This window comes from Vicia villosa, linkage group LG4, assembly GCF_029867415.1.
Source record: "Vicia villosa cultivar HV-30 ecotype Madison, WI linkage group LG4, Vvil1.0, whole genome shotgun sequence".
Taxonomy (NCBI): domain Eukaryota; kingdom Viridiplantae; phylum Streptophyta; class Magnoliopsida; order Fabales; family Fabaceae; genus Vicia; species Vicia villosa.
In genome coordinates this window covers 173,050,197-173,194,375 of record NC_081183.1, presented here as the reverse complement: position 1 = coordinate 173,194,375, position 144,179 = coordinate 173,050,197, and the positions used below count along the sequence as shown (strand labels likewise).

The 144,179-nt window shown below is 33.7% G+C and overlaps 10 protein-coding genes, 1 long non-coding RNA gene and 1 pseudogene across 11 annotated transcripts; 9 read left to right on the top strand and 3 right to left on the bottom strand.

Annotated features, from left to right (window-relative positions):
• Positions 1-9,007: 9,007 nt before the first annotated feature.
• On the top strand, positions 9,008-11,105 carry LOC131600334 (heavy metal-associated isoprenylated plant protein 20-like). Its single transcript, XM_058872513.1, has 3 exons — positions 9,008-9,163; positions 9,284-9,359; positions 10,705-11,105. Exons 1-3 carry the CDS (start codon positions 9,083-9,085, stop codon positions 10,995-10,997), a joined length of 450 nt encoding a protein of 149 aa, XP_058728496.1. The 5' UTR covers positions 9,008-9,082; the 3' UTR covers positions 10,998-11,105.
• A 10,521-nt stretch (positions 11,106-21,626) lies between these two features.
• Positions 21,627-26,004, top strand: LOC131600333 (uncharacterized). The gene is made up of 9 exons (XM_058872512.1): positions 21,627-21,875; positions 21,963-22,097; positions 23,082-23,198; positions 23,276-23,404; positions 23,511-23,687; positions 24,279-24,419; positions 24,615-24,800; positions 24,948-25,019; positions 25,287-26,004. Exons 1-9 carry the CDS (start codon positions 21,771-21,773, stop codon positions 25,446-25,448), a joined length of 1,224 nt encoding a protein of 407 aa, XP_058728495.1. The 5' UTR covers positions 21,627-21,770; the 3' UTR covers positions 25,449-26,004.
• Positions 26,005-37,942: 11,938 nt separating this feature from the next.
• LOC131595981 (T-complex protein 1 subunit theta-like) lies at positions 37,943-48,412 on the top strand. Its single transcript, XM_058868521.1, has 13 exons — positions 37,943-38,289; positions 38,411-38,673; positions 39,438-39,584; positions 39,673-39,834; positions 40,807-40,884; positions 41,891-42,024; positions 42,173-42,245; positions 42,328-42,405; positions 42,543-42,665; positions 42,866-42,960; positions 45,508-45,717; positions 45,922-45,979; positions 48,035-48,412. The coding sequence occupies exons 1-13, from the start codon at positions 38,139-38,141 to the stop codon at positions 48,101-48,103; spliced, it is 1,641 nt and encodes a 546-aa protein (XP_058724504.1). The 5' UTR covers positions 37,943-38,138; the 3' UTR covers positions 48,104-48,412.
• A 13,852-nt stretch (positions 48,413-62,264) lies between these two features.
• On the top strand, positions 62,265-64,756 carry LOC131600332 (cationic amino acid transporter 1-like). The gene is made up of 3 exons (XM_058872511.1): positions 62,265-62,398; positions 62,485-62,885; positions 63,107-64,756. The coding sequence occupies exons 2-3, from the start codon at positions 62,486-62,488 to the stop codon at positions 64,510-64,512; spliced, it is 1,806 nt and encodes a 601-aa protein (XP_058728494.1). The 5' UTR covers positions 62,265-62,398; position 62,485; the 3' UTR covers positions 64,513-64,756.
• A 6,510-nt stretch (positions 64,757-71,266) lies between these two features.
• Positions 71,267-73,715, top strand: LOC131600330 (serine/threonine-protein kinase SAPK1-like). The gene is made up of 9 exons (XM_058872510.1): positions 71,267-71,467; positions 71,570-71,644; positions 71,724-71,825; positions 71,986-72,039; positions 72,137-72,229; positions 72,320-72,412; positions 72,989-73,093; positions 73,195-73,293; positions 73,382-73,715. The coding sequence occupies exons 1-9, from the start codon at positions 71,348-71,350 to the stop codon at positions 73,613-73,615; spliced, it is 975 nt and encodes a 324-aa protein (XP_058728493.1). The 5' UTR covers positions 71,267-71,347; the 3' UTR covers positions 73,616-73,715.
• A 672-nt stretch (positions 73,716-74,387) lies between these two features.
• LOC131598334 (uncharacterized) lies at positions 74,388-77,492 on the top strand. The gene is made up of 4 exons (XM_058870949.1): positions 74,388-75,080; positions 75,225-75,413; positions 76,878-76,929; positions 77,035-77,492. The coding sequence occupies exons 1-4, from the start codon at positions 74,388-74,390 to the stop codon at positions 77,490-77,492; spliced, it is 1,392 nt and encodes a 463-aa protein (XP_058726932.1).
• A 17,512-nt stretch (positions 77,493-95,004) lies between these two features.
• Positions 95,005-97,992, top strand: LOC131600329 (uncharacterized). Its single transcript, XR_009283099.1, has 3 exons — positions 95,005-95,348; positions 95,684-95,940; positions 96,125-97,992. It is a non-coding gene; the product is annotated as an uncharacterized LOC131600329 (long non-coding RNA).
• Positions 97,993-99,440: 1,448 nt separating this feature from the next.
• On the bottom strand, positions 99,441-101,256 carry LOC131600328 (probable aldo-keto reductase 2; annotated as a pseudogene).
• Positions 101,257-103,170: 1,914 nt separating this feature from the next.
• On the top strand, positions 103,171-109,637 carry LOC131600327 (cationic amino acid transporter 1-like). Its single transcript, XM_058872509.1, has 3 exons — positions 103,171-103,338; positions 107,558-107,958; positions 108,051-109,637. The coding sequence occupies exons 2-3, from the start codon at positions 107,559-107,561 to the stop codon at positions 109,430-109,432; spliced, it is 1,782 nt and encodes a 593-aa protein (XP_058728492.1). The 5' UTR covers positions 103,171-103,338; position 107,558; the 3' UTR covers positions 109,433-109,637.
• Positions 109,638-117,089: 7,452 nt separating this feature from the next.
• Positions 117,090-120,071, top strand: LOC131595980 (uncharacterized protein At1g66480). Its single transcript, XM_058868520.1, has 2 exons — positions 117,090-117,885; positions 119,856-120,071. Exons 1-2 carry the CDS (start codon positions 117,304-117,306, stop codon positions 119,913-119,915), a joined length of 642 nt encoding a protein of 213 aa, XP_058724503.1. The 5' UTR covers positions 117,090-117,303; the 3' UTR covers positions 119,916-120,071.
• A 23-nt stretch (positions 120,072-120,094) lies between these two features.
• Positions 120,095-124,314, bottom strand: LOC131595979 (quinolinate phosphoribosyltransferase [decarboxylating] 1a). The gene is made up of 11 exons (XM_058868519.1): positions 124,066-124,314; positions 123,904-123,939; positions 122,864-123,006; positions 122,628-122,761; positions 122,473-122,536; positions 122,073-122,155; positions 121,683-121,766; positions 121,428-121,580; positions 121,094-121,270; positions 120,896-120,963; positions 120,095-120,575 (listed from the first exon to the last, which is right to left on the bottom strand). The coding sequence occupies exons 1-11, from the start codon at positions 124,155-124,157 to the stop codon at positions 120,479-120,481; spliced, it is 1,131 nt and encodes a 376-aa protein (XP_058724502.1). The 5' UTR covers positions 124,158-124,314; the 3' UTR covers positions 120,095-120,478.
• Positions 124,315-135,557: 11,243 nt separating this feature from the next.
• LOC131595978 (oxygen-dependent coproporphyrinogen-III oxidase, chloroplastic-like) lies at positions 135,558-138,212 on the bottom strand (the record flags this gene model as incomplete). Its single annotated transcript, XM_058868518.1, has 6 exons — positions 135,558-135,795; positions 135,947-136,188; positions 136,455-136,558; positions 136,868-136,922; positions 137,215-137,290; positions 137,859-138,212. Coding segments are annotated over 3 exons (471 nt in total), but the record flags the coding sequence as incomplete, so codon positions are not given.
• Between the last annotated feature and the right edge of the window lie 5,967 nt (positions 138,213-144,179).

Genomic DNA, 144,179 nt, shown 5'->3' with positions numbered 1-144,179 from the left:
ACCTGGATGGAGTGGAGGCCATTGAAGAAGTATGTACAGAGCCTCAACAATATTTTTGTTGTTTTGTTGATAACAGTTGAATATATATGATAAACAGTTAATGGTTTTTGAAAACAGAAGAAGTGAAGATGGACAAAGGTCACATAGGTATCTGAAGAGTTTCACCGGGAATAATGCCCTTCAAATACCAGAAGAATGTTTTGAAAACAGAAAGAAGATTTTGAAAATACAGTTTTGAAAACAAGCTAAGAAGAGAAGGTTTTTGGGACTTACACTCTATTAGAGGCCCAGTACTTTACAGTACTGGTGTAAAAGCAATTGAAAATGATTTTGAATGATACAAGGTTTTGTTGTTTGAAAACCCTAATCATTTGATTTATTCGGAGATTGAAAACAGTTTTGAGAATTGACAAAAGTCAACTTAATTAAAGTAAAAATAAAGATTTTTTACTTAATTAAGACCTAAACAATTAGGGTTTTATCATAAACTTTATTTACAAAATGATTTAGGTTAAAACAAAGTGAAAATATGTATTAAAGTATTTAAGAAAACACCTAAAACATACTATTTTAAACCTAATAAAAATACATGAAATAAATAATATTTTTATGATTTTTTTGATTATTCACAAAATAGATATGTTAAATAAAAAGTGTGTGAAAAATGAAGTGAAAATGATTTAATTTGATAAGTGAATTAATTATGTGAAGTTGTGAAGAGAATGAAAAGGAAAAGTGATAAAAAAAATATTTTGGCCTCACCATGGTTTGAACCCACGCCCTTGAAGCCAACAATCAAAACACACACCAACCAGCCAACGCGCGCATGGTGTTATAGAGGGCATTTCATTGCAATATGTGTGTTGTCTAGTGCATAGAGTGGAAAAAAGAAAATAAAATCAAAAGGTCTGAGGCGAGGGGGATTCGAACCCCAGACCTTGGGCATGAGGAGACTAAGAGCGCATGTGTGGCCACTAGGGCAGGTTATTCATTCGTTAAGGAAACGCCTATCATTAAAAATAAAACAAACTTCGCTCAGAGATTTGAAAAATGGCGCCACCCTCCATCTTCGTCTTCAACCTCAAGCTCCATCAATTCAAATTTCTGAACTCTCTCAACTCTCAACCATTTGCAATGATGTAAACATGAAACTTGCTCTAAATTCACTCACGATTCTAAATATGTAACTAACATGAATTAATATTAACTACATCTAACTAATTTACCAGAAATCGTGAAGAACCCTAAAATTTCAAAATCAAATTAAATGACTATACTGAAAGATAAATGGATGATGATAGAGGGTTTTCACTCCTCTGATGATGCTGAACAAGATAGAATCGAGCTATTTCACAAAGAGTACTTAAATTAGAGAAGTGAGGTTCAGAAACTTACCTCTGAAAATGGAGGTCGTGAGGATGATAGAGACCACCTGGGCTTGAATGAATGATCTCAATAGCTTCCCTGAGACTCAATGATGCTAACTGGATGCTTATTGTAGCCTGAATCCTTCTGAATTGTTCTATGGACCTCCCTCGATTTGAGCTTCAAGTGGACATGGAGGTTGTTGAATTTGGAGTTACAGACGAGCTGCAGCCATCTGGTTAGCTTCACTATGACCTGAGGAGTGTGCCTGGATGATTGGCTTGGCTTGAAACCTCCTGAATTGTTCTGTGGTCCTCCAACTGCAAGTGCTCCAAATAAGAGGTGGAGATGATGATTCTCCACACCCAGCAGTATTCCAGAGGTTTGGATCACCTCCAAATGCCTCCCTCAATGTGTTTGAATACTTATTTTCAAAGAGAGAGCTTTGGTTTGAAGAATCCGAGTCTTCTTGCCAAAGGACCTTTGAAAAAACTAAGTATGAAGAAAGAAAAGAGAAAGCAAGAATTCTGTTGCTTTGGTGTGTTTTCTGAATGAGAATGAGGCCTCTATTTATAGGCAATTGGATGCAGATCAATTGGCTGTGGTGAGCTTGCTTAGTGTAGTGAGTTTGGTTTCTTAGCCATGAAGAAATTCAAAGAATCTCCAAAATGCAATGATGCATTTTCGGGCTAGCTTCCCCTATCCATTGATCTTGCAGGATCTTAGGGAACATTTCTGATATGTAGCAAGTTTCTATTGGCTTAGGAGAAGATTCCAATTGGTGAATCATTGCTTATCATAAATTCTCAAAAGTAATGATTACATAATCACATGTTCTTGCTTTTGGGAATCTTCTTCAATCTTCATGCCATGGTGAAAATGAATGCATGGTATTGTTTCAGACATGTTATGGGTCGTGTAGCATCCATTCATGAAGCAAAATGCACAAAATTGCAAAGTTCCAATTTGCACATGACCTATAATTTTACTTCATGAGGCCAACTTTGAACAAGCATAACTCCTAGCTCAAATTGAATTTGGAGAAGGTTGAACACAATTTGGAAAGCCCTAAACATCTACTTCAAATCATTAGTTTATGTCTTCTTCAGAATCATTTGGGAAATTTGTGAAAAATGAGCCCAAAGTTGGATGAAAACTAGGTTAAAACACTTAGAAAAATTTCTAAGTGTTTATGACCTAAACTTCAAAATTTCCAAAACTTCATAAATGGTTGATCTTTTGAAAAAAGTTCCCTTGTAAGATGTTGTTTTATTTTGCAAGATCTACAACTTTCATGTTGGAAGTTTTTTGAGTTGTGTAGGTGAAATTTTGAGTTCTCACCATGCCCTCAAAAACCCTAATTCCCGACTTTTTGCTCCTTGATGAATTCCTTTGAATTTCTTTGGTCAAATGACTTTGACATCCATATATTGATGATATTGATCTTTGAAAGTCATTTTTTGACCAAAAACCTTAAAAGTCAATGATGATCCTTCACAGTTGACTTTTCCCTGACAAAGTGAATTTTTGGGCTTTTGTGTAGAAACAAGATCTTCTCCTCAAATGATTGATGTAAATGGATTATATTGAGGTAGTAGAGATTCTTGAATCATGTCTTGAGTTTTGGATCCATGCCCTGATTAAAAGTCAACTATCTTGGTGAATTAGGTCAAAACCCTAATTTGTCGACCATGTGAAAATAATGACTGTAGACTTTGAATTGAAGTGTGATGTCCGGTGGATCTTGTAATATGAGATATTTGAAGATGATTGATGTCTTTGAATGATCCCCTGAGGTTTTTTAGGGCTTCCCAAATGTGATCCCTGATTTCAGTCCTTGATAGGCTCAAAACCCTAGTTTGGTGACCTGAGTAAACCTGTACTCAGATGACTGGATGTCTAATCAATCATAGATGAGAAAAATGAAGTCCTTGAGCCCCATGATTGTATTAGGGACTAATCCTTGTATTGATTGATCCTTTGCCTGAGCTTTCTTGTCTTTGAGCATCCTCGATTAGATACCAGATGGAGAAGTAACTGCTCTGGGAACTTGTCTTGACCTGATGAAAAATCCTGAAGATATGCCATCTCAGGGGGGTCAAAAATTAGGGTATGACAACTTTTGATAGTCAAGAGAAGAAGAAAGAGAAAAGATAGTTAAGGAGACAAAAATAGAAATTTTTAAAAGCTCTTAAAATTTGGAAAACATTTGAAGGTATCTAAAGGGATTGAGAAACATAATTAAACACTTCGGGTCTATATAATTCATATATACAGAGTTAGAGAGTTTGGGAAACCCTTGGATAGAAAAAATGGTTTGTTCTTGGGAACTTTGGTAACTACTTTTTTGAAACCTTTCAATTTCATAACAAGTGGCATCCACCTTGGGACAAGTAGGGTTTGTTTACAACTGAGCACTATGGGTTTTAAATGACATATTGACAGGTTTTTCAGAGACGGTGATTTTTAGTTCTAGAAAGTGAATAAGCTAGCAATCTTAACTCAATAAAAGTGTGTTGAAGCATAGAAGATTGAGGCAACAATGTTTGCAGGCCTCACAAAAGTAGAAATTAAAGACAAATGATGAGGATAAGGCATTATGTTTGCACTTAAATGATGTTCTTCTTTATGGCAAAGAATGTACTATTAGTTGGGGTGAAGTTTATACGAATGTGGGATCCAAGGAATTTTCAAAGGGGGATATTTTAATATTGTCGATATTAGAGAAGTCTTAAGTGTTTCAAGAAGATGAAGTTATCATAAAGGAATGTCCAAATTTAGGAGGTTTGATAATCCATAGTTAGAATGTTTTATTTGTTAAAAGACCGGTTACTTCAAGAAGGATTATTCCAAGAAGGAGACAATGAAGATTTTGTTATGATTCCAGTTGTCTCAAATGATTATAGTTATGATAGTGCATGTGTACTATTGGTATCAAGATTAGAAATTAAAATAAGTTAGGTCATGGACTCGATATGTTCTTATCACATGTGTCTAAGGAAATAATACTTTAAAGATGGAAGATGGTGGATTCGTTTGACTAATTAACAATCAGGCTGACAAGGTTTATGGTGTTGGTACGGTCAAACTTAAAACATTTGATGATTCTGAGTTCTTTTAAGAAATGTGAAGTTTGTTCCCAAGTTCATAAAAAAAATTATTGTCCATAAACATGTTTGATGATATAGGCTACTAAACTAGAGTTGAACATGAGAATATTATTGAAGATTTCACATGGTAAAGTGACCATGGCTAAAGGGTCTAAAATATATGAGCTATATATTTTAGGTGGTTTCAATGTTATTGGTCATTCATCATTAACTAGTGTTGCAGCGGTAAAGCGGCTAGCAACAAACGTTTTGGAAGTATTCTGGGATTTATCGTCTCCACAGTGATTGGTGAGAGGGAAAAAATATCGTTCAGTAGTCTTAACGTTTCTGAGCTTGAGTTAAAATGAATTGAAAGTAAAACGTATAAACAGGAAAATAAATACATTCTTTAGAGAGAGTGACCTATCAGGCATGAACATACACTTACTTGTCACAAACTTAAACCTATCGACCAACCTCAACAACACAGAAGACAACCGTGTGACTCGCGTCGACGATATCTCAGCACAACACAACCAACACAGAGGCATTAAGCACAACTACATAAGTGAGTGTCAGCTCTAATTCTATCTCTAGAATTCATAAACTAACAGATAATCATCCTAGATAAGGATTCGAGCAGTATATGTCTATAACAACCCAAACCCCAAGCACAGAGTAAAAATCTAAGATAACAGTCGACAAATATTTGTAAAGCAACTTAAATATAACTCCACGGGCGACAAATATATATGAGTTCAAAGTAAATACATATACAAAACCCAACTAAGAGATAATACACAAAGAGTAAGAGAAATGAACCAAAAATTTGCTGGTTTGTCAGCGTCGATCGATGATCAATCCACCCATGATCATCCGTATGCAAGATCCATAGTTGTTTACTAAGCTAATATAACTAAAAAATGAGGTTTTGATGAATTGGAACAAAAAATATCCAACCTATCACCTAAAAAAATGTATTTTTACCCCCTTTAAATGTGTTTTTGTCGAAACCGATTCGCTCGGCGACTCAAAACATAATTTTTTGATGCTTCTAGGTCCTTATGGCTCGCCCGGCAAGCCCTGATTCGCCTGGAGAATCACACTAGAAGCGAGCATGACAGCAAACATCAAAATCCAGCACTATTTCGGCCATAACTTGAGAACCGTAACTCCGATTTGCGCACGGTTCGAAGCATTGGAAAGATTATTCAATTTACTATATAAAAATGATGACTTTTATCATATATTTTTTTTAGCCTTATTCGTTGATGAATTGCTCAAAATCGTGTGTTTGAAGCGGTGTCTTCGACACTTTATTGCTCATGCTCCAAATACACATCAATACCTACAAAATTAATAGAAAACTATCAAACAATACATAATTGAATTGGAAATTCGAAGAATACATAATATGTACAAATATAACGAAAGTGTATGCATTGACGCACAAGTTGAGGAAAAAAAGACGATAAGTGCCGTAAAACTATACAAAAATAACTACACTTTGGCACTTATTAGCTAGTGCATACTTTCATGACAAGAACAGGCTATGAGATTTGAAATCAATACATGTTAAATGCGTGGAGGTTGTTTTATAACACTTTAATAACTTTTTTCAAGAAATAAGGTATAAAAACACTTTTGACTGCTTCTAGCATTTGGTGCCATTGTAGCTTACCAAATCAATAAATGTCCATTCACAAGAACAAACTTTCAAGAACCTATGGATGTTTGGATTAAAAAATTGGCTGACTGATTTAATTTGAATGTCTTAAAAGCTTTATCGTTTGTGCAAAATCATACTAGTCCAGCGGGTAGGGTTGTTAAATGTCTTCAGTGGTTATTTAGAAGGTGGGAAGGGTTAGAAGCCGTGGGAAGTGGAATCTGAAAGAACAAATGTTTACTATAAGCAGGTGTATTAATTTTTGTGCGGCATGTAAAGGGAGGAAAAGTAACGACCTGGAGATGAAGATATTAGAAATTATGGCGGAGAAGACTCAAATTGAGATAGAGGTTCTTGTCGGGGATACAAGTTCTAATGAGGAAAATATTTTAATGGCCTTTGACTATTATTTGATTCGTGATAAGGTAAGGAAGTGGACTCTACCATCTCTAAGATATGATTATGTTGGCATTGGTTTTTATGCTTTGAACACAGCTTGCAAAGCTAAAAAAATTAGGACATTTAGAGAGGTATTCAAAAGTAAAGGGAGAAGAAATGGTTGAAGAATCATTCTTGTGGGGCTTCCTAGATTGTGTAAGAAAGAAAAAATGGTTAGGTGCAAGTGGATGGGAATGAAAAGATCAAGGTTTAAGCGGGACTTAGACTTGATCAAGATTGTTGAACGATGATTCAATTTGGAGAGAACAAAAAGGTGGATTGTTGTATCACCATAAATTTTGAGTCAATGTGGAGATTTGTGGAATTGTGCCTCGAAATATTAACTAATGAAGAGAAGGAAAATATGTTTCGAAACTCTCAGCAATCAAAATTGTGATAAGTAGCGAAGAAGTTGGAGGTGGAGTAGAAGCCGCAGAACGGTGGTCCGAAGAATCGTCGGCGGTCCGATGAATCGATAGTGGTCGGTTCGATTCACATATTCGCGGTGACGGGTCATGTTTTGAGATCTTATGGATCTGTTTGAGTTTCAACAATTTTAAATATGTATCTCAATCACTTTTGTTAGTTAAAAGAATAAGACATAGGGAAGAAGTAATAATCCTAATTAGAGAGACAAATGAAGAAATTCCTCGAAGTTCTTGAAATTTGAAAGACCAATGAAAGTATCTAAGGAAATTGGAAAAAATTGGGAAAACTTTTAAACACCTTGGAGGTATCTAAGGAGTTTGTGTTTTAGCAAATTTAGAAAACTATTTTCTTGTAACTTAATTGTAATATTCTAAAAACAACTTTTGTAGACTGTAGACTAGATTAGTTTGAATAAACTGTGTAAAAAAATTATGTGTGTATCCATTTTTTTATCTTTCCCTTACTAGTTATGGAATTGCTTACACTGTTTGAAAGGTTAATTTTTGTTTGAACCCATTTAGTTCAGATGCCTTTATTCTTTGTCTCACTCATTATTATTCTTGAATGATTTATATTATAATTAGAGTTTTTCCACTATCCAGCGCTTGTCGCACTCCTCAACAAATGACTAAAGTTATGTAAGGATTGGTGAGAGAGCGGAAATAAAATTCTAGTGTCGATCTAGTCTAAATTTTTGCTCTCGAAATGAAGCATCTCCTTCTCTTCTAATTTTGAATCACCGATCTTATTGTTGCTCCCGATTCTCCATTAAAAATATTAATACATATAATATTTTTTGTATCGATAATCTAACCTCTATATAGTTTTATTTTTAAAATTATTATCATTATCTATGTTCTAGTGTTATTTTGGTTCCCGGTGTAGATATATGTATTAGTGTTTCATAAATCAATTATTTAAGAGAGGTATTCTGGACCATGCTTTGCTTTGTGTCTTTTGTAATAAGGAGGATGAGAACCTTTCTCACCTCCTAGGAGGTTGCGAGGTTGTGAAGGGAGTGTGGACGAAGGCTTTTAGGTGGATTGGTACTATCAAGGATCTACCCTTCGACGACTTTGTTAGGTACCCGTTTGCAATGCATAAGGTGAAAGGTTCGGATGTTAGGGACACGATAGCGGTTATTTGGTTGGCGACGGTGTGGGGAATTTGGTTGATAAGGAACGCTATAATTTTCAAGCAGGATTCTTTTAGCTTTAATGAATGTTGGGTTGGGGTGGTTTACAATTCTTGGAGGTGGCTTTGCTCCTTCTATAGGCTCAAGTCTTGTTGTAATTTTTACTCTTGGAATACTCTCCCGCTCTCTTGTTTTGAGCGGTAGAAGTTTTTCCGCTTTGTATCCACGGGTGAGCACCCCTTATGCTCTCTAGTAATTCCAGTGCCTATTCAAAAAAAAAATCTTCCAAACTAGAACAGTAGAACTTGTTCACTAGAATTAGTTGTATTTGGCATATTGGTTGAGCTCAAAGCCAGCTAACCCAAACTAAACACGGCCTGATGTTCTCTTCAAGAGACAAATATATGTCTTTTTTTCATTCATTATAGAATATAGGATTAATAGTCATTTACCTCCTGCCATATATGCGAGTTTTGATTTACCCCCTTAACAAAAAAAATTGGATTATCCTCTATAATTTTTGGGCACCCCCTAAGCGTGTAAAAATCAAGAGGTAAATAAAAAAAAAATTACAAAGGATAACGTTTCCTTTTAGGGAGTAAAAAACTTAAAATTTTAAAATTATAGAGGATAATCCAAAAAAAGAAAATTGTAAAGAGGGTAAATCAAAATTCGGCTGGCTATATGATAGCGGTCAATGGCCATCACTAGAATATATATCAAAACACACATTATTTATATTTTGTGGGACACCGTTTATTGCAACCATTATTGTTTACATGAAATAAAATATATTTTGAGCACACAACTTTGTTTTTTTCTACACTCCATACCCCTATATAAAGGAAAACACTTCTCTACAAGTTTTGTACCCCAAATAATATAAAGTCCTTTCTCTCTCTGTCACAAACACAAAGACAGAGTTATTATTCTCTTCCTTTTCTCTTCTAAAACAGAACAATGGGTGTTCTTGATAAACTATCTGATTATTTCTCTGTGTCTCTCTCACCAACAAGGGGAAGGAAACGCAAACCAATGCAGGTTTTCATCACTCCCCAATCTTATATATCAAATTTTTGTGCATGCTCTTTATGTGTAATTAACATGATTTTATTTTAATATAATTTACTTATAAGCTTAGTCTCAATTTTTCCCTTGCAGACAGTTGAAATAAAAGTGAAAATGGACTGTGATGGGTGTGAAAGAAGAGTTAGGAATTCTGTTGCTTACATGAAAGGTTAATATTTCTCTTTTTATCATCGCATCTGAGTTCATTCTCACACGTACACCAACATATGAACTAAATACCTTATGTTATGAGTATCTAAGTATTTATAATTATACATGTACTTATTATTTATAATTCTAATAAAATTAAATCAATTAAATACTATGAAACTCCGACACGCCAATGGCCAATCAGAAGCAGCGACGCAGCCAGAAAATCTTGCTAGTGGGGGCAATATAAATGGATAATTTGTTTTTTCAGAATAAATAATATGTTTAATTATTAAAATAAAAATTGACTCAGTTGATTTTAATGGTGAGAAAATAAAATTTAATAAATAAAAAATATATTAACAATAGATAATTAAATATTACAGGAATATTTTAAAATAAAATAATTTTTGAGAGTTAGAAAAAATAATATGACATTTTTTAGAAGTGAAAAATTCTTATTAAAATTTGGCTGATATATATTGAGAAAAAAAAACTCTCAACAATTACACTTTTGGGTAATATCAAAGAAATTTTAATACCAAGTAAGTATATAACAAATATGCAAAATATTTATTAATTATTACAAATTTTATAGAAATATTGATGATCATATAAAATTTTAAATATTTTATATTATATTATAATCATATAGTTAAAAACATATATAAAACCAATATTAAGAAAGATAATTAGAATGGTACACCTAAAACTTACGTTTTTGTCAAGAATATATAAAATCTCCACACTTACTTTTGCTTTGAATGAGTAGATAGTATTCATATCTATATAAGTAATATTCATACAAATAAATATAAAAACTAGTGGGGGCAGTGGCCCACAAAGGGCTCAACCTAGCTCCGTCCCTGATCAGAAGGCCTGTTCCTACAACGGACACGTATCGAACAACCACTCATGTATAACACGCATACGACACGTTTAAGAAGTGTCTAATAAAAAATAAAAATAAAAATATATCAGACACGAATACGATAAATTATTTTAAATAATGGATATATCAACTTCTCAAATTTTGGAGAAATAGAAAAGTGAACAAGTACACTTATGTTCACATAGTGCAAGGTGCACCTAACATTAGCATGAAAAGAATATATTAAATTTTCATAAGACTAACTTGCCCAAAACATATAGGTTCCTATAATTGTCCTACAAAATTTAAGATTTCTCTCATGAGAATAGAGTAGAGCAATAAATTTTTCAACTCTTTTTCTAGTTTTACCAATCATTTAAGGACACAAACAAACACAATAAATGTAACATAAGTATTGGTAAACCTAACTTTTATCAATCATTCAAATAATCACTTGTACAAGTTGAGTCTAAATAATTTTGGAACCATGCAGGTGTCAAGCAAGTGGAGGTAAATAGAAAGCTAAGCAAGGTAACAGTTAGTGGCAATGTTGACCGAAACAGGGTATTGAAGAAAATATTGAAGACTGGAAAAAGAGCAGAGTTTTGGCCTTATATTCCATATAATTTGGTGGCTTATCCTTATATATCACAAGCATATGACAAGAAAGCACCATCTGGTTATGTTAAGAACTCCATGCAAGCACTATCTAGTCCAAATGCAATGGATGAGAAACTTACTAATCTTTTTAGTGATGAAAACCCTAATGCGTGTTCTATCATGTAATATTATGGTAATTAATGTATAAGAGCTAAGTTGCAAATTGGTGATTTGTATTACATGTTTCATATGGTTATTGGCTTTAGCTAATAAAAGATTTTGGGTTCACATGTATCTCTATGGCAAGTGCTATATCATATAGCCTTCTATAATCATAACTCTTTTTTAAAGCCAAATGATATCATAGAAAAGAAGTCAACTAGTGTAAAAAAGTGCAAAGAATATAGATAGGCGAGAGTAAGAAAAATATGTGAACCACATCCATGCACTAAAAGAAGAAAATACAAACAAACCAACCAAAAAAATTTAGGAAGCAATGAAAAATCAAATAAGGAAGTCCTACACCAATTAAAGAAAAAACATGTTAGATCTCAACCCTTAAAAACCATCATCAACGGAAAAAAACACCAAGGTCAATGTTAAGACCACTCTTTTAAAAATAATTCGTTAAAGACTCTCGAACTACTATCATCTCGTACAGAGAATATAATTACCAAATCAATTGGAGAAAGTATATAAAAACAATATTATTACAGGATTTTCAAAAAGAACTAACATCTAAGTGTCAAATTATCGATAGACCACCTCTAATCTTAACTACCCCACTCAAAAGAATAATCGGTTCAAAAAGGGACGGAAGGTCTCAAGGAAAAACTAAACTCTACCAACCAATTAAAATCCTATATACTAAGAAGTTCTCAAGTCACAAATGATGAATAAATAAAAAACTGACTCAATCGATCCCTTACATAAAACACAGAGATCACCCTCAAGACTATTACCTTAAAAAATAAATAACATGCGACATTATATTATATTGACTTAATGATATTTTAACTTTTCTCCATAGCTAAAATTTAAATATTTTACCTATTTGCTTATATACGAAAGAGATAAATAAATATAGATAAATTATTAAATGTCCATAGATTTTAGTTGAGTATCGGTAAGTTTAATAAAATTATTCAATAATTAAATGTCATGTCACTTTTATGTTAGTTTATTTTAAAATAAATTACAAAATTTAATTAAATTTTATCTAAAGATATCGATATTCAAAGAAAGTTTTAAGGTTTGGGAGTTTAGAAGAGAGAGAAGGGGAAAACTTTGAAAATTCATATTTTAAAAAATATAGAAATTTCTTTAATGTTTTTTGAAAATAAAATAAAATTGTATACAATAATATAATAGTATTTATCATTAACGTAGTTTTATCTTTTAGAATATTATAATAATATAAATTAGATTTGAACAATTTGTCTAAACATTCAAAACCTTTCAAATTCTTCTTTCAATATAATTTTTTAGTTTTTCAAATTAAAAGAATAGTTTTTGAATATAAATAAATCTTGTAAAACTCGCTCCACCTAAACCTTTTATTCTTTTTATTAAATTCTTTTCTTTTTAAAAAAATTCTTCCTCTCTTCTCTTCCAAACTCCTAAATAAAATCTAAAATATCATAACGATTACCATAAATGTATTCATTTACTTGCACAATATGAACATAAACATATGTTATTCTGTTTATTATTTGTCTTGTTGATTATGTTTCTCATTATTTACATTTTTGTAATAAATGATGTTGAATATTCTAACTTTTGAATTAATATATTTTAGTCTTCTTTATTAAAAAGGAACAGATCATAAATTCTCCTTATATTTATTTCAATGTTGTTGCGTGCACCCGCTCGAATTTGAATTTGAAATTTTAGTTAAAATAAAATAATAAAATTAAAATTTTTAAAAAGTGTAAATTGAAATATTACGTGATAATTTCACCTTTTCATCTCTTTTTGTCATCAAGGGAACCCTCAAGAAAGATTTCTTTCAATATCAACTTGTACTCATCCCACTTCAAGAATCAACATCAAAAGAACATTCTAAAGATTCCTTACAGTGTATCGACACTTCTGGTTATATTATATATACAATAAAGTTTGAAGAATATTGGGACACCAATTAATTCCCCATTAAAAAGGATCCTTATTCTTGCTATCCATGAATCAAGATAGATTATGACAATGATTAATATTCCATTTCAAAATTGATAAGCTCACCATACTTTTTGTTGTAAGAATTGAACAAGTAGGGAGAAATGTGTTGAAGAAAATAAATAAAACTTGTTGCTGCTAATTCAAATTAACTCGTGCTTTTCTAATTGAATTGTCTAGTTAAAAAAAGAGAAATGATAATGAAACATAAATAAAGACTTATAAATGGTGTAATATGTCTTAAAACCTTAAGGGTTTGTTTGGTGTTGAGAAGAAGTTGAAAAGAGAGAAATTGATGAGAAAGAAGTTGATAAGAGAGAAATAGATGAGAAATATGATAGATTTGTAGTATTGTTTGTAACGAGAGAAATGAAAGAGAAATAGGAAAGAGAGAAGTAGAATGATTGAATTAATTGACAAAAAATATCCTTATCTAAATATTATTTTAAAAGCAAAAGAAAAAAAATTGTTTAAAATGTTAGTTAACAAATATAATTGTATTTATATTAATTGTATCATTTAACTAAATTACCACCTTTATTTAATTAATATGTAAATTGGTTTTTGTTTTTCAATTTTAAAAATAATTTTTGTCAATTTTTTATTTTATTTTTGGAGTTCATTGTAATTTTATTATTTAAACTTCTCAATTTATATGTTATTATCTAGCCAAAAAATATTATATTTTATCATATTAGTAACACTACTATTAGTTGATGATTTTGCTGTGCGTTCTATAAGAACATAACATAGTACATGAGAGAAAGCTCTTATTTTAGTTGATAATTTGTAAAAACAAAACAAGGGCATGGATGGAAATAGATATAAAATAGCAGTCTCCTCTCCATATCATTCAAGGCTCTCTTGTAACACCCCTATTTTATTCGCTATTATTTTAGTAATTATATTGTTTGGCATTTTTAATAATTCTTTATTTATTTAGTTATTATGTAATATAATAATTATTTAAGTATTTAATTATGAGTGTGTGTTTGTGTTATTTTGCTTAATTGAGTAATTAGAGCGATATAACTAAATGGGCCTAAGTGATAAAACATAATGGATGGATTGGTGGGTTAAGCCCAATTGACATAAGTGAGATAGTAAGAGAAGGTTAGGGTTTTAGAGGTTACTATTTTCACTTGGGGGAAAAGATAGGAAGAAGAGAAAAGAGGCAAAAGGGAAGAGAAAAATGGTGGAAGCGAAAAACTAGAAGAAACCTCATTTTCGCAGCAAGTTTCAGCATTGAGTCACCTTAGCAAAACGGATGAATCTCTCAATCCAACCGTTGGATCGTCGCGTGGTTTTGACACAGCGTTCCTGACTCATAGAGGTAAGTTCTGACCGGGGCGATTTTGATTTTGAGGGTTTTAAGTTCGTCTGATAAGCTGATTTCCGAACTGGTTTTTAGGTGTGTCTCTAAATTATGTTTGAAGGATTTATTTTGGAGAAAAGCTTAGAGCTATGGTGAAAGAGTCCATATTTGCCAAGGTAAGGGTGAGGTTCTTTCATGCTAAAGGGTTGTATGATAGTATGTTATGGTGGGTTTGATTCTATACTTTGATATCCATGTTCTTATATGTTGCAATTTTGGGTATTTGATGATTTGTTGGAATGTGATGATATAAGTGATAAGTTGTGTGCAATTGACAATCTATGTGTATTAGAATGTTGTGTTTGTTGTGGGTAAACCATTGATAGTGAAATAATGAGTTTTGGTTGTAGAATTGGAAAATAATGGAATAGAAATATAATAGTTGAATTGAAATTAATATAGTTTGATTATTAATTGGATAATTAAATTATTAGTTGAATTAATTCCAATAAGACTATGTGATTGGAATATACTTGGACTTGGACCAATTATTCGGTTTATCGGTAAATTACGGTATTTTGAGAAATTGACCGTAATTGTGTTTTGGTTGAATATTCAAGTTGAGAATAATATATTGTTATGCCAATGATGTTGTTTTGATAATTCACATTATTTTTACTTGATTTAGTTGATGATTAAAAACCGATTTGATTTACTTGACATATTGGCATATTGAGATTATTTTGAGAAATTGACCGTAATTGTGTTTTGGTTGAATATTCAAGTTGAGAATAATATATTGTTATGCCAATGATGTTGTTTTGATAATTAACATTATTTCTACTTGATTTAGTTGATGATTAAAAGTCGATTTGATTTACTTGACATATTGGCATATTGAGATTATTTTGAGAATTGACCAAAAATTGTGATTTCGGTTTGGATGTCTTTGTTGCGAGTAATGTTGTGATTGCCAATATGATTATTATTGTGCATTGTTATGTGATTAACCTTATGGTATGAATCCTAGCTAATTGTCGTTAGTTTAGTAGATTATGATGATAATTGTGATGGTTGTGTTAATATGTGAAATTGAGTAATTGTGCCGATGTGCCAAAACATGATAATAATTGTAATGATCTTGATGATATGCGAATTGTATATTTGTGACGATTTTGTGAATACGTGATGTTGTATATATTTGTGAGGATGATTTTGTGACTAAGTGAAGATGAAATATTATAGTGACGTGAATTACCTCGAATAAATGGTAATGTGATTGTGATATAGGCTTATGCCTCGTGACGATATGTGATTTTGATGAGTATGTTGTGTTGTCTTGTTTGTCGAGTTACATTCCATATGCATACTCTGTGACGGCCAGAAAATTATGGCAAACATGACGGCCTAAAAACTATGGCAAACATGACGGGCCAAATGGCAATTGGTGACGGGGGCTGAAGCTCTGATTGGTACCACATGCATATGCATAGTTTGAGTCGCATTCGAGTTTGTATACCAAGTTGCATTCAATTCATTGTTATGATGTGTGGATGCATAGTTTGTGAAGTTGAATTCATTTGATATTGATTATTGATGTGTTGTAGATATGATGTACGTGAATGAAACATATATGATGAGACTGTGAATATATATGTATTAATGATATATGTGTATAAGTTGGAATATATGATCCATGTTGTTGTCGTGATGCAAATTGCTTATATTGAGAAGTGGTGAATTGTGTATGATATTATCTTGCTATATCTATTATCATACTTTCCTTTATACTGTTTGATATCTCACCCCTTCTGCTGATGTTTCCCCCACCATGGAAAATGGGCAGGTACTCAAGTATGGCTGTGGAAGTTTGTAGCTTCATCGTGTCTGGTTGGTGTGTCGCTCTAATATGTAGCACTCGAGGGTTGTTTCTATGTTGTTCATGTTTTAGTTGTTGAGTTCCAAATTGGATAATGAGAAGTACTATGATATTTGAAGTTGTTTCCGATTAAATAAAATGATTTGTTTATAAAGTCGAATGTTATGATTCCGCTGCATATTAAAATGAAGTTGGTTTGTCTAAGAGCTGTTATAAGTTGTTTTGTGCTTCTCTGAGATTAAAGTGCTATGTATCTGTTTATGAGTTGTTATATGAAGTAAATGTGATATCCCAAATGCTTGTTGATAGTTTTTAAAATACTCTGATTTCTCGCATGATATTTTCGGGTAGAATTTGGGGTGTTACATCTCTTCTCTATTTCTTTGCTCACCAAACAAGAGAAGTTCATCCTTTTTCTAGTACTTCTCTCTTTCCAACCTCTCTCTTCCCATCTTCTCTTAAAACAAACATACGATAACTGAGAAAAGAGTAAACAATATATATTTCGATATTGCCATTTTTTCTCGATAAGATGGCGGAGGCCAGGTGACAATGACAATCCATACGGGTCTCGGGCTTTTCGGAATTGTTCGCAGATCTATTCGTTAATGAATCATATTTAAACTCGTTAAGATTTTGACCGTTATAAATATGATTTTCTCTCATTAATTGTTAACACATGTTGTAGAAAATGCATAAGATAACAATTATAATGAGAAGTAAAGGAAAAAAAATTCTTGTGGTTCTATTTATTGGTGTTTTCAGTAAATCAAATCACAAGTTTTTAAACTTGAAAAAATTCTATGACACTTTGTACAAAAAGTTTGTGAAAATGTGCTATTACTTGAAGGTTTAATGTTTACGTTTAGAACAATGAATGAGATTACTTAGAAGTAACATGTAGAATTGCATGTAAAGATAAAGCAAATGAAGAACAATAGTAAACAACAATTGAATAAACTTGCTAAATATAAAGAGGTGTGTCGCAAATTCATACATTTCTCACAAACTTTTATCTATAGAGAATAACTATGAAATTTGCGAACCCTTGTCACAGAGACGAAAATTGTTTATATATTATATACATTAACAACCGTCGATAACAGTCAATTCCCTAGCGTTCGACATTTACACCATTATGTGGCCTTTTACCCTCTGTTTTACTTCCACGTGTTTTCAGTTCTTGAATTGCTACAAACTTCTACCATTATCAACAACTGCTATTAAATCTTCTGTCCGCTTTTATCGAAAAACATCTTCAAGTCTTCTAACTGTCTCTATCGAGAATCAATTTGTTTTTTATCGACTTTTTGAAATTCTAAACATGTTTTAAAAAGAGAGTGATCTTAATCTTGTGAATTTGTTCCTGAGATTCTTCCAAATCAAACTTAGTGGGTATTTAGGTTATATATATATATATATTCTCAAAACATCTTGTAGACGAGTCGAACTCACCACCTCAATTGATGTAATTAATATATTAACACTATAGCTAGATTATTTTACACTTAACAATTTCATATTTTGTATCACACTTTCATGTCAAAAATACTAAACTAAAAATTCCCATACTAACATGCATGTTCTCAATCTAGCTATTAGATATTACATGTATTTTAAATTGTTGATTCTATCAAAAGATGATATTTGATGTATTTTAAATTGGTTTGATATTGTTTCTTATCCCTTTTTATCCATTCTAAATTTTTCCACAAACAAACATGCTCTTATTACTCATCTTTAAAATACATAAAGAAACGAGAATACATTTTGCACACAAGATGGAACAAAAAAAAAATATAAAAGCATCTTTCTTTTTGGACATTCAGTGACTTCGTTTTTCTTAGCAATGAAGACTATGGGCATAGTGCATTTTTTTGGGATGATTATGGGCATGATGAATACATTGGAGATAGAGAGAAATACAAAATTATATAATATCCATTGAACTAGTAGAATGGCATACATCCTTTGTAAAATGCCTTAAACTTAATAAACTCATACCAATAATGACAAAAGTAAGGTTGATTTAAATAAAATATATCATCGGTATTTTATATATAAAATGATACCAAAATTTCGTTTAGCTATTTTTCCTTTTTAAGAGTATTTAATTTATAATATTAGTCATTCTTATCCACTCAAAATTAAAAGAAATTTAAAATGAATTTTATCATTGGCCAACCTCTACTTTCGGTACGATTGCTTTTGTATATTTTTATTTGAATTTGATGTTCTCTTCTTTAAGAAAACAAGAGAATGCATGGGAGATATGGCAGAACAGAAAGAGTGTGGTCCTCTTATATATGGGTTGCTTGTGGTTAAGAAAAGTGCAATTGGAACATAATTTCACAAGAATCACAGCTTGCAATAGTACTTTTATAAAGGAATTTAAATTTTGTAAATTAAATTGGGCTCCATAAGGAATAAGTCTATTGCTATCCTTAAATACAACGCCTTCCAAAACAATAATACGTATAAAATATTACGTTTATTATTTCTGTGATGCTCCTCGAAATTTTAAAAATATTTGTTAGATTTTAAAATATAAATATATATTTTTTTATAGAGTGAAAAAAGAAAGAAAAAAATAAATTAGGAAATTATCTTAAAAAAATAAAGTTAGCATGAGAGTGATTATTCTAACTGAAGGATCCGTAAAAGACCGGGTACGGAGGGACGGAGCCATTTGATGGAAAGGGTGAGCCTATGCCCCCCACTATAATTATCATAATATTAGTTTTTACTATTATAAATAAATAGTATACTTAAATATTAAAAGTATTCTAAATTAGGAAGAAAGTTCTATAGTGCCCACACTTAATAAATAAAATTTGACTAATATAAACTTTTTCCATCCATCATTTCACTAAATTTAAAATTTAACCGTTTATTTTGCTTGCCCTATTTATTTCTTTATAAAAAAGATATCTCAATTCACTACATAATGTTTTTGGGCACCCGGCGCAATTACATTTATGTTTTTTATTTCTGTAGATACATTTCCGGAAATATCTCCCAAATAATGTAAAATCAAAAAAAAAAAATTTTGAAGATACATCTCTAAAAGTAGAAGGATAAATTTGGCAACGCACATAGTGTGTGAGAAATCCATAGAATGAGATAAGATATTCTCTTTAAAAATGATTTGTTTGTCTAATAAATAAAGTAAATGCTTTTAATAAGATAAAAAGTAACCAACATTATTTCTTTTTTTCTAAATGTGTTCCTTTTATTTTATTAATATCACATATCACATATCACATGTGTATTTTTCTTTCTTTCATTCTAAACTGCCTCAAATTTTAGTATTATGTTCTTCATAATTATTTTTTGCAAAGCATTTTTTAAATTTTAATATATATGACCCCACTATTCATAATTTCTAGCTCCGTCTCTGGTACGCCGCATTATTACCAGTTCCATGTTTTGCTAGGTAGTTAGTACTGTTGGGCTTGAGATTTCACACACAAATGGGGGATTGAGTTGTGTGGTTTGAAAAAATGTGGTTTTGAATTTTTTTTTTTGACAAATTAACTTAAATCAGAGTTTTAAAATCATTTTCAAATATTAAAGAGCGGAAAATAAATAGCATAAAGTAAAAGATAAGGGAAGAAGGAAGACATATAAAATTATAGAGGTTCGGCAAAACTAAAGGACCTAGTCTTCTTTCTAAGACTTGGTCTTGAGACTTTTCAATAATACTTGAGAGCTTTTAGTAGGAAATGATCACAAATCCATTTATACAAGGAAATGGTGGTTGATCTTTAGCTAAATAATACTAGAAGATGGATATGGACGTTTGCATCTTTCCTAATGCACCGCAACCACCAAAAAGCAGCCAGAAAGATAGAGCCACCAAAGGAAGAAGTTCACCTTTTCGAGGGTAGAAATATGTCATACCCATTTCCAAAAATCATTGTATGTTGTATTCTGAACAAATTCAAGTTTGTCGAGCCAGTTATAACCATCCGGAGTAGTACTGATACCGTTTAAATTTCCTTTCCAGGTTAACCGATTAGAAACCATAAAATTTAAACAAATGGGAAACACTTTTAGGCGGTCACAAACAACCGCAAGAATATTAGCATATAATGAATTGAAATTTCAATTTCCATCCAAGTAAACATCATTCACTCGCATTTCCAGATCGTGGATAATCACATAGAGAACCTGCTCCTCTAATTTCCCTACCTCAGACCAATTTGAAAACCATAAAGAGGAGTTGCCATCCCCCAACCTAAGCTCAAATCCATCCTTAAGATCAGAGAGAGCTTTCATAATTGTATTCCAAGTAACTGATCTCAGTTTCTTTTTCATATTAAAAAATATTTCATTATTGATGTGCTTATGCTTAAAAACTTGGACCCAAAGAGAATCACTATCCCGGTGGAGATCCCAAACCAACTTACCCAACATAGAGGTATTGACCTCTCTTGCTTTTCAAATTCTAAGACCGCCCAACTTTTTGAGCTTAATGATTTTATCTCAGCCAACGAGATGTTGACTAGAGTTTAGATTACCTTTCCATAAAATTCCTAGTCATCATATCAATAAAATCACAAGTTGATCCGGGTAGCAAAGCCGCTTGCATATAATAATTTGGAATGAAGTTCAGAACAAACCTAACCAGAGTGAAGCGATCAGCCTTGTTTAACATTTTATGTTGCCAAGATGACAACCTCTGACTGATTTTCTTCTCTAGGAACTTAAAGCCCTTGCATTGAAGATGAGCATGCAACATAGGTAGAGTAAAAGTTTGCTTGATACATGTGTTGGAGACAATTAAATCTATTTTACTCCTCTTAGTGGTAGCAGAGAAGAACACTTTTCATTTACCAACATTCACTTTAAGGTAAAGAACATGAAAAAAATGATTCAAGATATAAAAAAGAGTCCCTGTTTATGAGTTGGAAACCTTCGCAAAAAGAAGAACATCATCGACAATATATAAATGCGATAGAGGGGGTCACCTTGCCACAAATATTCCATGCAAATCACAAAAAGATTGGGTAAAAAAGAGTCACCTTGTCGTAATCCTCTAGCCGAAACAAAATTTGGTAGTTGTCTCCCATTCCAAAGAATAAACAACGAGAAGTTACACAGTGTATGATCAACTTTATAGTACTTGGAGGAAACTCGTTTTGCTTCAAATAAAATTTCAAAAATCTCAATTATCATGATCAGAAGACTTTTCAAGATCTATTTTAAACACCATTTCGACTTTTTTCTTTCTTTTTAGTTTTACACATAGAAGAAAATAATTATCACTTTAAAATAACAATTCAATATAATTTTCTTTTAATATATCAATCATATTTTCAAATTTTAAAAGTAAAATCATTTATAATTTTAAAAAACTAAAGATGTTAAAACCAATTGTAGAGCAATAGTACTACTTATTAGACATGGCAATAAAACCTAGACCCACGGGTACCCACCGGAACCCGTCTCAAAGTTGACGGGAAATATTCATTTTGACTGAGTTTGGATTCGGGTTTGGATTTTCCCCGATTAGAAAACATGAGGATGGGTCGGGTAATGGAGACGGTCCTCTAACAGCACACCTAATTCCTCTCAAACGTGAAGAAAAATGTCCCTCACTCTCAACCTTTCAACCCCTTCTTTCTCTCCCCGCTACCTCCCCTACAACAACACCCGAACCATTTCATGTTCCTTTTCTTCACAATCTCTCAAGGTCACTCTCTCTCTCACTCCTCTTTTTACTACTTCACAACTAATCAAATTTCAACAATAATAAATGCTTTTATTTTTGTCTGTGCAGTGTAAGAGAGAGTACACGAGTGTGATGATAGTGCCCACCGGAGTTGGAGCCGCTATTGGTGGATTCGCTGGGGACTCTTTGCCTGTTGCTCGCGCTCTTTCGTCAGTTGTTGATTGCCTTATCACTCACCCTAATGTAACACGTTCTTATCCAATTTCTTACTTCTATTTCACACTACTTGTTGTTGTCAATGCTGTGTTTTCTTGTCTTGTGCATGGATACTATGGTCTTTTCAGTTTTTGTTATTATTTTATATTAAGTTAGGTATTCAATTTGGTCATTGCTCACAATTTTGACTAATGCTCACAATTTTGTGTATCAATTTGCTCTAAAGATAATGTTGAAAAATATGCATTTAATTTTATTGTTTATTGACTTAAGTGATTTAGAAACACATGGCTTTCGAGTAAAATAAAGTATATGAAATGTAAGTTGATTAAAAGGAAAAACGTTTTTAACTCAGAGGTGAAAATTGGAGAATATATCTTCCAAGTTCCAACAAGTCACATTTTTAAATATCTTGAGTAAGCAATACAAAACGATGGAGAATAGAAGGGATGTGGACCATCGAATTCAAGCAGGGTGGCTAAAATGGAGTAGGGTTTCCGGGATTTTATGTGACACAAAGTACCGCTCAAGCTAAAAGGAAAATTTCATCAGACTGTGGTAAGACTTGCGATATTGTACAAAACAAAATATTGGACGGTTAAAAATCAACACGAGAACAAAGTGAATGTAGTAGATATGAGGATGTTGCGTTGAATGTGTGGTAAGACTAGACATGATAAGATTAAAAATAACAATATTAGAGAGAGTGTTGGGGTAACTCATATAGTAAAACAATGGTGGAAAATAGACGTAGGTGGTTTGGGCATTTAGAGAGAAAACCTGGAGATTTTGTGGTAAGGATTGTAGATTAGATGGAGAGAAATCAAACAACTAGTGGTAGAGGAAGACTTATAAAAACTTTAAGAGAAATTATTAAAAAAGATCTTGAGATTAACAATTTGGATAGAAGTATTGTCCTCGATAGAACATTAAGGCGTTGATCCATGTAGCCGACCCCACTTAGTAGAATAAGGTTTGATTGTTATTTTCCTGACTTGTCAAAATTTCCAGGTTCTTAATGCAGCAATGCTATATTGGCCAATGCCTAATGCGTTATATGTAGAAGGTTATGCTCTTGACAGATTTGCAGAAGGTTCATGGGCCTTACAACCTGTTCACCAAAATAGGGTAAGACTCAAATATGCTATTTGAAGGCTATTCTTTCCAATGAGAATAATGTACTAAGCTTTTGTTATGTAAAGCAGGTTGGAATAGTTCTAGATGCCGGTATAGAGGAAGAGCTCCGGATTCGCCAGTTACAAGTAGCCGATGCGGCAAGGGCTTCCCTTGGATTGCCGGTTGTAGAATATATTGTCACAGACACTCCACTTGAGGTATTATTCAGTATCATCTTGTTTTAACATGCATAATGAAATGTGAATTGTGCCTACCAGGCTACTACCATACGCAATGTAAATTGAGTTCCAACAAATTTTACAGGTGGAGAAATGGATTGATCCCAAAACTGGAAAATCAACAGGGAGGATTAAGCACCCTGATTCTTTACTTAGAGCTGTGCAAACCTTAGTGAGTAGGTCAAAAGTGAATGCTGTTGCTGTTGTCGGGCGTTTTCCAGATGACGATACTGATGATGTTGATGAATATCGGCAGGGATTGGTATGAGTATGACAACAATGGCTATTCAAATTATATGACCATGATCTAAGATTCTAAATACATGAGTATAATTTGATTAGTTGTGCAAGTTTGTTTTGAATTAAGAGAAATCATGGATGATTATGTTCTTTCTCTACCTGTCTTCAAATTTTAACTTGATGTGAAAGATAATTTCAATTTGTTTATGAGCGTTGTCCTTTTTACTCCAACAATGTGGCAAATTTTGTTTTTACTAATTTTTCTTTTGAAGTTTTCCCAGTCATCTTTTCATGGCTAGAGGTTCTAGAATTAGGCCCAGATTAGATAAACAATTTAATTAAGTGCATTTAGCATAAGTGCTTATCATTTAAGTACTTATGTATAAGCTAATTATATGACAAAAGATAAAATCAAATAAAAAAATTCATGTAAAGTTTAAGGTGCTTTCATAAGCTATCCTATAGAACTTCTAGAAATAAGGTGAAAACTACCTGTGAACATGTCATAAGTTGTTTCTATAAGCTCTCACAAATACTTGTTTCAATAGATAAACAGGCCCTTGGTCTTTTTGTATCATTTGGTTTTTGACATTAGCTTCCCCAATTTTTGCAGGGAGTAGACCTACTGGCGGGAGTTGAAGCAATTATAAGCCATCTAGTGGTGAAGGAGTTCCAAATTCCTTGTGCACATGCTCCTGCAATGGCTCCAATTCCTTTGAGTTTATCTTTAAGTCCCAAATCAGCAGCTGAGGAGGTTAGTAAACTCTAGACAACAACTAATTTGATTTTTGGTTCAACTATTTTATAATAGGGCTATGTAGTACAAAGTACAAACACTTTAGATTGAAGACGTGGTCCAGTGTCCAACACATACATTAATCGTTGTGTCCGACGCCAATATGATATCAACATATGTATTTACATTCAATCACTTGCTCTTGTCAAATAGATTGGGTACACTTTCCTGCCGTGTGTGCTAGCTGGCCTCAGTAAAGCCCCGCAATACTTGGTCATGCATTCTGAATCAACGGAAAAGGGTTGCATATTGGCAAGTGATGTGGATTCTGTAGTCCTTCCTAAAGATGCTTGTGGAGGGGACGGAACTCTTGCTTTTGCAAGAAATGAAAAACATAAGGTATAAATGGAGGCATTAATCCATCTTTTTTTCTTTACTCTGATGTCTGATCAACAAAAGCAACAATTATTTCTTGTCTTGATGATGAAAATTTAGAATTCCTGTGATGCCATTTTTCATGTATGACAATACTAAATTTCCTTGCAGCCACTTATCATTACCGTGGAAGAAAATGAAACTGTTCTGGATGATACTGCAGATAAACTTGGTTTTGAAGCGGTAATCAATTTCTCATTTAGATTAATGACTCTGCGCTAGCAATTTAAAACTGTTTTTATACAATCATCTAATCAGACCTCGCCATAATATCACTTTGTTGTATTATTTCTTAAAATACCGCAACAAACATTGAAGTGATGAGGTTTGATTGAATGATCATGTAAAAGTTTTATATTGTTGAAGCACTATCTCGATAGTGCTTCATTTATCTTCCTATACAATTAAAATGCAAAACATTTTTTGTTGATGAAATGAAATCTTTTGCAGCTGCATGTCTCAAATTATTGGGAGGCTATTGGAGTAATTGCTGCTCACAAAGCGGGGATAGATCCATTTTCACTTAGAAGAAATCAAATTCCTAACATCGGTTGCACTTCTTCTAAGCCAGTCAACGGTCATTACAATACAAGAGAAAGAGCTATCTACTGATATAAACTTTGAGAGCTCAATGTTAGTTATTAGTTTTTAATTTTGTTATACTAATCACTAGAGGAAATAGTATATTGTATTATTGATTTTAGGTCTTGTAGCCATTTGTATATCTAAGAAGGTAGCAATTGTTGTACTTCTAAGTTCTAACTATCTTGAAAGACAGGGTAGGATCAATTTTGCAGTAAATACTTATTTGGTTTCAAAGCAAGATTAACACAATCGGGTTGCGCACCTTATTTGGGCATTCTAACTGTACAAGCTTCAGTTATTAAGCCATTAACCAACCTGAAACAAAGGAAAACTCTGCAGGATGGGGGTATCAGTTATCAAGTGAAATGAAGTTATATGGTTGACTTGATAGGGTTGTTGTGGGCACTTCTTAAGCCTCTTAGCAACAACAATAAGATTGTTGTTGTAATCTTTTTTATAGTGGTTTGTTTAGTATTGGTGTTGTTTTGTGTTGGATTTGTTGTAGTTTTTGTGGAAGTTTCTTCCCTTTCGTGTGTGATAGAAAAAGTTGATAGAAACAATTATGGTGTTATTATTCTGGAAATGGATGATAAGTTTCTTTTCTTTTGGTCACTTATAGCGTGTTTGGAAACACGGTGGAAAGCCAGCAAAACGCACGTTTGGCCAGAAGCTACACTTTGTAGCTTCTTGAAATCACGGTGGGAGGGTTGCTAAACGTGTGTTTCTAGTTTCAAACGCCAAACCAAACACGCCATTGATGTTTTTGGTACCAGCTTTAAAAGTGATTGGATTTTTGACTCTAGTGTCAATTATTGTACGATTCTCAACATTTTTTTTAAAGTATATTTCTCCTTTCGAATTTTTGATATTATTGTTGCATATGATTCTTATACTCAAGTTAATGGTTGTGATGACATTGATCTTCATTCCTTCAAACAACCTTCTTTCTATTCGTAAGCTCTTCATTCCTTCAAACAACCTTCTTTCTATTCGTAAGCTTTGTACAATAATGTTTTTAGGCTTATTGTACTTTCGGGATCTTATAATTGGGGAGATGATTGAATTTGCTAAGTAACACTTTTTGTCTGATGCACAAAATAGGTCAAAAAGTGTTGTATTATACACTTTAGTCCAAATCAGAGTTTTAATCTTTTTTCTCACAAATATGACTTTAATACAAGTGTCATCGTCATTCTCTTTTTCCATTAATGAAGTGTATGTTTCCATCTTTGTTTTAAAATAAGATGGATTCTCATGTAGATATTTGTATCTTTGTGGATTATCCTCCTAACAAAAGAGTGCATAAATGTTATATGGAGAGTTAGAAAAGTGAATGTAATTGATAATTTTTATTAGTTTACAGCAGTGTTTATGTACAAGTTTGATAAACCTAATTTGGAATGGATCAAGGTAACAAATCTCCTATTGATTTTCCACTAATTTAGCTATTAACTTTTGACTACAAAATAAGTAAATAACAGATTTGTAAATCTCCATAATTAAAGGAATTATAATTCTAATTATTATTATTGATATCCTCCCGCAAGTTGGATAATTTGGAAGAGAGATGCAACTTGGACAGTAAAAACTCGAACCGTGGGCGAAGCAGAGGCTTTGTTAGAGTATCAACAAGTTGATCATCAGTAGAGACAAAAGAGACACGAAACTTGCCATGTTAAACGTTTTCACGGACAAAGTGATAGGCTAAGGCTATATGTTTCATTCGAGAGTGGAATACAGGATTAACACTTAGATGTGTGGCACCGAGATTGTCACAATATATTACCGGATTAGCGGTTGGAGTGTGACCAAGTTCCGTAAATAAGGAAAGGATCCATAGTAGTTCACTAGCTGTGTCAGTCAAGGCTTTATACTCTGCTTTTGTGGATGATCGAGCAACCGAACGTTGTTTGCGGGAGCTCCAAGAGATGGGAGTGCTGCCAAGATATAACAAGTAACCAGTGGTTGAAACATAATCATCCTTGTCACCTGCCCAGTCTGCATCCGAATATGCATGAAAGTTCAGCGGAGCTGTTGCCGAGATGAAGATTCCTTTGTCACACGAGCCTGCCAGATAGCGGAGCACTCTTTTGAGTGCATACCAATGCACCGTTCTTGGGTTTTGCATGAACTGTGAAAGTTTATTAGTGCTGAAGGCGATGTCTGGGCGTGTAAGACTCAAGTATTGAAGACTTCCAACTAGCGTTCGGTACTCAGTTGGGGAAGGCAAAAGATCACCAGAATCCTTGAGTAATGGAATAGTTGCAGATAACGGAGTGGATGCTGGTTTCGCATCTGCCATACCTGAGTTATGTAGCAGATCTGTGATATATTCTCTTTGTGAAAGAAACATACCCGCAGCGGAAGGAATTACTTCGACACCCAAGAAATAGCTTAGGCATCCAAGATCTTTCAACGAGAAGCGAACAGCTAGTGTGGCAATGAGACTGGATAATTCTACAGAAGAACTCCCAATGACAATTATATCATCAACATATACTAATAAGTACAAAGTAACACTTGGTTTTTGGTGGATGAATAAAGATGCATCTGCAGTTGAATTAACGAAGCCAATGAAGAGCAGAAATACTCGAAGTTCTGTATACCACGCGCGAGGTGCCTGCTTCAGCCCATAAAGTTCCTTTTTGAGGCGGCAAACATGATTAGGGAAGGTTTTGTTGACAAAGCCAGGCGGCTGCATCATGAAGACTTCCTCTTTGAGTGTCCCTTGAAGAAATGCATTATCGACATCAAGTTGACGGATGGACCACCCTTGACGAACTGCAAGTGTTAGAACTATTCGAATAGTCACCGGTTTAACAACGGGGCTGAATGTTTCCGTATAGTCACAACTGGGGCGTTGGTGAAACCCTTTGGCAACTAACCGAGCCTTGTAACGATCAATTGATCCATCTAGATTCCGTTTGATTCGAAAGACCCATTTACAACCAACCAAAATTTAAGCAGAGGACCTACTTACAAGATCCTAAGTGTTGTTGTGGTGTAAAGCATCAAATTCGGATTGCATGGCTAAGCGCCAATCAGGGTCACGAAGATCCTGAGTGATGGTATTGGGTTCAATGGGAGAGGAGGATTAAACGTGTAGGTTGAGCTTTGTAAGAGGTTTGACGATGTTGGTTTTAGACCGGGTGATGATCCTACCAGCATTGGTTTGTTGTCTTTGGTTTGGGTTGATGGGTGGTGGAGAAGGTTGGGGGGAGGGTTGGGAGTGTGAAAAGGGAGTTTGGGTATTATTGGTGGGTTCATTTGAGGTTGATGTTTGAGCTAAATCTGGTAAGTGGGTGACAGATGGAGAGGTATGGGCAGCGGATAAATTTTTCGGTGGGTTTAGAGTGGTATTGTCAATAGGTTGAGTTGGGGGCGGTAAAATAAAGAGTTGAAGTGGGCTTGTTTGTGGTTCTGCATGTGAATTAGATTGAGCCACTAGAGAGCTGAATGGGAATTTTGATTCCACGAACTTCACATGGCGAGAGGTATAAATCCTTCCAGTTGTGGGATCGAGACACAAATACGCGTGTTGATCCGCCGAATAACCTACAAAAACACACATAGCAGACTTTGGCGCAAGTTTATGGTTAGCATATGGTTTAATCCAGGGAAAACACAAACATCCAAAACATTTTAATTTATGATAATTCGGGCTAATGTGGAGTAATTTGGAATAAGGTGACTTGTATCCAAGAATTGGAGTTGGGAGATGATTTATGAGGTAGGCTGCAGTAGTCATGGCGTGAGGCCAATAGGTGAGGGGAAAGCCCGAGTGACGAAGAAGTGAGAGACCGGTTTCGCCAATGTGACGATTCCGGCGTTCAGAGATTCCATTGTGTTCAGGTGTATGAGGTGGGGTGGTGACTTATACCATGAGTGCTTAAAAAAGAACGAAGTCCAATGTATTCACCACCATTATCGGTGTATAAGATTTTGATTTTGTGCTGATAAAAATTTTCAACTAGTGATTGAAATTTGGGAAATATATTTTGGACATCAGATTTGTGTTTTATTGAATATAGCCATATATAACGAGTAAAATGATCGACAAACATGCAATAGTAACGAATACCATCAATAGATAAAACAGGGGAAGTCCATACATCTGAAAAAATTATTTCTAATGGATAAGAAGATTTAAGAGTAGATTCATGAAAAGGAAGTTTGTGACTCTTACTAATTTGACTTGAATTACAATCAGATTGTGGGAATTTATTTGAACCCAGAGAAAAATGCCGTTGAATAAATTTAAAGATAGAGGATGAAGGGTGTCCATGCCTATGATGCCATGATGCAGAGGAGTTCTCGCAGACAGTATTGACAGATGGTGAGGAGGTGGGCCATAGATATAGTCCATCCACACATGAGCCCTTATGGGTTATTTGGCCTGTCTGCAAGTTCTTTACATGAAAAGAGTTTGGCAGGAAAACAACAGCAGAGTTAGTTTGTTTGGTAAGTTTAGAGACAGAAATAATTTGTTGTTTCATGGAAGGAACACACAGAGCATTAGACAAGGATAAATCATGAAGTAAAAGTGTTCCAGAATGAGAGATGTTTAAACCTGAACCATTGCCCATGAACAGTGAGTCAGGACCAGTGTACGGATGACGAAGTACCATATTTGCAAGATCGTTGGTTACATGATGTGTTGCTCCACTATCAACCAAGAAATCAGTATGAGATGGACCAGTAGCTGCAATGCTGGCCTGAGCCGATCTAGTGTGAGCAATAGAGTTTCGAGACGGTGGCGGGATACCGGGATGTTGCTGCTTGAAGAGTTGGCACAGCGTCCAAGAAATGGTTTACGATTGCTGGTGTGTTGATTAGACGGTGCAGGGAATTGACTAGACCGAGGCTTGTTGTTATAGTTGGGTCGAGCCTGAGCATTCAAAGTTGTAACCGGGGAAGGAGTTTGTCTCTGAGTAGCAACAATAGAGAGTTCTTGGATGAGAAGTTTCTCGAGGAGATCATCAAATTTAATTGGGGTATCCCTTGCATTTATTCCATCAATGACTGCTCTGTAGCCGTCGTCGAGACCACGCAAAACATGGCCAGTCATGTCTTCAACCGAAATAGGAGATCCGAGTGAAGCAAGAAGGTCTGCTGTTTGCTTCAGAGAGTGCATATAGGTTGTGATGGATTGGGTACCTTTGGAAGCCATTCGAAGACGCTCTTTGAGTTATTTGAGATGGCTGCGAGAGGCTTTGGCATATGTGTTTTTGAGGAGAGTCCAAAGACTATGCGAAGTCTTTGTCTGAGACAGTAGAGAGGCAACTTCATTGGAGAGAGTTGTGAGGATGGCGCCATAGATGAGGCGATCTTGTCGATGCCATGTTTGATAAGCAGGATTTGGTGTTGTCACTGAAGGTGTTTCAGTGGTAGAGATCGTTGCCGACGGCGCGGGAAAAGATCCATCTGCATATTTTAAGAGATCAAAGCCATCAAGAAAAGCTTCAACTTGGAGTTTCCAATTAAGATAATTGGTGGGAAGAAGCTTGGTGACACTGCTAAGAGTGATGCACACAAAGGGTTTAGATGGCTCATAGGGGTTGGTGATGTAGTGGGAACTGTCGGTGGCCATGGGAGACGAGGTTGACAGCAAGAATGAGAAACGGCATTCTGAATTAGAAAGATAGGGCTGGATCGTTTCCAACTGATACCATATGGAGAGTTAGAAAAGTGAATGTAATTGATAATTTCTATTAGTTTACAGCAGTGTTTATGTTCAGGTTTGATAAACCTAATTTGGAATGAATCAAGGTAACAAATCTCCTATTGATTTTCCACTAATTTAGCTATTAACTTTTGACTGCAAAATAAGTAAATAACAGATTTGTAAATTTGCATAATTAAAGGAATTATAATTCTAATTATTATTATTGATATGTTATACTTTATTTTCAAAAAATGTTACATTTTACGAAAGTGTGTACTATTTCGCTCATCCTCAGTCTTCAAGAAGAATGTTAATGAATTTAATTATGACTTCGAGTTCTCGACTTTTGGTCCTAGCCTCCCTAAAGTTCCAAATCCTACTTTAATGTTTGAGCTTGAGTCATCACCTATTTTGAGTCATTTATCTAGTCCAACTTTTGAACTCATGTCTATCTTTTTTTCTCCAAATCCTCTAGTGTCACGTATGTTGAGTTTTATTACTAGTTTAAATTTGAATCTAAGTCTATTCTATTACATATCCTCTAGTGTCGTCTATTTTGCAGGAATCAACACATTTGACACCATTCTAGTATATTAGAGAAAAAGTAAATCTAATATGCTCCAAAAACAATTTCAATCATTCAAGATAAAAGTAAATACTTAAAATGATTATGTTATTAGTGATTCTTATATTTCTGATAGTTATATAAATTATGTAACTATTTCTTTGACAATGGTTAAAAGATATCCCGCCTTTAATTATAGATATCCCATTTCTCAATTTTTCTTATGTCAACATCTTTCTCTACAATATCTCAATTTTATTCCATCACATGTTTAAAAAAACATTGAAAATAAAAGTTGGATTCAAAATATGAATAAAGAAATGGAAGGACTTGAGAAAAATAAAACCTGGGTCATTATCTAAACGCAAAGAGACAAAAAAACTTGTTGGATATATATTTTTTTTGTATAAGCAAGATGGAATTATAAGGAGAACTAAGAGTTCTCAAAACCTGATTACACGAAAGGCGGAACACAAACAAAAAAAGTCCGCCGAAAAGAAATTACAAACCAAATATAGTTATGAGAGGAAATACAATGGATCTTTTGTAAACTCGTAGAAACTATATATTGGGTGCGTAATTTCTCCAAAGAACGACCACTTCCATAACAAAGACTTGATATTCCAAACCGTATTATCAACAACCCAACCTTCATTGCGGAAGCAAAAACCATTCCTAGTTAACCAAAATATCCACAAAATAGCTAACCATATCACACCACATTTTCCCTCTTTAACTTTCTTTTTTTTACAAAAGAGGTACCAATCCATGAAACTCAGTAAACAAACTTCTTCCAAACCACCCACCGGTTTTCCAACCCAAATCGCTATCTCTCTCCAAACCATCTTCACCTTATCACACTTGAAAAAAGAATGATCACAACTTTCCGGAATAATACAACAAAAAGCACACATTATATTCTCTATCGACAAAGAAACATCCCTAACCAATAATAAATCCTTTGTTGGAAGCCTATTAACAAAAAGCCTCCATCCAAATGCCTTTATTTTGTACGGCACTTGAACCTTCCAAATTAAATCCAAAGCAACATCATATCTATTGGGAGGACCAAGAGGATAACGATAACCGACCAATAAATCATAGCAAGAAGCAACGGAAAACAAACCTCCCGACGAACCACTCCACTCGACCTTGTCTCTACCCTCCATATTAACATTTCGGCCTACCAACAAGAGATGAAGCATGACGTACTCCGCCAACACTATCGGATCAGAGTCTACACACAAAGCCACTCCAAAATTCCCCCACTTCCACACACCATTAACCCAAACACCCATACTAGCCACCGCCACCCGTTTCAAACAAGAAACCGAAAACAAGTTAGGAAAAAACTCCTTCAAACATAAATTGTCCACCCATCGAGATTTCCAAAACGGAGTGATAAAACCATTTCCAATCACAAACCGACATTTCAACTCTATCGGGTCTTCCACCGAAATTTTACCAATAGAAATCAAATCTTTCCACCACACTGAAGAAGAAGAAGAAGAAGAAGAAGAAGAAGTAGAAGAAGAAGAAAAGGAAGAAGACGTACCTCCACAAAAATATTTCATAATTAAATCACCATACCGAGCTTTTAGCAATTTGTACCAAGGCGCTTCTTCCCCTTCTAAAATCCTCCACCGCCATTTATTAAGAAGGGCTAGGTTGAAAACGCCGACATCTTTAATTCCAAGGCCTCCTTTAAAGAACGGAAGACAAACGTTCTTCCAACTAACCCAATGAATCCTCCTTCTCTCTCCCAAGCCCCCACCCCATAAGAAATTATTTTGGATCCTCCCCACTTCTTTAGCCACCGAAGATGGCATCTTGTAGAAAGACATGGTGAAAATAGAAAGAGAACTAAGAATTGATTTCACAAGAGTGATTCTTCCTCCCAAGCTTAAGAACCAGTTTTTCCAACCCGATAACCGCCTCCTAATCTTAGAAACAAGATGAATCCAAGACTCTTTTTTCCGCGGATTACAACCCACCTTAATACCAAGAAAAGTAAAAGTGCTCCCTTCCACTTTACAAGACAAAACATACGAAGCGACCTCCAAGAAATTAGCACTAACATTTATACCGATCAACTTACTTTTGTGATAGTTGATACCAAGTCCCGACACCAACTCAAATGCCCTTAGCACCGCTTTGATTGCCCAAACATGTTTCTGAGAACTTTCCCCCACTAAAAGAGTATCACCCGCGAATTGTAAAATGTCTACCATGCATCCCCCATTAATATCGAGACCTTTAAATTCTCCAATGTCACACGATTTCTTAACAAGACCCGCTAAACCCTCCGCCACCAACACAAAAAGAAACGGGGATAACGGGTCACCTTGCCTCAAACCCTTCTCCACCACAAATTCCTTTGTCGGACTACCGTTCACCAAAACAGACATAGTACTACGAAAAATCAACATCTCCATCCATCTCCGCCATGCACCTCCAAACCCCATCCTAACCAACATATATCTAAGGAAACCCCAAGAAACTCTATCATATGCCTTTATAAAATCGACCTTAAATAACAAACAACCTCGTCCTTCTTGCTTATAAAAGTCCACCACTTCGTTAGCCACCAACACCCCATCTAAAAGTTGTCTTCCCGGTACGAAAGCACTTTGGCACGACGAGATAATCGAGTTCAAAACTTTTTTCAATCTCCACGCTAAAAATTTTGAGATAGCCTTGTACATACTACCAACCAAACAAATGGGCCTATAATCGTCCAACCCCACCGGGTTAGAAGATTTAGGAACCAAAGTCAAGAACGATGAATTAATAGCCTTTGATAACGTTCCACCCCGATGAAAGTGATTAAAGAACCGCACAAAATCCTCCTTTAAAAAGGACCAACATCTTTTAATGAACAGAAAAGAAAAACCATCGGGACCGGGGCTCTTATCACTCCCATAACCCCAAATAGCCTCCTTGATTTCATCTTTTTCAAAAGGCCTTTCAAGGAAAACATGATCTTCTGCACTTATACACTTGAAGGGAATACCGTCTAAGTTCATTCTATCCAAATCTAACTCAACAAATTTAGAAGCAAAGTGATTCCGGACCTCCTCTTTAACCTCCTCCACCTTTTCAATCAAACCTTCGGGACAAACAATAGAACCTATATGATTACGTCTTCTCTTCTCTTTAACAACGTTATGAAAGAAACGAGAATTAGAATCCCCATCGTTCAACCATTTTAGCCTAGATTTTTGAACAAGCATGTTTTCCTTAATCCTAAGATTCAACCACAACCACTTATTCGCCTCGCTCCTACCATTCAAAGTGTCAAGAAAAGCCTCTTCCACCACTTCCTCCAAAAAGTCGTCTCCCTTATTAACCTCCTTCACACATTCCTCCACTTCCAAATCAGTCTTGCCAAAAATCGAAACATTCCACCATCTAAGTCTCTCTTTTAACCTCTTCAATTTTTCACATAGCACATAATCTCCTCTACCCACTACCACCATCTCCTTCCATTCCGATTCCACAAAAGGGATAAAAGAAGATAAGAAAAACCATTTGTTGTTGAATTTGAACGGTTTGGGACCCCAATTTGAATTGTCCTTCACCAACCATACCGGGCAATGGTCCGAAATATCTCTACAACCAATAAATTGTCCAACCAACCCCCACCTATTAACCACCATATTTGACACCAAAAAACGATCAATTCTACTCATGGCTCTCCGCTTCCACTATACCAAGAGAAATTCTTACCTTTGCAAGGGATGTCCACCAAACCACTATCATCAATGATTTTACCTAATAACTCCGCTCCACTAGAAAACTCGCTCTCCCTCCCACCTTTCCTTTCAATGGAATTTTTAGTTGAATTAAAATCCCCACCTATAATCCACTCCCCATCGCAATATGAATCCTTCAACAACACAATTTTAGCCTACAATTCTTTCTTCTTGGCAAGAAAGCTAGACGAATACACATTTAAAATATAATAGATGTAACCCTTCCATACAACTTTGATTCCCAAAAAACCTTCACCTTTAAAACTAAACAAAACCTCCACTTCACCTATCTTCCATAGAGAAATCATATCTCTCGACATACCAACCGAATTTGAAAACGAGAAACCGATATCCGAGTTGCTCCAAAAACTCTCAGCTAAAACTTCATTCAAATTTGTTAACTTAGTTTCTTGAATAAAAAAGATGTCCGCCTCCCCCTTTTTAATAATGTCACTTATTCTCCTTCTTTTAAGAGCATTGCCTCCCCCTCTAATATTGAAAGTTCTGATGATCATTTCAAAACAGTCGGGTACTCCTTCTTCGACAAAAGTCTCTCTACCTCCATTCTTTTTAATTCTTCCATCTTAGAAACAAAATGCTCCCGTCCTTTGGAACCTCCCACCCCCAAAGCTTCAACAGCCATTCTCAATTTCTCACCATCGTCGATGTTAACGTGATCCCATTGCCTAGCATTGTTAGCCAAAATAAGACAATTCTCAGAAAGGTTACTGTGAAGCTCCGATTCCCCACTGCCTAGAAACCCTCCTCTCCTCTTACTAGAAACCCGCCCCTGTTCAGACAAAGAAGCGCCCGCCATTGAGTCAAAAACCAATTTCTTACTTGACTTCAAAGATTTTTTAATTTTTCCTTTCCTACTCGCCCCCTTCATCTTCCTCAACAACTGGTTCTTATAACAGCCCCCTAAATCTGCCATCTTTCTGAACTTAACCTTCTTAGAAAAAGAAGCCTAATTGCTCCTCAAAGAACAAGGAACTGTTGAAGCTTCTGGTTCCCCCGACACCACTAAACGTTTCTCCTTAAGGTCCAAACTCCCCACTTCCTTTCCACCATGACTGACAGATAACAACGCCCTATCAAAAGAGCCCCCCGAAACCCCTGCATCCTTACCTGAGCCAACAACCGATTCGGCCAAAGAAGCACCACACGTAACCCCTACTTGCGCCGCTGAGGAAGCTGAATTAGAGAAAGGAACAACACTGCCCACACCCTTCTTATCAGACACAAACTCTTCTATACTATCCCTTGAATCTATACTGCTACCTGACTTAGCAACCGAATGCCCTCCCCAAGACTCAAAGTCCTCATAATTGATTGATTCCGAAGAAACAGACTCAACAAGATGAATCGGGACACAGGACTGATGAAACTGAACATGGTGCTCCTCTTTAAGAGCCAACTTAAAAACCTTGCCATCTAGAAGCAAGTCTACAGAATCAGGAATGATGTTGTTATAATCGATACAAACCTGGATTCTAGCTACGTCAAAAGATCTTCCACTTACTGTAGAATCATCAACACTGATAAACGAGCCAAACTGATTTACAATAGACGAAAAATGTTCGAATTCCACCCTAAGCAAGGAATTCCAAACACGCGAAGCCACACTGCTCTTGAAACGTCAACCACCACCTCGCTCCACTTCGACATCTCCACAAACCAGCCCTTCCACCACCCCTCCTCCTCCCCCAAAAATTCTGACAGTGCCCCACCTTCACCTTCTTCAACTAAACACAATTTAGCACCTAGAGGCGACACCACGATACCGTAGAAACCAACCTTTTCGATACTCTTTTGGATGCCATGACCAGAGCCGGGAAAGCGTAGCACCCCAATCCAAGCCTTTGAAAATCTTCCTTTACCCTCCTCAGAAGAGACGCAAACCACTGGTTTCTGATGTGCCAGAATCCCTTCCTTTCTAACTGTCTTGTTCAACACCTCCATAAACGATCTCCCATTTACTTTTGCCCCCAAGCTCTGATCACCGTTCCGCTCCCTGAACCACGTTGCTATATATATATATATATATATATATATATATATAACTTTTTATATAGAAAAATATTTCCAAAAATAATTAGATTAAATGATCAATTAAAACCGTTAGATTAATGAAAATCAATGGTTAAGATTTGGATTAAGTGTTCAACACTTACTCTTGGAGTAAATATATATATATATATATATATATATATATATATATATATATATATATATATATATTAAGCACAAGTTAGATGACACTCTTAATTGTTACAAGGTCATACTAGTGGCAAAATGATATATTTATAAGCATGATATTGATTATGATGAGACAATTTTTTCCACTAGAAATGATGAATAATTTTTAAATATTTTTGTGATTGATAAACTTAAGAGGGTCACGAGCTCAAAGTAAAAGTTTGGAGGACGGAAATAATATCTTCAAACAATTCACCCCGTTAAATCTCGTGTTGAATATATCAGAGATTTAATTAGATTCACATTTAAAAATGGAAATTTTTTCCTACACTTGTAAAAATTAATCACACTTGTAAAAACATTACTCTAACTTTTCCTCCAAATCCCGAGCTCTCTAGGGCTCTCAAATTTCTCTACTCACACTCATTTCGCGGCTTTAGGGTATACACACACCATAACTACAGGGTTTCAAACTTCTCATCCCTCTCACACACCCCAAATCGCAGCCACCACCGTTAACCGTCGAAACGAAAATGGTAGGTTTCAAATCCCAATCTTACGGTATGCAATCCATGCTCAAAGAAGGTCACAAGCATCTCTCCGGTCTCGACGAGGCCGTTCTCAAAAACATCGATGCCTGTAACCAACTCTCCACCATCACTCGCACTTCCCTCGGTCCCAACGGTAACCTAACCTAACCTAACTACACATTATCACATTCTTCTTTGTTATAACTGTTTATCTTTAGATTTGGTGAAGTTTTTGTTTGTGATCTACTTTAATTTGTTGTTTATGTTGTGATTAGGGATGAATAAAATGGTGATAAATCATTTGGACAAACTTTTTGTGACGAATGATGCGGCTACGATTGTGAATGAGCTTGAAGTTCAGCATCCTGCTGCTAAGATTTTGGTGTTGGCTAGTAAGGCTCAGCAAGAGGAGATTGGTGATGGTGCTAATTTGACTATTTCGTTTGCCGGTGAGTTGCTTCATGGTGCGGAGGAGCTTATTAGGATGGGTTTGCATCCTAGTGAGATTATTAGTGGGTATACCAAAGCTATTAATAAGGTTTGTTGAGTTTTTGTGTTTGGATTTTGATCTTAAATGGGATTAAATGTCATATCTTTAGCCGTGCTGTTAATTGCAGATCGCGGAAAATATCATCAGTGATGCTATAGTTTAGCGGCTAATTGTTAATACTTTGTACTAAACCGTCTATTGCGTAGCAATAGTGGTTTGTTGAAATGTTGGTACCTTATAGCACTATAAGGGTGCTATATATACTATTTGAAGGCATTGGTTATTAGTTTCATGTCATTTGGTTTCTTTAAAATAAGATAGGATGAAATGAAATATGACGACACATATAACTCCTTTCGATATTATCTTGCATCCCCTTAATTTGTTTTGGAGATATGGGATGGAACTTGTTTTTCTTCTGTTCAAAACATTGTTCAAACAATGGTACAATAAATTTATTTAATTGTTTTATTACACTTTCCTTTAGATGCGCAGATATCAAAATATTTTTTATGGATGGATTTGTAGAATGGAAGTTCATGATGTATTTTCTGTTTTTAAATTGAGAGTGTTGTAAAATGTTAATAAAGATAAACAAGAGATTATTGAAAAATAACATGTAAATCTATTTGTTAAATCCTTTCAATTTTGAAATTTGAACAAAAAGGTCTCAAATATGGACAAGGTTTATGCAGTGCGAAAAGTTGAGGTTCATTTATATGTCCCTTGTAAACTCCTCTATGCAACATGGTTTAATGGTTTATCTTTAAAGGCCATACTTTTTCTCTCTCTAAGTCGCTATTCTATTTCAGACTGTTGAAATATTGGACGAACTAGTTGAGGAAGGTTCGGACAATATGGATGTCCGTGATAAGGAGCAAGTTGTTTCTCGAATGAAAGCAGCTGTTGCCAGCAAGCAATTTGGTCAGGAAGATACTATATGCTCTCTTGTTGCTGATGTGAGTATATCCTCATCAACCAGTTTACTTTGATTACAACATATTCTGCAGGCACAGCACTTGACATTTTTTTGTTTGGAAAATTTAGGCTTGCATCCAAGTGTGTCCAAAAAATCCTGTAAACTTTAATGTGGACAATGTTCGTGTTGCAAAACTATTGGGAGGAGGCCTGCATAACAGTACAGTTGTTCGGGGAATGGTTCTGAGAAATGATGCTGTTGGTAGTATAAAGAGAACGGAAAAGGCAAAGGTTAGTTTTCTTTATATTTGGGCCTTTTGGGGTTTCAGTGGAGAGTCTACAATGTTGTTTAGAGGTTGATATTCGTCACAACTCTGTAAGGCACATGATAAGCTTTAATATGATTTTCAACAGTTCATTATTTAAAAAATTTGATTTGCATGGGGGCTATACTTTTAGTTTTGCATATGGTTTGATTATCAAGGCTGTACTCTTGGTTCAATTCTATTTTGTTTGCCCAATACATTCCCCCAGCTAATGAAATATCCTCACAAATAAGTGATAAATAAAGGGCCTGTAAATAGTAGTACAGTATAGAAGGTAGAACAACAGAATAAATAGGAGTTGGAGTGTCATTTTTAAGTTGTGGCTTCATTTGAAAATCATAATCAAGATTGTGCACAAGCTGCCATTTTAGCAAATTGATGCATGGATGTTATTGTTTACTCTATGATTTGTGTTTGTATCCATTACTATAGATTACCTGAATTTCTCAGCATTTGTCTTTTTAATGAGTTTTAGGTCCCGAAGAAGCATTTGCTATCATTATACATTATTATTATTTATTATTATTGTTATTATTATTATTGTTGTTATTATTATTATTATTATTATTATTATTATTATTATTATTATTATTATTATTATTATTATTAATACATGTACCATGTGCCGGCTTTGGCTAATCAATGACTTCTTTTTATGATTTTGTTTTGGTTCATTATTTCCAACAGGCACATACCATGTTGACATTTAATAATTCAGTTGTATGCTGAAGTAGTTTTTAAGAAGAGTTATTTGTTCTCTCTCGTTTTTGGTCAAATCCATATACTCCTAGATTTTTTTTGTTGTCATAACATCAAGTAGCATGATCTGTTGCTATTTTTGTTTCATTTTTTATAAGAATTTTTCCCCGCTATGATATGTTATTACTGATATTCATACTGTGTCTAGTACTGAGGTCTCTTGTCAATGCTCTTTTAGGTTGCTGTGTTTGCGGGTGGCGTTGATACATCTGCAACTGAAACTAAAGGAACTGTCCTCATACATTCAGCTGAGCAGGTATGTCAAATGGCTTGTTTTGATTACTGATTTTTATTCTATTTTATTAGATTGTAATATTTATAAGGTCTAAGGGTGGTCTATTCATTTCTGTGTAAACAAGATAGAGGTTCATTCCCCTATCCCCATAAAAGGAAGTTTGAAAAGGGATTTTGTGGTAGGATGCAATGATTGGCTCATCCAGAATACGGGAAAAAGAACAAAAAAAAAATGATAATAAAATCTGAGGCAGTAGGCCTCTTGAATGTAATTCTGTAGCCAACCAGACACTCGTCTCTTTCTTCTTCCTATTTATCAAATAAAATTCATCCTTCATTTCCGTTGTCACCAATAAGTAGAGAAAAAAACTCAATTTCCCAAATTTAGTTGTTGGACATGCTTGTTGGCAGCATTTCAATCATTGGGTATGATGAACTAAACACACCATAGAAGGCTTGAACATCAATCACAGTCTCTTCATCTCTAGGTTCCCCAAGAAAAGATTCAATCTCACCCAACCGAAACCGTTTCAACCCCGACCAGCATTGGATAAATGAATTTGAGGTGTGATGCATGCAATAGCAACAACAACAGAAATGTGGTTAATTCTATGTTGAGGAATTTAAGAATGACAGCGTTTGGAGGGGGGGACAAGGGAGAAGGATATGGTGAGGGAGAGGAAGGGGGAAGTGCTTGTTGAGGGAGAGGAAGGGGAGGAAGGGGGTTCAAAGCTGGTATCAGTGGAAGATAGAGTGAAAAGAAAAACCATGATAATTGATGCACTAATTATTAGATCTAACTGACTGCTGTACAAAGCTGTCATTGATAGAGCTTTTATTTGGAAATTATTTAAGTATTTTAATTTAAACTTTTAACACTATGACAACAACTATTTTATTGATACTGTTATTATCTGATGGACGTGATTTTCCTTTTGTAGTTCATGGATTATTTACTTTTGTTTTTTAAACAAGTACGGCAATTTCTGTGCCTAATGCTCTTGTTTTTGAATTTTTGGTTTCTATAGCTAGAGAATTATTCAAAAACTGAAGAGGCTAAAGTAGAGGAGCTCATCAAGGCAGTAGTTGATTCTGGTGCCAAAGTGGTTGTAAGTGGAGGGGCAGTAGGAGAGATGGCTTTACATTTTTGTGAGCGTTATAAGTGAGTGAATTTTCTCGTAATTTGTTCGTTTTTAATTATGCTACCGTACATCAAAGATTTAGCTATGAAATCATCAGTTTCAATTTAAATTTTGAAGTCATGACACGAGGCTATGTGTTTGGTTGTCTTACTAAATTCATGCTTGCAGGCTTATGGTTCTGAAAATCAGTTCTAAGTTTGAACTGCGTCGATTTTGCCGTACAACCGGTGCTGTTGCTATGGTGTGTTTTTATATATTTCATTTCTTAGAGAATCTTCTTTTACTGTACATTCTTTCTAATTTAATTTGTTTCCCCGCAACAGTTGAAGCTTAGTCAACCAAATCCCGATGATCTTGGATATGTCGATTCTATATCAGTTGAGGAAATTGGTGGTGCAAGGGTATGTTAAAATGATTGTCTGGTTTTTGTTACATTTTTGGTTCATTGCTAGTGTGTCCCCTGTACTCCTTTAGTAGTTTCCCATTTTCAGTGCTGCATATGGTTTTCCCTCTAATTTTTTTTGGTATAATGATGCAGGTTACCGTTGTTAAAAATGAAGAAGGTGGCAACTCTGTTTCAACTGTTGTCTTAAGAGGAAGTACTGATAGTATAGTTGATGATATTGAAAGAGCAGTTGATGATGGAGTGAACACTTACAAGGTAATTGCTGATGTTGCATGCTTTTATTGCTTTACCAAGTTGATTGTATTTGCCTTAACCCCTGGAAAATATTTTTTAAAAATATAGCCTCTGCAAACATGCAGGTTGTTATTGCATCTTTTTGGATTGCACTTTTGAAGGGATTTCGTTTTTAGAAATAGTAATACTGATTTGTTCTATTTTATGCAACTATTTATCAGGCCATGTGCAGGGATAGCCGTATTGTGCCTGGAGCTGCTGCAACTGAAATTGAGTTAGCTAAGAGGGTGAAAGAATTTTCTTTCAAGGAGACAGGGTAAGTTGTATTTCCCTTTAACTTTTCTTTGAGTCCCCTATTGGATAATAGTATGGTGTGAATAGGGGTTATGAGTGGGGCAACCCTAACCTTAAAAGTCAGTTTTGTTGGATTGAGTTAGGGCGACCTGGGTTACACTCTAAATTTCTAAATTGATAAAAAGTCTAAATTAAGTAAGACCTGAACATGATTTATAAAAAGTCTAAATTGACAATTAAAACAAGATATGATAGTCTTTTACTTTCATCATCCATCTACTACTAAATAGTTAAGTTTGATGTAATCAAATTGAGCATCTTCAATGAGTAGAGATCCTCTCCATTTCTCAAAAAAATAGAGATGTCCACTGCTAATGTTTTAGGTGTTGTATAAAAGTCAAATTATATAAATTAATGACACATTCCAATAATACATGTATTTATACACCATAAACTTTAATTATGAAATTTTCTATTTCTTAAAAGAAATAGAGAGGATTCTAACTCGTCTTCAACTCCTTTATTGATCATTATTGCTTCAGTACATTTTAAGCCCTCGTTAAATGTGTCTAAGATGTGTTCAAGTAGGTCTAGGATGTAGGGCTGTTCAAAAAAAATCCAAGAACTGAATTGAACCGTCGAACCAAACCGAACCTAACTGAAGTTAAAATAACAGAACCATTATGTTTGGTTAGCAAACCAAACTATTATGCACAAACAGTTCTAGAACCGAACCGTAACTGAAACCCTACCGAGCTGAAACTGAACCCGAACCGAACCAAAACTGAAAATGAAAAATGCTTAAAACAAGTTAATTTTAAATTTTTTTTTTTTTGAAAAATAGCTTAACGGTTCGGTTCTTTGATAAACGGTTTGGTTTGGAAAAAACTCTCTTCTAACGGTTCGGTGCGATTTGGAATTTCAAAACGGTATACCAAACCAATAATTGTGGTTCAGTTCGGTTCTTAGTAAATTGAAACGGTTCGGTTCAGCTCGAGTGAATTTTTACTATGGTTTGGTTCTGTTCAGTTCAGTTTTTCTCACAAACTGTACCATGAACAACCCTACTAGGATGTGTGTAAGCCAAGAAAAAAAGTTGTTTATGGGATTACACATGGGTTTCCAAGAAATTCGAGTCTTAGGTCTCTTCCTCCAAGAATCCGAGAGCTTGGTCTCTCCCAAGTCCCAACAGATATCTAGTCTCAATTAATTTTCCCCTCAATTTCCTATTTATTCAGTAACCATCTAATAACATAACTGCAGCCTTAATACATAACTGCTTTCTAATAATATAATAACTAGAGCCTAAAAATATAATAGCAATACTTATAAGAGATCTAACAATACTCCCCCCAAAAGAATCACGTTCTCATAGTGGTGAAATATAGGAAATTGCTCAAGAATAGTTTCATCCAGTCCCTTAGTGGCTTCAAAATCTAGACACAAATTGATGCATAGTACAGTCATGCCCTCCGTGCCACACTTTCTCTACACTGTCGTTCGGATTTGTGTACACAGAAATTCTGTGCACCATTTCAACCAAAACTTGTAACTGTCTTTGCGTTTCCAAATGTTCCTGGCGCTCTTCCATATTGGAAATTTTGTGCATCATTTCAGCCAAGAATTGTAATTGTCTGGGGTTTCCAAGTACTCTCTGAGTTTGTTTTCCAGTATTCTGTTCCAGAATTTGCTGCATAGGAAGCAACACTTTCTGAACCATACTCTAAAGCTACAATGTATGATGATTGCTTTCTCCATGTTAAAACCATCAATTCCCCGGATCATACTGGCTTTATACCAGTTGATAGAAGCTGGTACCAAACATAAAATAAAATATAATAAAAATAACTTTAGTTGCTATTAGATTTTAGAATAGGACTGCACACGGGTTCCCAAGAAATTCAAGAGTCTTGGGTCTCTCCCTTCCAAGAATTACAAATGGATTGCACACCGGTTCCCAAGAAATTCAAGAGTCCTGGGTATCTCCCTTCCAAGAATTTGAGAGCTTGGTCTCTCCCGACCAATATCCAGTTCCAATTGATTCCCCTGATTTTTCCTTCAATTTCCTCTTTATTCAGTAACGTCTAATAGTATAATTGCACTCTTAATACATAGTTGTTGCCTAATAATATAGTAACTGCAGCATAATAGTATAATAACTGCAGCCTAATAATATAATAGAAATACTAATAAGAGATCTAACTCCTTCACCTTACAAATCAGTTTTGTAGGATTAAGTTGACCCAAAATTAAGATCCGATTAGAACCTATCCTAGATCTGTTGGGCCACCCACCATATTATGATATTATCTATGTTTCAAGTCCAATAATACTGAGAATGGGTTTGAGAACTCAGGGCCCACATTGACAAGTGATAAGGTCTAAATGGCCTAAAAATTCTAAAATCATAACTTGATTGTGAGTTAGAGAATTTTATTACTTACATTGGGCTTGGATCATTTTTCCTTTCCTTTGTAAATAGGTACTTTATTTTATATTATTTGTTTATTGTCTCTATAATAATTCATACATGAAAGGAACGTACTAAAGATTTGCAATGCCTCTGCAGATTGGATCAGTATGCTATAGCAAAATTTGCTGAAAGTTTTGAGATGATTCCTAGAACATTGGCTGAGAATGGTGGGTTAAATGCAATGGAGATTATATCTTCTCTCTATGCAGAACATGCATCAGGAAACTCCAAAGTTGGTATTGATTTGGAAGAGGGTGTTTGTAAGGATGTCTCAACAACACATGTTTGGGATCTCTACGTGACTAAGTAAACTACTTTCCTTATAATTTGCTTTCTGTTGTTCAGTTGTTGGAAGTGTTTCTTTTTCTTGTCGTCATTATAAGTTTGCACACAATTACAGATGACACTTTTGACAAATGCGAATCCTTTTTTCAATTGCTTTTATTTGGAATAATTGTTTTATCTCATACCGTTTAATGACAAGTTTGATTGTTGTTTTTATCTGCTCAGGCTTTTTGCTCTTAAATATGCTGCTGATGCTGCATGTACTGTTCTACGGGTGGACCAGGTAATCACTTGAAGTAATTAGTATTTGATTGTTCCCTTTTAATTTCAGATTATCAACATAATAAGTATATCGCTCATTTTTTAAATAAAATAAAGCACATTTTTTCTTTTGGACACAGAAGCTCTGAAACAGTTTTTAATGGTTAATAAATGCATTTTTCTCCCTCTGTTTATATTCTACTTCTGCCTAGAGAGAGCTAACAAACTCAAACAATTCACCAACACCTTTAGCTTACAAGACCTAACTAAGCCGGCCCATTTGGTGTCTAGGGTTATTCTTCTTCTAACATGTACTTCCCTAGTTGGAGCTTGTTTTAGGAGTAGGTTTTGGTGTTCTAAGATAGAGACTGTGAGGAAGGGTTAGGCCCGGTAATAACTAGTAAGATGAGTAGGCCCCAAATATGGAAGGGGTTTTTACAGGAAACATGTTTAGAAAAAGGGCATTTGAGTTGGCACAGGGGAGAGAGGAATGATATGTAATGGGGGAGTTAGCTGTATAAGGAGTAATGTGTGGAAAGGGGATCACTCTGGCCCTCATTAGAAGGGATAGAGGATCACCAATAATTCATTCTCTGGGATGGGAGTCTTTTGGCTGGGCTGATAGAATCATTCTTTCTTTGTTGTCTGTTTGCTTGTAGTCATTATCAATCTGAAATACAATTCACTATCATTCTACTCTCTTTTTTATGGGAAAATGTTAGTTGTTACTTCCTCTATTCTGATTTATAAGACTACTCTTCACGCATATTAGGAAAACTTTATACTGTCATTAATGTGTATAACCAGCGCATAACTATTAGTACTCCTTCAGTCCTAGCTGACCCATCTGACCCATTTGTAAATTAAGTATGTCCCAAAATGACTGATCCCTTTCAATTTTCAATGCTACATTAATGACTTCTTTTCAATTGTATTTATTAGTTAATACTATTTGCATCACTCTCAATTCAATATCTCCAACACTAGTACATTATAAGGATACTTTAGTGAAAATATTATTCTCTCTTTCATTTATACTGTTTTCTTAATCTGTGTTAATTGCTCAACTGGTGAGTTATTTATCATTCTTTTCGTATAAATGTATTCAATGTTGACTTTTCATATCTCAAGACAAACTTATAGTATTAACAATAATAAGAGATATATTTAGAAAAAGAGTAATATATATATCTTGAAATTTATTGAAGGCCTTATATTTAGGGACAAACAAATCTTCCAAAATAGTCTTATAATTAGAGTAAAAGGAAATAGTATGTTACGTCGGTTGTTAGGGATATGGTTTGAACTTTGAACCTCGTTCTCAAACTCTTTCAAGTATCCGTGCTAAAAAATGACTGACCTATCCCTCGGGGACTCATTCTACTCCTGCGCACTGTTCCAGTTTATCATCACTCTTTCATGGGTCCCCTGCTTCCTCAGAGTTCTACTCCTGTGTATTGTTCGAGCTTATCATTTCATATCAATAAAATAAATTGTTGATTGCCTACCTAATCTATCTTGCGGGAAATTCTTGCTTGAATTTCATCCCTAACCATTCATATTTATATTATTGAAGCACTCTGGCCCATGTTTGAACTACATAATATAGTTGATGGAAGTAAGTATTGTAGTTACTTTGATGGCATGACTATTTCCTTTTACTGAATACGGTTGACCTGGGGTACCATAGGGGTGGCAAATGGGCATATGCTTAAAACCTGGCCTGCCCCGCCAAAAGATGAGGGCGGGGCTGGGCTGGCCCGCGGGAATTGCACCTTCTTAGTCTAAAAATTGCAAAAACTTTAGTTAATGTCCGCACTGGCAAAAGTCCGAAAAAAAACGGGGTGGGGCGTGCATATTAGATGGTGTGAGCCTAAAATCTTTGTCTGTCCTGCAAAAAAGTGCGGGCAAAGCGGGTAATGCTCAATGGGCCGAACCCGTTTTGCTTTGTTATGTTGTCTATGCTATGTTTTTCTGTGACAGTGTGTAGTATTCATCTTGTTTGACACTGGATGCATGATTTTGATCAATTTTCCTATATGCACAAATTTATGGATTGGTATTTTGATGTTTTCAGATTATTATGTCAAAACCGGCTGGAGGACCTGGCAGGAGAGAGCAACCTGCTGGCATGGACGAAGACTAAAACTGAGAACTGTCTTGACATCGCCATGTTTGTATCTCAACCTGATGTCCTACTTACAGTTAGCAACATGGTTTGGGCGTCTGGTTTTCTTTATGTAATGGGCGCATAACAAATTTTGAATTTTGATTTTCTATGGAATGTAAGGGATTTGATATGTAAATTAAATGCTAGCCCCCTTTTTAGAGTGCTGGTGTTCTTTTGTTGTGAGCTGTTTTTTTATTCTCATAGTTTGTCTGGACATATCATTGTATGACTGATTTTTCCTCCCTGCAGTGTCATGATTGTTGTAGTAGGATTATCATTTACCAAGCATAGTAGATTTGCAGTTTTTCTTAATCAATTTCTCTAGCAAAATGTAATTGCCGCAGGTTTTTCTTTGATTAAATGAATTTACCTCGAGTTTAGCTAAATTAATTTCTCTTGAGCAAGACTTAACTCAAGCTCATTAGAGCTTGCTTAGATGATACTCACGCATATGTATAAGAAACGTTGTCTGAATCAATCCTTTGATCTCTTCGAATGCCTGCCTCTCTGGCACAATGTTTGGGAATAACAAGATCCACTTCAATCTACAATGACGAGTGATATGCCTACTCGTGTGATTGGTTTCAAGAATTCTTGAATTCTTTGGAAAATCCCAGGCGTATTTTTTAGCAAAACACTTGTACAAGTTTGCATGTTGAACTTCAGAATCTAATGGTTGGTTGCTTTGAAAGATACATGTTGAACTTAAAACTAGTGAAAAAGCATTATCTAATGGTTAATTGCTTTGAACGGGAAATATAGTTTAGCTAACTCGTATTTGTGGAAATTCATTTGAATCCGGTTGAGTTTGGATTTTCTCCAATTACAAGGAGGTTGCATAAATGCTTTGCAATCTTTGCCTATCCTTGATTGGTAATTTTGTTTGACGTCCACAATCGTATCCCTAATATCAAGATGAATCAACAAAATAGTTACATTCAGTCTCTTGGTGCATTATCCTTCAATCACACTCCCCTGATATCTTAGGTGAATTCATAATTGAAGAAACTTTTTATCGAGCTTGGTGCATTATCCTTCAATCACACTCCCCTATATCTTAGGTGAATTCATAATTGAAGAAATTTTTTATCGAGCGATAATTATTCTATCACAAATCAACTAATAGCCTATGTCTAGAGCTATTAGAGGTCTACACACATTAGGGTTACTAATCATTCAAAACTTGTAATTAGTTAAAACATTCACATACTTATAAAAGATAACAATTGTATGCATCAATAGTCAACAATTTACATCGATCTAATAATTCAGACAATATAATCTAAATGACCTAGTAAAAGGAAAACTAGCCACTCATAATGCAATTATTTATATATAATTGTTTAGAGAAAAAAATACATAAATTACAAGATATAGATTACAGTCTAGCGGTAAAACAACATCAATCTGTAGCTAATGGAACTCTGTAGCCGTCTCCTTTTAATCGAAATTTGGAGCCCTTGCAATTGATATTATTTGAACATTTAAAGATATGATTTTTCGACCGCAAACATCGTATTATGATGCAATCTCATTGCACCATGGTTCTTCAGTAATTTGATGTGTGAGGCCGAGTCGAAGAAAAATTGTGCCACAATTTGATGTGGCCACAACACGATTTTAACAGTCCAACTTATTTTCTGTTTGAGCACATGATCGTGCCACGATCCTCCTTGATTGTGAGATAGTTTTAGTAAAGAAAATCTTTCTCAACCTCACGTTCTTGCTTTCGGTTCCCGCTTTGCTTCTTGTCACTTTAATCTTAACCTCGTGTAAATGCGAGTTGACAATTTCCACAATAATTTGATGCAAGTTGACCTTTTCCTCAATAATCTTGATTTCTTAATAATTTAATGTAAGTTGACACTTTCACAATAATCTTTTCCTCAATAATCTTGATTCCAAATTATAATATTTAGTTTATCGCAAATTCAATACATTTTAAATAAAACATGCAATTCATTAAATAATTAAAACGTGGTTTGAGTTGATTTGGATGTCCCATACTCATGAACAATTCTAAATATATTAGTAGTGGGAAACTAAACATGTTAGTTAGATAAATGAAGTGTTTAATTTATTCTCTAAGCGCGTTTCAAGCACAATAGTCAATGAAATAGGTTAGACATGAAGCTAATTTTTATGTTAAACAAACAATTATTTTGTCTCTTATAGAATAAAACTTTGTTCATGTATCTTTCCTAAGAATTCAAGTATTGTATTATTTGTTTTGTTCCCTTTGGCCTTAATGGTTTAGCATTCGTGGCCGTGGCAAATGGCAATACACAACTGTATTTAGCATTGAAAACTATGCAAAGTATATAAATTAAGACTTAGACTTATCCTTTTGGATTTATGTTGATAAGTCGTCCATATAAGATTCCATCAAGTCAATATCTTTTGCTCTTAATAAATAATGAGTTCGCATTGGCGTTCACGGTTTTCTAATTATACACATAAGCTAAATCGTCACCATTGAAAAATACACCCTCCTTTAGTCTTCATATAGACTTATTTAAATCACCATTTAGTTGTTTTCTCGTTGATGACTAAGTTTCGATTAAACACCTAATCCAATTGGAATTTATACTTAGTTTGTAAGAGCATCTTCGATGGTGCCACTTATTTTTGAGTTCTTTGTGAGATCCATTAAGCCACATTATCTTGAAGCAATTCAACAAATTTTAACTTCAATTGTGCAATTTTAAAGAATCCATATTAGTTCCTACAACTTTACTTTATTTATTAATATTTTAATTATTTACAATTTTATTTTAATGCTAAATGACCCACAACTTTAATTTTGATCATTTTATTATGCTGGTGCAACGTTGCTTTTGTGATGCAACGGTTGGCCTCTGTGGCGAACTCCAATGAGTCACAAAATAGAAGAGGTGGAAAACTTGAGAAAAAACTCCCATTGGAGTTACTCTTATAAGAGTCTAGTACATTTTGTAGGAGCATCTCAAACCATGAACCCATTTTTGGGTTTTTTATGGAACTCATTAAGCCACGTCAGCTTGAAACAACTAAACTAGTTTTTCACTCCAATGATGCAACTCTAAAGAACTCGCTCATATTGGGTCCCACAACTTTACTTTATATATTAATATTTTATTCATATTAAATTTTATATCATTTAAAATAATTTTCATTAGCATATATTTTGAATTTTATTATTATTTAATTTAATTAATTTTTCATTATATTATTATTTTAATCAAAAGAATCGTGCTTGGCTTTAAAGCGTTTGACATGCTGTCAAACTTCATCCAGCATAAAAGTTGAAAAATGCTGCTTTTTCATTGCCAGGTGGAGCTCCAAACTGAAGAACCAACCGTTGGAGTTGGTCTAAGGTCCAATGTTGATTATTGGAAACTTAAATAATGGTAACAAATACAAATGACTTAGTTAAAAGTTAATCTACAAATCAATAGACTATATAAAATAATACTTGAGGTGTCAATGTGTCATGAATACAATATATTCCAGCAAAGGAAATTAATGATATGATGATGATGAAGGTAAAAACTCCATGGTATAATGGTAAGAGTCTTTGGTAGATGAAGGAAGGGGTGTGTCTGCAAAGTTAACAATCTAAAATTAAAGTTAATGAAATAAGTGAGGAGTAACTTGTAAGAATACATGGAATTGTACATCAAGATGACACATAGTTAAACTTATATATGGACGATGACTAAAATTTCTTTCAGTGAGCGTAGCGAGAATGCGGGAGATCGTTGGATTAACTCTAACAATTCAGATGAGCACTTTGCTTGGATCTGGTGTACGACCCTATATTGAGGGTTTACCTGCTCGTCAATCTTGAGTCAGAGTATTTTGGATTAGACTCTTCAAATTGATTTGATTTTATTGGATCATTTGACCGGCCCGAAACAGTTGCTCCCTATTTCCTTACTACGAGGCACAAAAATGTGATTTACTACTCTTCTTTCTCAATCATTCTCTTCACATACATTATTTTTACACACTTGTCATTATCTTAGTGATGAGAGAGTGAATAACTTAAATTAAGAGTTGTGTAATTTGTTGTTATGATTAGATTATACTGTAATAGTTATAATTCAAGAACTTAGTTCTCTCGTACCATAGAATGTGATATAACAGTTGCATGCTGAACGTGTGTAAAAGCTTAGTGCACAGAGGTTGTAAGTTGAACTCAGTGTAAAAACTCAAAGTTATTAGTGGAAAACTCAAGGAGAAACTCTCAAGGACTAAATAACCCCATTATTTAAGGACAATCCAATATCAACCCTGGTGTAATCTCTCTAACTATTCTCTTTATTTTTGCCCAGTTTATCTTCCGCTGTCTAATTCTCTACTTCATCTCTTTCCTAAAATTGACCAACCTTAAAATTAATCTTTCAGAAAAAAGTTTTCAAAAACCAAATATCACAATTCACACCCCTCTTGTGTTTGAGGTCACTATGTAAACAAGTGATATCATAGGCTAACTTATGTCATAAGACTAATCATATAAGGAGGTAAGATGTCTTCAAACGATTGACAAATCAAACCCCAATCCTTTTATATAGAGAGATATACTTATTGGAAAGAGAAGATGAAACTATTTATAGAAGAGATAAATTATGATATTTGGGATGCGGTAAAAATGGTCATTTTGTTCCCACACATGACACATTTAATTGATGGTGTTGTAGAAAACAAACTTTTATAAATCTAGACCAAATAGGATAAAGAAGAAGTTCACTACAGTTTGAAAGGTAAAACTATTATACCTACCACTTTCGGTATTGATGAGTTTTTTTTCTTTGTATTTTTTATTGCGATTCTGTCAAAGAAATGTGAGACACCTTTAAAATTATTCATGATGGTACAATCGAGATAAAAAGGTCTAAAATGAACACAATGACCCATGAGTATGAATTTTTTTTATTAATGAAACATAAGGAAAATATTCAGGCCATGAAAAATTTGATTTATTTCTATTATTAATCACTTGTGAACGTTTGGCAAGTTTTTTCTAAATGAGACTTAATTAACAAAGTCTTTATATACATAAATCGCAGTTGACAACCTAAAGTCATTGCGGTTTTTGGATCTAAGTGACTTTTCTTTTATGAATTTAACTACCTTATTTGGAAAATTATAGGAACAAGAGATGAAACTAAAAAGGCTGACCGAGAATGAATAAGGTGATAAAAAGAAGAAAAGTCTCGCACTAAAACATAAAGAAGACAAAGATTCAAAAGCTGATAAAAACATGAATTTGTTAGTATGAAATTTTAAGAAGTTAATAAGGCATGACAAGCAACCCCAAAACTTCCAACACAAAAATGAAGACAAATCTTCGTTTGTGTCAACTTGCTTCTAATGCAAAAAGAAATGCCACATAATTAAATTGACCTCAAAATAAGAAGAGAGCTAGAAAATATAAAATACCTGAAAAAGAAGCAAAAAAGGCATACATTGCTTGAGATGCTGATGATATGAACTCTTTAGACGAATAAAAAAAGAGAGGAAGAAACAACATTTGTCTTATGGTAAAATATAAAGACAACAAGGTAAATGATCATACTTCCTGTTTTACTTATCATAAAATCTTTCTCTTTTGTTAAAGGTGAGATAGTTAGTCAAAAAATTAAAAAACATTGTTTTTTAATCTCTTAGTCAACTACATTCTCTCTTGAAAAAAAAAAAAAAAACCTATACAAGAAAATAAATTGTCTTAGAGAAAATTAATTTTTTTTTATTTCATAACTCTCCTTCCCCTTCTTCTTTGTGTTTCAATGAGAATTATGGAAATTATTTTAAGTGAAAAAATGCAATATTTTTGAAAATAAAATTGATGACTTGTATAACAAACTTGATAATTTTAAAAAGAAAGAGATAACTCAAATTTAATTCTAGGTAATTAAAAGCAACTTACAATAAGTCCCGTCTAAGTTATGAATCTAAAAAGGCTTAAATAGTCTTTTGGTCATTGTAAGTTGGTGTATTTTTTATTTTCGTCCCTGTATCTTATTTTTTTTGGAAATGGTCCCTGAATGTTAAAATCCGCAGAAAGTTCGAAGGAAAATCCGCAGGAAACCTGCAGATTTTCCTGTGGATTTTCACTTTAGGGACTAAAATCAAATGAAATTTAACATTTGAGGACTTTATCCCCAAAAATAAAAATACAGGGACGAAAAACAAAAACACGCCAACTTATAGGGACCAAAAAACTATTTAAGCCATCTAAAAATAATGCTACGACAATTAGTAATACTTTCCAATCTACACTTAGTAATATCGACCATGCTAATAGGACCTCAAATATCATATGCCTAAATATAATTATTGTGGTAAAAATGGTCGTATTACTTTATCCAATTTTATTAGAAATAACCATGCTTCGTCTTCACCTAAAATTTATGAGAAAAACCATGCGAATGAATTACGAAACAATTCTTCTTCATGTTAGTTCTACAATCAAAATTCTAATTCAAAATTTAGATATTATCTGCATTACACTAACGATAGATGACTAAAAAATGACCGCCGTACCCAAAGTTAAGATTTAAGTTCATAATGCATGCATATTTTACGGTCTCAAATATTAAATGGTACATTGATTGTGGCTATTCAATGCATATGTTTGGAGATAGAACTTTGTTTTTCTCTTTTACTCATATAAGGGAGGATGTTTTTGTATGGTGATAATAATAAAGGAAGGATAATAGATTTTGATACAATTAATAAGTTGTCTAAACCAATGACCGGGGATAAACTTTTAGTTGAAGGTTTGAAACATAATGAATTAAGATAATAATGTGATCGTAAAATATGAAAAACAATCAAAATCTTTTTACTAGTTTAAGAAGTGGAAATAACTACACCATAAATTTTGATAATCTCATTTCAAATGATGTTTGTATTTTAAGTAGAGAGGAAAAATCATGGCTATGACATAAGAGAATAACACATAACCACATGAACTATTTAAACAAATCTGTCCGCAAGAAATTTTTCAAACTTGCTTTTTACAAAGAATCGAATGCATGATTCATGCCAAAAAAGTAAACAAGTAAAGACCTCATGTTAATTGAAAAATATATTATTCTACAAATAGACATTTACAACTCTTGCATATGAATCTTTTTTGTCCATGCAAAACTATGGAGTTTTGGTGGAAATTACCACGCCCTTGTAATAATGGATGACTATTCTCACAATATTTAGACAATTTTCTTATCTCATTAAAAATACGTGTCCATTGCCTTTTGGAAATTAGCCAAAGTTATCCAAAATAAAAAAAAAGGCTTAAGCATGGCATCTTTCCTAAGTGACCATAGAGGTGAATTTTAAAATATGGAATTCGGGAGAATTTTTAATGAGAACGACATAAAGCATACTTTCTACGCTCCATGAACTTCCCAACAAAATGGAATAGTGGAAAAAAAATAGATCTCTAGAAAAGATAGTGAGGATGATGCTTAATAAAACCTACATTCCTAAGCATTTTTTGGACTGATGCAGTAAGTACTACTTTCTATGTGATGAATCATGTCTTGATAAAACCAATTCTAAAGCTAACACCCTACGAATAATACAAAGGATGGAAGCCTAATATTTCCTATCTTTATGTTTTCAAATGCAAGTGCTCTATCCTTAGTAACTAGAAGGATAACCTTGGCAAATTCGACGCTAAAACTGATGAAGGTCTATTTCTAGGATATTCCACTTTCAATTAATATTTTAGAATTTTTAATAAGAAAACCTTAACTATAACGTAAATATGTCAAGAGATGCAAGGAATGGTCTTTCCAGGATATAATTGTAGACATTTTTGTAGGGGACCATGAGGAATTACATGTCTATCATCTTCACATCTCTCTTTTCTCTAAGAGAGACCATCGACTCTATGCTTCTCCAAGGGCATGTTACAGAGTCATTAAACGCCTCCATATGGATTCCCGTGTAAGGCGATAATCTTCCCCTTTCTAACCATAATTCTTCGAGGAAGCCGAAATGCATGATATCACATGCGCTTCCCCAGTCGATCATGATTCTTGATTGGCTATTATGGTTGTTGTTACCAACGAAAGTACTTTGTTGGGGATACCACCCACCTTTTTGTCATCTTGGAACCCTAAGATGGATCTTTTGTCCTCCAATTTCCACTCTTCGTTCTTTGCTATTGATATCGAGGTCTATATGTTTGTGGCTTTCTTAAGCGATTCTTTAAAGCGGGATTATTCTCTGATTATTGAGGATACATAAGGAGGTGGTGAAATGAAATAAGTTGAAGTTGGTGCAATAATGCTCTGATGAACGATTGACTTAGTTGCTTTGGAAGACAAGATTGCAAACAATTATGCAATCTTGGAGTGATCATATTGATTATTAGAAATGGTTGTAGAATTCGACATTAAATTTCGTGAGAATCAAGAAACAGTACCCAGAGGTGGCACCACTATTCCAATGTGGAATATGAAATTGATTGTATGCTGATGGAGATAGCCGTAAAAGCTCTCTGGTACGATGGTAAGAGTCTCCAGTAGGTGGAGAAGGGGGTGTACCTGCAAGGTTAACACTTCAACGCTTAAGTTAGTGAACTCATAAATGAGTAACTTGCAAGAATGAATAAAATTGTAGCTCGCAATGGGGCGTAGTCACACTTATATATGGACGACAGTTAAAACCATTTTTAGTGGACGCGACGTGAAGTGCAGGAAATCGTTGGATTAAGTTGAGATATGAGGGTGCTGCTTAGATCTAATGTGTGGCTGAGTAATAAGAGTCTACCTGTTCGTAAGTCTTAAGTGGGAGTATTTTAAATTAAACTCTTCAAACTAAACCGATTTTATTGAAGCGTTTGACTAGTCTGAAAGACTAACGCCAAAGCAATCGATTTTATTGCCTTGACATATCTAATTCAGGAGTATTTTTTAAGGGAGTGAAAATAATTTTTTTTTGTGTTAAAAAAATACTACTACAATTGAATATGTATAATAAATGAATGTTAATTTTTTTCTTTTCTAATACGTTCCATGTGAATTCGTGAATGGAGATATTTAATGCTAATAATATGTTCCTAATTAAATGCAACAAGTGGGTATAATAATTGAAATAAAATAGAGAAAGACTAAGGCCAAGGCAATAATATTACATGCTACAATTGAATATGTATAATAAAAGAATGTTAATTTTTTCCTTTTCTAATACGTTCCATGTGAATTCTTACCAAAAAAAAAAAAAACGTTCCATGTGAATTCGTGAGTGAAGATATTTAATGCTAATAATATGTTCCTAATTAAATGCAACAAGTGGGTATAATAACTGAATTAAGAAAAAAGCGGTGATGCACGGAAAGTGTAAAAAAATTTTACACTGTCAATCAATCACGATCATGTATCCTACCAAGTCATACTCTTATTTTTAATTACTGAGATGACATGGCAGAATAATATATGATAGTATAAAATTTTTTTACACTGTTAGTGTATCTCCATTAAACCCTTGAAATAAAATAGAGGAAGACTAAGGCCAAGGCAATAATATTACATGCTACAATTGAATATGTATAATAAAGGAATGTTAATTTCTTCTTTTTCTAATAAGTTCAATGTGAATTCGTGAGTGGAATATTTAAGGCTAATAATATCTTCCTAATTAAATGCTACAAGTGGTTATAATAATTGAAATAAAATAGAGACTAAGGCCAAGGGAATACTATTACATGCTACAATTGAATATGCATAATAAAGGAATGTTAATTTTTTCCTTTTCTAATACGTTCAATGTGAATTCGTGAGTGGAGATATTTAAGGCTAATAATGTCTTCCTAATTTAATGCAACAAGTGGGTATAATAGTTGAAATAAAAGAGAGAATGACTAAGGAGAAGAGAATAATATTACATGCATGTTGAAAAAGAAGTCTTTGACTAAATAATAAGGTTAAGAATATTCAATTAACTCTTACCACACATTTCAAAAGATTAGTAATAAAAGACGAAAAGTAGTTTCCATGAGTAATACACACACATCAGAGAAATTGTTACCATTGAAAAGCACACCATCCCCCTGCCTCTGTCTTCGTATAGACTTATTTAAATAAATATCACCATCTATTTACAAAAAAATTAAATATCACCATCTAGTTTTATTGTGTGTTTTATTTTTATGGATTACTAAGTTTTGATTAGTCACCATCGTGTTGTTTAGCTACTCTCCATCAAAACTAGTTTTACTATACTATAATATACATAATAGTCTTTTCTCTACATATAAATGATAGATACGCTAATATTCTTTTTATTAGTGTAGCTTTTAATCTTATCTCGTATAATCTTAGTGAACATAACACATCCAAACACAATATTTTTACTTTTGCTACGTTAAGTTTGTTTTCATCTTAATTATTTATCGTCTAACATTCTCTTCTTCTGTACAACATCGTCAATCTTATAATTATTTAATTAAATTTTTCTTTCCTTTTGAATGGCACTCCAAGGTCAGATAAACACCCAATGCCTATTTTGTTTCAACCACACAACTTAAATTCAATAATTTAGAAATTAGACGACCAAAATTATTATAGACCAAAAGTGTGGATGAAATTTTTTATTAAGAGAGTGAAATAACGACAATTTTAGTATTAAGGACCAAAAGTGTGGATGTAAAATTTTAGAAGTAACATTCTCTAAAAATAATATTTTCATGACTAAAACCGAAATTTTAGAATTAACGTTCTCTAAATGGGTTTATTGAATGGAAGCTCAGGTTTTCAATAGCTCCATGTCCATACTTGTTAATGGTTGTCGCACTATTTATTTTTGGTTGGAAAGAGGTTTGAGATAAGGTGATCCATTGTCACTTTTTCAATTTCTAATGATGGTGGAAGGGTTGACAGGTCGGATGAATAAAGCAATTGCTCTAGATGATTACCATGGTTTTCAGATTGGTGACAACACCCAAGTTAAGCTCCTTTAATTTGTAGATGACACAAAGTTGATTTGTGATGGATCTTGGAGGAATCTTTGAAGCATTAAAGCAATTCTAAGAGAGTTGTAATTTGTGTCAGGGCTCTGAGTTAATCTGTGCAAGAGTAAAACTTTTGCTTTAATTTAAATCAAGATTTTTTGCAAGCAACTTCCTCTTTTTTGGAAAGTGGAGTGGGAAGCCTCCCTTTTGCTTTTCTTGGAGTTCCTATAGGAATCAATCATATAAGGAAAGATTTCTGAAAGCACATTATCTCAAATATAAGAAGAAGACCCTCTTCTTCGAAAAACAAGAATTTGTCAATTGGAGGAAGAGTTATGTTGTTAAATGTAATTCTAACCAATATTTCAGTTTTTATTTTTTATTTTTACATGACTCCTAAGCCGATCATTAAGGAGATAATGATGCTTCAAAGGGTATCATTGTGGGGCAGATTAGAGGAAAAAATAAGCTTGATTGGATTATTTGGAATAAAATATGTATGTCAAACAAAAAAAGATGGTTTTCTGTTAAACATTATGGAAGATTTAACATAGCGCTTCTAAGAAAATGGAAGTGGAGAATTATGTTTGAATCCAATTCTGTTTGAATTGATCTTTTATCTTGTAGGTACTGTGATATCAAAGAAAGAATGCTTAACACCCCTAGTTTGACTAATAGTAACAAAAAATCTTTGTGGTGGAAGGATATTTGTGCTCTAGACTATTCTGAAGAAGATGGGCATAATTTTTGATTATCTAAGTCCATATCTTGTAAGATTGGGAATGGTAGGAATATTGCTTTTTGGCGTAACCATTAATCCGGTCCATGAGCCTTAACGGATCAATTACCTAATCTTTTTGGTTGCTTCTCTTCTTCCAATGTAAAGGTGAATGCTTGAATTACATTGAGATATGGTACTTCAGTAACAATTAGTTTTTCATCCTTTTATCGAGGTCTAAAAGATTTTTATACACACCCTATGATCTAACATCATAGGGGTACATAACATATGAGATTTATCCATATAAGAACGTTTTAACACTTTTTCTATATATCCATCTTGATGTACAAATATTATATTGCTCAAATACTCAATTTGTAAACCTAGACATATTTTTTTTCTTTTCTATGTCCTTTATCTCAAATTGTTTCTTTAAGAGATTTATAGGTTTTTGGAATCTCTTTAGTAGTTTATTATTTATGTCATCCACAGAAACAACTATTATAGTAAATTGTTTTCTAAATATTTTCATAAAAATACAAGGACATGTGGAGTTATTTGGATATCAAATATTTACTTATACGGTTATACCACACGTGTTCGTATTTTTTTAATCCATAGAGATACTTGTTCAATTTGATAGAGTAGCTTTCTTGAGATCCAAAATTATGCATCTCATATATATATAAATCCTTTAGGGAGTTTTATGTAAATGTCACTATCAAGTGAGCCATACAAATAAGTTGTTACAATATCCATCATATTCAAATTACGCCCTTCATGTGCTACAAGGCTAATTAAATATCAAAATTTTTATTTGCATCCACTTCAGGTGGATATGTTTCATCAAAATCAATCTTAAAACTTTCATATCCTCACTTGAATCATCTTTAAATTTAGTTTCTTTTCTTGGCCGATGACTTTTAACATTGGAATCAACTTTCCTAGCACGCTTCAAGCGCTGTTACAACTCATTTGAAATATTAGATTGTACAATAGAAGAATCCACTTTGAGTTGAGTATTAGAGAAAAGATAACAAATTAAACAAGTGTTATAATAAAAACTAATTAAATAAATACAACTATGAACTTCTCCAGCCCCTAATTCGATATAAAAAATGTTGATTTACTTAAAGTCATAAACATATTATTAATGATCATCAATCATAAAGTTCAAACCTATGTTAGAGTGCAAAAATAAAATATTATATATATTTATTAAAATTTGACCTAACTCATCCTTATAAAATCGATTGGTAAGATGAGGAGTGTCACTCTATATCAACTCTTTCAATGCTTTATCTCCAACTCATATGGGACTTTAGGATCTTTCTAATACCCCCTCAGGCCCAACATTCTTTTTCTGATACCATATTAGAGTTTGACATAACCTATCCTTACAAAACTGATTGATAAGGTGAGGAGTGTCACTCTATATAAACTCTTTCAATACTCTAATCCAATCAATGTAAGACTTTAAAATCTTCCTAATAATATTGCGGGCATACTAAATTCTAAAAGCTATCACAAATTTCAATTATCAGACCTAAATTTAATCTAAACTAGATTATATAACTTAAACACAACCTAAACATTCAATTTTTTTTAACTCAAACCTAAATATAACTTAAAATATATTATATAAATAATCATAACCTAAATAGTTTGAAATTCCCATTATCAAATATAAACATAACCTAAACTATATAACCTATACATAGCAGAAATAATATAAGAAGATAACCCAATAAATAAAACCTCCAAACTAAGATATAGAGAAACTGAAATTAATCCTAAAAATGGTAAAATCCTGATAAAAATTAAATGGTGTCACACAAATTACATTAATTTGATATAGAAAAATTATTTAAAGCTGAGAGAATGGTAATTACAAGAAAATTTGATTTATGTTCTAGAAAATGAGTAGTCATGAGATTACAGCAACTGACCGCTTAGTTTCTTTAGTGTATCGAAAACATGTTGTCAGCATATTGCAACATGTCGTTGCCCTGATTTTTTCAATTTCTTACGTAGTGTAATATATATATATATATATATATATATATATATATATATATATATATATATATATATATATATATATATATATATATATATATATATATATATATAATATGAATAAATTCTTCCATTTCATTCAAAAGTGACAATTACCTTTGAAATTTGAAATGATTGAGACTCATGATTTTGATCTTTCTACTTAATTATGTATTTACTATTTAAGTTGTATCGTAACTTATCACCATTATTCACCCACCTCTAACAAGGATGTTTTGATTTAAAAAATCAGTAAATAATTTAAAAGTAATATTACTATAAAATAGAAGAAATAAAAAAAATTAATTTGAACTTCTAAGAAGAGTAAAAGGTATATTTAATTTGTTTTTGTCGTTTCATATATTGTTGGTGTATTGCCGGCCGGTCACATACCAAAAGAGCTTTTTTGATTTTATTTTTAATATAATTATTTATTTATCAATAATAATTTCATTCCTTTATATATATATGGCAAACAGAAGAAAGGTTTTGAAAATAAACTTTGAACTTTGAAGCTTGTGTGCTAAGTCTCAGAGAAAAACAGGTAAAGAGTTTATGTTATAACATAGTTTGATTATTCTGTTCAGTCTTAGTTAAATTATTGAATATCTATAAATACATGTTTTACAGAATGGAAGAAGCTAATGAAAATTCAAGAACAAGAGAAGAAAATGCTGCACCTCCAAAAACAAAGTTGGAGTCATTTGAGAGCTTTCCGAACTACGTGAGAGCTCTCTTGCACACTCCATCTCGTCTTCTGGATCGAGTTACTGCCCGATCCAGCGACGAAATAGAGTTGGTGGAAATAAAGAATCGAAGTCAACATGAGATGAAGAAAACACTAACATGGTGGGATTTGATATGGTTTGGCATGGGGAGTGTCATTGGCTCTGGCATATTTGTGCTTACAGGACTTGAGGTTAAGAACACTGTTGGACCTGCTGTGGTTATATCGTATCTTGTTTCTGGAATTTCTGCTATGCTGTCTGTTTTTTGTTACACTGAATTTGCTGTTGAAATTCCTGTTGCTGGTAAGTACTTTTTGTTTCGCTCGGTGACTCGGATTCGAACTCAGACTTTTCAATAAATTTTTTTCATAACCAAATCATTAATATGTAATAACTTATTTGAAGTGTTGCAAAAAAATATAATTTTTTGCTTCTGTCACTATATAAGAGTGTTTAGCAACGGTTGAAATGTGTTGCTAATTTTTTGACTGATAAAATATTGAATTTCATGTTTTTATATATAGGTGGTTCCTTTGCTTACTTAAGAGTTGAGCTTGGTGAGTTTGTGGCATTCATAGCATCTGGAAACATTATTCTTGAATATGTAATCGGTGGCGCTGCAGTTTCGCGATCATGGACATCCTATTTCGCAACACTTTGCAATCAAAGATCAGACAAATTTGTGATCGTAGCGCATTCGCTTGCACACGACTACAACAAGCTTGATCCTATTGCTGTTTTTGTTCTAGCAGTTACTTTCTCCTTTGCTGTTTTCAGCACGAAGGGTTCATCGCGTTTAAACTACATTGCGTCGATAATACATGTGATCGTCCTAATGTTCATCATAGTTGCTGGTTTATCGAAAGCTGATGCTGATAATTATTCTGATTTCGCACCTTATGGTGTTAGAGGAATCTTCAGTTCCGCGGCTGTTTTGTTTTTTGCTTATGTTGGATTTGACGCGGTTTCTACAATGGCTGAGGAAACGAAGAATCCCGGAAAGGATATACCTATTGGACTAATAGGATCAATGACACTTACAACATTTATTTATTGCATGATGGGTGTGACACTTTGTTTGATGCAAAAATTTTCAGATGTGGATGAAAATGCTGCTTATTCGGTCGCATTCGAAGCCGTTGGAATGAAATGGGCTAAGTACATTGTTGCATTTGGTGCATTAAAAGGAATGACTAGTGTTCTACTTGTTGGTGCTGTTGGTCAAGCAAGGTATCTCACACACATTGCAAGAACAAATTTGTTACCATCATGGCTTGCAAAAGTGAATGAGAAAACTAAGACACCAGTTAATGCAACTATTGTTATGTTTATTGCAACTGCTATTGTTGCATTTTTCACTAGCCTTGATGTTCTTGCTAATCTACTTTCAATTTCAACTTTGTTCCTTTTTTCACTTGTGGCATTGGCTCTTTTGGTTAGAAGGTATTGTGTTATAGGTGTTACTTCTAGGCTTGATTTCATGAAATTTCTTGGATTCTTATTTCTCATTCTAGCCGCTTCGATTGGATGTTCGATTTATTGGTCTCAAACCACCTCCGGGTGGATCGGTTTCGTGATATTAGTACCGATTTGGTTTGTCGGGACATTCGGCATCTGGTTTTTTGTTCCCCTTGCAAAGAGGCCAAAGGTTTGGGGCGTACCGCTTGTTCCGTTTTTACCGTCCGCCTCCATCGGGATCAATATTTTCCTTCTTGGAACATTGGACAAGGCTTCATTTAAGAGATTTGGTGTTTGGACTGCAATTTTGGTGGGATATTACTTGTTTGTAGGTGTACATGCATCTTATGACATAGCAAAGGCACAAAAGGAGAAGGAGAAACTAGAGCCTAAGATTGAGTCTAAGAATGATGAAGAAAATGGTGTTCAATTGGTGACAGGATCTAATACCAAAAATGAAAATCATATATAGGAGAGAAATTTTAAATCATATATCTGTTTGTTGATAGTTATGTGTGTTTTTGTGAGAATAACTTAGACAATCAAGGTGTGTTTGCTTGTACATGTGGTTCTTAATGCTTATATATTTTAGAATTGTTAAGAGTTCTATATGAAACATTCCATATGTTTGTAAGGATCTATATTACAGTAATCGATTACCTTTCATCAATATATGATTAGTTGTTGTGGAGAAATGTGTGCATAACTTTATTTTTATGTGAACTCAGAATTGACAATAAACAGAAGTAAAAGTAAAGAGAATAGAATAGTAAAGCTATGCTAGCTAAGATATTTTCTTTTAAGGAAATCTTTTCAAAAAGTCTATATGACCCAGCCACATGATTTCAACAATTTAGATAAGAACTTGATTTGTAAGCTAAATAAAGCTATCTATGACTTCAAGCAATCATCTAGGGCTTGGTATGAAAAACTAATCCAATCTCTCCTTCAATTTGATTTCACTCACTCTAGGTGTGATCACTCTCTATTTGTGTACTATCAATAAGAAGCTTTTCTCTATGTTTTTTTGTATGTTGACATTCTTATAATTGGATCTAGTCATGTTCTTATTCATAAACATATCAACAAAATCCATGATGCTTTTGCTCAAAAAAGACTTGGAAGACACGTTTGTTTCCTAGGGATAGAAATCAAGTCTCAGAGCAAAGGATCCTTCCTCCTCACTCAGTCCAAATATATAAAAGAATCACTCTATAGAGCTAAGATGATCAATGATTTTGGAGTTCCAACTCTCATGCTTAGCAATTCAAAGTTAAGTTAACATGGTTCAAGTTCCTTCTCTGATCCTCATCTTTACATTTCAATAGTATGAGCTTTACAATATGTTACCCTAACCAAGCCACACATATCTATTAGTGCTAACAAAAGCTTGTCAATATATGGCCTCACCACTTGATTCTAATTGGACTGTTGAGATATTTCAATGGAACAATCTCTTATGGTATATTGTTAGTTCTTTCAACCCGACTCATAAATTTCCATTATGGGCTTACAAGTGATCCAGATGATCGTAGATTAACATCTCATACTTCTATATTTTTTGGTCCAAACCTTGTGTCATGAAGCTCTAAGAAACAATATCTAGCTGCTCGTTCAAGTATAGAGGCTAAATATCGTGCATTAGCTCACTCAACATTTGAACTCTTATGGTTAGAATCATTGATGGTTTAACTTGGGATCCCTTTCTATATACCAACATTGCTATATGCGAATTTGATGTTTTGTTGTCTCACAATCCTATATTTTATGCCCATACCAAGTACATTTAACTTGATGGTATCCAAAGAGATCCATATTCAACATGTTTCGGTCTCTGCTCAATTAAATGATACTTTGACCAAACCACTTGGAAGTATTACATTTCAAGAGTTAAATTTAAACTCATGGTTAATTTTTCAAGTCCCCCTTGATCTTGAAAGGGAGTGTTCGAGAAGTTATCCATAAGCCTCATCCTTGGATATTTAACTAACAAAGTTAGTTTAAGTTAGTTAAGCAGTTAGATATATTGTTAGCTGTTAGTTAATTATATAGAGTTAGTTAAACTCTAGGTTTATTATCAAAAGCTTATAATATGGGACACCTTTATGCTGGTAGGAGGCTAGAGGCCTTATTGATTTTCTATATTTTAAGGCTTATGCTCACCGTGGTGAGAAACCCTTTTTGATGAAGTTTTTGTCTACGGAGAAAGAAAGCTCACGTGAAGTGAGAAGCTCAATATTCTTAGTGGTATTTATAGAGGTTAATGAGCCTGCAGTTAGGGGTTCTCGGGAGTGATAACTACCCACCTAGTAATAGTAGTGGAATGTTGAACCTCTACTTATTAGGAAGACGTGATTTAGTCTATTGACTTTAGATTTTCTCTGATTAAGACATGTTTTTTTCCCATGTCTCCCTTGATCTTGAAAATGAAGTTTTTCAGAGTTGTTACATTAAATGCTTTCCTGAGTGTCTCCGGTGTATCCTCAAATTGTTTTCTTTTCTCCATTGAAGTTGTCAATGCTTTTTTGGATGTTCCTGGTATATTCCGAGTAAAGTTGTGATTCAATGCTTTTATGAATATCTATGGTTTATCTTCAGATTCAGTCTCATTGCACATCTAATGCTTTTCTAGATGTTTCTGATGTATTTTCCAGAGTATGGTTCCCTTTTGCATCCAATGCTTTTCTGGGTTTCCATACTATCTTTCTAGGGTTTGTCCCTCTTATTCCAAGTGGTGCTGGATATTTCTTGATATTCCAACCGATCTCCATGATATCTTATTTTCCCAAACAAGTCTTTTCACCTAACATCATTCAAACCTCAATAAAATTTATATTGCGAGTCTTTTCCATAATCCCTATGGAGTCTGTCTCTCATATCATATCACCAGTAAAAGCAAAAAAAAGAGTCCATAAATTCATTCATAGCATAGCATGTTATTTCATTGCATTAAAAGACAAAGATTGATTACTTAATATTTAACTATCTTCCACTGCGATTACATGAAGAATGACCATCTTCATATACTCTGATTGAGAATATTTAAATAGGGACAGTTGTCATATCCCATTTTCTCCTTACCAATTCCATTCATCTAATACATTCTTTTCATTTTTTTGAAAAGTCAAAATTGTGGTCAAGGTCAAAGTCAATCATGTTGCATTTTGGTCCTCATCATTTTTTAGCCAATTTCTCATGCATCATTCAATTTCAAGGTCATTTACAAAAGACAGTTTTTGGTCGAAGGTCAAGGCCACACTATGTTTAAATTCATTTATTCAATTTGGATTTAATTCAAGATATTTAGACATTTTGATTTTTAATTCAATTTAAAATTAAATGGACAAGTTTTTTTTTTTTTTAATCCAAAGTTTGACATTGTAGGCCATATTTTAAACCGTGAGAGCCATTTTGAGTTAGTTCAAGCAAGCCTTTGCTTTGAGCCAAACTCAAGTTAAGTTGTGAGCCAATTTGAAGCTTTTGCAAGCCATTTTTTCAAGCCTTTAAGCCTTATTTTGAAGCTAAAATCAAGCCACATTTTTTAGCCAAACTATTGGAGGGACCACACATTCCATAGAACATTTCATTCACGCTTTTTGCATCATTTTACAGTAAAAATTGAGATTCATTCACAACCAAATGCAAATTCCATTTCAAATTTAAATTCAAATTACACTTTCAAAAACATGTTTGGAATACTTTTGATTTTTAGTTTTTAAAATTTGTTTTAAAAATTATTTTGAAAATTGATTTTAAAAGGAAAATGAAAAAAAATATGTTTGGCACTTGAATTTTGAAAATTGTTTTAAATATTAAGAAATGATAAAATTTGTTTGGCACTTAAATTTCGAAAAACTGTTTTTAAGAGAATTGAAAAAAAATAATGTTTAGCATTTAAATTTATAAGAAATGAGTAATAACTATTAAAATAAAATAATCTATTATAATATGTAATAGAAAAATGTTTGAATATTAAATCAAAATTTTAAGTAGTAGTATTGTCGTTAATATAAAATAATTACTATATTATATTATACATATAATATTAAAGATAAAAAAGACCATTTTTTCTAAAAAAAATTAATTTTTCCCAAAATAAGAAAAGCCAGATTTAAAAAAAATATTCAAAAAAACAAAATGACATTTTTTCGAAAATAAAAAAAAAATCAGTTTTTTCAGAAATAAAAAAGTCGATATTTTCAAATTAAAAAAGGCACTTTTTAAAAATAAATAATTTCAAAAAAATAAATTTATATATTTTTTATATAGATAATTTCAAAAAAAAATAATTTATATTTTCTTTATTAAAAAGAATTATGTAAAACAGCATATTAAAAACATTTATAAAATACATTTATAAAATAAGAGAAAAAGCGATATTCACTGACAGTGTAAAATAATTTTACACTTTTAACCAATCACCATCATATATTATGCCAAGTCATCATATTTTTAAGTCAACTGTGTGACATGGTAAATTGATAAATTTCTATTAGATGACAGTGTAAAATTATTTTACACTATCATTCCAATACCTTTAACCTCATAAAATAATACTAAAAATAAATATTAATAGTTTTTTATTTTAAAAAATAACATACAAATAGAACGCTTGGATTCTTTAACAAATGATTTGGTTTGAAAAAAATACCTTCTAATAATTTGGTACGGTTTGGAATTCAGAACCGTTATACCAAACTAAAATTTTTGGTTCAATTCAATTCTAAAAAAATTTAAACGATTTTCTTCAATTCGATTGACCTTATATAATGGTTCGGTTCAGTTCAATTTTCTAATAAAACTGTATCAAGAACAGCCCTACTTACACCCCTCATCCCCTTGTTTTTTTAGAAAAAGTAAAAGAAACATTGGGCTTCAGTTCAGTTGAGCCCAACTTCTTTTTTACTTACTTGCCATCACTCCTCTCTCATTTTTACACCACTCTATTTCTATTTTATTTTCCATAATTCATTAAACCATTTAAAACTTTTATTTTAAAAAAATTAGTTGATATTGATTACTTGATTTTGCTAATTAATTTAATTAATTGATTAAACTAATTTTAATTGGTTGAATTTGTTAATCGTTTATTAACCTAAGTAGCTGATTGAAGTTATTTCAGTTGACTAATTTTGTTAATCTTTCTCAAATCGACCTCAATTTAATTGGTTAAAGTTATTTCGATTGATTGATTTTGGTTATTGTTTTTTAAGCCTAAATAATTGATTGAAGTTATTTCAATTGATTAAATCTCTAATCATTCTTATTGTTTTTGATTAATTGATTAAAGTTATTTCAATTGGTTAATTCAATTTAATGGATTTAATTAAGTATCTTGACCTCAAAAATAAATTTCTTTCAAAATAAATCAAAATCATTCAAATAACTTGCACCATTTTCATGTGATATTATTTTGTTTGTGTTTTATTGTTTGGTTTGCATTTCATTTTTGTATGCTCTTTTTCATTTTATTTGCATAATATTCCCAATAGACAAATGTAGATCCATTTCCATGAAGTGTAATACTTTTACTTGTTTCTTATTTTTGTTTTTATTTAGTTAGTTTGTTAATTGAATTAATTAAATAACTTGCCATCTTAAAATTAAAATTTTTAAAATAAAAACGCTTGATCTAACGTCAAGCTCTTTTGAGGTTCAAATTCAATCAAACACAACGTGGGTGCTTGATCCAACATCAAGTGCCTTTTCAACATTCATTTAAATATTTTCATAATCAAACACTTGATCTAATGTCAAGTCATCATTTCGAAACTCTTTTCTTGATAAACTTGGAGTGAAAAAGAATTCGTTGGACGTAATTGTCTCTCTGATTCACGAGTACTTGGATTGTTGGTCATACTTAGCTTGTGGTCTGATGCTTGTTTTCCATTCAAAATACATTAATAAAATGAACCTAGGTTCACCTCACAAATTTCCTAAAAAGTTTTTGGGATGAAAAAGTAGAGGTCTGGGCGTACTTCTCATTTCAGCTGCCCGATTACTTGGATTGATGGCCATACTTAGCTTCTGGTCTGATGCTTCTCTCTTACATAAAAATAATCTCAAATCATTCAAAGCTTTTGCCTTTTGGGTCTTCAATTCAAAACCTTCTAATAAAATTAAAGACGCTTCGTCCATTTTGCGATGATGCAAGCAACGCTTCCACATGAGAATATCAAACATGTTCTACTCGAATATGATGATCGCAACAATATGTGATGATCCAGATTCAGTAATCCATTCTTGAAGTGATGGAAATGTTCAATTATCCATGTTTTGGGAAGCAATGTCGTTCGAATACAACTTAAGAATCTTTTGCTAAAATGAATCAACCCGCAAATATTTGCTACTCAGAACCACGTAACCTTGTAGAATTTATGAAAGCAACTTATGACACAGTTCATAAGATATTTTTCAATTTATTTTCATAAATTCTTCAAGATATTTTTTTTAATTTTTTTTTGTATTTTGATTCAAAGTATAAATAATAATAATAATAATAAAATTATTCTATATTGAAATAGGCCGACCTGATAATCTTAAAAAAAAAATTTATAATATGTGATCTATACTTTTAACTAAATAGACTAATAAAAAAATCTATGTATTTTCTATTAAAAACAAAAATTGACCAGATCAAGGTCTGTAGTTTAAGCTCCTATTAGTTAACGTAATCTATTTTCACCCCTATTCACAATAAAAGTATATGTATTTTGTTTTATTTTTTTGAGAAGGCGAAATGAAAATAAATATATAAAATTACCTTTAATATATTTTGTTTTTGAAATTCAATTTAAATATATTATTTATTATAGTCATATTACTTTTATTTTTAATATATAAACAATGACAACAACCATTAAAAAACTAACGCAATTTTATGGTTCTAAATTCAAAACTAGTATTAATAAAGATACAAATTTATTGACTATAATTATTTTTAGAATAATAAGAAAGTTAATTGAATAGAATAATATATTTTTTGGATTTTATATTTTAAAAAAAAAGATAAATTATTAAACTATATTTATTGATATTTAATAAATTAAATATTAAAAGTTAAAAAATTGACTAAAATTAATTTAAAATTAATTTTTAAATAATAGTCAAAAAAGAGTACCCTTTTTTCAGTAAAGAGAAAAATTAAAATAAAATCAAAACATCATCCTAACCCAAGTAACCATTTCTTTGTTATTTTCCCCTTCTCATTTCCATTACAATATTAGTTGAGTTTTGATTGACTAAATTGTTTCTCATTCATTCATTCTTCTCTTAAACAATACTTTTAGAGTGTGAAAAATATATTAATGGAACGTTACAAGATATTGAGGGATATTGGTTCAGGGAACTTTGGTGTGGCTAGGTTGGCCAAACACATCAGCACAGGAGAGCTTGTTGCTATCAAATATATTGAAAGAGGATATAAGGTTTTCACATTTATTTATTTATATCAACTATTTATTAAGCTTAATTATTATTATTATTATTAGATTTTCTCACAAGATTTCACCTCATTGTGATATGGGCAGATTGATGAGAATGTTCAAAGGGAGATAATTAACCATCAATCTTTAAGGCATCCAAATATCATCAGATTCAAAGAGGTAATTAATTAGAGATTTTTTTTATCGGATTAATTACGCAGCATTTTTTGAATCAAAATTATGTTATTATTTGATTCAGGTTTTTGTGACACCTACTCATTTGGCTATTGTTCTTGAGTATGCTGCTGGTGGTGAACTTTTTGATAGAATATGTTTGGCCGGTCGATTTAGTGAAGATGAGGTCGTAAATTGTTATATATTTTCATATAAAGTATTCGAAAATGAAATCGATTGTAATATTTAATTAGACACATCAATTTTATATATATTTTTTATTTATATTTTATTTTGATAGGAGTATTAAACATTGATATTTTTTTTATGAATTTAAAATGTTACAGGCAAGATATTTCTTTCAACAACTAATATCTGGAGTTAGCTATTGTCATTCCATGGTAAATTATAAAAGATTGTAATTTTTTAATGTTACTTATATTAATTTTGTTATATATAATGTAATATAATATAATCTTATACATTTGACTGCCACAGGAAATTTGTCATAGAGACTTGAAATTGGAAAACACTCTATTGGATGGAAATCCAATTCCTCAGCTTAAAATTTGTGACTTTGGTTTCTCCAAGGTTAATAATAAATAACATTAAACTCATGAAATTAATGATATTTTTTATAAAGTAATGGTTTGATATATTTAATTTAATTTACAATTGTAGTCTGCTATACTCCACTCTCAACCTAAATCAACAGTTGGAACACCTGCATACATTGCACCTGAGATTTTGTCTAGAAAGGAGTATGATGGAAAGGTATTATTAAATTTTGCTTATTAACTATGCAATGGCACATACTATCAAGGTGAAAGGATTATGTTTAAATTTGACTAGTAGAATTTGGATTGATAAAAATACCCTTTAGTTATTACTTTCAATATATTTTTACCAAAACAGATAATTTATATTTAAATATGTCTGTAAATATTTGAGATTCGATGAAATTTGAAAATGACAATGAGATCTTCAGCACACGACAATTATTGCAAAATATTTTAATTATATGATTTGATTAAATCTTAAACCCTAAATTTTAAACCTTAAATTTTAAACCCTAAACTCTAAAAAGTTGCACCATTTTCTTTGATAGTTTTTCTCTTGGTTTGTTGTTTAAACCCTAAATTTATATGTTTTTGTTTTTTGTGTTAGTCTTTTCTTGTGCACCTTTCTACTTTATGTCAAACCTCTTAAGAAACCACATGTAGCCCCTTTTCCTTTAACTTATACTAGTATAATATATTTGTCATTTAAACAAACTCACTTCAAGAACATTACAACATATGGTAATTTCATGAATACCGTATTTATATTCACAAATTGCCAATTATGTAGATGGCAGATGTATGGTCATGTGGTGTAACTCTTTATGTTATGCTAGTTGGATCATATCCATTTGAAGACCCAGATGATCCCAGAAATTTTAGAAAGAATATTGCGGTAAATTATAAACTTCAATTAAAAACTTCTATATAATTAACTAATATCTTTGATTTATCATGGAAAATAAAAACTCTAATTAATTTTTGGTTTGTTTGCAGAAAATAATGAATGTTGAATACTCTATACCTGATTATATACGTGTATCACCAGACTGTAGTCAACTTTTATCTCGTATTTTTGTTGTCGATCCAACTAAGGTATAAATATATTATAACTTCTGGATGTGAAAATGAAAGGTTAAAGATTAATGAAGTAATTATTATTTATTTATTTTGTTTGTTAAAGAGGATTACAGTGTTAGAGATAAAACAACACCCTTGGTTTTTGAAGAACATGCCTAGAGAAGTGGTGGAGAATGATAGAAAATGTAGCAAGAAATCAGAAAAAGAAGAAATAACAAGTCAAAGTGTGGATGAAATTATGGGAATTGTACGAGAAGCAATGATTCCATGTTCAATAGATGCTGATGATGTCGATGAGATTGAAGAGAAGGTTGACCACAGTGGTGATTGTGTGTGACCAATTTATGTGGTCATTGAATGTTTACAAATATTATTAGTATTATTATTGTTATTATTATGTGGTAATTCTACATATATTTTGGACATAAATAAATTATCTTAAGCAAAACATAATTAAGATTAAGAAAAATGTCAAAGAGAAGTATTTTTGGAGGATTGTTGTTTGATGTTTGTGATTGGAACACCTCTTATACTATGTGTTTTAAGAATGTCTCATAATCTCATTTGATTGTCTAGATATAATAATACAAAAGTAAATATATTCTTTACAATATAATTCTTGAATTTTTTAACTTAATTATAAAAGCATGTTTAGTCAGAATTAAAAAATTTAGTAAAAAATTTAATTTAGAAAAACCAAGAGGAAAATAGTTTATTTAATTAAAATAATAAAGCTTAGAAAAAATTATTTAAGTAGGAAAAAAGAAACCAGGTGGAAAGAATGTGGAATTATGGTTAGGAGTTTATTAGGTAGGATGGCCGATCTGTCTTATCAATGGAATGCTCAAAATTATTTCAAAACTGCTTGGTGCTAGATTGAGGAGATACATTAGAAAACTAGTAGCTAATAACAGACAGCTTTTATTTCGGGGAGGCAAATTCTTGATGGTGTTCTGGTGATAAATGAGATCATAGATATGGCAAAGAGGAAAAAAAGAAATTGTTTGGTCTTTAAAGTTGATTTCACGCAGGCATACGATTGTGTCGATTGGAACTATTTACGGTTTATGTTGAGAAGGATGGGATTTGGTGAAAGATGACTGGCATGGATGGAAGCGGTGGTTTCCACTAGTTCAATGTCTATTTTAGTCAACGGAAGCCCGACGTCAGAATTTTCTGTTTCAAGGGGACTCCGCCAAGGTGATCCACTGTCTCCTTTTCTGTTTACTATTGTTGCTGAAGGTTTGGCTGAGTTGGTAAGGCGGGAAGTCAACAGAGGAAGCTACAACGGATTCCGAATTTCAGAGGAAGTAGAGTACACGTTACTACATTTTGCTGACGACACGCTAATGATTGGGGATGGATCTCTAGATAACCTATGGGCTCTTAAGGCTATTTTTCGAGGGTTTGAGATGGTTTCTGGTCTAAAAATAAACTTCAGTAAAAGCAAGCTCTATGGTATTGGCATGAGGGAGTATGATTTGGAGGCTTCATCTCAATTCTTGGGATGTAAATTAGATCAATTTCCTTGTAAGTTTCTAGGCATTATGATTGGTGGTAGTCATCGGAAAGTTAATTTTTGGAATTCGGTTATCAAGACAATGAAGTCAAAGTTGTCAGCTTGGAAGAGCAGGAATTTATCGTTCGGGGGAAGGTTCACATTAATAAATTCTGTTTTGACAAATCTCCCAATCTATCAACTGTCTTTCTATAATCTGCCAGTGAAAGTGGTGCACCAAATCATTACAATCCAAAGGGATTTCTTGTGGCAAGGGGCAGCGGGTAAGAGGAGTTTGGCGTGGGTTAGTTGGGATACCATATGCAAGTCAAGAGAATTAGGTGGGATGAACATTAAGGACATTAGTTGCTTCAATACCGCATTGATATTCAAATGGATTTGGAGAATGTTGACTGAAGATGATGCTATATGAAAAGAGTTGTTGCAGGGGAGATATGGAGATGTTAGGGAGAGGATTTTGAAGGGAGCAGAATATACCCCAAACAACTCAGATTCTTTATGGTGGAGGGATGTCATGGCTGTGTGCGAAGAGCCTCATGGAATCCTAAGTAAAATTTATGTTAAATTGGGCGATGGAAATATAGCTTTATTTTGGAAATCTCTATGGTTTGGAAACGTATGTTTGGCATAATGGTGTAGGGTGGCAGTGGAGGATCAGGAATGGGGAAGATGTGTACGGGAGAGAGGCAACAGAGGAACTGTCAGACCTGGAAGATATTTTGCTGGGCTTTAATCTGGTTGTACAAGTTCCAGACGTCATTGTTTGGCCATTCGACTGTTATATCTTGCTATAACTTGCTGAATCTTTCTTTGAGAGGAGCAGAGGTGGAATTTCTAAGGCAAAAGGGGTTGCGTATTATTTGGGGGGCTTCAGTTCCTTCCAAACTAAAATTTTTTAGTCGGAGGCTTGTGTTGGATAGGTTGGTAACGAGAGCGCAACTTCGTATAAGGAGCATTATTACTCAACGGCAAGAGGCACTGAGCGTTTTCTATCAAATGCAAGAGGAAGACTTAAACCATGTCATGCTGTCTTGTCCGACCCTACAGCCTCTTTGGAGGAAGATTTATCGATGGCTAGAGGTAGACATTCCTTTAAATACTGATTGTTACACACATTTGATTAACTGTATTGAGTTCATGGGAGGAAATATGGCGCGAAGCAGGATCAGTGCCATTTGGTTAACAATTTGTTGGGGTATTTGGAGGCAGATAAATGATATAGTATTCAATAATGCTGTTGTGGATATTGAAGAGCTATTTGGCACAATAATGTGTGTGTGAAGCTGTAGGCGAATCTTGTGTTACTTCTCTTTTCTTGTAAGGGTTGGAGTACCCCTAGTGCTCCTATCTTTTTAATACAAGAAGTTGCTTATTAAAAAAAGATAGGATGCACATATGCTTATACATTAATCACAATGGAAATGCATATAATTTGTTAATTTTTCGGAGGAGGAAAATTGACAATAAATATATAAAATTATCTTTAACATATTTTTTCTTTAAAATTAATTTTTAATATTTTTTATATTTATTACATTTATATTAGTTTTAATATATAAACAAAAAGACAATAACCATTAAAATCAGTACACAATGTATTGTATTGTTCTAATATTATTAAAGACAAAAATTGATTGAATATAACTATTTTTATTATAATAAGAAAGTTAATTGAATATAATTATTATCTTTATTGATATTTAAAAAATTAACTATCGACATTAAATTTTTTTAATTAAAGAAACTTGAGTGTTAATAGGTTGGCCAAGCACATAACACAGAGCTACAGGGCTTGTTGCTATCAATTACATTGAAAGAGGAAATAAAGTTTTTCAAATTTAATTATACTTACTATTTATTAAGCTTAATTATGGTTAGATTTTGTCACTAGATTTCACCTCATTGTGATATATGTGGATTAATGCGAATGTTCAAGGGGAAATAATTAACCATCAATCATTAAAGCTTCCAAATATCATCAGGTTCAAAGAGGTAATCAATTCGAGTTTGTTTTTTTCTAGATATTGATTAGGGCTTCACAATATATTTTTAATCACAATTATGTTATTTTTTTATGAAGGTATTTGTGACACCTACTCATTTGGCTATTGTTCTTGAGTATGTTGTTAGTGGTGAATTTTTTGTAGGATATGTTTTACTGGTCGCCTCAGCGAAGACAAGGTTAACCTCTTAGTGGTCGGGTCTCTCTATAAGCTTTCTAAGGTTTTGGATTTTAGGCTTTCCAGTGTCCTGGATAAGATCATCTCTTAGTCAGCCCCTTTTTTTCAAAGGTAGACTCTTAGTGGATGAGGTGGTTGTTGTAAATGGGCTTGTGGACCTTGTTAAGCGTAGTAAGAAATTTTTCCTCCTCTTTAAAGTTGTTTTTAAGAAAGCCTATGATTTTGTTAGCTGGTCTTTCCTTGACTATATGCTCTATACATTTGGGTTTAATGATAAGTGGCGGAGCTGGATTAGAGTTTATGTGTTTTCTGATAATCTGACGATCTTGGTTAATGGTTGTCCGACCCATAGAATTAGTATCCAAAAGGTGCTGAAGCAAGGTGACCTCCTAGCTACATTCCTTTTCCTCCTGGTAGCTGAAGGCCTAAGTAGTCTGATTTTTAGGGCGGTTGAGCTGTATCTTTTGTCTGGTGTTAGAGTTAGGGCATCAAATGTGGTGGTCTCTCATGTTTAGTATGGAGGCTATACAATTATCTCCGGACCATCAAGGCTATTCTCCGTGGTTTTAAGCTTGCCCCAGAACTTCGTGTGAACTTTTCTAAGAGCCTCTTATTGGGGTGAATCCTAACCAGACTTTCTTAGATCTTGCTTGTAAGTTCTTCCACTGTAAGCAGAAGTCCCTCTCTTTCAAGTACCTTGGGCTCCCCGTTGGAGTTAATCCCCATTTAGCAACTACGTGTGAATCTCTTGTTAATCTTATTTCTAGACCGCTTCTTTAGTAGAAGCATCAGTATGTTTTATTGGACGGTAGAGTGACCCTCCTTAACTATATTCTTAATGCCATTCCTATTTTTTCCTATCTTTTTCAAAGATGCATGTCGTGGTTTGGAAAAAGAGAGTGAAGATTCAGAGGAGGTTTCTTTAGGGAGTTGTGAAAGGGGAGTCTAAGATTTCTTGGTCAAAAAGGAGGATGTTTGTAAGCCTAAGAAATTAGGGGGGCTTGTGTTCACGACCTTCGGTTAGTCAACTTGTCCCTGTTAGGAAAGTTAAGGTGGCATCTACTTTCTAGGGCTTCTAACATTTGGCGTGATATTCTCACTGCTATATATGGTGTATCCCCCACCTCTTCCATTATAGGTGGGAGAGTTGGCTGCCTTGGATCGGCCTCTCCTTGGTGGAGAGAGGCTTCCCTTCTTGGGTTTAGAGTAGGTGACCCTTTTGATTGGTTCAGAGATGGGCTTTCTCTAAAAGTTCGCTATGGTCTCCTCACTTTTTTCTAGGAGAATACTTGGGGTGGGAACTCTCCTCTTTGTCTTAGATTCCTGCTATGGACTGACCTAATTATTCCAATAGGTCCAATCCACTTATTAGCATGAAGCGGCCCAATAATCATTTGGTCTAATCCTAGAACCGACAGAAGAAAAGCTCCCCTTTCTACTGGGCACGGCTAATCCCTAGATCTACCTTGATTAAGATTTATCTGAGCACGCTAGGCATTCGTCCCCGACAACAGCTAGTCTCTTGAGCTCAGCTGGCCAAGACCTAGTCAACTATCTCCTATATTTTGGGCCTGGAAATCATGCCCAGGCCCACAAATATAGCGTGACCCAATATTCACCAAGGAGCACACTATAAATAGCCCTCTACCTCTAGAGGGCAAGGTAACCCAAACTTTACCCACAATCTCATACTTTCTGTTGTAACTTGTTGTTCTCTTTCTTACTTGTGCATTAGAGTGCCTTGCAGGTACAATCCCTTTTTTCTCATCCATCACCGAATATCAAACATACTGTTGCTGGTAATCTATTTTGCTCGTCTCGAACAATTCCCTAGGCGTTTCTTGATTTCTAACCAGACATCTAATTCTGTGGGGGAGGTTGGGAGATGGGAGAGAGAAAGAGTTGAATTTGGGATCTCAAATGGAGGATACCTTTTCTCTTTGATTATGAGATGACCCTTTTTTAAAAATTTATAATTTGTGATAGTGGCTTCACCCCAACTGTTGAGGGGGGTGTGTGGAGGTGGTGTGAGTCGAGTGATGGAGTTTATTCCATGTCTTATGTTTATTCTCGTCTTCTGCCCCGTGTGTTCCTCCCTGGTCACCAGGTTTCTACAGTAGATGTAGTCCTTCAGGCCATTTGGTCTAGTTAGGCTCCTTCAAAATTCCTGTGTTTTCTCGGTCTTGATGGAGAATCTTATCATATTCCTAAGCCAATAAGGGTGAGTGGTTTTGACCTCCATTGAATGTGTTCTTGTGGTTATGGTGTTTCTCCAAGTATCCTTGTATTGGATAGCTCTAGCCATATCTTTTGCTGATTTTTCTGTTTGTTTTATTCTTGTAGTTTAGTTTTGAGTTGGGTTAGGGTTGTTTTAGCTAGTGTTTTTTTCTTGTTCTTGTTGGTTTTGATTCCGATTTTTACTCCTTGTGCCTTTCTTCCAGAGTTCCCTCGTATCTTTTTATTTATTTATATTTTTGTTTTCCTTTCAAAAAAAACTAACAGTAATCAAAGGAATGTAACACAACAACATAATAAAATATAACATATTAAGCTACAAAAACCCTATCAAATTAAACAAGACATGCAAATAGTTATGAAAGTGAAAAATAGAAATATAACAATATTTAAACGGAGTAATTACACCAAAACATGTAAAATTAATGTATTAGCTCAATAACCAGAATCAAACCCTAAAATTTATGGTACTATAAGTTAAACAACAATTTGAAATACAAATAAAAGTGCAAACACTACTAATTAATTTCAATTTAAACGTATAACATGTATAAATCACATATCCAACATAAAATTACATCAATAATACATAAAAAAAAAGCTAAAAAAAAAATCAAAAACTAACATCAGAGGTGTTACTGATGAGTTCACAAATAAAGATCTCCTTGTTAGAGTAAAAGGCATTGATGAAAGATTGCGTACCTAAATTAAAACAAAGTCATGTTGGATAAAAAACATACTAAGCATTAGAACAAACCAAACAACATCATTCTAACACAAAAATCATTGTGGATTTAACTAGAGATGGTTCTTTAAAAAAATTATAGATAAAAAAGGTATTGCCAAATTTATAGCTCTTGCATATGACGTATGATATGCAACATATTATTATATATAAAAATCATTTGTCCTAATATGACAACCAATACTATGTTTTATCTTGCATATGTTGTATGATATGTGTGATATGATGTATGATACTACTATTACAGGGCAAATTAGGTTAATATTTAGTATAGATTAATGATCCCTTTTAACTCGATTAATCATAAATACGTGTTAAACCCATCTTTTAGTTTAAAAAATCATTTTTTAGTCTATCAACTAAACATCGTACAATTTAATCATTTATGGTTCAATTTGTAGGTTTGTTCGCATTCAATCCATTTTTAGAGAGAGAAAGAAGCAAAATACATTGTAGAAGCTGTTAGAACAAGATTTGTTCTGATCAATATTCTTAGTTTTGATGATAACAAGGATATGAATTTTGTGTGAGATAATGTGGTACTCTAATACATTGCAATTTCCCTTTCAGGAAATATATAAAGAGTATGCACAAATCAGCGCTCAGAAGCTTTGTCTCAGAAGGTTCAGCATGCAACATCAGGACATGGTCTGGCAAGACATCAGAAGATGGTCAAGGCAGAATCAGAACATGGGTCTATGGAAGCATCAGAAGAACTTGAGATCAGAAGCAGAAGCACTGAAGTTCTCATGGTATCACGCTCAGAAGCACTTCAAGGTCAGAAGACAAGAAGATGCTATGCACCAAGCTGTTTGACTCTGATGATATTCAAACGTTGTATACACAAACATCAGATCAGAAGAAAGTACAGGTGGCAGGCTACGCTGACTGACAAAAGGAACGTTGGAAGCTATTAAAGGCAACGTCAGTAGACACAGCGTGAATAAGGCTCGAGGTAGTTGACAAAAGCGTGAAACATTAAATGCAATGCTGTACGGAACACGCAAAGCATTAAATGCTCCCAACGGTCATCTTCTCAAACGCCTATATAAATGAAGTTCTGATGAGAAGCAAGGTTAACGATTTTGAATGAAATTATTCTGAAAAACTTGCTGAAATGCTGTTCAAATCAAAGCTCAGAAACTTCATCTTCATCAAAGCTCACTACATTGCTGTTGTAATATATTAGTGAGATTAAGCTTAAACGTTAAGAGAAATATCACTGTTGTGATTATAGCTTTTCAGAAGCATTGTAATACTCTTAGATTTGATTACATTAATTTGTAAGTAACTAGAGTGATCAAGTGTTGATCAGGATACTCTAGGAAGTATTAGCTTGTGTCTAAGCAGTTGTAATTAGAGTGATCACGTGGTGGTCAGGATACTCTAAGAAAGTCTTAGCTTGTGTCTAAGCATTTGTTCCTGGAGTGATCAGGTTGTGATCAGGATACTCTAGAAGACTTAGCCGCGGACTAAGTGGAAAACCATTGTAATCTGTTGCGATTAGTGGATTAAATCCTCAGGTGAGGTAAATCACTCCGTGGGGGATGGACTGGAGTAGTTTAGTTAACAACGAACCAGGATAAAAATAACTGTGCAATTTGTTTTTATCGTTCAAGTTTTTAAGACTACACTTATTCAAACCCCCTCTTTCTAAGTGTTTTTCTATCCTTCAATTGGTATCAGAGCGCCGGTTCTAAGGTGCAAGCACTTAACCGTGTTTAGAAAAGATTCAGGAAGAGAAAAACGCTTCAGTAAAAGATGGCTGGTGAAGTTCAAACAAATCCAACTGCATCTACATCTGGCTCTGCTGAGCAATACAATGGTAACAATGGTTATACTAGACCACCAGTATTTGATGGTGAAAACTTTGAATACTGGAAAGATAAACTGGAAAGTTATTTTCTTGGTCTAGATGGTGAATTATGGGATCTTCTGATGGATGGTTACAAACATCCAGTTAAAGCCAGTGGCGTAAGGTTTACAAGGCAAGAAATTGATGATGATCAAAAGAAGCTTTTCAAGAATCATCATAAATGTAGGACTGTTTTGCTGAATGCTATCTCTCATGCTGAGTATGAGAAGATATCTAACAGGGAAACTGCCCATGATATATATGAGTCATTGAAAATGACCCATGAAGGAAATGCTCAAGTCAAGGAGACTAAAGCTCTTGCTCTAATCCAGAAATATGAAGCCTTCAAGATGGAGGATGATGAAGATATTGAGAAGATGTTCTCAAGATTTCAAACTCTAACTGCTGGATTGAGAGTTCTGGATAAAGGCTACACCAAGGCTGGTCATGTAAAGAAGATTATCAGAAGCTTACCCAGAAGATAGGGTCCAATGGTGACTGCATTCAAGATTGCCAAGAATCTGAATGAAGTTTCTTTGGAAGAGCTTATCAGTGCCTTGAGAAGAAATGACATAGAGCTGGACGCAAACGAGCCTCAGAAGAAAGGTAAGTCTATTGCATTAAAATCTAATGTTAAAAAATACACTAATGCTTTTCAGGCTAGAGAAGAAGATCCTGAAGAATCAGAATCTGAAGAAGAAGATGAACTGTCCATGATCTCCATAAGGGTAAACCAACTCTGGAAGAGCAAGCAAAGGAAGTTCAGAGGCTTCAGAAGCTCAAAGAGATTTGAACGAGGAGAATCTTCTGGTGACAGAAGATCTGACAAGAAGAAGGTTGTCTGCTATGAGTGCAATGAGCCTGGACATTACAAGAACGAGTGTCCAAAACTTCAGAAGGAGAATCCCAAGAAGAAGTTTCATAAGAAGAAAGGTCTTATGGCAACATGGGATGATTCTGAATCAGAATCAGAATCAGACTCTGAAGGAGAGCAGGCCAACTTCGCGTTGATGGCTACAGAAGATGATGGATCAGAATCTACATCAGAATCAAATTCTGAAGAGGTATTTTCTGAACTATCTAGAGAAGAGTTAGTTTCCAGTTTAACAGAACTTCTGGAACTCAAGGCTCATCTTAGTATCAAATACAAAAAGCTGAAGAAGCAGTTTGAATTTGAAACTAAGAAGCTGGAAGTGGAAAATTCTGAACTGAAGGAAAAAGTTTTAAATCTATCCAAAGATAGTGGATCTCCTTCGGAAACAGAAAAATCCATTCCTAGCATGAATCATATTCTGAAAGAATATGACTCGAGCTTCAGAAAGTTCTTATCTAGAAGTATTGGCAGAAGTCATCTTGCTTCTATGATATATGGTGTTTCTGGATACAGAAGGTTTGGTTTTGGCTATGAGGGTGATACCTCACATAAATTTGAACCTATTGATGATCTGAAGATCACATACAAGCCATTGTATGATCAATTCAAATATGGCCATGCACATGATATTAGGCTCACTTCACATGCACAGAAGTTTAACACTGTTCACACCAAGAAGCTTGTGACACATCCTAAGAAATATCATGCTGACAAACCTAAAGAATGTCATGCTGTTCCTCCTGTTAAATATTTTGCTAATCCCAAGTTCAATCAGAACTTGAGGAGAACTAACAAGAAAGGACCCAAGAAATTGTGGGTACCTAAGGAGAAGATAATTTCTGTTGCAGATATCCTTGGCGGCAAAGAGGACAAAAAGCAACATGTCATGGTACCTGGACTCTGGGTGCTCGCGACACATGACGGGAAGAAGGTCTACATTCCAAGACCTGGTGCTTAAACCAGGTGGAGAAGTCAAGTTTGGAGGAGATCAGAAGGCAAAATCATTGGCTCTGGAACCATAAGTCTTGGTAACTCTCCTTCCATAACTAATGTACTTCTTGTTGAAGGATTATCGCATAACTTATTGTCCATAAGTCAATTAAGTGACAATGGTTATGACATAATCTTTAATCAAAAGTCTTGCAAGGCTGTAAGTCAGAAGGATGGCTCAATCCTATTTACAGGTAAGAGAAAGAACAACATTTATAAGATTGATCTTTCTGATCTTGAGAAGCAGAAGGTGACTTGTCTTATGTCTATTTCTGAAGAGCAATGGATCTGGCACAGAAGATTAGGTCATGCTAGTTTGAGAAAGATTTCTCAGATTAACAAACTAAATCTGGTCAGAGGACTCCCAAATTTGAAATTCAAATCAGATGCTCTCTATGAAGCATGTCAGAAGGGCAAGTTCTCCAGACCTGCATTCAAGTCTAAGAATGTTGTTTCTACCTTAAGGCCGTTAGAACTCTTGCACATTGATCTGTTTGGCCCAGTCAAAACAACATCTATCAGAGGGAAGAAATATGGATTAGTCATCGTTGATGATTATAGCCGCTGGACATGGGTAAAGTTCTTGAAACACAAGGATGAGTCTCATTCAGTGTTCGTTGAATTCTGCACTCAGATCCAATCTGAGAAAGAGTGTAAAATCCTAAAGGTAAGAAGTGATCATGGTGGCGAATTTAAGAACAAAGTCTTTGAGGAGTTCTTCAAAGAAAATGGTATTGCCCATGATTTCTCTTGTCCTATAACTCCACAGCAAAATGGAGTTGTAGAGCGAAAGAATAGGACTCTACAAGAAATGGCCAGAACCATGATCAATGAAACCAATATGGCTAAGCATTTCTGGGCAGAAGCAATAAACACTGCGTGTTATATTGAGAATAAAATCTCTATCAGACCTATTCTAAATAAGACTCCTTATGAATTGTGGAAGAACAGAAAGCCCAACATTTCATATTTCCATCCTTTTGGATGTGTATGTTTTATTCTGAATACTAAAGATCATCTTGGTAAGTTTGATTCTAAAGCACAAAAGTGTTTCCTTCTTGGATATTCTGAACGCTCTAAAGGCTACAGAGTATACAATACTGAAACATTGATTGTAGAAGAATCAATCAATATCAGGTTTGATGATAAGCTTGGTCTTGAAAAACCAAAGCAGTTTGAGAATTTTGCAGATTGTGATATTGATATATCAGAAGCAGTAGAACCAAGAAGCAAAGCTGCAGAAGCTGGCAGTCTCAGAAGCAATGGATCAGAAGATCAAGTTGCTGCATCTTTAGAGAATCTCAGGATTTCTGAAGAGCCAACAGTCAGAAGATCACCTAGACTTGCCTCAGCTCATTCAGAAGATGTGATCCTTGGGAAGAAAGATGATCCTATCAGAACAAGATCATTTCTAAAGAATTACAATCAGAAGCAGTGATCAGAATTAGAAGGCGTAAAGTCTATTCAGGAAAATTACAGCTGTCATCTATTTTCGGATGGTGAACGTGTGTCTGTACGGTTAGTAAAAAGCGTGCAGTTGAAAAGACGTCGATCTAGGTAACTGTGTTAAATCATTTCATTTACCACGTTCTCTCACCTAACGTCACTTATCAATTAATGTAAATTGATTTCTCTTGATTCTGTAACTGTTCATTTTCTAATCTTATTGCATTTTTTTTAATCCGTCTCTATATATTCTTTTCAAATCATCTCATATATCTTTTTCGCTCCGTGTCTCTCTTTCTTCTTGCATTCTCTCTTTAGAAAACTTCTTAGTTGCTTCTAAAACCCTAACCGAAAACCCAAAATTTGTTCTTCCTAGCTGTTCATTCTGTTTTAATGGCTGCTTCTTCATCTCAAAATGTTGGTTCATCTACTCTTCTCCATATTCAAGATGAAGAAAATCAGGAACTCACTCCAGTCGCTGCGTGCTCCATTCCTAAGGATAAATTAGAAGTTCTATGTGAACTCATGGTTGATTTGGATAACATTGAAGAACACGAATTTCATCTCAAAGAAGATATAATTTTTCAAGGATGGACTTCGTTGTTTGCTGAGTTCTGTGGACCAGTCTACCCAGATCTTGTCAAGGAATTCTAGGTACATGCAGTTGTCGCCCCTAAATCAATCTTGTCCTTCGTCCATGGAAAGTTTGTGGTAGTGACTGAGAACATCCTAAGGATGATGTTTGATCTGAGAAACGCTGAGGGAGCTTTTGAAATCGATCAAAGGGTAAATTGGAAAGATGTTTTATCTACTCTCTACCCAGACATAAATGAAACAAAGAATGTCAAGGACTTGAGAGATCTCTACAAAATCTGGACCAAGATTCTTCTTGGGTGTTTCTATCACAGGAAAGGAACACATGCTTCTGACTTCGTCAACAATGAGCAAAAATACATTCTGTACTGCATTGCCACTAAGAAGAAGGTTGATGCTATCTACATTATCTTCAACCATATGTGGAAGGCTGTGAAGGAGTCCAGAAATGCCTTCAGAGAAAAAAGTTGTACCATCATTCCGTTTGGTAGAATTATCTCAAATCTTCTAGTTCATTCCAAGATTGTTGAGGACCTGGAATCTGAAGGTATTATCAAAGACCTTGCTGTCACAACTGGGGCCTGTCTGAATGCTTTCACTTTAAAGAAGATGAAAGTGATTAAGGCTATCATTAAGACTCCCCAACCTCTTGCTGGAACAAGAATCAGAAGAGAACCAGTTCTAGCTGAATTTGAAACCTTCTTCAATAGTGAGGTACCAGAAGTCAGAACTAGGTATCTGAAGTCACAAAAAGAGGATAAAAGTCTTAAAGATCAAGAGAAAGGTGCTCCAATTAAAATAAATTGCAAGAAGGAAGAAAGGACCAAAAGAAAGTTTGATCATCCTTCTGGTAATCGAGTGAAGGTTGTTCAGAAAGTTGCTGCTACCACTGAGAAAGAAGTGGTCCCAGAAGAAGTCATTGCAAAGGTTGTTAAGGCTGTTTCTGTTGATTTTGAGAAGAAAAAGAAGGAAGCTGAGAAAAAGAAGAAGAAGTCAAATAACAATGCTGAGATTGTTGAAGTTGTTGAGAAGAAGAAAACCAGAAAAAGGAAGATGATTCTTCAAGAATCCGATGAAGAAAATGTTGTTCAAGAGGCTGTGAATCAACAGGAAGTTCTGGCAAGCGTCAGAAGGAAAGAGATCTCTAGCGGCAAAACAAAGATTGTTGAAGAGCCGAAGAGTAAGAAGCAGAAGAAGACTGAGGCTATGGTCAAAGCTCTTCAGAAAGCATCCAAAGGTATATGTATTTCTGAACCTGATTCTACTCCTGCTGGTATTTCAGAAGTTGCACCAATAGCGGTTGCCCCTATCCCTGAACCAGAAAAAGCCACATCAGAATCACCTATAACTGTCCATGTTCTTACACCTCCATCTTCTCCTGTAACTATTCCTTCTTCTCCACCCACCATCAATCCTGTTCTGGATATACCACCCCTTCAAACTCTCTTTCCACCTCACACTAATATCTCCATCTCTCAACCTCCTCCCCATGCCAACTTTGAACCCATTCCTTCTACCTCTCAAAACAACCATAGTGGTTCTGATCTTCCAACCTCTGCATCACATGAACAGCTGCTCCGTGATTGCAACTACACTCCCAAGCCTCGTCTTGAAGCTGAAGTGGTAGTGTTAGATTCTGATACTGAAGCAGAATCTTCTTATAGATTGGATAGAGAACCTCAACCTTATTTCATCCCCAACCCTGCCTTTTCAAAAACCAAAATAAAATCCCGCCTTGTCTACCCTATTGGTGTAATTTTTGAAAAAGTAAAGAGGAATCTCAGAAGTATCTTTGACACCCTCAGAATTGTTGAAAGTTCTGGCTTGAATGACGTCGCTATGCGGAAGTTCTGGAGAATCTTACGCAGAAAATCAGATGCTCTCTTTATGGAACTTCAGGAAGCCTGTGTAGAAGCTGATCCACGGCCTCGTGGAATTCTGAGAAGCTATGAAGACTTCTGGTTTGCTCGTCTTAGAGGAAGATATACCTTGGAAGAAAAGCCCTTTGTGGATGAATTGGAAGAAGCAAGACTGGCTGCTGCATTGGAAGCTAATCCTTGCAGGGAGATTGTGGTCTGGAGACCTCAATATCCAGTTCTGCTCGGGGATTTCAAGACCCTCTTTGACTTTCTGAGGGAAAACCCTTCTAAGGAAGACCCAAGCTTGGTCATTCCAGAAGTTGTTGACCCACCAGAAGTTGAAGGTCCTTCTGCCCCCAGGAATCTAGCTGCCATTCTTCAGGCACTTGAGAATGGAGATTCTGAGATTCCAGCTGCAGATTATGGAGATGCTTCAATGCAAGAAGCAGATGTAGAAGATCATGTTGCTGAATCAGTTCCTGTTGAGGAAATCCCTGCAAATGATCTATCAATGGAAGCTACAGATCACAATGCCATCCCGTTGGATAGAAGCTGTGAAGCTTCTTCTGATGAACCTTCCCGTCTTGCAAGGACTCTGGAAGTTCTTCAAAAGAACCAGGATGAGCAAAGCTCAGTCAATGCTGAGTTTAGAGCTTTCATAGAGAAGCAGAATGAGCACAACAATGGGGTTCAAGAGATGCTGGCCAAGATCTTGTCAAGGCTAGGGTCATCTTAGATTGAGTCTTAGTTGTTTTGTTTTTGCTTTTGCTGCATCTTGTCTTCCTTCTCTTCGTGTACTTCTGTACTTGTCTGTTTGATCTTCAATGAAAATCATCCTTTTCTTCCGTGTGTTTCTTTTTGTTTTTATCTGAATCTTTTATGTTTTTGATGATATGACAAAAAGGGGGAGAACTACTATCTACCATATACTAAACAATTGACCAAAGAGACAAAAATACCCTTTCATGAAAATAAATTTGCACTGCAATTTGGACATGAAAGTAATTAACAAATTAAGCACTACCTTTTTCAACTGTCCTCAAAGAATGTTACACCTGTTCCTTTTTCATTGGTCCAATTTAAAGTAGATAGATAGTAGATAGTAGATAGTAGATTGTAAATAAACTATTTATATTATTTATTTGTACTACAATTTAATAACCACTTTTTAATTAAATTGATTAAAAAATAATAATATTTAATGCTAAGTTCTCCATTTTTGAGATTGTTTTATGAAGTTTCATCTCTTAAATTTAAGCTACCAATGTTGTCACATCAGCACACTCCAATGATTGAAAAAATAAGTATATGAACTTAAGATTTAAGGAATCAATAAGTTCTCACCATTGAAGATGCTCTTAGCACCCCTCTAAAGAGGATTATCACATCCTTAAGAGCATCTCTAATAAGGAGAACTTAGTGATTCCTTAAAGTGTTAAGTTCTTGTTGTTTATTTATTTTTTTACCAATGGAGTGTGATGATGTGGCAATATTGATCTCTTATATTTAAGAGATAGAGTTTGTTGAAGCAATTTGAAAGCTTGAGAACTTAACATTAAAATATTATTATCTTTTAGTCAATACAATTGAAACATTCATTTTATTACTACTATGACATGTTTTTCATTTATGTCAAAATTGTTTTACATTATTATTGTTTTTATTATAATGTATTTTATTTTTCATTATTTATATATTTTTTTTAAATTTACTATATTTTTATATATTAATTATAATTGAATTAATTAATTTAATAGATTCAAAATGTTATGTAAATAAAATAATATAAATTGGTGGGGTCAAATATATATTGCTTATTTACAATTACCATTGGAGCAAAAATAATTGAAGTTGCTTATAAATTGATTAAATGTAATGTGACAATTCGGGCTCACAAAATATGACACAAGCAACCAAAATTAGGTCTCCAATTGAAGATGCTCTAATGTGGATGAAAGCTGCCTTAATTGTACTAATAGAGTTAGGGCGAAATGGTTTGATTCAGAGACTAGATTATATGGTTTATGTTAAATGGTTCACAATGGTTATCCTCCAAATTAAAGAGGAGTTTTGAGAACGACTAACCTCTAAATTAAACACGAGATTTTACATCATGACAATTTCAAAATCAAACTTTTTTCACCGGGCTAAGCTCGGGAACTAAGGGAAGGTTTTGAAGGGTTACCTCACGGACCAAATGAGAGTTTTTAGGGCTGACTGAACTTACGAACCAAACGTAGATTTTGATGGCTAACCTCATAAACCAAACAAGTGTTTTTGTTGATTTAGCTTACAAACCAAACAATAACTTCTCATAAGAGATTTTACACTAAAGTTAATGTCCTCTTAAGTAAACTATAGTAATACTCCAACACCAGGACAAAACTCTCAAAAATAAAATTTCACTCTCAAAACACCAAGACAAATGTAGTGAAGAAATAAAAAAGATAAAAGAAAAGAGTAGCGAGCGAGAAAGTATACTCAAAATATGTTTTCCGGTATATTTTGAAATGAGAAGCCCTCGTTTTATAGTTAGAAATTTAACTCAAAAAGAAAAATGATCAATAGGTTTTTTAATGATTCTAATCGATTAGGTGCTTGGTATAGTCAATTAGTCAAGCTCAAAAAAGAAATTTTGTAATTAGCATTGTCACTAATCGATTATAAGTGTTACAAAAGTGATAAACAATTAATCCTAATGGGCTAATCATTTATGTCATGTGCAAAAGCCACTTAATTGATTAGAACAAGTCCATAACCCATTAGATAAGTGTAAAACGAATTCCAGGTTTTAGAGAGGTTTTTAAAGTATGTGTCTGTGTGTGATTTTCCTTAGTAGTTTAAGAACTACTCTTATACTTTTACAGACAGTGATCACTAGACACGAACCAAAAGAGATTTCACACTTCTTTTTTATCACAACTTAGAAGTTTCAAGATCCTTTTCCAAATTATCTTTGGCTATAGAACTTTATTGGAACCTTGAATCTTCTAACTGATAAGGCTTGAGATAGCTTCAAGATTGATCACCATCACTTGAAAAATTACAGGATAGAGGAAACTGAAGTCTTCACTTGAACGTTGTTTGACTTTAATTGTTGACTTCAAGGAGATAAATTGACATCTTGTTAAGAAAATGAAGTATTTCAAGTATTGTAATTGGTTACTACTTTTGGTAACCGGTTACAAATCTATTAATTTTACACGTCCTTGCGTGTGTGTAACCAGTTACACTCTGGTGGTAACCGGTTACCATTGTTAGAAGAGTCAATATTAGAACACTTATAACGGGTTATAGGAATGCAGTAACCAGTTACAAACAGGTAAAGTTAGTTTTATTTTGTTGTTACTTGTATCCCACTAAATGTAATTGTGTATATATACCCATTAGGGTATTCACCAATGTAATGTCATTTTTCTCACCCTCATTTCACATCTCTCTCTCCCCTTCTCCATACCCTAATCTCTTTGATTTTGTTTGTATATAAATCAACCTTGTGGTTTTTTGGTTTTCAACATTTGCTATCAAGAGCTTCCGTACAATTTTTCTAATAGTTTCAAAACGCCAATCCTCGGCAATATCTAAACTCCAATCCTCAGCAACAACGTCATTTTGATGAAATGTTTTTAGGTGGGTAAAGTATTTTATATCGTCTCCACTGGGATTAGTGTGATATCACCATCGTTCCACAGTTACTATTAGTTTTAAGGTAGAGTTTTATAAGGGTTTCAATTGTGAAAAGGTAATTGATTCAAGTTCATGCAAAAACGGTAAGTGTTTGTAAATGTAATGATTAAAGAAACATGTCGGGATTAGATTTCTTCAACCTATCTCATATATCATTCAAGCATGTGAACATAGTTTATTAACCAATATAATCACATATCACTATTCAATATTGTTTATATCTAACCGGTATTGTGATATTTTACCGTATTATTTAATCAATGATGTCCCAACTCATTAAACAACACAATAAACTTTAAGCTTTGATACAAAGTGAATATAAAACTCCAAATCTATGTCTAGAGTTTGGCCTTGGATAGATGATGATCTTAGATCAAGATTTGAGTTATATTTGTCAATAGTAAATCAACCTAAAGAAATAACATGAAAGCAAGATTAACATTTATATCGATTAATAATTAGTTCACAAAATAAAGATCAAAAGAAATACATACGATCAAGATCGGTTACATCTAATTCGACACAAAGAGTTTAGATATCCATAAACAAGGTAGCTTGATTCACAAGAAAAGTGATAAGATGAACAACCATCAAAGTTGATTCATTGATGTTTCATGCGTAATGCAACTTCGATTCTTCACTTTGCTTCTGAAGGATAGAAAAACACTTAGAAAGGGGGGGTTTGAATAAGTGTAGTCTTAAAAACTTGAACGATAAAAACAAATTGCACAGTTATTTTTATCCTGGTTCGTTGTTAACTAAACTACTCCAGTCCACCCCCACGGAGTGATTTACCTCACCTGAGGATTTAATCCACTAATCGCAACAGATTACAATGGTTTTCCACTTAGTCCGCGACTAAGTCTTCTAGAGTATCCTGATCACAACCTGATCACTCCAGGAACAAATGCTTAGACACAAGCTAAGACTTTCTTAGAGTATCCTGACCACCACGTGATCACTCTAATTACAACTGCTTAGACACAAGCTAAGACTTCCTAGAGTATCCTGATCAACACTTGATCACTCTAGTTACTTACAAATTAATGTAATCAAATCTAAGAGTATTACAATGCTTCTGAAAAGCTATAATCACAACAGTGATATTTCTCTTAACGTTTAAGCTTAATCTCACTAATATATTACAACAGCAATGTAGTGAGCTTTGATGAAGATGAAGTTTCTGAGCTTTGATTTGAACAGCGTTTCAGCAAGTTTTTTAGAATAATTTCATTCAAAATCGTTAACCTTGCTTCTCATCAGAACTTCATTTATATAGGCGTTTGAGAAGATGACCGTTGGGAGCATTTAATGCTTTGCGTGTTCCGTACAGCATTGCATTTAATGTTTCACGCTTTTGTCAACTACCTCGAGCCTTGTTCACGCTGTGTCTACTGACGTTGCCTTTAATAGCTTCCAACGTTCCTTTTGTCAGTCAGCGTAGCCTGCCACCTGTACTTTCTTCTGATCTGATGTTTGTGTATACAACGTTTGAATATCATCAGAGTCAAACAGCTTGGTGCATAGCATCTTCTTGTCTTCTGACCTTGAAGTGCTTCTGAGCGTGATACCATGAGAACTTCAGTGCTTCTGCTTCTGATCTCAAGTTCTTCTGATGCTTCCATAGACCCATGTTCTGATTCTGCCTTGACCATCTTCTGATGTCTTGCCAGACCATGTTTTGATGTTGCATGCTGAACCTTCTGAGACAAAGCTTCTGAGCGCTGATTTGTGCATAATCTTTATATATTTCCTGAAAGGGAAATTGCAATGTATTAGAGTACCACATTATCTCACACAAAATTCATATCCTTGTTATCATCAAAACTAAGAATATTGATCAGAACAAATCTTGTTCTAACAATCTCCCCCTTTTTGATGATGACAAAAACATATATAAATGATATGAATTTGCGATCAGAAAGAGCAGACGGCTAAAGACAATTTACACAGCTATAGCATAAGCATGTGAATATGTCTCCCTCTGAGATTAACAATCTCCCCCTGAGATGAATAATCTCCCCCTGAAATTAATACTAGAAGAATTTTATAAATAAAAGACTTCCCTGATTATTTCGGTAGAGACGTTAACAGTGCTTGATCTTCAGAACATTCATGACTTCTGATTTCTGCTTCCATAGGACAGCTTCAGAACTTGAATTTCTTTGATCTTCAGAACATTCACAGCTTCTGATTCCTGCTTCCATTCGGACAGCTTCAGAACTTGAATTTCTTTAGATCTTCAGAACATTCACAGCTTCTGATTCTTGCTTCCAGTTGGACAGCTTCAGAGCTTGAATTTCTTCTTTCATCACTTCATGCTAGATTGTATCAGAACATTGTTGAATGTACCAGAGCATCATCAGAGCATCTCTACATCCTGAAATGTTACAGAACAAAACTAAACGACAAAAGTCAGCATGAATGAATTAGAACATAAAATATGTTTCAGAACACATAATATGTATCAGAGCCATATAAGCCATATAGAATGTATCAGAACAAATAGACATTCAGAATCAGATCATATTCTATCATCAGAATATCTGAACATTCTTCCTTCTTGCTTCTGATTCTGAAGCTTCATAGCACTCAGCTTGCTTCAAGAATCCATCAAGAATCCAAGAGCTTGATTCATCTTGTTGCTTCTCATGTTGATCTTTAAAGAGAATCTTCAATTTCTGCAACAACACAACTTAAAGCATAGAACTTTGCAAGTTCTGTTAGTAAAGCAACTGATTAAATCAAATCATTTATCACATATTTATTTGACCCCACCAATTTATATTATTTTATTTACATAACATTTTGAATCTATTAAATTAATTAATTCAATTATAATTAATATATAAAAATATAGTAAATTTAAAAAAAATATATAAATAATGAAAAATAAAATACATTATAATAAAAACAATAATAATGTAAAACAATTTTGACATAAATGAAAAACATGTCATAGTAGTAATAAAATGAATGTTTCAATTGTATTGACTAAAAGATAATAATATTTTAATGTTAAGTTCTCAAGCTTTCAAATTGCTTCAACAAACTCTATCTCTTAAATATAAGAGATCAATATTGCCACATCATCACACTCCATTGGTAAAAAAATAAATAAACAACAAGAACTTAACACTTTAAGGAATCACTAAGTTCTCCTTATTAGAGATGCTCTTAAGGATGTGATAATCCTCTTTAGAGGGGTGCTAAGAGCATCTTCAATGATGAGAACTTATTGATTCCTTAAATCTTAAGTTCATATACTTATTTTTTCAATCATTGGAGTGTGCTGATGTGACAACATTGGTAGCTTAAATTTAAGAGATGAAACTTCATAAAACAATCTCAAAAATGGAGAACTTAGCATTAAATATTATTATTTTTTAATCAATTTAATTAAAAAGTGGTTATTAAATTGTAGTACAAATAAATAATATAAATAGTTTATTTACAATCTACTATCTACTATCTACTATCTATCTACTTTAAATTGGACCAATGAAAAAGGAACAGGTGTAACATTCTTTGAGGACAGTTGAAAAAGGTAGTGCTTAATTTGTTAATTACTTTCATGTCCAAATTGCAGTGCAAATTCATTTTCATGAAAGGGTATTTTTGTCTCTTTGGTCAATTGTTTAGTATATGGTAGATAGTAGATAGTAGATAGTAGAAGTAGATAGATAGATAGTAGATAGATAGTAGATAGTAGATTACCCGAAACATTTCTGATTCAGTCTCTCTTTGTCCCTCTTTATCGTCTAACCATTTCCCCTATAGGTTCTCTCTTTCTTTCAAAACCCTAAATTGTCGCTGCCGCTATAGTGTATGACATAGTTATGTTATACCACATTTCTAATCTGTTTACATTTGTATTCCTTTTCATTTTCGTTTACGTCTTCGTTATCATTTTCACATTTCTATTTTGATTATAAATCTGTGTTTTTTCTTCCAGTTCATCATACCTGAATATGGTTTAGGGACTTGTGGTATCCTTGCAGAAATGTATTAATAAGCTTTTTAGATCTGAATCTGGTTCATCATATTGTTCTATTGTTGTTTTTCACCGAATCTTGAATCTTGAAGGTTGATACCTCTTCTTAGTTCTTATACTTTTTTTATTTATCATAAAGCTTCAATTTTTATCCTAATTTATCACTTTATGGTTCTTAATTTTTTGTTGCAGCTATAGTTTTTAGCATAACTCATAATGGGTTATGAGAAAATTTTAATTCTGTTTAGCTTTTATTTTCTTTTAAAAAGGTTTAATTTTTATGCATTTTAAGTGTTTGATAAAATGTCTATATTGATGAAGTCAACAACATAGCAGTGAGTGGATGCTGATGAAACAAACTAAAAATAATAAGATGAGAGCTTTCACTATATTATCTATTTAAAGATGATTGTTATTGTGATTATAGGATGCTGCAAAAATTCATGGTGTGTTAGCATGTACTGATGAAGCGGTTCTTCCTGTCAGTCAAGTTTTTGATGACATCAAAGAACTTGGAGGAAATGAAGGGGTTGATCTATTTTTTCAGATTCTGATTGTGTGATGTGTCTCCTAATGATTTGTGTATATTTTCACGCAGCAGTTACCTGCAGTTATTCAAGTGTTGGTTGTTTTTAATCTTCGACATCAAGTATAAATGTTGTGGCTGATGTTAAAAGCGAAAAGGTATGATCATACTTCCATTTTCCAATAACTTTGATATTCATTTTCATGACCCATATTTGGGATCTTTCTTCCATATCAGTAACTTTACTGTTGCAATAGGTTGCCTAACTCATTTTTCTTATGAGCTTCAGTTCCATAACAAAAAGAAACTGATATTTTTGCATGTTCTGATTCCAAAATGTAGGAATTCATCACTTCCATTTTACATGACAAAGAAGTAGCTATATCTAAGCTTGAGGCTAACGTGGTTCTTCGCTTTTTGTATGCGTGAATTATAAGGGTAAGAATGTGACTACTAAATGGAGCATATCCAATTTAATTGCAGTGAAAAATTATTTAAATGGTGATTGAGTAACGTAATTAATATGAGAATTTTCATATAACTAGCTTTACATTTTTTTTATTCTCCTCTGAAAATGACTTTTGTTGTAGGAATTTCTATGTCAGAATGAATTTTCATATAACTAGGTGAATTATTAGGGAATTATATGATGTATCATTATTCACTTCCTCGGTAGTCCATTTTTCATCCCCTCTGTTGTTGCTTTAAGTTCATTTTGTTGCTTTCATATCCCCGTAGACACTTTTATATAGTGTCAAAGACCAAGTGAGATTTTGTTACAATCTTTATCTTCATTTTCTATGTTTTGTGGTTGTTTCTTAATAGGTGTTTAATGTTTATGTCTCTGTTTGTTTATTTTGAAGATTTTGATCATTGACAGAAAAAGAAAAAGCGGGACCGTTTTGATTTTCTATGTTTATGTCTCTGTTTGTGGTTTGTTTATTTTGATCATAATCAGAAAAAGGAAAAGCAGAACCATTTTGATTTTGATCATTGACGGAAAAGGCTTGATCTGGAACAGGTATATGATCAATATGGTTTTCAACAAGATGAATATTTTGAAAACATGCAGCAAGGTGTGGTGCAACAGTGAAAATTTCTGTTGCAGGAATCATAGTTTCAATGGCTTATTCATAAAACTTTCGGCAACTCATTAGACGTAATAGGTTTTATTTGATATTTTAAAATTTAGTGATTTTAATTTTTATGTTTATGTTTTCACATACATATATATTAGTTTTCCTAAGAAATAATCAATTGAAGTTAATTAGTTTTCCCCTACTAAACCAGGTCCCAGAAATGCCACCGAGTAAGTTTTAGCAAGCTGACATATTTGGCTTTTATTACTGATTGTTTTAGTTGGTTCAGATCCCGGAGGTCCGTACAATTCTCCATTATGATAATAATGTCCTCACAGTTAACTGTTTTTGTTGAGCAAGGTGATAGGCATAAAGGAGGGTGACTTTGAGTTTAGGAAATATTAACCAAGGGTATTCGTTGGTGTTATTGTGAAGCAAAACATACACACACTTGTGTTTGTATGATGAAACTGACAATTCAATATCAAATAGTCTTTGAGTAGTATGAAGTTGTATTGACTTGATTTTAAAATTTGGAGAACTTTACATTTGAAGTGAGTAGTGTGTTTACTGTATTTGTATGATGTTAAAATTTACAAGTTTAACAAACTTGACTATAAAAACTGATGCAAAGCGGTGAACCAGCAGTATTGATGGACTGAGTCAAGCTTGAATGTAATCCAAAGCTCACACCTCACTCTGGAGCTATGTACTCCAAGCATGCAATAACGAAGTTTTTCATTTGTTTTGTTATGCATAGTTCTTATTTCATCTAAATAGGGTTGAAGATGAGCTTATTACCACAACATAAACAATATGTATTACACCAGTTATCTCAACTCAGTGATGTAAATTGTAATAGTCAAAATTTCCAGCATTTACAGTAATAGAAGCTTTGGTTTATACTAAACAGAGATGCCTTATGTATATATTTATATAAGGCAAACAACCCTTTTAATTTCCTACCCTGATTAGAAAAAGAGCATTGAAATGAGCAAACAACTCTCAATCTTAGGAACTAAACAACACATTTTTACTACTGTTGTTAATAATCTTAAGTTTTTTAACCTTATTACTTAAAAGATTTAAAAAATATGAGTTCCTTGCGTAGCTGTTCATCAGGTTGCAAGCTATTCGGAATGACACCAAATATTCTTCGCGATATTTCGCGATATTGCAAGCTATACATGAAACTAAAGAATCAACTATTGGTTTGCATGAAAAATTAAAAATGGATGAGATGCAAAGAAATATCACAATTCTGATTATATTATTGATGTTGCGGGATAATATTAGTTTAATATGTTTAATTATTTTCTATTTGTATTAGTCATTTAATATATTTAAACTTGGCATGAATCAAAATTTACTATCATATCATTAACAGCATTAACAACATTGAAAGTCATTTAATTTATTATTTGTATTTGCATTTTATATTATAACATATATTATTTTAATGTTGGGCCCATAATTATTAGCAGAGCGTATCAATTTTTTTTCTTGTAATTTGGCCTAAAATTGGACAGAAATAGGTTTTTAAAGTCAACTGTGGTTTGGGTTGGGTGACAATTTTGGGTCCGAACCCGTCCAACCTGACCCGTTGCCCACACCTAACAACTCTTATGAATTTTATCACTAAAATTATTAATTTTCACGGGACACTATCACCACAATATCTTTTTTATTTTAATAAACAAAATATTATAAATATTTATAATTAGTAAAAACTCACTATTTTTATGGGACACTATCACTATAATACCTTTTTTTATTTTAATTTATAAAATATTATAAATATTTATAGTTATCTGTTATATTTGTGAATATTTATAATTACTAGACATTGGATTTATCATGTTAATAATTTGCTACATCTTTATCAAATGGTCTAAAATATAAATAAATTTACCCGTGCGGACGTACGGGTCTTCTACTAGTTACAATGGAGTAAAATTAGTTGAAATTACTTAGAGATTTTAAATGCAATGTGACAATTTAGAAAGAAAAAAAATCTCCAATTAGAGATGCTCTAAGTCAGCCATCTTACTGGAGATACTTCTTACTATATCTTAAAAAATGTTTTATTTATGTCTTTGACCATAATGAGTGCCTTAGAAGTAATTTGGTGCAACATAAAAGTTTCTCTTTCAACACAAACTACATTTCAAGCTCTCCAGCTCCACCAGAGGACAACTAGAAATTGTGAAACCTGTCTGCTACTACATTGGTCCTGCATCCCCAATCCTTTTTTTAAACCTCTTAATTTATTTGATCATTTATGATTAGTATTCTTTTTTTTAAATTAACATTTTGTTTGGTCATAGAACTCAAATTCAAGAAAAAAATCTAGGGTTAATAGTAGTTCACCCTTCTAATGTTAGCGAATTTTGCTTTTCCCCCCTCCCTACCTTTTGGCAACGGTTTTTTCAAAAAAACCGTTGCCAAAACCTGCCTTTGACAACAGTAGGAGGGTAAACCAAAACACGCTCATATTACAGGAGGTAAACTACTATTAACCCAAAAATCTATAGTACCAAAAATTAAAAATTAGAAAACTAAAATTAAAGTTGGTCATGCAACAATCTTAATCTCAGTCAAATTTTTATTAAAACATATGCTAGAGTGCAATTTAAAACTATATGGTATGAGTAATAATCAGTCAAGTCACTTGATTATGCAGTTTTCCAAGAAGAAAGTGGTGGAGTATCAGATTCCTTCCATGTAGGATCAGTTCCAGTTCTATGACCCTTCACAATGTCAGCTAAAGACTGAATTTTTGCCAACTCTTCCTGTGTTAGTTTGACAGACAAAGCACCAATATTTTCATTAAAGTTCTCAATTTTGGCGGTTCCGGGTATCGGGCACACGTCGTTTCCTTGGTGATGAAGCCATGCTAGTGCAAGCTGTGATGGAGTACATCCCTTCATTGTAGCTAGTTCATTAACCTTCTGTGGTATAGTTTGATTCTGTTGCATGTTTTCAGGTTGAAATGTAGGTATATACTACAATATATTGATCAAGAGATTACTACTCGAATCGTTTCGCACTTATTAAGAATATATATTTTGTAGTGTAATTCAAATGTACATTTGGCATATGATAATGCTTTTCCACAAACCTGGCAATAGTCTTCTTTTGTAAAGTTCTTAACAATCTTTGTTCAAGATGAAAAGAATCCTCTCCCAAGAGGACTATAGGCAACTATACCAATACCAAGTTCCCTAAGAAACAAAATCACAACTCATCAAGTTAGACTTCAGATTAAAGACATATTTGATGTCATATATGTGTCAGGACCGACATAACACCGATACATATAATTACTTTTACTTTATTTTTTAAAATTATTACTGATGTCTACAAGTTTTTTTTGTCTGTTTAAGTGTTTCCCTCGCGCGTCATATTACTAGATAATGTTTGCATACTAAATCTTACCTGCAAGTTGCAATAATATCTTCCTCGACATCTCTTGACCATAGAGACCACTCCAACTGCACAGCTGTTATTGGATGAACAGCGCGTGCTCTTCTGATTGTTGCAGCCGAGGCCTCGGACAAACCAATGTATTTTATTTTACCCTCTTCAACGAGTTTTTTAATCTCCCCAATTTTACAAAGAAAAATGGAAATTTCGAACATGTCACACATTAATCATTTACAAAAACAATATTTCATGGTAATTTGATTATTTCTAACAGAATCAAATGAAAGAGAAATGCAAAGAATCGAACCGTGACTTCGATTGGAAGACTAGTATCGATACGATGTTGATAATAGAGATCAACAGAATCAATATTAAGTCTCTTTAAGCTACCCTCACAAGCTTCTCTCACATAAGCAGGATCACCACGAGTTTCAAATGTTTGATCACTATATTTAATTCCAAATTTAGTAGCCAATTCAACTTTCTCTCTCACATCTCCCTTCAAAGCCTGTTCCACAATTTTCATACACAATATATCATATGAAATTTTCAACAGAGGTAATGAAAAGATAAGATAAAAGGTAAGAAAAAGTGGTAACCTTTCCAAGAAGGAGTTCGTTGGTATGAGGTCCATAGGAATCAGAAGTATCGAGAAAAGTGACACCAGATTGAATGGCATGGTGGATGAGAGCAATCATGTTGGATTCAGGCTTGGGATACTTCCATTCCTTGTGACATGCAACCAAGTCCTTGTAAGGATACTTCCATTCCTTGTGATCCCAACTTCATTCTTCCTACTTTTGACATAGCTATGTCTCACAATACAATACTCAATAAATCTTGTTTCCTACTATGTAAAGGTCTCACAAAGTTAAAGAATGTTATGAGTATATCCCCACCACATGCTCTATTTATAATTTTGTATCATCGATCACAGTGCGAACACCTCTAGAAGTAGGCGTGTCGCGGTGTTCGTATCGGAGTTTATGCTTCATAGTCGATCAAGAAAGGTCAAGCTTTACATAAAACTTGCCCCAAAAAATTAATAAACTTGGCCGTCAAGAAATTGGAGTCAATGCATACATTTCTTGTCAAAGTTATATTTTTTTAATTACTTGTAATGTATCTTTATTTGTCATTCTCTTCCGAAGGATCAATTTTTCCTCTCTCACTTTTGACACTATTTTCGTTGCATATTTACAAAGGATGATGATCCCATGGTTCACATGTTTACGTATTCAAATTTGTTATTGCATGTGGATGGAAAAAAAATTGGCAAAATGTTCTTAACATGATATGAGATATCCTATTTCGAGCTGCTTACTTGATGCAGAAGTTCTAATGGAGAATTTATTTTCTTTTCTTCTCAATCAAATATTTGATTTTAAAGCGTGCGCTCATTTCTCTAATTTATTCTCCTTTGTAGCTGTTGTTCAACATACATTATTGATTGATGAAGTCATTCATTCTTTATTGGATGGCACTATGAACGATTGGTTGATTATGCTTCCTTCAATGGAGGAGACTACCAATGTTGTCTTTAGCCTCAACAAGCAAAGTGCTCATGGGTCTAATGATTTTTGAGGTGTCTTCTTTCACATTTATTGAAGCATAATCAAAGATGATGTTTATAATATAGTTTGTAGTTCTTCATTTCATGTTGGATTCTTCCTAACTACAATGCAAATACTATTTTCCCTTTGCCTAAGACTAAGGAAGCTGACACCATGAATAAATTTCGTCCAACTGAATACTTTTGCTATGTTTTTTGCAACTGCTATTGTTGCATTTTTCACAAGCGTTGATGTTCTAGCTAATTAACTTTCAATTTCAACTTTGTTCCTTTTTTCTCTAGTGGCATTGACTCTTTTGATTATAAGGTATTATGTTAGAGGTGTTACTTCTAAGTTTGATGTTATGAAATTTGTTGGATTCATTTTTCTCATACTAGGATCTTGGATTGAGTGTTTGATTTATTGGTCTCAAACTACTGGATGGATTGGTTACACTGTACTAGTACCTGTTTGGTTTGTGGGGACATTTGGCATCTACTTTTTTGTTTCACTTGCAAGGAAACCGAAGATTTGGGGTGTACCTCTTATGCCATTTTTGTCATCTCCGTCCGTTGGTATCAACATTTTCCTTCTTGGAACATTAGATAAGAATTCTTTCAAGAGATTTTTAGTGTTTGGACTGCAATTTTGGTGGTATATTACTTACTTGCAGGTGTACATGCATCTTATGACATAGCATAGGCACAAAAGAATATAATTTGATGTTCCATTTTTGTAAAAAAATTTGAAATTTTGGAATGAAAAGTAGTTGATTTAAAATATAACAAAAGATTCCGTAAGTACATCTACGGAACATTATGTTTTTAACGCTTCCGTCAATGCAGCTATAGAAAAAATCAAATTTTGTTTAAAAAAATACTTCCAAATGTAAATCTACAGAGACAAAGGGCATAATTGGAATTTTGCCATATAGTTAAGAGTATCAAGAGATGAATTAAGATATTTCTTTAAAAAAAATTATAAGCACGATAGTTAGTATGACAAAGAAAATATGATCCTATACATTTTGTGAAAACATTTTAGCTTTTTATTTTTAAATATATAATTGTGATGACGTATAAAAGATGATGAAATATTAGTTCGAGATGATATATATTATCGAAAATATCTAAACCAATATCTATAGTGTACGTAAGTGACATTTAAAATTTTGGAATGATTTTCCATGTTACTTTTCAAACTGAACACCGCCATAAACCTTGCCCATATCTACATCACACTTCTGTACCAAACACTTACTTTCTGTGTAGTTGACTTGAATATTCAACTATCAACACTTTTACACTTAAGTTTTTTGATTTGAAAATTCATATATGGTTTTTTTCATTGAAAATTATTATATATATGGCATAAAAAGAAAGGTTTAAATACGGTTTTCTCCATTAATTCTTTATTCCAAAGTTGAAAATAAACTAACTTGAATTCGAATCCTGTGAGTCTTCTTCCACTTAGGGTGCAAAGCCTCAGAAAAAAATAGGTAAAACGTTTATTTTATATTGTTGTTATATATGCTCTTTAGTATGGATTTAAGAATCATTAATTAATCTCTTATATTTTGTTATATATTGTCTATATTATATGTTAACTATTCACTTATTTATCAATAATTGATATTGTTGATTTTATTCTATAAAGTGTGTTTAATAATTATATGAAAAAACTGATCAGTTGGACTGTGTTTTGGAGAAAGATTTCTGAATAACAATGGAATTATGGGTTTCTTAAGATTTTTAATGTTTTACAAAAGGCGGGTGCTTGAATTTTTTAAATAAAATTTGTGTACTTAATTTAAAATTTTTAAAGTTGTTTTGTTAAAATTATTTTTTTATAATTCATTAATCAAAATCATTAAATTAGAAAAAATAAAATATTTTCGAATCTCTTTCTCCATTTAACATAGTATTCGATTCATATATTGCCAAAATATGTAAACGTCACTCTAATCTATAAATGTTTTGATGGAATCTAGAAAAATAAGATGAGACATGTCTCATTCTAATCGAATTTATTATTACATGTTTTTAATGAAATATCATACCGTAACAACAAACTTTAAGAAAAAATAGTTATCGTAAAAAGCATTTGAGGGCAGTATTTCAAAATAAATAATAAATTGCTTGGGACCATTTTCTTAAGAACCGCCCTTAGAAATTATGAAGGATTCCTTTAAAGTCAACATGTTAATGTTGTCAATCAATATGATGATATAAAAGAGATTAGATTTCAATAAAATTAAGTTTGGAATCCTCTTCTTACTAACTCAGTATCATTAAAAAATGTTAATAATATTTATGGTTGAGTGCTGATTTGATAGAAAAGATCACAGTTCAATTCTACTAATTAGGATTACAAGGGCTTAAAATTATTTGATGTTAAAACTAACATTTGAATTAGATAGGTGGTCCAGTAAACTAGGTGGTTTAAAAAGAAATTCTATTTTAATACTTAATTTATATAATATTTTTATATTTTTATTTTATTAGAATATAAAAATAATATTATTTATTAGAATGCTTTTATAAATTATTATAGTAGTTTATTAATTTTATAGTAATGAAATAAATCGAAAATTAATAAAAGAGTAAGATGCTTTTAAGAAGACAAACAGATTATTGTTTGCCTATAAAAAAAAAAAATGTTTAGATGGACACAATCATAACACATAGATTTACATACAATTAATCATAATGTTTTTATTAATAACAAAATAAAAATAAAATTGTCTCTTTCCTCCATTATCACATTCAATTAAAAACGAAATTAAATTTTAAATAAATTTAACTTTTTTTCTTTTTATTGATTGTTCCTAAAAGTATAGATTTAGGTTTGTATCCATGCAAGTATATTTATGTTTGTCAACTCATTTGGTAGTAGTGCAATAACATCATATACAGAGGGGTGAGTTCAAATTCACAATATCCCACTTATTCATACATATTTAAAGAGTGAATTTCAGCAACTAGACTAATTAAAAAAAATCAATTATATATCCATAAATCTTTTTTTTAGAATGCACTTTATATATCATCTGTCTATATGATTTGTAATTATAAAAGATATAGTTCATTATCCAATTATGTCACTTTTTTATAATAACTTAGTTTAAAATAAATTAAGAATTTAAGTAGATTCTACCTAAAAATATTTGTACCCAATTAAAACTCATACATACCGAGAATTTATCTAAGTTGGTATTCCAAAACTTAAAATACTTTTTCTCGATAGGGAATATTGTGTTGTGTGTAATAAGAAATTATAGACATAAGGGTGATAATGTGGGCTAGTACGACGACAAGTACTTTTGGTATGGTGAGGCGGGAGATTTAAAAGGTTATCACTCAAATGTTCGCATATGATGACAGTCCACGTATCAATAGCTTGAGACACAACCAAGATCATTTTTGTTACGAAGTCAGCGAACACCTAGGTCTTAAGTATTTTTTTAGGTATGAAGAAGATGTCAAATTCATAGATCTCAACATACCATTTTTTCATTTGTACTCCTGCGAGATTCAACCTATGAAGAATTTGTTTAGGGGGTTGGTCAATTTAGACGATGATAATGTGCGCTAAGAAGTAATTTCGTAGTTGTCTCGAGGCTATCACTGACGCTAATGAAATCTTCTCTATCTTCTAGTATGGCGTTTCCGACCTTGCCAATCCTTTGGATACCAAGTATAATGGGTTTTGAATGGATACCGCTTCTTGGATGAGGACGAAACTAACTGCTTTAAAAGATACAACTAGGTAGAAGAATAAGTTTCCTAGATTGCAAGTCTAGACAAAACTGGTGGGTAAATAGGGTTGCTTTTAGTGACACGTACGTTTGTTCGCATTCTGGGGTCCACTTGAAGCGTGCTTATTTCTTTAACTGTATGTAAAATGGTAATTCACTATGAGGTTTCCTTGAGATGAATCTATTTAAGGTCGGGATCATACTTTTAGATTCATTATTTCTTTGTTCGTGTTGTGTGCTTCCATTTTGATGTTTGTTTCGCACATGTCTGGATTCGCTTCCATGCCAATCTCTGTCAAGAAGAATACCAATAATTTTCCAGCCCTGATCCGAAGGTACACTTCTCTGGGTGAGCCTTATATTGCATTATTGAACCTGTCGAAACACGCTAGTCAGGTGTCCATTTTTCTCTTCTTTGTTGAACTTGACGATCATGTCATCCATGTTAAATTCTAATGTTTCGCCTATTTTCCCTTAAAATATTTGTTCATCCAACTTGGATATGTCGTTATCCGTGTATTTCAAGGCAAAGGGCATGACGTTGTATGGATAGTTAGCTCGCTCCACCATGGAGGAAATTTTTTCCACGTCCTCCTCATGCATATGTATCTTGTTATAGCAAGAATATGCATCCCTAAATGACAACAGTTTCTAGCCAACGAGGTTGTCCACCATCTTATCGATGTTTGGAAGTGGAAATGAATCCTTCGGGCAAGCTTTATTAAGGTCAACATATATTCCCTATTTATCTAATGCATTTTTTACCAAGATAACATTAGATAGCCATTTAGTATATCTCACCTCGAAAATAAAATTGGCGTAGAGTAGGTCGTGGAATGTGTTCATGATGACTTCAACATTTTCAAGAGATTTATTCCTCCTTTGTTGAGCTACTTACCAGATGGAGGGATCAATATTCAATTGGTGATAAGTGACACCAGGGTCGATAATGGACATCTCATTTGAAGAAACTGCAAAGATATCGAAATTGGCTTTAAGAAATCCAATAAGCCATTTCTTCACTAAGTTCGGCAAATTTGCTAGCATACATATTAATCTTGTTGGCTTCTCATCAAGATGTATCACCTTAAAGCTTCCATTTAGGATTGGTCTCGTGATCCTTACTTTGGGCTTTAGTGGTGAATTGAGCTTGTCATCCAGTATAGCCTTGTCTTCACGTATATCGAGGTCAATCTTGAAGATGAAGAACGTAGAATTCTTATTCAATTTCTTCTTAGGATTGAGGCGGTTCTCTCAAACAACGCCATTGTTCTGTGGTGGAACAAGAAATTATAAATAATAGGAGAATGAAGCCTGCTAGGGCGACGACGAGTGCTTCCGAAACAACAGAGCAAGATGGACCCACAAGGTTAACACTCCATCGCCTAAGTGAGTGGACAATAGAAGAGAAGTGATAACACGAGTAAGAGTGGGGTTAAACCTATGAACAACACGTGGTGGAATTTATATAACAAAGATGGTCGGAATTGTCATGCATTCTCCAACGTGAGTTGTGTGGAACCGTCTGATCAAATCTTTTGGGTCAAAGTGTCCTATGATTGGACTTTTTCGTCTTTGGCATGTCTAGAACAAATATCAATCACTTGAACTAGACTTCGATGATCCTTTTTGTTTGAAATTTGAAGAAAATTTATTTAGTTTGAATACAAATTGTTGTATACATCTAATTTCTAGAACTTTCTAATTCAAATATAAGAAAAAATAGTTGCACTAAATTTTGATTTACTAGAATAAAAAATGTCTTAAGCAAAGATGATTTGTACATGATAGTTATTGATGAAAAGAGCAATAATATGATATACATAAGTTTTCTACATGGATTTATGCATAGACCATGCGAGTGTGTTATATCTGAAATCTATCTATACGTTATTAGATCAAAATTTTAATTCATTTTCTGCGTAGTTATATCAACTTATGCATGGACAATCTTTTATAGAATGGAAGAAGCTAATGGAAATTCAAGATTAGGAGAAGAAAATGTTGTCCCTGCACCAATAAAGTTGGAGTCATTTGAGAACATTACAAACTATGGCAGAGCGCTATTGAACACGCCATTACGACTAATGGATCGGGTTACAGCCCGATCCAGTGACGAAGTCGAGTTGGTGGATGTGAAAAACCGAAGTCAGCACAAAATGAAGAAAACACTATCCTGGTGGGATCTGATATGGTTTGGCATGGGCAGTGTGATTGGCTCAGGCATATTTGTACTAACAGGACTTGAAGTTAAGAACACTGTTGGACCTGCTGTGGTGATATCCTATGCTGTCTCTGGCCTTTCTGCAATGTTGTCTGTTTTTTGTTACACTGAATTTGCTGTGGAAATCCCTGTGGCTGGTATGTATGTTTTTTTATCAGTTGACTACAATTGAAAAGTGTTGGCAAAACTGTAAGACTAATTGAATGATGATTTCTTGGCTTTATTACAGGTGGTTCCTTTGCTTACCTAAGAATTGAGCTTGGTGAATTTGCAGCATTCATAGCATCTGGAAACATTATTCTTGAATATGTAATCGGTGGCGCTGCTGTCTCGCGTTCATGGACATCCTATTTTGCAACACTTTGCAACCAAAAATCAGACAAATTTGTTATCGTAGCGCATTCCCTTGCGCACGACTACAACAAGCTTGACCCTATTGCTGTTTTTGTTCTTGCAGTTACTTACACCTTTGCCGTTTTCAGCACAAAGGGTTCCTCGCGTTTAAACTACATTGCATCAATATCACATCTCCTTATCCTAATGTTCATCATTGTTGCTGGTTTATCAAAAGCTGATGCAGAAAATTACTCTGATTTCACACCTTATGGCGCGAGAGGAATCTTCCAATCTGCTGCTGTTTTATTTTTCGCTTATGTCGGATTTGACGCGGTTTCAACAATGGCCGAGGAAACAAAGAATCCCGGAAAAGATATACCTATTGGTCTAATAGGATCAATGACACTTACAACATTTGTTTATTGCATGATGGGTGTGACACTTTGTTTAATGCAAAAATATTCAAATGTTGATGAAGATGCGGCATTTTCGGTTGCATTTGAAGCTGTTGGACTGAAATGGGCTAAGTACATTGTTGCAATTGGAGCATTGCAAGGAATGACAAGTGTTATTCTTGTTGGAGCTGTTGGTCAAGCAAGGTATCTTACACATATGGCAAGAACACATTTGTTACCTTCATGGCTAGCAAGAGTGAATGAAAAAACTAAGACACCAGTTAATGCAACTTTTGTTATGTTTCTTGCAACAGCTATTGTTGCATTTTTCACTAGCCTTGATGTTCTTGCTAATCTACTTTCAATTTCCACTTTGTTCCTTTTTTCACTTGTGGCATTGGCTCTTCTGGTTAGAAGGTATTATGTTAAAGGTGTTACTTCTAGGTTTGATGTTATGAAATTTCTTGGATTCATTTTTCTCATACTAGGATCCTCGATTGGATGTTCGGTTTATTGGTCGCAAACCACTGGGTGGATCGGTTACACTATATTAGTACCTGTTTGGTTTGTGGGGACATTCGGTATTTGGTTTTTTGTTCCGCTTGCAAAGAAGCCGAAGATTTGGGGTGTACCTCTTGTGCCATTTTTGCCGTCCGCATCCATTGGTATCAATATTTTCCTTCTTGGGACATTGGATAAGAAATCATTTGAGAGGTTTGGTGTTTGGACTGCAATTTTGGTGGTATATTACTTGCTTGTAGGAGTACATGCATCTTATGACATAGCAAAGGCACAAAAGGAGAAGGAGAAACTAGAGACTAAGATTGAGTCAAAGATGGATGAAGAAAATGGTGTATCCAAAAATGAAAATCATACATAGTTGAATTATTAACTTATATACTTACTATTGATAGTTATGTGATTGATGTTTATGTGAGAGTAAGATAGATAATGTTTGTAAAAGTAGTGTTTCTTTACTTTAGCCTTCCTAGTTTTCTATATGAAAAAGTCCATATATATTTTATAGACTGTGAGTTTGAATTTATGTGTACACATTATAGGTATATATTACTTCAAATCAATGATTTTATAGTATTTTTAATAAACAAATTGGCTTGCGCTCCTTTTATTTTTAATAGTTAATAATTTAAAAATAAAATATTGTAAATTTAGGAATGCTGGAATACTTTTTGTCGTGGTATGTTAAAGAATTTTGTTTCATGCTCATATTCATTTCTCTTTATTTTAACTCACAATTGTCTTTATTAAAAAGACAAAATATTTATTTTTAAATGTTAATTTTTTTTCTTTAACTTGCTTCATGACTTGTGCAGTTGAACTTCTTTATACCAACAATGATGTGAGCAAAGCAACAATGATAGATACACTTGAATGCACCGTTAAACAATCTCTCTTGTAACTACTAGGGCCTTACACCTTAATCCATTAATGAAAAAACATGAGAATAGGACACCAACTTTAGATCATAAGTTTTAGATTTAAAATTGAACTCAACAAGCCAACAAAAGAACTAATCAAGAAAAGGTAAAAAAAAAGTCATGAATACTTGAAAAGGATGATAATGTAATGCTTAAACACACATTTACCTTACTTTGCAAACACATATCTCAAATTCTTAAGATGACCGATGAATAAGATGTATGATAAGAAGATCAAGTCAAATGTTGACTTTCCTTTTCCTTTGACCCGTAACATGCATCCTTTGACTTTGACTGATGAATTCTTATGGGACTTCATGACCAAATGAAATGGTCATGATTTGCAGATGATTTAATTGAAAAATGAAACCTATGGACAAAATTTAGGGTATGACACAACAGTCTAGAATACTTTCAATCTCCAGCATATAATTTGAACGCCCTAATCATTCCTCTAGTGTTGGACGTAACATGGGAAGGAGAAACATTTGTAGTTGCTAAAAACTCATCTTCAAACAATGTGAAGGGTATTAAAACCCCTAAATTGTGAATAACACGGAGGTGAAGGTAGAAGTAACGGGCAGGTGAGTCATCCAAAGTGACCATATCGGCCCTTTGCTTCTTAGAACACGGCTCCACAATCACATCATCTTCGTGTCCAGTATTAAAAAGTATGTTTTGTCACTGAAAAGTAGCGATCATCTCCTCACTAGAGTATAGAGACACGAAATCTTTGACGCTGTAACATTTAACATCTCTCTCCGCCGCTGGTCCCTGATAAAAACAGGAAGAGCAAGAGAACCATTATCACTGCTAGGGCTCTCAAGACTCCCAAAGGTCTAAATTCACAACGACATTACACAACCATTCCTAAACCTTAACGATCACCATAAAGAGAAAATGGAACGAAAGAATGGAATAATCATACTTGTAAATATAGTTAAGAACTCTTGTTTGGAAAAATTAAGAACGATTGCACTTTGGGCTTATGTAGCTCCTAAGAGAATGGACGAAAACTTGAGAGATGAAAATACCAAAAAAGGTTAATGAGAAAAGGCTAAAATCCTTTTATAGGAATAAGAAGTCCAATCGTAAGGGTATCAATCCCACACGGTATCACAATAGTTAATGTTTAGTGTCAAAATGTAGTTATTTTGTGTTTGTAAATAGTGGCACTTATCGATACTTTTTGTTAATACCGTTCGAATAATACCCCGTTTTGTGTATAAATACGTATACTTTGTGAATAGATGTATCTTCATATACTTTTATACTTTTTGATAGTTTTCTATTCATTTTGTAGGTATTGAGGCGTATTTGGAGCATGAGCAATAACGTGGCGAAGACACGGCTTCAAACGCGCGATTTTGAGCGGCGGAATCAATTCATTCGGCGAATAAAGCTCAAAACCAAATAATAATAAATCACCAATTTTGTTGATATGTTGTCATTGTTAGATAGAGCATGAAATAAGCTTTCCAACGCTTCGAACCGGGCGCAAATCGGAGTTACGGTTCTCAAGATATGGCCAAAACAAGATTTCAATTTTCTGTTGAGCGGGCTAAGCGGGCTTAACCGCGCTAAGCGCGGTCTGGGCGGTTTGGAAAGTCATTAAATAGGGAAAAATCACATTTTTTAGGGTTATGCTTTGGGGTATTTGTTCCCAAAGTCATCACAACCATTTTTGAGTGGAAAGATGCTAGAAAACACATTGGAGCTGTCAAATGGATGATCCGGGGTTGAATCATTCATCAATCGGAGCCGACAAACCGTGAGATTTTTGGGTTTTTCTTCTTTTCTTCTCTTTGTGGTTTCATTTGTGGGTTTTGTATATATATACTTTGATCTCATGAATATTTGTCGCCCATGGCGTTGTATAAAGTTGCTTTACAATATAAACTTGTTGTTTTTCCTGATTTTTTACATCTTGATGTTTGGGTTATGTTTGGTGGATTGTTTTGCATCTTGATGTTAGGGATTTGTGTTGTTGTAGAGATAGACCTCACAAATCTTGATTAGGAGAGATAATCATTAGCTTCTTGATTGTAGAGATAGATGAAGAGTTAATGTTCACTTTGTGTTGGTTCGTAATGCTACCGGGTTGTTTGATTGGTGGAGAGATCGTCGATCGAGCAATATTTTAATTTAACACGGTAAGCTACCGTATGTTTGATTGGTGGAGAAATCGTCAACTAAGCATACTATAGAACTCGTGGAGGTGTTTGGACACGAATGCCGACAACGGGCAACACGTGAATGGTTTAAGGAGTATAGTAGACTGAGTGCAACTGGTCGATAAGTTTAAGTTTGTGAAGAGTAGATTATATGCAATACTTGATAGTTTCTTCTATTTGAAGAATGTATTCTTTTTGTGTTGATATTTACTTTTCCATTTCATATTTAAATTCATTCAAAACCAAACTCATAACTAAGAATCCGTCGAACGGCAGTTCAGTAGCACTAATCTCTGTGGACATGATAAATTCCCGGATAAATATTTCCAAATCTTTTATTGCTTGCCGCTATACCGCTCCAACAGTTAATAAAGATTCTCCACGTCAGTGACATGCGTGAGGAATTGATATCAAATAGACTTTCCAATACTGAATCATCATTAATTGCATTTAATAACATGTATGTTTTTCACCTCAGTTGATGTTTGGCGATTTCCCCTATCTGACATTTGAGGATTTACCTTTTTGACACCAGGAGATCTATCACATGCTAGATGGAATCACCCCATGTTTAAGGGACTTGCCCTGTGCCTGAGGGACTTGCCCTAGGCATGCCTAAGGGACTCGCCTTAGGCATTCTTAAGGGACTCGTCCAAATAAGAAGATGAAAACAAGTTAAATCACTTTGTCCTTTCCAAACCCTAATGTTTGAGAAACTACGTATTGTAATATTTGTGAAGGACCACAAGGGGGCTGTAGAAGGTTCATTAATAGGAGGTGACGTAAGATGTCACCCACACCAGCTTCCTAGCCACCCATATATTAGAACAAGCGCCTATCATTTGGTTATGGCACCTCTTTCTTATATTGTTCTTCTTTCTATTAAAATATGGAGGTGACGTGTCTTCGTTCATAACGGTATGAGAGATGGAGTCAAATGGAGGTAGCCACATTTCCCGAAGAAATAGGTTAAATGACTATCCTATTTCCATGCTCTTGAGAATGATGAGTATAGAATCTATCTTTTTGGGATCTAAGACTCAGGCCCAATAAATTCATATAAATACTTCAACCCTGATGTTGAGAAGATTATTCAATTCATTACACAAAATACCACATATAGAGCTTCTTACCAGCTTACTCTAACAAGAGAACAATCCTAAAAAGCTCTGATGCCCTACATATTTTCCTTTTAAGAAGAAGAATCCCCATTGTATAAATATCCATTAACATACATTGTATACTACACTTTAAATGAATACACTCATTTTCTCTCTTTATGTCATAATCCAATACACCCTACCTCCCAACCTTATAGAAATAGCTACATAAGTGCTTGTCTTATTCAATGAACACTTAATCAAATTGCTTACCTGAATACTTTCGGTATTACTTTGCCATTCCTCAACATCAATTCTGCCAAAATAAATTAGGTCTTGGAATATTGAAAATGAATCATTTCATTGGGGGTGACAAGTGTCAATGTCAACAAAAATCACTTCTAAAATCGTCCTGAAGCTAGCTACCTATCAATTTGGACTACATGCACTTCAATCAAACTTTAGCACACTTGTTTATAATATGTTCTCCCTATTAGCCTCAACTTTATTCATCTAATTTCTCAATTGTTATCCATTGGCTCAAAAATATTCTATACATACTTTCTTTAACTTGAACAATGGAAGTTTGGTTTTTAACTAAATCACTCTTTAACTACTCCCAATTAGGAACAATCATATTTGGTAGGTTAAATTTTTATTGCGTTTCACATTTAAGTCAAAATTGATGTCACATCTCGTGCTACAAATCCATTACAAATTTCTTTGCATCCTTGATTCTCCACCATGATTACCATTTGTAGCATCCTTGAAAAAAAAAAACCAAACTCTTAAACATTTAAAAAAATAACAATTGGGACCTCGGTTATATGTTTATAGTAAGGTTGTTAAAAAACAAAACTTAAACAAACACTATTACTATAACAAGTAGCAACTATAACCTGAGAGGGTTCGCCCAACGGAAGAGAGCTCGGGTCCTAAGGGTTTGCTCCTCTCGAGGTCTCGAGTTGGATGGTGACCGTGACCGAGACCCAAAAAAAATCCCAAACCCTCAAGGGCTACGCGGGGTGAAAGCCCTCTATGTGAATTAGTCGATCTGACTGGTTGGATACCACGTATATTAAAAAAAAAAAACTGTCGATCATTATTGTACCTTACCTTTCTCGAATCAAGTTTATGTTTAATCACAATTATGGTTAATTTGAATCTTGACGAAATAATTTATTTTTTTTGGAAATCACATCTGGTTGTGTGATTCAAATCATGATCAAAATCAAACAAGCAGTTTTTTTTCCAAATTTTACAATCTTGATTCTAATCACTCTTTCATCTGATTCAAATCATAATTATAAGATCACTCGAATCAATTATTCATTTTTTCACCTGTTTTTTTAACATATCTCTAGCACTTACATAAGTCATTTTTGTCTTTTCTCTCTGAGAAACAATTAAACAATTCAATTGTGTCAATCCATATTTTTCTCAAATGTAACATGTGTTGTTAATGTCATTTTCTCTCCTCATCTCAATTTACGCACTCTCTCTCTACTATTCTTTCATTTTCATCTTTTTCTCCATTAATTCACCAAAATACATTGTGTATGTTCCAACACGACTACCATATCATTATTGAGAAATTGAAAAAAATACCTCATCAAACTATTATCAATCTCCTCATTTGCTCAAAGTGTCTGGGTCAACTTGTTTTGAAACATGAATAGTTTTAGAGAGAGATGTTCTCCCCTCTCTCTAAAATTAGGTTTACACTCGGTGTTTCAGCAGCGCCGTTTCCTCTCCGATTTCGGAGCTCCTCTCCTCCATCATGGAGGCTCCCTCCTCCTTAGTGGAGGTTTCTCTCCCTTTGTGGGTTTTCCATCTCTCACTCTCTCTCCTTTGAACCATCCAACAATTTTTCCGCCATCTCCGCCAACAACCACCATGTTTTCCGCCCTCTCCGCCAACAACCACTAGGTGTTCGCAGCCGCAAATCCAATTCCAGCTTCACCAACCATTGGGCCAAAATTTTTGAGCAGCACCCACGAGAAACGACCTCCACCCGAACCTCCACCACAAGAAATTTCGACATTGATGAGGAATGATGTTTGGGTATCGATTATTGTCTTTCTGTTTGTTGTCTTTCTGGTTTTATGTATGTTTCTGTGTTATATGTTGTTATGTTATTTAGGCTATTTTAAATGTGTAATCAAGATGTTTGATGAAATGCCTCTAAGAGGTTTGGATGAGGGTAATGTGTTTTTGAGTCAAAATTTTGTGGTTATTGCAAATCAGACTCTTTCTTCCGTTCAACAAACGCTTATGTCAAAGATGGTGAGTTTGTTAAAGCTAGAGAACCTGTATAATCGAACTGTGCGTGATAAAGTTAAAGAAATGATCCGTAACTTGATAGATTTAAAGATTGTGGTTCCCAAACTCTTTTATCTTTTGTGGAAGAACTTTGATGGGTTGCTTGGATCAAAAAATTGGATTGGTAATACTCCTCTGGGATTTTAATTTCTCAACATTTTTGTTGTCCAAATATGACTTAGTTATTACTAGTGTTAGTTTTAAAATATGGATGGAAAATGTCCTTACACATTGTCTTTCAATATTCCCTCTTATTCATCTACCGAATGAATGTTGATGTTTATTGTAAAAAAAATCTCCCCATTTGCTCATATTGTTGATGTCCTTACTAAAATGCCGTCAAAACCGGCTAAACAAATTGGATCTTGGAATATTGAAACCGAATCATTTCATTGGGAGGACAAGTAACAACGTCATAAATCATTCTAAAAAGGTCATGAGGCTAGCTACCTATCTATTTGGACTACACTTTAACATTTCAATCAAACTTTAACACACTTGTTTATAGTGCGTTTAACATTATTAACCTCAACTTTATTCATCTAATTTCTCATTTGTTATTGGCCAAAAAAATCTATGCATACTTTCTTCAACTTGAATATTAGAAGTTTGGTTTTTTAACTGAATAACTTTTCAACTACTTCCAATTAGGAACAATTATGTTAGGTGGTTAAATTATAGTGCGTTTCACATTTGAGTCAAAATTTTCAATGTCACATCACGAGCTACAAATACATAACAAATTTCTTTGCATCTTTGATTCTCCACCATGATTACCGTTTGTAGCATCGTTGAAAAGATAAGAAAACTAAACCAAACTTTTAATGTTTAAAATATTAACAATTGGGACCTCAATTTGACGTTTATAGTAAGGTTGTTGAAAAACAAAACTTAAACAAAGACAAGTAATATAACAAGTAGTATGCTAGTTCTAACCCTAACGAATAACATTTACATAATAATTGAGATTTATCTAAAGAATCTATTTATACTTATCTATTAGAAGTTTGACTTTATATTTTATAGAAAAAAAATTAAATTTTATATTAAATAATTATAAAATAATTATTAATGTTATTATCATTAATAATAATTTTTTTATTTCTGATATAAAATAAAAAAAAATTTATCACATATTTTCTTATGTACGTCTTAGAGAAGGTTACCTCGGTTGATAAAGAGTTACCTCACATATGGAGTCTCTAAATTCAATTTAATTAAATTTTTTATTAAAGAATAGATTTTATGTGTCGGCTTATAATCAAATCGGTAATCACGTACTTAAAAACTATAAGTATCTTCTACTTAAAAGTCACACCAAATTAGTTGTTCTATTTTATTAAAATTTAATAAATTTCTATATTTTATTTTTGTCTTTAGGAAAGCGAAATGCTACTTAGTATAGTGTTATTTAAATTAGGTATTTTGTCAAAAATTTGTCTGGTTTTCAAACTTTGCCTTATTTATTTGACCATGGAGCCAAAAATCCACAACAACCCATACAATATACAACCATGTCATTGTCTTTCAACCACCATTTCACATGTAAATGCTGCAACTTTGGTTCTTTGTGAGCATTACCCGGAACATCATTTGATTATTAATGTATTGTTGTTACTTGACAACTTAGCTAGCTCTTTAGTGCTCCAAAGAAGTGAGAAACCAATTTCTCAAATTTTGGTTACCACTTTGAGTGTATAGTTCAAACTTGTAATAATGGGAAATAGTTTAGGTGGGAAAAAGACCACAAAGGTGATGAAAATTGATGGTGAAACATTCAAACTAAAGACGCCCGTAAAAGTCGGTGAAGTGCTTAAGGATCACCCGGGTCTTGTCTTGTTAGAATCCGAGGAAGTGAAGCATTATGGAGTAAGAGCAAAGCCGATGGAGTTACACAAGGAATTGAAGGCGAAACGACTCTATTTTCTTGTGGAACTTCCAAAGGAAAGTAGGGTTACGAGAAGGGTCCGTTCAGTGATTAATATGAGTGCTAAAGACAGACTTGAGAATCTGTCTTTAGCTCGGAGGTCAGCTTCTGACCTAACGATTATAAAATCGACTAGTGATTTCGAGGTGGGAAAAGAAGAGTTGGCGAATGGCGGGGTGAGGTTGAAAATGAGACTTCCAAAGGCGGAGGTTGAGAAGTTGATGCAAAGTAGTAAAGATGAAGGTGAGGCTGCTGAGAAGATTATGAGTCTTTGTATGGCTAATGGTAGCAATGATAAGAAACAAAAGAAGGAAATGGTTTGGAAAGGAAGTACTAGTAGAGGTGCTGGTGAATTCAAAAAGGCTTATGAGGTATGATATAGCTAGAAGAAACAATGTGTTTATCTTTTTTCTTTTATCATTTTGAGAAAAGAAAACTTTTTATCAACAAAAGATGATTTTTCATTTAGTGAAAGACTAAACATGTTTTCATATTATTTTTTGGATAAGGAAGTAGTTGGAAGCATATAGTGCGCTTAAGTTAATGTTGAATAATTTGAATAACATATGAATTTGATTTTTGGTTGGAATAACCTTCAGCCAAATTTACTTATTTCATAATCAAGTTTGAACTATTAGAGTTCTTCTACTTAAAAACAAGAGGTTAAGACAAAAAAAAAAAACAGTATAAGTAAGCAAGAGACTAATATGGACTTTAGGCTAAATCTTATAGCAACAATTTCGCTTTTATTGTATAAAATTGTGTTGGTAAAATTGTGTTGGTGCCATCATTTCGTGTAAAATATATTTTACATTGTAATCTTAAAATGTAGGATTTCAAATTCGATTTCATAACAAAGTATTTTATCTAATAATACGGATATTTATCAGGTGAATCATAACTTATTTATTTATTTTATTATAACTAACTATTCTAATATAATTTATGATATTTTGATCATGAAATTTTTTTTATGATATTTTTTTTATATATCAACTATATAATTTTTTTTCTTTCTTATCAAGAATCTTACATATTTGACAAACATTTGGAGATGGGGAGAGAAAGAATATTGAGTTTATGACGCTAAAGTGATAACATAGATATATAATTGTTAAAGTAATATTCCAATTGATGTTTATCTTGATTCTTTTTTCTTTCAATAGAAAATTATACCAACCTTATGACACAATATATTGTCTATATACCCACCCATTAACTTGTGACATAATATATGTAGTGAAGCAGCATAAAATCAGAGTCATACATCATAAAGTTTATTAATTACAAGTTTGTAATAAATTATCCTTTTAAAATAAAAATGTATATGCAATGTGTTGCTCATTATATATTAAACTTTATAACCGATAAACATTAAAATAATGTTTGTACAATGGGTTAAACCTAGGGGTGGCAAAACGGGCCCGGCCCGTTGGGCATGCCCGTTTTACCCGCACTTTAGTGCGGGGCGGGCCAAGGTTTTAGGCCCTCGCCCTCTAATGTGACCGCCCCGCCCCGTTTTCAACGCGGGCTTTTGCGGGCATGTGCATTTTCATAAATTTTTATGTTTTTAGGCTTAAAAGGTGCAATGCCCGCGGGCTTTGCCCGCCCCGTCCTCACTTTTTTGCGGGGCGGGGCTAGGTTTTAGGCCCGCATCTTCAACTATGCCCGCCCCGCCCCGCCCCGTTTATTTGCGGGCTTTTGCGGGGCGGGCTAAACGGGTGCGGGCATGCCCGTTTGCCACCCCTAGTTAAACCCAATCATGGTTGCCATGTAGTGTAAATAACTAAGAAATTATTATTTTATTTTATTTTGATAAGTACTAAGACATTATTTATTTAATAACAATTGTGGTTAAAAAGTTCTTGATATAAAGGTTTATACATTAAAAAGACTAATTTATACTTTAAAAATTATCTAGTTAAAAGCAAAATATATTTGACCTATCATATGCCATTTACTTATTACTATTTTATACTTGTAAAATATAATTTGTAGTTTTAAAGTTTATATACAAAAATACAAAACAAATGAATAACCAGCAACATTGTTACACCTTTGACTCTATAATTTGATTTTTAAATATAATAATTAGTTAAAAATATTTTTAAATGATAAGATTCTTCCAAGGGTATTTTAAAATGTAATTTTGTTAAGAAATATAATTAGACTAGATTACTATTATTTATAAAATAAAGTAGGTGCGAATATATTGTATATGCTCAATCATTCATAGATTATCTATACAATTTGTAGGTATTAAATCAAATCAACATGATTATAATACTTTTCATGCACCTACTAAGTTGTTTAATTTTTGGATTGTTATCAACACTTGCAGAAAAGGGTGAGTTTTAAGCCAATTAATGAAGGAAGTTGTTCAATATCCGTGGCTTCCTAACCTTGAAGCTAAACTTGGAACTCTCACTGTTGCTGTTAGGGCTAGTTATTATCTCCCAAAATGAATGAAACTTCTAATGTTTTTTTTTTTCACGCTTAGTTTAATGTTGAATTGCATGTACTGTGGCATCAATAATAAAAACATTAGTGTTTGCAAGTTTGCACAGCTACCATCAGAACTGACGTTCGAGAACATCGTATGCATTTAACATAAAATATTGTGCCACAAAACATCATATTAAATAAAATTTTACCATACAAATACAGAGGATAGGATAAAATCTAACTTGTCTTACCTCACTCTTATTCAACTTTCTTGTTCAATTTTTACATTGAACTGTTCCAATTCTAAAAGTTTTGCTTATTATTCTACCATGTTAGCTGGTGGAACATTAGTCGGTTTCTTTCTAGCCACCATCTAGCCGATTGATGGCCAAAAACTTATTTTATCTCGAATTTACAAGCTTTCATGTTAACAAACCAGTTTCTAAAATAAGGCGATTCGAGATAATGCATGCCGCATAGTGAAGACCAGCGAGGAAGAATACAAGAAAAATATCTTAATCAAGCTCTTCCGGTGCGCCTTCCAACTTTAAGTGCCAATTCAGTGTCGATTTTGAGAGAGATGTCAAGTGCTTTTACTGAATGAGTCAAGGAACCACTGCAGAAAAGCCAAGTCAGATCAATGATATTTCGAGGAAATAGTACCGAACACGAGTTTCTTAAAACATTATAAGATGAACATCCACTTATAAACATTTCTACCGGTCATCTCACATCTAATGTGGGACTCTTGAACATTCCAAAAACAACATCTCGACAAACGATGTAATTTGTCTGTGATGCATCAGACTCAGTTTTATTTCCACAACGATTAAAATAATATAAATAATATCCAACAATATGCGTGAAAATTGAAAGAAATATTATTACTTTTTATGATACTAGATGTTATGAAGTGCAGTGGAAGAAAATGTTTACCTAGAGATGTAGGTTACTCCACTTTGTCCAATTTGATGTACCGTATCTATGGTAACGTTGCCTGAAGCCTGGCATCACAAACATGACAAAAGAAATCAATTAATAACTTTAAGAGGAATCTTGTACTAAAGTCATATTCAACCAAAATTATCCTGATAATACGATACAGGCTAAACGAAGCAAATTTGTCATGAATACCTCAGTTTCAAATCGCCCATTAACCAAACGAACAGCTTCTTTCAGCATAGATATGTCCACGTCTCCGTTAGGTAAAGGTACAACCATATTATCCAACATGATTCGAGTTAAAGAAGTCTTTGTTTGAGATGCATAACGTAATACTTCTTCCACTTCCTCGAGCGTCCTGGTCTCAACCTGGGAAAAACGCAACCTTAAATATTATAGCTGCTGCCAGAACCAGCTCTTTACATACATGGAAAGCTATACAGTGAACACCAAATCCACACACGCATTTAACTTCATACCAATCACTTCAAGATAGAAAGAACGAAAAAATGAAAGAGAGTACTACCTCAACCTCCAATTGAAGGCTATTTTTCTCTAGATACAGGTCTACGGCTTTGAGAGCATTTGTAACACCGCCAGCAGTTGATATATGATTATCTTTTATCATAACCATGTCAAACAAACCCATCCTATGATTTCGTCCTCCACCAATTAATACCTATACAAGGAAATCTACTATAGTTTATTGAATAAGTTTTATAAGACAAAATACAAATAAATAGTCATTTATAAAAGCAACGAAATGGTTCAGAGTGCATACCGCCCACTTATCCAATAAACGCAAACACGGAGCAGTTTTTCTAGTCTCCAATATATATGCAGGGGATGCTGCATTTGCCATTGCCTGTTGAAAACCAAGATATAAGAAAACAAATGATAAATACAAGATAACAAAGATAATTTCACAAATCACTAGGCCTAATGAAACGTAACGTAACACAAGAATCTTATACGCAATCTGAATTCATTACAAACATTAACTTGTTTTCATATTTCGAACCATAATTTATCCTGTGTTTTCTTTTTCAATATCCTTACAAGAACCTTTTAAAATATCATACAATGTTGTCTAGCAAAGTTCAATAAGATTACAGGGTAATCATTTAGATAATTCTAGGAGTATTAGAGAAAATTTAGCATAACAAAATACCTTGGTTAAAGTTGCAATGCCACTCATCCTCTGCATAAAGTTAAGCACTACCCTTTCCGCCACAACAATGTTATGTGCTCGTCCTACATGTGAATAACTAAAGTATGATAGAAGCCTTTCATAAAACCAATTACAAACTTAGAATGTATCCATTCGCTTTCGTATTTAAGTTTGTGCTGATTTTCAAACAAAAAAAGTTTTTGTTGAAACATTGTATAACTACAGAACTTGTCTATTCCAATGAGAAATGTGCTCTTCTTATACGAGAAAATGCATAAAGACACTCAATAAATTAAGCAGTGAATTAAGGAATTGAAATAAAATAAATGTAAAATCAAATAGTATCAACGCTAATAAAGATTAAATATTTCAACAATTTTCAAGATTATTATTATCTTACCATGAACTTTTCCAAACTGCAGTCCTTTATGGACAAAGTCTCCATCATTTTTAGACCACTCCACCTTATATTTGAAAGAACTCCTCAATTATTCATCCAAGAACTAACCACAAACATAATGATAGGGTATATCAATCATGACCACTGCTTCGTACCTTTAGAGAAGGATCGACCTCATTAAATATCATCTCTGCAAGTGCAATTCCAGCAACGACTCCATCCTCCTTCGCCAAGAAATAAGCTTCCACTTCCATGTCAAATGGAATGGTGGCCAAACATGTTACATCGCCTACAATCGAAATATTTTTATATTCAATGCCTTGCATACAATATGACTTCCAAATATCAGAGTATTATCAGTACTTATTTAGAAGAAAGTCGGGACATAAACCTAGATCCCCGGCATCTTCTGCAAGGGCCAACTTGATAATGCCCTTCAAATCATAAGTAGGGTGCAGAGGAGGCTTTACTGTGAAGGAATCGTATGAGATCGTCGGAATTGTGACTTCAGTTGCCGACATTTTAACAACGCTCCTGCAGTCTCACATAAGTTAGAACAAATTAATCTAAAACACACAATATCAATCTGGTGAAACAAGGAAATATTGTCATCTATGATCAATAAAATAGATTTACAAGCATTAATGGGTTTTGTTCCAGGCCGACCACATGCTCAAAGGAAGTCAGTCCTAGAACGTGTGTTCCAAGGCATTGAGGACTCAGGGTGCTCACAACCAGGGGACCTGCACCCGATCCTCGCCCTCAGGGGATCGTCCACTATCAAATATAATCGGACGGCCCCCGCGTGAGGCGCCGGATCCCTCGAGGACGGCTCTAGCAGCCCATACTTTATAAAATCCAGCATGCGCTATTTCAGGTATTCTCTCATTCATTTCACACACTAAAATTGCTTTCTCATTCATTCACTGACTTGGGATTTGTAGTGCTAACCTCCTGGTTCACCCCCCGATCCGCCTTGCCAGAAGTTCATTCCACCGCATAAAAACTAAAGTTCATTCAATCTCCACATATTTCTGGTTCCAGTACGTAACAGGTTTTTAGAATAGAAGCATGGTTGAACCCAAGAAAAGAGAGAAATAAACTAAGAAATGAACGAATTGTATAGTATTGATTCAAATGATAAGATGATTATTACACTTTATGCAGTGATGATGACCAACTAACAAAGTAACTTGTAAAAAAATAACTAATAACTACCTGTAACAACTAACTCTAACAGACTACGGATTTAATTGATTACTTAATTCAGAATTCCAGGATTCAATCCGAAACAGCTTGAGTAGCTGTAAGCCTGGCTTATTACCAATTAATTTATACCTTAAGCATGGAGAAAAATTAAAGAACAGATCATTCAATAATCTAAGGGGGGAATGATGATAAATGGAGTAGAAAGCAGTTAAGGATTTATACCTCAGTTTTGGTTGCCCTTGGAGTTTAAGCGAAAACCTGAAATATTAATATTTTTATAAGAAATAAATTAGTTAATAAGTGGTACTGTTATAGCTCTAGTAATTAGAAATAGAAATAAAAATAAAACAATAAAAAGAAGACGAGTGAGGAGAGAGTGAGAACCTAAGTGTAGGAGGAAACTTTGTGGTTGTGGTTAGGTTTTTGGTGGTGTGAAATGGTTGAGGTAAGAACCCTAGTTTGCATGTAAGAGCCATAACCAAACACAGATTCAATTTCAGAGTTTTCTGCTTTTCTCTTTAAATTGGTGGGTTCAGTTTAAAGTTGGAGAGGAAATGGGGTTCCTGTTCCATCATCATCACTTTTCACTTTTCAAAGACTTTTCTCTTGATTCTGATTCTAAAAATAGATATTTGTGTGATTAAGCTACTCTAACCCTTTTAGATATGTATTATCTATTATTAATATAAGGGTTAAATGATAGAGTATGAATTAAAAAGTAAACTATTTATTATCACTAAGTCGACACCGTCGGGAAAATTTCCGTCTGCGGAATATGGTTTCGGAGTTGTTATAGATACTAAATTGGTGCTTTCATTTTCGATCTCACTTCCGCTTAAAGTCATGACGATATTATTTTTTGATGGGGAAGAAGATGCCTATGGGTGGATTCTATGTTTGAAGAAATTTTTCAAGGAGCATGAAACACCCAAATTATTGAAGGTTTTAAAAGTTGTCGGAGCACTGAGAGGCTATGCTTTCACATGATGGATATGGTGGTGTCGTGTTCATCCGAAATATCAGGGTCGGTCTTTTGAATTTAGGTGCCTTGGGCGAATCAAAAGAGTGGTGTCCATATAAACTTTTTTTTAACAATAAATACATAAGGATAAAAGAAATAATTTGATAAAAAACACATTTTCATTTGACATTGTGCAAAAAGAATACAAGTATGGATCTTTAAATAAATGTTTATACTACATCAAAATATAAACCACTATAAAGACACTTCTTTTTCTTTTTCTTCTTCTTCTTCTTCTTCTTCTTCTTCTTCTTCTTTTAAGCATATGCAACACTGATAGGAATAGTTAATATTATTCTATAAGCTATGCATGCATTAGGAAAACAATTAAAAGTCTTTAAAGAACTCAATATCATATAGCTTGATTTGATTCAACTGTTAAAACTTCTCTGATAACTTTCAATTCTTCAAACAAAATTTCACCATCAAGCTCAAAAGAATCGTCATGTTTTAAACAAGTTTAAAGATGTCTACAAGATGCTTTCAAGTCCCTATCAGATAATGATCTAAGCCTTTCAATACTGAACAAGAATCCAAAAATATTTTCATATGTGCTATACTGCTTAAATCTTCTATCAAGTGAGTCAATTGTTTGATCTACAATATATAACAAATAGTGATTTTGAAAAGACTCTTCAGCGGACTCAAGATTCAATTGTGGGGGTTGAGATGGATTTTCATCATAATGTTGTTTTCTATGAATTTAACATTTTTGAATAAAAACACATTCAATCTTCAGTTCATTCCCAATCTTTTCAGCACTAGCCTTAGCATTTACAAATCCAAATTCTCTACTTTCTTTTATTAATTTTGACTTTGTAGTGCCCCTGTATGTTTGTTAGCCAGTATTTTTCAAAAAAATAAATTTTAACAAATATTTTTATAATAGAAAATTCTCTTTTAATATATATATATAGGGATAAAAAAATTTGGTGCCCCTAAAATTATGGGGCCCTGGGCTCCTGCCCCGCGAGTCCGTGCTCAGGGCCACCCCTGCTGTTGAATGCAGTATAGGGCAAGCAACAAAAAAGATTTGGAAATATTGATCCAGGAATTATCGTCCACAGAGATGGAGAGATGCCATTCAATAGTTTCTATGATTTCGAGCTTGGGTTTGAATGAGCAAAAAGTAAACAAAGATATAGACAGGAAAAGAATAAACACATTCTTAGAAGAGAAATAACTTATCAGGAATGTAAATATATTCACTCTTCACAAACCTACACTTACCAACCCGTTATACTCAACCTACGATACTCATCTATGTCATCACGTATCTCTCACATAAGCGTCCATCTCTGGAGCACAAACGAGATCATCTCACAACTAAGGTTATCTCTAACGCGAAGTCGCGAGAACATCCGTGTTCTCGCGTCGGCGATCTCTCGCGCGCCGCTCAAACACAAAAGCATTAAGAACATATACAAACAGTGAATGCTAGCTCTAAATCCATCTCTAGAGTTCAGAGCCAACAGATTATCATCCTAGATAAGGATTCAAGAAGTTTATTTCTAAAGCACCCCAAATCCCCAACATAGAGCAAAAATCCAGGATAACATCAACACAGATTTGTAAAGCAAGTTAAATATAACATTATAATCGGTAAATATACATAAGATTCGAGTAAATATACAAACAAACCCAACCAAAGAGAAATACACAAAGAAGAAGAGAAATGAACCGAAAATCTCCCGGTTTGTCAGCTCCGTTCGACGCTCAATCCACCCCCGATCATCCTTATGCAACCTCCGAAGTTGTTTTCTAAGCTAATTTTGATCTAAGAATGAAAATGATGGAGTTAGGACTCAAAAATACCCAACCCATAACCTAAAAATGTGATTTTTGCCCCTTTTAACGAGCTGCTGTCTTAGCAGGTCCACTTAGCGGACTCAAAATTGCATCCAGACTCTGATTTGCTCCGCTGGAGCTCTGCTCAGCGGACCCCCTCCGCTCAGCAGACTGACAGCAAAAGTGAAATCTTGTTTTCGCCATAAGTTGAGAACCGTAACTCCGAATTGCGCCCGGTTCGAAGCGTTGGAAAGCGTATTCAATGCTCTATCCAATAATGAATGAATGAAAACCAAAATGATAATTTTTATCATCCTTATTTTGAGCCTTATTCTTTGATGAATTGGTAGAATTTGCATTCTTGAAGCTTAGCCTTTGATCTTTATTACTCAATGCTCCAAAGATGCATGAATACCTATAAAATGAATGAAAAACTATTAATTGGTATAAAAATGAATCAAAAACACAAGTATGCACATATTTACACAAAAGATAGGATTTTATTACAAAAATCATAAGAATAGAATCGATAAGTGCCACAAATATATACTCAAAATATCGACATTTTGGCACTTATCAAACTCTCCCCAACTTGAAACTTTGTTTGTCCTCAAACAATGTCAAATAAATCAAAGAATCAAAAGTAATAAACCAAAGAATTGTGAATCAACAAGTTTTAAAAACCAAGAACAAATGTATGGCTCAATACAAAAACGTATAAACAAAATAAATAATTACCACTATCCTACAACGACAACATGTAAACGAAACGCATCTTAAGTACAAAAAGCATACAAAACATTCTAACACAATACATGCTCACTTCATGAATCACACCTAGCAAAAATTCATCAATGGATGAAGAACACACAAAGGTGAGGGACTTTTAACACTCATCCAACAATCTTGCAAACAAAAGATTAAATTATGCATTCATCCAAAAATCACATTGAAGATACAAAAGCAAGAATCACAAGGACTTTTCAAGGTTGTAATGTGGCTTGGTTAACAAACAAGGGATAAGTCCTAAGGCTAATCGAAACAAAAACTTGCCTAAACCTAAGAGAGTGATCAATCCACCAAAGTCCTAAGCAACAAAATCTCGATTAAACCTCTTCCTCAACCACAAGTTTCTCAAACCAATCGCAATACTTATTAGCACAATTATTAGCTTCTCTTTTCTTTTTGTTTTTCAAAACTTTTTCATTTTTTTTCCTTTCTTTCTTTTCTTTCCTTTTCACTTTTTTTATTCTTTTCTTTTCAATTTCATAGCAACAACCAAATAAGTGCACAATCATTTTTCTCCCCAACTTGAATTCAACCACATCATCATGTGAATACACCCTACTTTCTAAGGCAAGGTAAGAATTCATACCAAAAATCATGGTTGAGGGTTCAAGAAAACAAAAAATCAATCATCCATGCAAAAATGAGAACTAAACACTCAAAGATAAGCATTTAGCAAAAACAACATGGACATTGACAAAAAGGCTCAAAAGGGTTAACAAATGATCACACACTCACAAGGTGAATTGACTATTTGGTTAAGGTGGTTGTGCTCAAAATGAAACAAAATGCCTTGATCCTTTTTATGCTTTCATAAAGTCAACATAAACAAAATATTAAGCATAATAAAATCTAGTTAAAACAAAGATTGTGGCCTCCAGCATATGTGAATAATGGAAAGCTTCCTCACATTTATGGTTTGGGAACTAAAGTGATTCAATCAACAAGCAAGTAATGCAAAAGAATGAATGGTATGGCAATTGTACAAATGAAAAGTTTCCTAAACATGCTATGCTATAGAATGCGATAAATGAGTACCTTGAATGATACAACTTCAAAAACAATATCCTACCATACATCCGCAAGTTGAAACACTCAATCTTTGGAAAATCACCTCAAAAATCTTCGAATTACCGAACAAAATTTGAGTACAAACAACCAATAAAAGAATTAGAAAAATAAAACTAGTATCTATTACTAAATAGCGTTGGTGAAAGTGGGAAAAATGAGTGAACCAAGTGGAATGGGAACCCCACTGGTACAGAGCAGAAAAACAAAATTCTGCTATGCTCGCTTAGCGGAGCTGAGCTCGCTTAGCGGGCACATCAGAACTCAGAAAAATCAGAATTGCACCAGCTGTTCCAATCACACACCACTTCACCTAAATTCCTCTTAAACATTAAAACAAACAAAACTTTACAACCGTTGGGGTGCCTCCCAACAAGCGCTTGTTTTACGTCGTTAGCTCGACACCTTTATTGTTTTGGTGTTTGGAAAGTGGCTTCCTCCAATCATGTCATGGTGACGTCTCACCGCGCAAACCTAAAGAAAGTGTCCTAACCAACCACTCAAAAATTGTTACGGGTACAAATATATACAACAATTATACGAACATAAAAGAAAACACAAGTATACAATTTTGTACACAAACAAACACATATGCACAAGTATGGAACACAAACAACTATTATCATACAAAAAGAGAAAAGTTAGTGAATGTTGGATTCACAAGTTGAAAAGTGAAGATTTGTTATTAAAGAGCTCATCCGAGATCAACATGTTTCACCAACATTCACCAGTAAAAGTATACTTATATGTAACATATACAAGTAAACTTATATGGTGAACATAAACAAGTAAACATGTACAAGTAAATATATACAAGTGAAACTATACAATATATACGATATATACAAAGCTCAAAACCATATAAACTATTGCGATGCAATTCAAGCAAAAATCCTCGTCAACAGCGCCATTTTGTTGAATGCAGTATAGGGCAAGCAACAAAAAGGATTTGGAAATATTGATCCAGGAATTATCGTCCACAGAGATGGAGAGATGCCATTCAATAGTTTCTATAATTTCGAGCTTGGGTTTGAATGAGCAAAAAATAAACAAAGATATAGACAGGAAAAGAATAAACACATTCTTAGAAGAGAAATAACTTATCAGGAATGTAAATATATTCACTCTTCACAAACCTACACTTACCAACCCGTTATACTCAACCTACGATACTCCTCTATGTCATCACGTATCTCTCACATAAGCGTCCATCTCTGGAGCACAAACGAGATCATCTCACAACTAAGGTTATCTCTAACGCGAAGTCGCGAGAACATCCGTGTTCTCGCGTCGGCGATCTCTCGCGCGCCGCTCAAACACAAAAGCATTAAGAACATATACAAACAGTGAATGCTAGCTCTAAATCCATCTCTAGAGTTCAGAGCCAACAGATTATCATCCTAGATAAGGATTCAAGAAGTTTATTTCTAAAGCACCCCAAATCCCCAACATAGAGCAAAAATCCAGGATAACATCAACACAGATTTGTAAAGCAAGTTAAATATAACATTATAATCGGTAAATATACATAAGATTCGAGTAAATATACAAACAAACCCAACCAAAGAGAAATACACAAAGAAGAAGAGAAATGAACCGAAAATCTCCCGGTTTGTCAGCTCCGTTCGACGCTCAATCCACCCCCGATCATCCTTATGCAACCTCCGAAGTTGTTTTCTAAGCTAATTTTGATCTAAGAATGAAAATGATGGAGTTGGGACTCAAAAATGCCCAACCCATAACCTAAAAATGTGATTTTTGCCCCTTTTAACGAGCTGTTGTCTTAGCGGACTCAAAATTGCATCCAGACTCTGATTTGCTCCGCTGGAGCTCCGCTCAGCGGACTGACAGCAAAAGTGAAATCTTGTTTTCGCCATAAGTTGAGAACCGTAACTCCGAATTGCGCCCGGTTCAAAGCTTTGGAAAGCTTACTCAATGCTCTATCCAAATGAATGAATGGAAACCAAAATGATAATTTTTATCATCCTTATTTTGAGCCTTATTCTTTGATGAATTGGTAGAATTTGCATTCTTGAAGCTTAGCCTTTGGTCTTTATTACTCAATGCTCCAAAGATGCATGAATACCTATAAAATGAATGGAAAACTATTAATTGGTATAAAAATGAATCAAAAACACAAGTATGCACATATTTACACAAAAGTTAGAATTTTATTACAAAAATCATAAGAATAGAATCGATAAGTGCCACAAATATATACTCAAAATATCGACATTTTGGCACTTATCACCTGCGAGATATAATTTGGACACATTTACAACAGCATTGTTATGGCGTTTTAAACTCGAATAGCGAGAAATTTTACCAATTTCGAATGAGGAAGAAGAACCGATTGAAGAGTCATCATCCTTGATGGAGCAAAGTGTTTACAATAGATGCAAGTTTCTCAAATTTTGTTGAGGATTTTGACAAATCAGAGAATGAAACATCACCACAAAAATCATCAAACTTAATTTCGTTCACTGAGGAAGCTTCCTTCCATGAAGATATGTTTATAGAATCCATTCCTGCAATTGAGGGTGACCAATGGGCTTTGAATCCTTCACCAACTCCAAATCTCAAACAAAACCATTTGCCTTATTCTTCACCTCATGCTAAAATCACCAATTTAGTATCTATAACAACTCCCAAACCTTATTCCGCAGATGGATATTTTCCCGACGGTGTCGACTGAGTGATTCCGCCAAAACCTTATGATCTCTGTTTAAAGAAGGTAACCAACAGTGTACTTTTCCCGTCTACCTTTGTTATTTTCAACAAGGGAAAAACATAACAGTCATTAAAGCCGAAAGTGAAGTTTCTTCAACTTAAAATTGCAGCTTCCAATAGTCACATACAAAAGGGGAGCTTCTTTCTCATAAAAGACAGAAAATTCAGCAAGCATGCTTTCAACCCACCAATTCCGCCGCAGCAGAAACCACATGATCCTGTTCTTGTTCTAAACAGTTTCATCATGCCTCCACCATTTCTTTCTAAGGTAAATATTTTTTGTGACTCTAAAAATCCTTTGTTGAACACCTTAGTTAGAAACACATTTTATACCATCATCAATTCTAAAACCTCAATTGATCCTCAAGTTTCCCATATTCTTTGCCGTGGAGAAAGTGAACTATAAAAATATGCCAACACTATGTTTTCATCTTTTGCCCACCGACTGTTTGTTAAAATATCCCCGACACCCATTTATGTGAACATTGACCTCTTACAAGAATTGGAAACAATTTGACTGGAAGCTTGTTGATCAGTGCATCATGATGCACATTCTCTTATTTTTTCTTAGACATTTCTTTACTTTAATTTGGTTATTCTTATGTTTTATTATGTTTTTTATTTTACTTTATTTTTGCCTTTAATCGATTTTCGTAATTAATTTCCAGTTTTAGCAGCTTTCACGGAAACGACCATAACTGGAGTTTCAGGAATTCAATTGAGGCATTCTAATAATCTCCGAAAAACTAAGAGAGAGCTACGACTTTCGTGTTAGAGTCGAAGTCAGACTCGGAACCTATATTTTCCAGATTTGCGTTTGAAGCTGCTGCATTATTTTTATTTTAGTTTTGTCTCGTTAGTTGGGCCTGGATTATGTTTTTGACCCAGTTGGGTTTTAAATGGGTTGTGTTATTTTCCCCTAAGACCTGCCAGCCGCGGTACTGTTCATCACGTTACACTATTCACGAAAAATTATTCTGGCAAGCTTTTGTACGATTCGAACGGTGAACTAATTTCCAAGAATCAATCCGTTGTAATCGAATTCCACTTTGAGGTTCTTTTATAAATTCCATATTAATCCATTTCCTTTGAATTATTCTTATAATCTCAATTATTTTCTTAATTTGGTTGTTGCTATAGGATATAATTCTTGAATTCGATTGTTATTGTTGTTTATGAATCATATTCGCGTTACCGTGGCTTTTGCGTTATCGCGCTCGATCAATTTGCGTTTGCTTAAATCGCAATAGTTTTTATTTCGTTTGCTTAATTCGGATTTCAGAAATTTCCTTCGTATAATTTCTATTGCACTTATCAATAGTTCTAGTAATCAAATAGGATCAGACCCGTTTGGGGAAATTGGAAATTTGTATGAATCAATGATAAGGAGGAAGTCGATACAGCAGGTTGATTTGTTTTAGCTTATTTTATTAATCACTTAACATTGTGTTTTAGCTTATTTGTATCCTAAACCAACCCCCACCCCTAATTCGACTTTAGATTTGGTTAGTAAACAAGAATCCTTGAGAATGATACTCGAGTTGTCGTTACCGTAACTATATTTCAAAATCACTCGTTTTTGACCTGTGTACGACAGCGGATCACTTGCATTGCAACATCATTGAATTTTGAATTTCTTGGTCCTTGCTTGGTCTCTATTTCATTAAGATTTGTAGTTCTTTTGATGCATTTCCCCAATACTTGTATCCACCTCCAATGCTTTCACTTCCTAATGGACAACCATGATCGTCCTTAATACATCATAGTAATGTAGTTGTTACACCAGTACAGTCACTTCAGAAGTATATGGATGTAGAATGTTCAGAGCATAGGATTCTTGTAGATATATGGAATGAAACAAAAGTCTTTTTAGATGACATTATAAACACAAATAATTATGCTTATTGTAGTGTTTATGGTTTCGATTCCAACTATCTTACAAGTTCAAAAGAGAAAATTATTGTCAACGTAAGTGAGAATAATGACATTGATACATGGACTTATTGTGAAAAGTTGGGTCTTGCAATCACTACCTTGGAACATAATTTAGATACATCCATCTATCTTCCATGCGGTGGAATGGTTAATGATTGTGAAATTTACTACAAGTCAGACCGACTTTTCCCTGAATATCGTCCTGCTCCAAGTACAATATTATGTCCTTCACTGCAATCCAATTCCCACATGAAGGTCCTTGAAATGAGACGCAAGGATATTGAAAACTCTGGTGTTGAATCACATTTAGTTGCCTCTCCTAAACTCATTTCAAACACCAACAACATTACAATGTTAGTTGATAATGATAAGATCATTGTTGTGTTTATTTACTGTTTACTGATAATGAAGCTTTTCAATGAGGGAACAATTGGTGACATCAAAACGCTTGAAGTTGAAAGAGCTTATTATGAAGTCAATGTGGACTTACTCCTGTTTATAAACAAATTTTGTTTTGTTCTGTTGAAAAAAATAATTCCAATTTGTTATACAAACTAAAATGGAAGTCCATGATACTCAACAAGGAAAAGAACCTCACTGCAGTGCTTTTTTTTCTGCATCTCAATTCTATGGAACAAGTGTTATCTTTTGTGAATTCTCAAACTATTGAACTTTTAAGTGGTTGCGTTGCAGTCTGTGACATGAAAGCAATTTTGATTTTGTTCTTGTTTGGAAACAACTCACATGCTTTCAAAGTGCCTTGGGCCAAACTTCAAGGAAAGGAGTCAAGGGCAATTTCAATGCATGTTCTAGATAAATGACAAGCAGAACAAGCATAAGGAAGAAATTGAAAGCTATTTTGGTAAATATTTTAGAGGTTTATCTCACTTACAACCTTAAGGACAAGGTTGTTTTTGAAGGGGTTAGTAATGATAGAGTATGAATTATGATTAAATAAATAGTTTAATTATTAAAGTTAGAAGTAGAATTTATTTTAGTTGGACTTTTACTAGTATTTGGGTCTTTAAGTTTATTACCCACTAGAAGTATTATCTTAATCTTAATAGATATAAATCCAAGGTTGTCATGATGGCAACCCTAGCCACATGTCAACCTGATAATAACTCTAAGCACAAACCCTAATTCTAATTTTACTAATTTGTCCCTACACCTTAATTTTAATTTTACTAATTTAACCCTACATTAAGAATAAATATAATAATAATAATAATAATAATAATAATAATAATAATAATAATAATAATAATAAAACCAATAATAATAATATAAATAATAACTAATATAAATTTATCACCTCAATCTTAAATCTATTAGTTATTAAATTGACACAATATTAATAATTAAAATACTAATAATAATCATAATAACAACAATTATTATTATTATTATTATTATTATTATTATTATTATTATAACAAAAATAATATTAATAATACTAATATAAATAATAAGTAATATATATTTATTGCCACAATCTAAAATTTATTAGTTATTAAATTGACACAAATGTTAACAACATTTTATTGTTCTCTTACAACAATTGAATGGTTCACTTGTTATTTTGAAGATAACTTGGTTATGTAGAGGGAATTAGAAGCGAGGGAATTGGAAGCGAGTATGGACATGTGTTGTCCATAACAGTACCACATGAATTTATGGTCGACGTGTTGAGTATATTTGCATACATGTAATTGAATTATCACAATGTTGATGAATGGTTTGGAATACTTAGATGTCATTGCCAAATCCTTTTGTGAGAAAAGTTCTTTGAGTGAAGATATCAATGTAATTTTGGAAGGCGGAATTTCCCCAAAAAAATGTTGCTTATACATATTGGTTAAATACAATCCATTTAGGGATAAAATATGTGGCTCTAAGCTAAACTTGATAAAAGCTTGGGTTTGTGGTTATGTGATCAGTTCCTATATATGTTGAAGATTATCTAGTTTGATAACCTTCCCTTGGTTCTTAGTTAGCCGGTAAAACCAAGATTGGATGAAGATTATCTAATGTTAAAAATCTTCCTAGGTTTGAGATCAGCCCAGTTAAAATCTCAGAGGTTAATTGGTTATCTTGTTAAACCAAAATTGAGCTCAAATATTTGGAACTTGAAGACTAACAGCTACAATGTCTATATTCGTGGAAAGAAGACTAACCGCTTCAATCAGCAGTTGGGAAGGGAGAATGGCCATTTCACTCTCAGTAATTTATTGGAGAAAAGATGCAAACTCCCATATCCATCGTCTTGTAATATTTGGTTGAAGATCAACCATCATTTCCTTGTATAGGGGGGGGGGGGGGGGGTTGCACTACGTCGTACAAGGGCTACGAGAGCGCTTATTTTGGCCTTTTAGAGCGCTTAAAAGCGCTGCCAAAGCCAGCGCTGCTGTAGGTAACGACAGCGCTTTTTGGTACGCCAAAAACGCTCTCGTAGCCTCCCCTATAGCAGCGCTTTTCCCATAAAGCGCTCTCGTAGCCTTCCCTATAGCAGCTACCTTTAGTATACTAAATATAGTTTCAGCCCAACTTGTTTTCAAGGCGTTAATTAAATTTTAAAATACTAAATACTAAATTCAGCCCAACTTGTTTTCAACTTGTAAATCATAAATACTAAATTTTAAAATTGATGCAAAGAAAGATTATTAGAAACATGAATTATGTGTACTTGCTTTCCAACTTTACGCCAGCATTTCTCAATTCTATAATCCCCGTCATATCTCACACTAGCTTCAGGTGCATAATTGGAGCGTTTCTCCTTGTGGGACCTAAAGCAAATAAACGAATCAATAAACAACACATCATACCAATTCACACAAAATTGTGTCAATTTAATCACATAACATTGCATTGAAAATGGAAATTCAACAATTAAGGAATCAATCTATTGAAATTATTTCATGATTAATCAAAACAGACCTTACAACATGAACTGGATAGCCTTTTTTGCAGCTGAGTCTCAAAGCCTCATTCATGTTCTCAAACTGCTGATCAAAGGACTGATTATTTTGGTTCGTTTGTTACCACTGAGATCGCTTCCACCACTTCCAGTATAAAGGAACCACTCACCATGGTCTTCGTCATCAACATATCCGCCAGAGAGCAACGGATTGAGCACCATGATTACTCTGACCAGCAATCCCAGCAACATGAGGTAAATTCTAACAAATAACAATAAAAATTTAACAAAAACAATTATTCTTCAACAAGCTTAACCTCAAATCAAGAAGAGAAAAACTGTTGTTCTTATCATAAAGGACCTGAATTAAGAAGAGAAAATCATAAAGGACCTTTGTTGGTTACAACTTACAAAAGAAGTAATTAAGAAGAGAAAATCATAAAGGACCTGAATTTTTTCTCTTGATATATTCTGAACTTTCTGTGTTGAAATAGAAGTTCTAAATGAGGATTTAAGTTATGGACTCACCACTCAGATACACAATCTTCGCAGAAAATGTGTTTGCAACGCAATAAGATAGGTGAATGCATCTTCTCCTGGCATATGGCACATAGGTCACCAGCAGCAGTAACCTGTGTAACAAACATATAGTTCAGAATACGAACAAAAACCTTCTATTCCTAATTTCTAGTTAAGTTTGAGGATAACATTTTCTAAAACGTCCGAGAAATATAAGAGAGGACAGGACAAAAATAACAAGCTACCGTAAGTTTTTTCCGAAGGTCCTTATTTTTTTCATTCATAAAAAAATGTACACAAACACAACCACCATGTGCAATGCAAGTATACAAATAAATAAAATATAGAAATACTAGAGAACAAATCATTATCTTGATGAAAGCCATAAATTACTTGGTACATGAAATCTACATTTATCATACATTATCCATGACTTTTATAGGTAGAAATCATTTTGTCTAGGTGCTCCAGAAGCATCTGCAGAATGTAATAGCATGACTATCAATATAAGCAAACTCAAGAGTCCTGTTATCCAATGTTGCTACAAGTTTCATACTTGCTAGTATAATATATGTATTAGATGCACACTAGGAGTAATTAGCAGTGTTATTTCTAGTAAGTGACAGATGCATATTGTACTTGTATATAATAATATAGTATAGTGAGAATTCCAAATAATCTTTCCCAAAATGATTATAATGAAAAAAAGTAGCTCAGAAATGAACACGGCAGTGTTTGAATAAAAGAAACAAAAAATATATCGCATTACCTTTAGGGGCATCAGTTTCAAAATAGCGATAATTGAAATGCAAGGTTGGGGCAAATGGGTTCTTTGGATGTAAAACCTGAACATATAGAAAGAAAGACAGTGAGAAAAATACAGGTGAGTTATTGAATGTTTGGATTCAATTTTGAGCGAAACAAACATGATTTAAAAGTATGCAATTGATTTCAAGTAAAATTGATTTTACCTCCAAAATTTTATTCTATACTTGATGTTGAAATTTCATGTTTTGGCCTCTAGAACTGAGTTTGTCTAAAGTTATTGTTGAACTTACTTAACATATGCAAACATAAACCATGTTATACCTAACTCAATATATGTTTGGTTCCATATTTGAACCTCCCAAAGTCGTGTTTCAGTAAGTCAAACTTGATTTAACCATGAATTATCATTTTCAATTTTCAGATTCAAAATAGATTCAAATCTCAAAATCAATTCTACCTAAACAAAATAATTCTGATCTAAACTATCCAAACATGAATCGATAAAAAAAACTTACAGAATTCCAAAACACGTATATGCACCTCTATCATGAATCAAATTATAAAAAAATCCACAGAATTCCAAATGTATGTTTCTGACATTTTTCCAATACATCTGCGCATTGAATCAAAATCCATAAAACTTACCGATCTGATTCCGGCGGCGAAAAACGGAATAGGACCGGGCTTCTGATCATTATCAGCACCACCTTTAGCAGCACGATAAGCATCAGGAGGCATTTGACCATAAACAACAGAAACATTAACACCAGCTTTCTCCCAAACGTCACCATCTTGAAGAACCCTACTGATCCCACCACCACCAGGTCTAGACCAAACATCTTCTCTAAACTTTCCACCACCGTCAGCAGCTTCAATCGCATTACAAACACTATCATGCGCTTCTCTTATCATCTTCTCGAATCGAACCCTAACGGAAGACACACCGCCGTCGCCATCGCCGCCGCGGAGAAAGAGATTTGTTTCAACATCCAAGTGGCCTCACACGAACCCTTATCCATTCTTCCGTTTATTTATTTATTTATTTATTTATTTATTATTTATGTTCCTTTTATTTGTAATGGGGTCTTTACCAGCGCTTTTTAAAAGCGCTTTGAAATGGGGGACTTTACCAGCGCTTTTTCACGCTTTGAAATGGGGGGCCTATACCAGCGCTTTTTCAAAAGCGCTTTCGTAAGGGGACCCTTTACCAGCGCTTTCTAATGTTCCCCTACAGCAGCGTTTTTTTCCTTGCTTTTTGTTGAAAGAGTATTGTGGTGTACTTTTCGTTATTATCGTATCCACAGGGATTATTGCGATATCACCGCCGTTCTATAGCCTATTTTGTCTTGAGTTAATGTTACTTTAGTTTTAGGTTTGCAAAAGATCATTCAATTCTTTTAGTAGCAAAGAGTAAATTAATGAAAGTTCTAAGTTAAAGAAAATGTATCCAGATTTGATTTCATCGATCTAAATTTGTATGTCTCCTTATAAATATACGTATATGAACATGGTAACGATCAACATAATTACGTATCGACGCCTATATCATCCGTGTCCGCAATGATATAGTTAGATTTACCGTATTGTTTAACCGACGATTTCTCCATCCTTTAAACAATACAAATAACGTTTTAAAACCGATACTAAGTAATCATCAAACGCTAAATCCATGTCTGCAATTTATAGTTTGATAGATGATAAAGTTAGATCTAGATACAAATATTGATGTCTCAAACACTTATACCAAAGAAAAAGCTTTAATAAACAAACTAAACCATCTATATTGATCATCACTTGTTCATACATAATATATTCACAAGAACACATACAAAAAGCTAGGAAGATTACATCTTATCTTGATACAAAAGAGATTTAGCTATCCATGAGAATGGTAGCTTGCTCAAGAAGTAAAGGATGAAGATCAACAAGCATCAAAGGCGATTAATCGACGATCAAAGCTTCCAATCTTCAATTCTTAGTTTGCTACAGTGATTAGGGTTTTTGCGCTCTTAAGAATAAATGTCCACCCTCCAAAAATCAGAATTACTCTTTATATAGTAAAACCATTTTCTGTCCAGGGCGCGTCGCGCCCTCCAGCGCGCTTCGCGCCAATACACTTAAGAAATTTAAACCGCCCATGCGCGTGACGCGCGCAACTCTCTGCTTTGAAGCTCCAAAATATCTTGCCCAGGGCGCGACGCGCCCACATCTCCGCGCGACGCGCGCTAACTTCTGCCAGGCGCGACGCGCCCACATCTCCGCGCGACGCGCGCTAACTTCTGCCAGGCACTCTCTTGCAAAGCTCAAAACAAACTCCAAACTTCCCCAAAATTGGCTAAAACCTACAAAATCATAACTAAAACACATATTAACATAAAATGAAAGCTTAATATTATAAACTATAAATAATTATCTAAAACTTCAGGGAATTGTACGAATATCCGATAAAAACGGTCGAAAGGTGCCATTAATTAAACTAAATATAAACACAATTTGGCACCTAACAACTCTCCCCAACTTAAACTCTTGTTTGTCCTCAAACAAAACAATGATAAATTACCGGGAACACAAAATATCACAAATGAAACAACAAGGTAGAAACAAGAACAATTGAATGGTTCAAATTCCAAAAGTACACAAAGATCAATCCTTACCAGTTTTCATCAAAGTACCATGATAACAATGCTAATCCTATATACAAATTCTATGTCAGAAATTCCACAAAGCAAAAGAAGTTCAAGAATGAATCACACCTACGTATTTCTCTACTGAGAGAACAAAAATGGAGGATCCTAACACTCACCAGACAATGACGCAAACATACCGAATTAATTATAAACTCATCTAAGCACAAGACATATAAAAAGTATATAAGCATGAATCACTAAGGACTTTCGGGTTGTAGCTTGGCTTGGTTAACAAGGAAGTGTCTCATATCTCACGGCATTGAATCGAAAATGTCAAAACCTAAGAGAGCATTCAAATTCAATTATCACAACCTAAACAACCAAGTTTACCACATTATTCATTACTTGCTCAAGGGTCACAAATTTTTTTCTTTCTTTCTTTTTCCCTTTTTTTTTTTTTCATATATATATTTTTTTCTCTACTCTTGGTCTTTTCTTTATTATAAACATAAATATATATACCCCTTGAGCACTATCTTTTGATTTATCCTCACCAATGTACACCTTTATTTCATTCTCCCCAACTTGTATATTATCAAGACATCACTAAGAATGCTCCCTATTCTAAGGCAAAAAGGAATCAATCCTTACCATATCAAATGGCAACAGTTCAAGGTAGAAAGAAAAGAAAGTCATCAAGATTCTATCAAAAATCGGTATAGAGATCTATATACAACATAAGCTTAACCGATAAGAATCTTGGAAAACGGCTCAAAGTGGTTAGCAAATACTCACACACTCACCGGGTAGGTTACATTTGGATTGGAAGTTTTTCTCATAGTGCAGAACAAAACGCCTTGATCACTTTCATGCTTAACACAATTTAATAACAATGCAAGATTAATCATAATAAAAACGAGTTAAAACGCACATTGCTGGTATCCAGCACAATTTATATATATACACAGTGGAAAGTCTTCTCACAACTACAGCTAGGCTAAAGTGATTCACAATTGAACTAATTTTATCCACAGAAATTAATGACACCTAATTTGTACAATTAAAAGCATCACAATCAAAGGTACTTGATAAATAAAACGATAAAGGATGTACCTTGCGCGTACAGTTTTCAACTTATATCATCACTGTGGACCGTCCTTTCGGGCCATACCCCTCCGTGGTGTGGGATACGTGAACTGACTCCTTTTTTGTCGATCGGACGCTTTCGCGTCGCTTTTGAAAAAGTTTACAGAGTCGCCACCGACCTTTTATTTTATCCAATGAAGGAAAGGTTTATAAAAGAAACAGAAAAAAGACCTTTGAGAGATTCTGGGTAAGGGGGTAGGTTATACAAAGGGAAGGTGTTAGCACCCTTTGTATCCATGGTTATCCATGGGCTCTTTAGTTTGCTTAGCTCATTTGCTTTACTTTTCAATTGATTCGGAATGCTTTACCTGTGTTTTTGAAATACCTTTGCAAATAGAATTTGTAATGATCCTTGTGCGGATATATACAAATGCTTGTTTATCTTTCGAAAGATGTTTTGAAAAGATCGTTAATTTTGTAATGATCCGTGTTTGGATGTATACAAAATATTGTCTTTTGGAAAATTTGTTTTGAAAAACAACAGTGTATGAGAATTTTGTTTGTTTTGATTTTGAGCAAGCAAACTAGGAGGTCTACCCTGAGTTAGGAGGTCTTTATCCTTGTTCCCTTTAAAAATCTATCCATTCGTCGGATATAAACAAAAGGTTCGATTTTGTACTCGAAACAGTAGAAATGTAACTTTGATTTTGAAAAGAGTGAAAAGGGGTTACCCTAGGAGGTGCAAATGTGATTGTGATTGAATTCAGATATTTATCTTTGAAGTTAGTGATCTGACGGTTCAGTTTTATCTTTGACATACACGCAGTTTATATGGGTGCTGGAAATTAAAATGCGGAAATGTAAAGTGCAGAAAGTAAATCTACGCTATTACATCGATTGTGCGGGAAATGTAAACTAGCCTATTTACATGAATTTGACATCCTATACATTTATCTAGGAATTTTAAATTGCAAGAAATAAAAGGCATATTTTTGTATTTTTGTGATTTATTTTAAATATAATTAATGCATTATTAATTAATTTAAAATAAAGAAAAGATGGAAATATGATTAAACCTAGCAAATAAGTTTAAAAATATGTACAAAATGTTTGTTAATTGATTTTAGAACAAAACTAATTTTTTTGGAATTTTTGAAATTTGTTTTTGGATATTTTAAGTTAATTAAAACATAATTATGCAAATAATTATACAAATAATTAAAACTCAAAGATAAAATTATTCAAAATATGTACAAAATTAGTTTATAATATATAAACAATATTTTATATAAAGAACAATTTTTTTTGGGATTTTTTGATTGGTTAGAATAATTAAAAAGCAAATATATAAATATATACTAATTAATTATGCAAAATATTGAAATTTTGAAGAAAAATAAAATATTTTTATTTCAGAAAATAATATATTATTTTAGAAGTCTAAAAATATTTTTTGTATATTTTTTGGATTTTTGAAACTATTTTTAATCAATTTTGCAAAGAAATTAAAATAAAAATAGAAAATAAAATAGAAATAAAGGATACTGATCCTGTGTGGTTGTTTGTGAGGGAGCATGGTGCGCACGCGTGATCTGGAGCGTTAGATGATGTGACTGGAATGATCATGTGGTCACTGAAACGAGGGAGCATGATGCGTACATAGCCTGCAAAGCACTGAATCATATATTTAAAAAAAAAACAAACGCGCGCAGGGCAGCCAATGAGAGGCTGCCACGAGTTCGTCTTCTTCCTCCGTCCGTTGGCTTAGGCCTGCAACTGTCACTAAAGGTTTTAGTGACGGTTTTTTGCTGTAGCTACATGTCCTGCAAAATAACGAATAGGGGTAAACCTAAACATAAATTTGGCGCGATGGTACCATTCAACTCGTTTTGTCCATGCGAATCTAATGGTGCCATTTAGAACCTCTAATTTAGCCTAATTTGGAAAGCCCTAATTTTGAAGCTATGAACCCTAAAATGGCAGTTTCGTTTATACGTGTCCAAACTTCAATTAAGTTTCCAGAAATGATCTACACCTCAAACCAAACTCAATAGTATGTCTACATCTTGTTAAACATGTGTGAATAACCAGATACGAATTGATTTTAGTTTGAACAAATTTTGACCTGTGTAGCTCGATTCAGTGAGCTTCAAGGCTTGTAATTGATTGAGATAGTTTCAGTGATGTTTAAGGAAGGTGTATGAATGCTTAGTTTGTATTGAAATGGACTGAAATTACAAATTCGAATTTGAGTTTTTCTTTGAATTTTTGAAGTGATTACAAGTGTTATATGCTATGCTATGCTTCTGAATTCGTGTCTCTCTTGTTACTGAAGTGAGGTAGCCTATTTATAAGCATTAGAGTGCTTACAAACTAAGCCAAAAGCATTGATGAGTTTCTTTTGGAATCTTGACTTTTTCAACAATGGTGGCTTGGCATTTAAGCTACTATGCCTTGATTTTCTTCTCTCCCTCTGCTGTACTTTGCTTTGGGACAGAGCTTGAATGAGTCACCTTGATGAGTCATGCTTGATTTGCAAGCTATCCATTATCCTTCCATTTTACTTTTTTATTTAATCTTAAAATAAGAAAAAATCAAGCAAAAATGGATAAAAAATGTTATGGGCTTAGCCTTGGTCGTGGGAGGCCCATATCATCATGGAAGTGATGTTTGAATGCTGAAAACTTGGCCCCATTTGGAAAAAATATCATTTTGAACAATGTTGGTTTCATGCATTCTCCAAAGTTTAGCCAACTTCAACAAGGTGTAAATCCTTCAATTTTTGTCATATGAAGGAGATCTTGCACTTTTTGGAAACCTCAAAGAGTCCTCTAACCAATGTCTTTGGTCTCATGTCAAAATGATTTTTGAAGCTCCTTGTGTGTCCTTTTGAAAAAAGTGTCTTTTTGTTGACTTTGAAAATGACCTGTAATGTCTTTGATCATATTTTTCAAATGGTGAATCCAATGACCATGGGATCAATGGCATTTGAAAGATAATTGAATTTCCTTCAAAACAAGCTTTGGTTTGAATTTTTTGGATGAAGGATGAGAGAGTTATGATCAGTCAAAGTTGAGTTGACTTTTCAGGCAAAAACCCTAATTTTGAATCTTAGGGTTTTGTTGATTTTTGATCTTTCCTTGATGAATTATGATCATCCAATGATCAAATGTTGAATCCTTTGACAAAATATGGACTTTGACAAAAAATTTCATTTTTGACTGTCAGTTGACTTTTTTGGTCAAACGAGTCG

What these genes read in the sequence shown, in the direction of transcription:
- LOC131600334 (XM_058872513.1), top strand. Translation starts at nt 9,083, where the DNA reads ATGGGTGTTCTTGATAAACTATCTGATTATTTCTCTGTGTCTCTCTCA. An exon ending in GGAAACGCAAACCAATGCAG is followed by an intron (nt 9,164 to 9,283) that starts GTTTTCATCACT and finishes TTTCCCTTGCAG; the next exon opens with ACAGTTGAAATAAAAGTGAA. An exon ending in TTCTGTTGCTTACATGAAAG is followed by an intron (nt 9,360 to 10,704) that starts GTTAATATTTCT and finishes GGAACCATGCAG; the next exon opens with GTGTCAAGCAAGTGGAGGTA.
- LOC131600333 (XM_058872512.1), top strand. Translation starts at nt 21,771, where the DNA reads ATGTCCCTCACTCTCAACCTTTCAACCCCTTCTTTCTCTCCCCGCTAC. An exon ending in TTTCTTCACAATCTCTCAAG is followed by an intron (nt 21,876 to 21,962) that starts GTCACTCTCTCT and finishes TTGTCTGTGCAG; the next exon opens with TGTAAGAGAGAGTACACGAG. An exon ending in GCCTTATCACTCACCCTAAT is followed by an intron (nt 22,098 to 23,081) that starts GTAACACGTTCT and finishes CAAAATTTCCAG; the next exon opens with GTTCTTAATGCAGCAATGCT.
- LOC131595981 (XM_058868521.1), top strand. Translation starts at nt 38,139, where the DNA reads ATGGTAGGTTTCAAATCCCAATCTTACGGTATGCAATCCATGCTCAAA. An exon ending in ATACCAAAGCTATTAATAAG is followed by an intron (nt 38,674 to 39,437) that starts GTTTGTTGAGTT and finishes ATTCTATTTCAG; the next exon opens with ACTGTTGAAATATTGGACGA. An exon ending in TGGGATCTCTACGTGACTAA is followed by an intron (nt 45,718 to 45,921) that starts GTAAACTACTTT and finishes TTATCTGCTCAG; the next exon opens with GCTTTTTGCTCTTAAATATG.
- LOC131600332 (XM_058872511.1), top strand. Translation starts at nt 62,486, where the DNA reads ATGGAAGAAGCTAATGAAAATTCAAGAACAAGAGAAGAAAATGCTGCA. An exon ending in TGTTGAAATTCCTGTTGCTG is followed by an intron (nt 62,886 to 63,106) that starts GTAAGTACTTTT and finishes TTTTATATATAG; the next exon opens with GTGGTTCCTTTGCTTACTTA.
- LOC131600330 (XM_058872510.1), top strand. Translation starts at nt 71,348, where the DNA reads ATGGAACGTTACAAGATATTGAGGGATATTGGTTCAGGGAACTTTGGT. An exon ending in ATATCATCAGATTCAAAGAG is followed by an intron (nt 71,645 to 71,723) that starts GTAATTAATTAG and finishes TATTTGATTCAG; the next exon opens with GTTTTTGTGACACCTACTCA. An exon ending in GAAAGGAGTATGATGGAAAG is followed by an intron (nt 72,413 to 72,988) that starts GTATTATTAAAT and finishes CCAATTATGTAG; the next exon opens with ATGGCAGATGTATGGTCATG.
- LOC131598334 (XM_058870949.1), top strand. Translation starts at nt 74,388, where the DNA reads ATGGAAGCGGTGGTTTCCACTAGTTCAATGTCTATTTTAGTCAACGGA. An exon ending in GTAAGAGGAGTTTGGCGTGG is followed by an intron (nt 75,081 to 75,224) that starts GTTAGTTGGGAT and finishes GAGTTGTTGCAG; the next exon opens with GGGAGATATGGAGATGTTAG. An exon ending in TCTTGAGTATGTTGTTAGTG is followed by an intron (nt 76,930 to 77,034) that starts GTGAATTTTTTG and finishes TTTGGATTTTAG; the next exon opens with GCTTTCCAGTGTCCTGGATA.
- LOC131600327 (XM_058872509.1), top strand. Translation starts at nt 107,559, where the DNA reads ATGGAAGAAGCTAATGGAAATTCAAGATTAGGAGAAGAAAATGTTGTC. An exon ending in TGTGGAAATCCCTGTGGCTG is followed by an intron (nt 107,959 to 108,050) that starts GTATGTATGTTT and finishes GCTTTATTACAG; the next exon opens with GTGGTTCCTTTGCTTACCTA.
- LOC131595980 (XM_058868520.1), top strand. Translation starts at nt 117,304, where the DNA reads ATGGGAAATAGTTTAGGTGGGAAAAAGACCACAAAGGTGATGAAAATT. An exon ending in AATTCAAAAAGGCTTATGAG is followed by an intron (nt 117,886 to 119,855) that starts GTATGATATAGC and finishes CAACACTTGCAG; the next exon opens with AAAAGGGTGAGTTTTAAGCC.
- LOC131595979 (XM_058868519.1), bottom strand. Translation starts at nt 124,157, where the DNA reads ATGGCTCTTACATGCAAACTAGGGTTCTTACCTCAACCATTTCACACC. An exon ending in CAAGGGCAACCAAAACTGAG is followed by an intron (nt 123,007 to 123,903) that starts GTATAAATCCTT and finishes GTGAGACTGCAG; the next exon opens with GAGCGTTGTTAAAATGTCGG. An exon ending in GCCTTCAATTGGAGGTTGAG is followed by an intron (nt 121,271 to 121,427) that starts GTAGTACTCTCT and finishes CGTTTTTCCCAG; the next exon opens with GTTGAGACCAGGACGCTCGA.